Source organism: Myzus persicae, unplaced genomic scaffold (assembly GCF_001856785.1).
Source record: "Myzus persicae strain clone G006 unplaced genomic scaffold, MPER_G0061.0, whole genome shotgun sequence".
Classification (NCBI taxonomy): Eukaryota; Metazoa; Arthropoda; class Insecta; order Hemiptera; family Aphididae; genus Myzus; species Myzus persicae.
In genome coordinates, this window is record NW_019101855.1 from 169,734 (window position 1) to 277,647 (window position 107,914).

At 29.5% G+C, this 107,914-nt stretch overlaps 7 protein-coding genes across 17 annotated transcripts; 3 read left to right on the top strand and 4 right to left on the bottom strand.

Annotated features, from left to right (window-relative positions):
- Nucleotides 1–22,885: 22,885 nt before the first annotated feature.
- LOC111030598 (pre-mRNA-splicing factor CWC25 homolog) lies at nt 22,886–28,346 on the bottom strand. Of its 2 annotated transcripts, none has more exons than XM_022310167.1 (5): nt 28,113–28,346; nt 27,907–28,026; nt 26,067–27,310; nt 23,480–23,742; nt 22,886–23,414 (listed from the first exon to the last, which is right to left on the bottom strand). In XM_022310167.1, exons 2-5 carry the CDS (start codon nt 27,998–28,000, stop codon nt 23,315–23,317), a joined length of 1,701 nt encoding a protein of 566 aa, XP_022165859.1. In that variant the 5' UTR covers nt 28,001–28,026; nt 28,113–28,346; the 3' UTR covers nt 22,886–23,314. The 2 variants fall into 2 exon arrangements, with proteins under 2 accessions (XP_022165859.1, XP_022165860.1); XM_022310168.1 differs by having other exon boundaries at nt 28,096–28,346.
- Nucleotides 28,347–34,920: 6,574 nt separating this feature from the next.
- LOC111030605 (mannosyl-oligosaccharide alpha-1,2-mannosidase IA) lies at nt 34,921–45,276 on the top strand. Its single transcript, XM_022310178.1, has 9 exons — nt 34,921–35,824; nt 36,818–37,036; nt 37,598–37,777; nt 39,227–39,440; nt 40,701–40,925; nt 41,990–42,273; nt 42,376–42,492; nt 42,566–42,805; nt 44,017–45,276. Exons 1-8 carry the CDS (start codon nt 35,318–35,320, stop codon nt 42,683–42,685), a joined length of 1,866 nt encoding a protein of 621 aa, XP_022165870.1. The 5' UTR covers nt 34,921–35,317; the 3' UTR covers nt 42,686–42,805; nt 44,017–45,276.
- Nucleotides 45,277–45,332: 56 nt separating this feature from the next.
- On the bottom strand, nt 45,333–52,590 carry LOC111030607 (HMG box-containing protein 4). Of its 5 annotated transcripts, none has more exons than XM_022310187.1 (10): nt 49,528–49,693; nt 49,123–49,209; nt 48,962–49,041; nt 48,470–48,557; nt 47,343–47,374; nt 47,149–47,257; nt 47,020–47,084; nt 46,834–46,964; nt 46,631–46,745; nt 45,333–46,557 (listed from the first exon to the last, which is right to left on the bottom strand). In XM_022310187.1, the coding sequence occupies exons 1-10, from the start codon at nt 49,586–49,588 to the stop codon at nt 46,390–46,392; spliced, it is 936 nt and encodes a 311-aa protein (XP_022165879.1). In that variant the 5' UTR covers nt 49,589–49,693; the 3' UTR covers nt 45,333–46,389. The 5 variants fall into 5 exon arrangements, with proteins under 5 accessions (XP_022165879.1, XP_022165876.1, XP_022165877.1 ...); XM_022310184.1 differs by having other exon boundaries at nt 47,325–47,374; XM_022310185.1 differs by having other exon boundaries at nt 45,334–46,557; nt 47,325–47,374; nt 48,962–49,038.
- On the top strand, nt 49,842–83,167 carry LOC111030603 (recQ-mediated genome instability protein 1-like). Of its 4 annotated transcripts, none has more exons than XM_022310175.1 (14): nt 49,842–50,020; nt 53,679–53,839; nt 53,908–54,045; nt 54,628–54,852; nt 54,920–55,053; nt 55,116–55,332; nt 55,405–55,980; nt 56,823–56,918; nt 56,983–57,022; nt 78,036–78,169; nt 79,167–79,241; nt 79,839–80,071; nt 81,839–83,047; nt 83,108–83,167. In XM_022310175.1, exons 2-13 carry the CDS (start codon nt 53,711–53,713, stop codon nt 83,010–83,012), a joined length of 3,171 nt encoding a protein of 1,056 aa, XP_022165867.1. In that variant the 5' UTR covers nt 49,842–50,020; nt 53,679–53,710; the 3' UTR covers nt 83,013–83,047; nt 83,108–83,167. The 4 variants fall into 4 exon arrangements, with proteins under 4 accessions (XP_022165867.1, XP_022165866.1, XP_022165868.1 ...); XM_022310174.1 differs by lacking the exon at nt 49,842–50,020 and adding an exon at nt 52,208–52,317; XM_022310176.1 differs by lacking the exons at nt 49,842–50,020; nt 83,108–83,167 and adding an exon at nt 52,208–52,317 and having other exon boundaries at nt 81,839–82,058; nt 82,120–82,229.
- LOC111030608 (U3 small nucleolar ribonucleoprotein protein IMP4) lies at nt 50,779–51,962 on the bottom strand. Its single transcript, XM_022310189.1, has 2 exons — nt 51,093–51,962; nt 50,779–51,031 (listed from the first exon to the last, which is right to left on the bottom strand). The coding sequence occupies exons 1-2, from the start codon at nt 51,831–51,833 to the stop codon at nt 50,831–50,833; spliced, it is 942 nt and encodes a 313-aa protein (XP_022165881.1). The 5' UTR covers nt 51,834–51,962; the 3' UTR covers nt 50,779–50,830.
- On the bottom strand, nt 59,524–94,548 carry LOC111030606 (short-chain dehydrogenase/reductase family 16C member 6-like). Of its 3 annotated transcripts, XM_022310179.1 has the most exons (10): nt 94,291–94,548; nt 94,038–94,229; nt 74,607–74,663; nt 73,805–73,952; nt 72,990–73,144; nt 71,420–71,597; nt 61,286–61,415; nt 61,092–61,206; nt 60,275–60,400; nt 59,524–60,192 (listed from the first exon to the last, which is right to left on the bottom strand). In XM_022310179.1, exons 2-10 carry the CDS (start codon nt 94,184–94,186, stop codon nt 60,120–60,122), a joined length of 1,131 nt encoding a protein of 376 aa, XP_022165871.1. In that variant the 5' UTR covers nt 94,187–94,229; nt 94,291–94,548; the 3' UTR covers nt 59,524–60,119. The 3 variants fall into 3 exon arrangements, with proteins under 3 accessions (XP_022165871.1, XP_022165875.1, XP_022165874.1); XM_022310183.1 differs by lacking the exons at nt 94,038–94,229; nt 94,291–94,548 and adding an exon at nt 92,230–92,486; XM_022310182.1 differs by lacking the exons at nt 94,038–94,229; nt 94,291–94,548 and adding an exon at nt 91,963–92,200.
- LOC111030609 lies at nt 84,325–85,005 on the top strand. The gene is made up of 2 exons (XM_022310190.1): nt 84,325–84,507; nt 84,609–85,005. Exons 1-2 carry the CDS (start codon nt 84,351–84,353, stop codon nt 84,842–84,844), a joined length of 393 nt encoding a protein of 130 aa, XP_022165882.1. The 5' UTR covers nt 84,325–84,350; the 3' UTR covers nt 84,845–85,005.
- Nucleotides 94,549–107,914: the final 13,366 nt, after the last annotated feature.

The window sequence follows — 107,914 nt, forward strand, 5'->3', positions numbered from 1 at the left end:
ATAATGAATTCGAACGCTTACAATAATATCACAGTACAATTAATGTAAAGAGAGATGCATATAATAAGACATCGTGTCGGAGGGAATAAAAGGGTTTTCTAAAAAAAAATTTCATTGAAATAGGCTTCAGCGACCCTTGTAAATCATAAATTTGAATCATTACTTTCATTTTCATTTCTAAGTAAAACTTTAGAACATATCGTTTTGAAGGAAGGCAACGGACCTAACGTAAGTTCTATTTTCATCTTCTAGATATTAATTGCCATTTCAAATTTTGATGGTGACTGTAAAGTTTAGAGTGAACCTGTCTGCGACGAGATATTATAATATTATTGTCATCATATAATGATTACTTGAAACAGGTACCGATTACCTGAAACGGGAGCGATTTATTTTAGTGGAGTTCTGTTGTTTTGTACTTTATTGTAATGGCCACGACATTTGATTTTTGCACCCACCACTATACGCCGTTGTTGCAAGTAACCGTAAACATAAAATATTGTTGTATTCACATAACTAAATATTATATTGACTTCTGAGAAGATTATTTTTTAAGACTCAGATCGTATCTTTTAAATGTAAGCGCAAAGCAAACGTTAAGGTTGCATTTTTTTAAGCGGAATTCAAAATAGAAAAACTGATAACTTTTGAAATCAAATGAAATGACGCGCTTTTGAAATAACATTTCGTCTATGCTCTATAATCGATTTTTAGCTCAACTGTCGTCGTTCGTATGATCTCAATAGTATTGTAATAGGTACCTTGACCCGGGTGGAAAATTTAATTTCAAAAGTTTGCGTTCTCCAATAATTGTTATACTTGAGGTATAGGGTGCATGGATAAAAAATATAAAATCGTGTGATCGTGTATCATACATATTACTAGAGATGTGAGTGTTGTAAATTTACCAGGTAAATTTTTACCGGTGAAAAAATTTACCTCAAATGTAACCAATTTTTTTTTTTACCAAAAAAAATGTTGTGTAGCTCCTCTAATCAAATGAAATCAAAAACGCCTAGACTGAATATTTGTTTTACTAAGTTTTAAAATAATTATAATTTGTTTTGTTTTTTATTATAATAAACAGGTTGAACCAAAAGAGGTAAACCGAAAAAGGAACTTACTGTGTTATTATCATTTTTAGTATTGACATACTTGTTATTGTTTACATAGTTTGTTATAGTATCAATATTCTGCCACCCCTACTATATATTATATTAAGAGTTAGAACATTAAATATCAGTAGGTAATTAGAAAACATTTTATAGACATATACTAAAAAAGCAGATTATGTGATATTGATAATATACTATTATTAATACCAAAGTTAACTCTAAATATAAATGTTTTTACTTAAAAAGAAATAAGAGCTATGTGATAGTTTAGTTGAATTTAAATTATTTATTAATTGTAATATCAATAATTAAGTATTCGTATATCATAAAATGTACTAATTCTTAATGTCTAATACAGAACAATAGATATTTTAGATTAATTTTTTTAATTTTTGTTAATTATAGTTATTATTAGAAAAAACTAGATTTAACAAGTAGATATACAACGTAAGTACGTAATACAAATCGTATTTACCAATGTATAATAGTAAAAAATAACAATGGCTCTAAGATGTAGCTATTTTACCATTTTTACCACATTATTGGTAAATTTACCAATATTTTTTTTTACCTAAATTCTCTATTTCTAGTTTCTACATATTACACATCGTACACGACTAAAATAAAATAATAAAGATTATCAAACAAAATACTTTTGTGTCCACTGTCAATAAGGGCAAACTTTTCGTAATGTTCCGCGCTTTTGGGGCTTCCTACGCAACGGATATTATATACTATACGGTGCACGAAGATATGACGTACTACGATAATGCAGTCGATCCGCACACCCGCGCACGCGGCCCACCCACACGGGAAACGATGTGTGAGGCCTGACGAAAAAAGTCAAAAAGGTCACGAGAGGAAAAAAAGTTAGATGGAAATCTCCGGGCGTGTAAACAAAGTACTTTGTTAGCTACGGTCGCCGACGCAATACGTTTATAACATACGTACCACGTTGGTATAGTCAATCTCGAACGGTCGGCCGTCGCTAAAATGGGATAACGTTTTTGTTGTTGTTTTTTTTTTGTTGTTCATCTTAAATGGTCCTACCTCGAGGCTTCAGACAATTTATCACGTAGGTATTTTATATGTTGGTATTCGTGTCGGAATACATAAATCAGTTTATGGTTATTTTTTTTTCTATTTAATTATCTTAGAGCGATTTGTTATCAAAGGCATATTCGTGTCTTTTACACGAAGAAAAGTTTTTTTTTTTGGTTAGGTATTGTACAGTTACTGCAGTATCCATGCAAATATTTAAAACGGTTTATTAATAAATAGTAATATGTGTTATGTCTTATGTGTAATATTATAATATAGTAGTGCGTCTCGAGCAGCTGAAATTAACTTATATAGGTACCCAAAGCACAGGTCTGTAATATCAATACCGTGATATTTCACCAGTAGAATTTTAAAAAAGTCTAAATAATATCATGAAATATGACTTAAAGGTAATAAATTATTTATGTGAAAAAAACTTTAAGAAATAAAATAAACACTAACAGCCTGTAAAAATTTAATACGTTTTTAGTAATTAAATATTAATATTTGATTGGGATTCTAGACAAATTAACATTTTTAAAACCATTATTAAATTTGTAGTTACCCTGTTACTTTAATTTGAAAACAGTAAAAATGGGTAGGAAGATAATTATATTCTCTAACAAACTTGTTTTGATTACAATTATTAAGTATTGAAATTTCGTCGTGCTTTTAATGAATAAAATATTGCCGTTTTAGTTGAATTGTTTTTAATCAACTCTATTGAGAACCGATTTCATTACACATTAAACCGTTGACTATTATATAGATACCAATAATTATTTTAGTACTACACGCACTGATCTGAAAACCTGCAGTATTAAACAATCATCTTAACAATAATTGAACTACCCTTATTATTAGGCATACGGATGCTAATTAGTATTTTATGAGTTAACAGTAAATATTAATAAAATTCATAACTTTAAAAAATTATTCATTTTATGTTTGTTGTGTACTTCACAATCCTCGTACCGTAACCTTTTTTTCTTTTACCCGCTTATCTACAACCTACTTACGATATTAAAATATGTTTAATGGCAATTTTTTTTTCGAATTTCTTTGCTAATTATTGTATTAAAATTAAATTCCTCCTTGTACAAACGTACTTTATGGAAATAACTTAAGACTATAATATACCTTATTATGTTTTTTATTCTTATGATATTATGATATTATTATATCCTATTTATACTTATACTGTTAATAAAAGAAAAAAATTACCATTTAAAAATATTTTAATACTGAAGTATTTTGTAGATAGGCGGGTAAAAGAAAAAAAGTTTCCGTGGCGTATTAAAATCCAGTTTATTAGCAGTCGCTGTTAATAAAACATTATTTTTCAGTATTTTAATATTAAAATATTCCATGTAGATGCACAACTTATAATATATTATTTACATTGTCTACTATTTCTTTTCTTTTTAATTATGTATCCTTTTATTATACACATCAACATTATTGTGTACCGCAATTAAATATTTTGTTCACAGTTGGTTATCTTCAAAACCTGACGTGTACGTCACATCGAGTAAGTGTTCATGTATAATAATTATAAAATCGTAAAATTCAAATTTACATAATAATGAAATTAATTGCTAAAGATATTATTAGCATGTACATTAAAATCGTAAATTATTATTTTTTAACTTAATTAGATCATAACATATTTATATGCACACTACTGTGAGATTAACAGCTCGATCGTTTTATATGTATAAACAGACCGTTTTACGAATATAATAATTAATAACCATATGGAAGTAGGTAGGTACTGTAAATTTATTTTATGAGGATTTTCAAAAAAAAGCCACGGCGAGTTTGAAATGTGCACTTTCATGATGGGCATAATCTTTTTCTTTTATTGCTAAGAAAACGAAAAGAAAAATGTACAAACTTTATAAGCAGGTACACTAAAATATACTGCATGATATAGCTAGGTAGTAACAAAAAAATAACTGATTTTCCTACAACTTAAAATTGAATACAATTCAAATATATAGTGTATATGTCGATCAGACATTGATAAACTCAACAGGGTGAAAAAAGTTTGAAATATAATATGTAAAATTATACCAAAATTTCAAAGTTAAGTAGAAAAAAAAAACATACACTACTTTACTATATGGCATCTAGCTCTTTGATCAAATTGACGATCTCGGACGCTGTTGTATAACGTTTGCAATATTTATACTCCAAACGCTTATAAATGTAAACGGAAGCTCTGAAGTGTCTGTCTAGCACCACAGACTTGTCTGCGACAGGAGTGCCGTACGTTTCGATCGAAATGTGCGAGATGACGTATCTCGGTGGATCGTCGACGATGCTCAAGCTCCACGAGGGCATCGCTTTCGAAATTTCCACCATCGTGTCCTTCAAGTTAGTTTTTCCGTAGGCCGCGCTCTCCCTGGCGGGTTCGATCTTGTACTCGACCGCACCCGAAGCAGCACCGTTCGAATTCCACCCCGGCACGACGTGTTTACCCCCGTTTGTCATGGAAACAACGGGCGATACCGTGACCATAGACGGGGTCACCGCATCCGAGCACTTTTCGCGGAACACCGGAACGGACTCCCTCTCGATGATATTCCGGAGCGCACCGCACGGGACGTGAAAACGATTAGAAAGTAGTGCGATTTCGCGATCGAACATTTCGTCGCTAGACGGCTGCGGTTCGTCCAAGACTTCGTCGTGTTCAGATGTCGTAGTGGACACTGCAGCCTTAATAACCGGCCCCGATGGACAGGAATCGACGATTTCGACATCGGCCGTCGACGATCTGATTCCGATCCGTTTCCTTTTAGGTCTCGGCGGTCCGTCGTCGCAGTTGTTTCCCTCGGGCGTCGGCGTGCGATCGGCTTCGTTTAGAGTCGTCGAATCCGATTCGTCCAGTGATTTTTCAGATGGTTCGGGAAAACCACTTCTGGTTTTCCGTCGATCGTCCTCGTCTTTACAAGACGTATTCACTTCGTCGGTGGCATCTCGTAGTGATACTTGTAGTTCTTTCTGCGACGGGCGACCGCGTTTCCGAGTAAACTTCACCAAGTCGTCGGTTTTTTCGCACTGTTCAGTGGTGTTTGCATTGTACACCGTTGACACGTTATTGTTAACATTAGTAACAATAGGAGGTCTGGAAGAATTTTTATTTTTTAGGGTTTTCGGTAAACCCTTTACGGACATTTTTTCCCTGTTGTCTACGACAGTATTTAGAGGTGGATGGACATTCGACACATCGCCGAGTTCACTTGTAGCGTTTATTGTATACAAAACCGAATCTCCGTTACTGTATTTCTTACTGTCATTCTTGGGAGTCACGGAAATTTTTGATTTGGTTTTATTTGATCTCAAAATCTTGGTCAGTTTCCCCCCCTCATTTGAATCATCTAATCGATCAGTGATTTCAATAACGGAATTATCTTTTAGCGTACGTTTTTTCGAAAGTCTTGCGGACCGTTTTAATTCAGTAGTTATACTACTCATTCCAGTATCCTTTGGATCTATGGGAACGATATTAACACTATTAATTACATCGGTATTAAATGGTGGTATTTGTAATATGTCATCACAACGCATCAGTGACATGGTACAGTTTATACCTGAACTGTCCATAGTTTTGGTTACAGCTGAAGATTGAATTTATGATTGGTGTATCTAAGTTAAGAAAAAAATATTTACAATTAATCGGATTAAATCTATTTCAGAAATTACAGTTAACATTTGTATGTAGGTAACTCAAACACTTACAATGACATTTTTCAAACCCATTTCTACAGTTTTCAATGATTTAAGAATATTGTCTGTACTCAATGTATACCAAATTATCTAAATTTAAATTGAATTAATTAATAAATGCCAATTTAAACTAAAAAAATGTGTTTATTAACTTATATATTATTATCATATTATGATTTACAGATTCTAAATAAATCATAAATAATAAATACGAAGTATTAAATATTTTATAGTCTTCAATTAAACCCTTTTTGTACAACGACGTATTATTGAGAACAGTATTTGTTTTAACTGTTTTATACTGATATAACGATATATATATATATATAGTTACAATGTAGTGTTTAAAAGTCATATCTTAAAATTGAAAGAATAAATATTTTAAAAATTCATATTTCCTCTATCAAAATAATTACATTCATTCATTTTTTTTTTAAGTTTAAATTATTGTTAACATATTATAACAAAATGAAAAACAAAGATTATTCATTCTACTAGTCATTATCTTTAAAAATTAGATAAACTCAAAACACAACAAACGTATAAATTTAATTTAATTTATCCCTGGTTTATTTTTTTAGTTCTTATACTCGCAGACTAAGATATATCTTATGAGTCATGATTTATGACAGTAGACCAATACCGAAAAATGCAAAAAAATTAACATCACACTGCTGTATAGTTTCTTTGAATGAAATAACTTTAGAATTGCACATTTTATAATATGGTTTGTAGATACAGATTTAGTACTAATAAAAAAGAACTGTTTTTCACCGAGATAAGAAAAAAAATTTAAAAACACAATTGTTAATATTTTAGACTTATTTAGCTTGGTATTATTAAAATAGATTATATAATAACATTGATTAATATATCATACAACTATAATAATAATATGGTTAGGTTTGAATGTCAATATTCTTTTTAATTTGACTGATAAACGTAGCTCAAAATAACATTGATAAACAGTAAGTTATTGTATTTTTTTTATTTTTTTTATTATGTTTATTATTGATCTTTGGTATCCGTAGATTTTTATAATTTATACAACCTTTAAAATTATTACAAAATGTTTTTGAATGCATCGGATCAGTGCAAGTTAAAAATGCCATTCTTATAACATGCCGAGTAACTGCATTTTATAATCATAGGTACTGTCGGATGTAGGTTTACGTTTAGTTTACATTTCTATATATTATTACGTAAATAAAAATACTGTTTTTTTAGCAGCGAAAAAACCTCACAGCGAATAACCACGTTGACTCCGTGTGACCACAGCTCCTCCTCGGGTAAGTATAGGTACACAAATCATTATGCGAAAATGTTTTTATGATGTTTGGAGGAAAAGGTGGCGGGTGAAGAGGTGTTATTTCGGCGGCCTCCTACAGACGTACGGGAACCTCGTAAAAATTTACGATCTCCAAATTCGCCTTTATATTGTCCGCTGTTGCACAGTGACAACTGGTTGCATAGTTCAGATACTTTTGTATGGACGCGGAGGCCGGTGGAGGTAATTCGTGGGGGTTTAGGTAGACACGATAATAATATATAATATAAGAGTACAGTGAGAGTATCTGATTCGATCGATGTGATGACACGTGAGCTGCAGAAACGAGTATCAACTAGTTGCGTGTTTTTTTTTGCCCCTTGAAGTATTTAATTCACTTCTAACCAGAAATATAGTTAGAAATAACTGAAGGGAGTTAAAATAACCGGATAATTGAACTATAGTATATTATATATAATGTGTCTCGTAAGTTGTTGACCAAATACATTTATACCTATACACTATTATCTACCTACCTACCTACCGCACTTTTTTTAAAGTATTTTTTATCCGTTCGCCGACAGTGAGAATTAACAAAATCAACTTTTTCTTATTTTCCCGATAAATTATATTAAAACGTAAGAAAATTAAAAAGAAACAAACGTCAATAACTCACATTATTCGTTATGAATATTATGATATTGTTGGATACTTACATGTATTTGTCAATTATTCTTAATGTATTGACACGAATTATTGTGTATATTGGTACACTATTTGGTTAATAAAATGTCATAGTTTTATTTGAAGTTATGAATATTTTGATACTTCATTATATTATTTCTGAATTACTCTGATACTATTTAATCGAACACGTATCGTGATGGTAAATAATATAGAGCTGTCCTCCGAAACCACGGATGACAAAGTACGATACGCGGATGTAGACAGACGGTCAAGCAGATCTATGGCAGTATAATAAACGTACATCACTCTCGAGCACAATCAACCATAGACCTACAAACTTATACAATCAACGGTGTTACATTGGTATCAACCACGTTGAATAATATATTATCTTTGTTCGTGGTTTCAGCTATAATGGTATGTGGTAGTATGGTATGTGATAGTATGGTAGTGATCAATGCGTGTAACAACAGCTACAGCAAAACAAAACTAAACAAAAACTACAGACGGAAAAATTAAGAACTTATTTCACTGTTTATTTGTTTCTTATTATAATATACTAAATACTTCCTCCATTGACGTTAAAAAATAATGTTTGTAAATTGTAAATCATTAAACGCGTACCTAAGATATCAAAATATATTATTATTCATTTACTCGTAATTCATATTGGAATGTGTGAATATTACATTTGAAAATTTAGCTAATTCCGATTAGGTATGTCATACTCAATTCCGATGGATACATCAGAAGCCTATAATTTCAAAAGTTTTTTTTTTGTAAAATAAATTAATGATAATTAAACAGTTAAACAACATTTCGTTGACTTTTTAAAATGTTTAACCTTTAGAGTTTAAAACTCATTACGTCCGTGAGTTACAATTCTACATTCATTTATTTAGATTTCACTATACTAACTGTTTTTTTTCTAAATTACATGTTTGCTAAATATATATACTGACATAGTCAATAGTCGATAATTTTTTTTTTGTTCACATAAATTCATATAAACTAATATTCCTGTTTTCGTATCTTAATTTTCATTACACAATATATTTTCTAATATCTAATTGTTTTTAAAAATTACATTTGGTAACTAGCACAAAAACGCGGTCCCATTGCTTGCAAATAATCAGTCATTGATATTTTATTATTTTTCCCAAGTATGCATTATAAATGTAATGTTGTTTTGTTGCTCTTTTCGTAGTTAATTTTTTTAAGTTATATAATACAATATATATATAGTATATATACACAATACACGTATATCATTTGGTGCGCAATCGAGTTGTGATTTTAACAGGTAAAAAAGGATCGGGGCTCAATCGTGCTGCAAATTTTTCGAAAAATTGCGCAATCGTATGTTGCATCACAATCCAAGTGGTCCGAATGTGAGTCCGTCAGAAGAGTTTGAGTGTTTCGAAGACAGTCTGATTGTGAAATACTGAGGCTGAGAGTAAGAGAGAGATGAGACCCCGAGAGACTGAGAGTTTAAGGAGCTAAGAGTCCAAGAGGACTCTCCGAGGGGACTTCTCCGCGTAGATGGTACGTATATAAAGCATAGCTAATTTTGTCATCCCCACTTTGTTGTGCTATATCTGAATTTATTGTCTTTGGACGATTATTAATTTCTCCATTATAATTATTGTCGCATCATACTCCTAGATGTTCGAGATGCAATTATTATGTGTAATTACTGATATTATATATGTTAATGTAGGTCGCTTGATATTAATTATTGTGTAATGTTTATATGTGAGTTATGCATTTTATGATATAAGTCTAAAGATTTGATAATTTTTTTTATAGAAGAGAGTTAATATTAGTCTCGTAATTTATTAATATTATAAAGTATATACTATTTATAAATTACATACTGCCATATAGTATAATTCCCTTAGAGTCTACATTCAAAAACATTTAATGCTCCCTCACTGATCAGGGTGGTTTAACAGGTATTTGTTACCAACTGGTAGACTGCAAGCCCGTTTTTGAGTTAAAAATTGATTTTTATTTATTATATTTTGTCCACATACTATAACATACTATACTAGGCATCCGACGGTTATGTACAATATCATGTTTATAATTAAGTGTTCATACAATAAGTAGCATGTGATATCACCTATAAGGGCCAAGATGAACTATGATGGTAAATATTTATTTTGGTAAAGAAAACGGAAATAAAGTTCACAACATTTAATAAAACTATTTTTTATTTTTAATAATTAGCGAGAAAATGATATGCGTTATGGTATGTCATGATATAAAATAATATATAATTAAACCAGCTTTTACATCATAAAAAAAACTAATAATAATAATTAAAAATATACATCCTATGGATAAGATACATTTTACTCAAATGTTCACGAATATTCACCGCCTATATTAACATAATAATATTATATTATACTGTATCCTAATAATTATATTTGCGATGGAATAGAAACTGGCTGTATTATTTTTTTTTGCATTGTTTTTATGAAATGTTTAACCTTTTTGATATAAACTATGGTAACAATATTGATATAATATATGCAATATGTACATGATTTTATGATATTAACTGTGCAGAACGGTTGTTAAATTGTAGGCCGTAAAAAAATAGGGACTACAAAGTTAATGATGCACAAATAGCATTTTAGTTTTTATAATTTGCACATAATATGTTAGGTATATTATTAATCATTATTATAGTATAATATGGTGTTGTTTCCTCTTTTTAGGTATTATAATATGCGTAATACAGACATCCGGCACTATTCGCCGTCTGCAGCTCATCTATATTAGGTATATGGACATATGGTAATATAGGTAGGTACCTATATTCTATAAAGTAGTTAATGTACTCGCAATGTAGGATATTACGTTCCGCGTTATAGTTCGTAATCAAGTCATCGTCAGTATGTTTGTGTTTCATAAGCGGCCAAACTTATGCTAAAGGTTTTATCGAGTGTACCGCAACTACGAATACTCGTACAAGTTACATAGATCACATGTCCCCTACATCGAATAATGGGCATTTTCGTTTTGTAATATTTCACGTACAACTCGCTCAGTTGATTTAGGTAAATATCGAAAAACATGTTCTCGACTTTAAGTTTGCTGCTTAAATCAAATTTGCTATTTTATATCTTGTATGCGTAAGACGAGACAATAAACGTGGGTGTGCCGTCACTCTTTTAAAATTTAATATTCCCTATCCATTGAATGTGATTGATTTAGTATTTGTTTTTATTTACATTGTTGTTTTCGTTACAAAATTTTTTTTTAAAATTAAATTAAATTTTAAAAAAACCTCGACAAATATTCTTCAAATAATTTTAGAATAATTGTTATTCATAAAATACCAATGAAATATATGAATAATTGATGAGTTTCTATTTGTTCATTGTTCCCTGCCAGAAGTTACTACTTCTGGTTTCTTAACTAATAATTATTACGAATACCCATTTTTAGATCAAAAGTAATGTTGAACACCGAATATTTCTAGTATAAATAAATACTGCAGCATCAATTGCTAACAACCAAAAAAATCTTTATTTGAAAATTTAATTTAATTTGACAGATTTTCAGTTCACAGTTGGTCAAGTACTAGAATATCTGTACATTTTACATTGTACCATACACATCTTATACTCATAATTATTCAACATTAATAAGTTTTCAATTATTACACCAAAATGTAGTATCTACAGTCCATACGTTTTGAAAACTCATAATAGCTATTCTCTAAAATAACATTTCAAAATAACAAGCTAATTTGTCTTTAAAAAGAATATTACTTTAAAATACGGTCAGTACGCGTTTTTTTCTCATCGATTCCAAACGTTAAACTTAAGAATGTAACTTTCGCTTCACATTTACAAGACGTACCAATATTATAATAATCTATGTGATCGAAAGGCATAAGGAACTTGTGAACGAGTAAATAAAATACATATATCGCTGCCAGAAAATCCTTCACGGAGTTCGTATTCGCACTGACGCATATAGTGTCCGAGTAGGTATAGATAAGCCTTCCTAATATATATCGTACCACATTGGTAAAGGTTGCCAGACAAAAAATGTGTTTTCAGAAGAAAGAAAAACAGGTCGTAATGCAGGAACCAATATAAAGCTATCCACATGTACATTATGAACCTATACCTATATATAAATATACATATAATAACATTTGTAGCTGCATCAACGTAACAATAAACATTATGTGTGTGTGTGTGTGTGTGTGTGTGTGTGTGTGTGTGTGTGTGTGTGTGTACCGTACACAATATGTACATAATAATATATAAGACGTGGTTCAACCCAAATCCTCGTACGCGATGACCGTATTTTTTTTTCTATCAATTCGCATATGGCACAGCTGCATGTACCTACCTATGTTATATCGAGCAGAGGGTAATCTGTCAGGACACTGAGACACTTCTTGAAGTTTGTTTTGTGCAATATATATATATATATACATATACATTTACATAAAAATTCAGAGAAGTTGGTTTTAAAAACGTCGCCAATAATGTATTATATTCGTATAAGGTGCCTTCGTTAATAATAATATATTTCGGCAAGATAAGAGCATATTTTTAACGGCGCCGTGTCCGTATTGTGTATCGACCAAGAACAATAACAACAACAATGGCCTCCGACAATGCTGCAAGTCGTTATGCATCGTATAATGATGATTTTATAAAGTTAGCTTTTTTAGATACTGAGAGGAGAGATGAATCTATTGATTTTGCAATGATGTGTGTTGTTTTTTTTATGGAGCTGTAAAAATTCCCAGTACTTACTATATTTTTTTCATTCGAAAAATTATCATGAAAATATTGATACGACGTCGTTATACGACTTTGAATTATTTTCAATAATATTACTGCAATATAATATGAGATAATGTTTTGGAGTTAAATATCATAAATAATACTATTAATCATCGTCTCAGTAATAATTTAATGATATGTATATGATATAGATATCACTGCAGCAGTTCTTAGTGTCGTTCTTAGTGATCTTTCACAGGTCGAGCTCTGCAACATTGAATCCACGTAGTGACATGTAGTGAAAACAAACGGAAACACTAAAAGTCAGGTAAGACATTTTGTACTAATTATCTAATAAATAAAAGTATAGCATTTTTTTTAAAATTATTTTTAGTTATAGTAACTCATTCGTAATTTTTGAAAAGTATATTTAATTCAAAACGTAAGGTTGGACACATTCAAATGAGGGTTTGTACGAGGGTTTTTCTAAAAGATCTATCGTAATTAAATTATTATTTTACATGCATTTTAAAAAGTAATTGGGTTAGAAATATAAATCAAGTTACGGTGTATAACTGTTTGTATCTATACTTTATTTATTGGTTAATATTTTCAAGCAAACAGGAGCTTTAGTTAATAAATAGGTTGCAACTCGTGAGGTAGGACCCGCTTTCTAGTACGTAAGAAATACATGGGTGATACTTTATGCAACGGTCAACTGCATTGACGTGAAACGTTCTGAACGATCGTCTGTGAAATAATAATGTACCTTTCCCGCGGTTATAATTATTATTATTTAAACATTTTTTTCCAAAATATTTTCTTCGAAAAAGTTTTTAAAAAATTAACTCCTCTTGAACAATTCATAAACATATGAAATTTTAGTTTTTTTTTCAAAAATATCGTTAAAAATGTTTCACTCAGTCAAAAAGCTTTAAAATTGAATACAAGGGTTATCATAAGTTGCTATTATAGCTAGGTATACAACAATTTTAATGAGTAATAATACATAAGCACAATTTTTTTGTTATCATTTGAAGCTCCAATTTGGACCAAATTATAGATGTTTAAAAGTAAAATAACAATTATAGTTATTTTATTGTAGTTCAATAATCTTAAAAATGTTTATTGCCATTCTGTTTCCGTGGCGATTCGAAACACATATAGGTGCATTAACTCAAAAGTTAATAACAATAATATGATATGATATAAATGTATAATGATTAAATTTTAATAGTATTATGAATGGAATAAGTGCAAAAAACTTCAACCTACCGTATTACTAACAGTAAAATAAAATTACTACAATAATAACAATATGTATAATAAATATATCATAAAATATATTTACTATTTAGTAATACCTATAGGCTGACAGGTCTTCGCTCAAAATCGTTTTTCATATGCAATTATTCAAATTTAAATATTTAACACATTGGTACATTAACTGTGACTATTATTCAATGATGAGGTACACTCGAGTACTCGACACCTACTACACAGCACAGTGCAAATTACCTACTTCTGGTTACCTACCATTTTTTAACACTGAACATTCATCATTTCAAAAAAACAACCTGACATTTTTCGAAATTATCTTTTTGTGAACATTTAAGGTAAGCAATTTCAACACCTTAAATATTATATTGCTCTGTTTTTTTACCCTTATGCTTAATGATGTAACAAGTAACCACCATGAACTTTTGATTTTTAAAAATTGACCTTTATTTTTGTTTCCACAATCGTTTACATACGGTTGAGTAAAAGTATAAACGAGTTTAGATATAGTGTGGGCGGATACAGTGGATGCATGGTTACAACAAGGAAACAGAGTATTAGGTGAAATGTTTGATCCCCCTATAAATATTATGCGTTCCACTCATCTAAGCTTTAAATTCGTAAAAATAAAAATACAATTTTTGTTCGGTAGATAATATTTTTATTTAGTTTATACATGGGCATTTTTAGAAAAATCGCCTGCATCTGATAACTGAAATCAAAAACATAATATATGTTGACATTTTTTATGGGTGAAAAAATAAGGGCATTGCCTATCTATATAATAACATTATGACCGGATTATTCTAAAAAAACGAAAATGTTGAGAAAAGTTGATACCCATTACCCTTACCGTTTTGATGAGTGTTTGAATAAAAAACCCCGCTGTACACAATATAATAACACAATGTAAAAGTCTGTGCAAACACATTACGAGCCGTTCGCGGTTTTCATATGTCGTGTACGAATGCAGTGTCTTATCGGTCGTAAGATACATAATTTTCGAAAACAACTGCCACTCGCTTTTTATCGACTACCTAATAAGTAGGTGACAATTTTACACCGGCATAAAAGCTATTCAGATGTACCTGCACGTTTCGTATACATTGACTTTGCTTTAAATCGTCATCGTATATTATGCATCTATGCCGGGAATTTTAGGCCTAAGTATAATAATGCATCGCACGCAAAATGCACACGCCACCGTCACAGCTTGGGAGACGTATAACATGGTTTAGGTATAAGATAATATATGGTATAAGTCTATAATAAATGTCAGGTATCGCGTAGGTAGCAGCGAATTTAGCCCCGGATTTATTAGATCTATTCACTCAAACAAAGTTAAAATATAACGTTATGAATTATGATGATAATATATCGTGTGTATATATGCACATGCGTGTATGTAATAATATTATGCACGTGAGTTGCCTTAAGTCACTCGGGTTGGTTTTTTCCCTACTCCTCTGCAAACAATATAGGCGTATTTAACTAGGTGTGTTATATTATAATACATGTCTAATCTCTAATGTTTTGTGAGGAAAAAAACTGCAAGTATAGGTTAGGTTATAATTTAAATATTCGTATACGTTCATAAACTATAAGCACCGTGCGTATAAAAGTGAAATAAATCAATTTTAAAATTTAGTCTTCTCGTAAATCATGAGTCATAACGACATACCTAACTAACTGAATAATATTATACCATTTGTAATTATATTATGTTCATTTGGACAATACCATGCAATGTAAATGTTGAATTAAATATCCTAAATTGTTTTTCAACATTTTCTAATCTAGATGAAATTTAAATGATTTATGAAGTAATAACTACGAGTATATTATAATTACATGACGTTTAAAAATTCTGTTTCTCGATATTAAATGTAAATTAATTAGGTATACGACAAACTACTGATTTTATAAACACATTAGATGTACACAAGTATATAGGTATAAATGTGTAATATTAATATAGATTAAACTTTTATCATATTATTAATTATTATAGTTCATGTTTAAAAGCTTGTAAAATACAGCCTTAAATATCAGGTAATATAGTACCTATACATACACAAATCAGTATCTTCTTATAATAATAAAAAATAATTTCAGATCAGATGTTGTTTACAAGATTTTCTAGGCAATTGAGAAAAGTAGAAAATTGAAACTGACTATACAAATTAAACTTGACACTGTTCCACTAAACGAAAAGAAAAGAAATCGATTATTTAAGTCTAGGTCTACCAAATCAGAATTGTTGTGAATTACCGGTTTTATGATGTATAGTTGTAGTAAATTATCTTTGAACCTTTCTTTATAGTCTATAAATATAAGAAGAATAAAATAGATCTATTTTACTACCATATTGGGATATATCTTGGTAATAAGGCAAGATCTTATTTCTAAAAATCATCGAGCACACAGACTATGGGTTGTTCCTTAAAATATTTTTCCTATGCCAATAAATACTATTAAATCATGATATTGTGTATTTTATAATTTTCTTAGATGTTATATTGACAGAAAAAAACTAAAAAGTAATAACCTAATAACCTAACCTATAGATACATTTGTTTAGTGAGTACCTACTCAAAAACGTGTTAATTTGATTATTCTAAAAAAATATTAAAAGCTGAATTATTATTGCTTTATTTCTATTAAGTAGGCACCTAGTATAAGCTATATATAGGTAGATTTCTACAATTTTTACCTATCATGTTGTGCCTAAGCTAAACCTAACCGTTTTTATTTAATTGTTCAAAATATACCGACCTATACGATAATTTCCTGGACAAGGTATTCAATTTGAGTGTCCAATGACAATATTGACAGGTGTCAGGACTGACAGGACTTACAGGATTGGTGCATTTTTTTTAAGACAGATGTCTTACGAAATAATTAGTTTTCAGCTTTAGTGAGTTATTATCTAACTTAAAGGTAAGAACATCTGATTATTATCGGAACACAATCAATTTTTAATCGAGTTACGAGCAGGTAAAATATTACAATTTTAAAATGCAGATAACTCATTTAAAAATTGAAATATTGGAAAAAACCAAGGGAAATGGCGTAAGCTTTTTCCAAGAATAAATGGACGGCCAGATTACGGTTAAAGCCGGTCCGTTGCATTGGAACCAGTATGGCAGTATATACCCAACAAACACTTTTTTATTATTTATTAAGTAGGTACCTCCGCTTACATACGTTTTTGCACGCGCAGAAAAAGTATTTATTTAGCTTTAATTCGTTATTAAATTATTATTAGCTATACAATATTTCCATTGACAGAATAATAAAATGACTAAGGTGAACTCAATCGCACATCGGTGCACACCACACAGAATCGATAAATATTGATGTAAATATTCTACCAATAACTTATATTATCATTTTTTCGTATAATCGTGAATAGTACTACGAGTAAATACCGACAAGACGAGAAAAATCAACATATCCTGCATAGGTCTCAATCATCATTTATCAGAGAACTGTATGATGTACAAATAAAAAAAAAAATAAAAACGACGATATTTCACTCGTATGAAAATAATTGAAACGTTAATGAAAATAAATTCACCGGTAGCCCAGAGGACTTAGTTATCCTGCGCGCATCAACTGATTGCTCGATTGATATGATGTTGTTTTATAATTTTTGAACAACAACATCCGTATAATAATACGAACAGATTTTAAGAAATATTTTGAATTATTATTGTGCATAAACAATAACAGCATGTACCTAATAATAATGTTTATTTTTTGGTTTCATTCCGTTCACAATATGTATGTTGTTGTTTTTTTTTTATTTTATTGATCTCAAACAATCATTGACTGCAAAGGTCATTAGTTATAAACTTATAACTTATAGATATTGATTACAAGAAGTGATTACATACAGTTGGGATTTTTAATTGGGTGACATTCTTTTTCTTTATATAAGACTGAATAATGTTATTTGTTTAATGAAGTTGATCATGTGTTGGTTATTTCATGGTCAGGTCCAAGTAAGGTCCCTAGGTGGATGGAAATCTAATTCTAGTTCCGTTCTTAATCAAACATTAAGCAGGTGGCTATAATATGTTTGACTGTAAAGATAGTTCCACAGGTTATACAAATGGGGGGGGGGGGTGTCCTCTCTGCCCATCAGGAAACCGTGGGTGATTCGGGTGTGTCCGATTCGGAGACAGTTGAAAACGGTATCTTCTTTGTGGTTGAGCGTGGGGTACTGGGGTTTGTCCAACGAAAAATATCTCTTTTAGTCTCGTTAAGTTGGGTGTTTTGTCGGGTCCAGATGCTTTGCCATTTATTTTTGTGACTTCATTTGTGTATTTTTTTGAGTCACCATAAGACATTTGGTTTACTAAGGGGGTTTCATTAATGTTGGTGGCTATATAAAGGCTTGTTCGTCGGCTATTTTATTGCCTCAATATGTATGTATAATATCAGTTAGCTTGGCAATTCGAAAACTATACCTAGTCATTTCGGTCAAATTTAACAGACAGTAAAATGTATTATTATATCTGTACTTCCTTCATTAAATATCAGAATAAATCAATTCATCAAGTAGGTACCTATACTTGAACACTTGAACACTGCGTTTTTATCTATGTGAGAATAAATAAATGACCTAGGGGTTATTGGAAGTCGTCTGAACACCGAAAATGGTTATAACTTATAACTCACCTGTGTACTATTTAGGTACCTATAATCTATAGACTATAAAATATATTATAATAATATATACAACCAATAAATCGTTCGGTTAGTATAAATAACATTTGTTGTATACTTTATTAACCTAACCAAAATTGTCGACAGCGAATTAAATGGTGCAGGTATTACACTTGAATTCGTAAAAATAAAAATATAAAAATTTCTCGCGTTATATTTTCAGGACAATGCTCTGTTGTTCATTTTCAGAGGAAGAAAACCGGTAAACAGCTCTTAAAAATTACGCTAAAAGAAAACGATTTTTTTTTTTTACAATAAATATAAAAAAAATAACACCTCAAGAGATAATCACTGGTTTTATTGAGGTGCACGCATACTGCATGTCAATAATCGTCCTGTAGGTACACTGCCCGCGTGTTATTTATTATGGTGTACCTATGTAAAGGTAGAACCGAGTAGAGGTACCTACAAACATTTCCAAAACTCATCAATCAAACATACATACATATTACATATTATATACCTCTATATATATATATATATATATACTTAGATACCTGTATGTACATCATAATACGGATGTACATATATAATATATATATTATATTCATTGTGTATAATGTATATATAAATATATACCGCGGGGGATTTACTCATTTAACATAGATAGGTATATATATCTTTACCATCGGTAAAAAAGTCTCTACCAAATTTTAATCAACTTAGATCTATATAATAATAATAGTAATAATATAACAACATACTTATTATAATACCGAATCAAATTTATTGAAAACCTATTTCAATTAGTGTCAATCACAATTCCCAGCTGTTAAAATCGAATGGAGTGAGTATAATATGGAGCACGTTTTCCATAATAAAGTTTATATAATTAACATACCATATTCATTAATTATCTGGTCGATGATTATTTTGATTAGTATTCAAATAACTAAATAGTTACCTACCTGCGTAGGTACTTATAATATAAGACGGTATGCTAAAAATAATAGAATTTGGTAAATTTTTTTGATAATAGTAGACAAACTTATAAGGAATCTTGCAGTATTACATTTTCAAGTTGTTTAACCGAGTTAACATTTTTTCGTAGACATTAATAGAAAAAACTAATAATAATCTAAAATTTCACATGCCTATAATTAGTTCAACATGCATCAAAATATTTTGAACATTTTATTGCACTTTATACACAATATTACTATTGTGCTGCAATATTTTTCTCTTCAATGAAAACACTTTAAAACAATTGAAAAACCATTTTTTTATCAAATAATATGGGCACCTACCCACCTACTGTAATTCATGTCACAATTATTTTCCCAACAACAGTAATATATTTGTGTACCTATAGGTATAGCAGGTATACATTTTTATCAATGCTGAGGCGTTGAATATAATACATTTGCGTGTTGCTTAAATATTTATTATTTTTGTAACTTCGTAAAACGAATTAAGTTTGGACAGTTTGGTAAAAATGTGTATTACATTATCTACTATTATAGTGCATTATGAAAATTAATTTCGCATGTATTTGCATAATTGGGGTTTTGAGAATTTTACTGAGTGTATTATTTTTGAATATTCTTATATAAGCCTATTTTTCTTACAGTTTACATATAGATTATTTTTGGAAAATCTGCAAATCATGAATAGCTATAAGCTATCAGGTTTTTTTTCTTCACTTTAATTCCGAAGATAATTAATTTTTCAATTATTATTATAATATTATCAAATATCAATAGCATATATTGAATAAAAGCTCCTAAATATAATAATAGTGATTTTCCTTTGGTATATTTAGGTATTGCAGCAGCCAAAAGGTAGGTACAGTAACATTGTACCTATACCTATATGGCTATATTATAATATATATTAGTATACTAAAATACCTATAAACTCTTTGCCCCAGGTCTAATTATACCTTTAACTTTTAGCTAAATAGGGATTATAGGGGTCCGTGGTCTAATGCTTGAAATAGATATAAATTTTAGCATTTTAAAGTATGTAGGTTGTTATGTCTTCAATGAGTTATAAAATGTAAACACACATTTCATACAGATATTCAATAGTCGTTTACTATACGTCAATACCTATGTTGTATCCACTTGGCACTTAGTAGTTAGTACGGCCAGGGAACAGATTTTCTTTCGATCACATATTTTTCGTTGAGTAATGATAATGCACATCTGATTACGCATAATATCATAAATCATGATAGGAATGTTGAATAAATTATTTCAAATCATGTAACTGTTTTAAATATTATTGCATATTTGGACATACCTACCTAGTATCTACACGCCCATCGTGTACCTACAATTAATTTTACATTTCATAAACGTGCGTTAACGTTCTACGTTAATAATGTTGGGTCGGTACTTTTTTTTTTAATAATTTAAATCTATTGTATCGATCAGTAATTGTTTATACCTATAGATAACTATAAGTGTGCAGGTCGATAATATAATACGTCACATTAGTCGATTCACTGCTGTAAATTCTTAAATTTATTGATTTGAAACTTTGTATTAACTGTTTTATATTAAAATTTCACAATCTGTTATCTGTACAAGCAGTAGGTACACTTACGTAAGTACAACAAGTAAAAGTGCAGCATACGACGCTGCCAAAATCAGGAAAATTCCGCAAATGACAAAAAATTATTATTTTCTTGAAAAATACAAAATTATAAAACAAAACTGATTGCATAAGAAGTTAAATTAGTACTTGGAATAAATATGAGTTCAGTTACTGAACTTCAGTAGCGTTTATACATGGAGAGGAGAGCACATACCCATCGGCCTGGAGGGGGCAGCGGCGATCGTCCATCATTAAACTTTTTTTGGTAGTGCTGTTTTCATAAATAGGTAACTTATTCTCTTATTATCCATGAGCGTATTATTAATTTGTTGTTATTGGCGATATCAGGTCATTTTTCCGCTAACTTAAAACTGGATAATAAGTAACTATAAATTAATAATAACTGGTAAATAGGTACCTAACTAATAAATATAGGTAGGTATAGTGAAGCGGCCAAGCGAGAATCTGACCTAACATAGATCATTTGCAAATGAAAATGAAAGATCTATATTAACACTTCAGGTCTTTAAAAAATGTTAATGTATTTTTATATTATTTTTTAATTAATATAAGCCAATATGGAGAGTAAGAACCACTAACCAGTACCTACTGTGCCACACTTGTTGCGAACCTTTAGGAGTAAGACACATTTCTGTTTACTGCCAAAACTATATGTATAACACACTACACACTTATACATTTCGGACAACCTATACGATGAAGTCCTAAATCCACAAGAAGACAAATTTAAGGAAATTCTTTACGTTATAGTTACGTATAACTCAAATTATAGGTACCTACACTAGGTGTCTAGATAGGTATCTACCTACATTATTGTACCTATATAGGTACACTTAAACACTTTTGTTATTTTAATGTCTAAATATTTTTTTTATAAGCTTAGCATTTAAATTTGTAACATGAATAAAAAAACAAATAATTATAATAAGATAAAATGTATTAAAAGATAAATATGTCATTGAAAAAATAACTGTTGACTTTTTATGTGTATGGGGAGGGATAAAAGGCGTAAAAATATGGGGCCCCTCAGAATATTTTGAGGTGAATTACTATTTTTAAATTGTTTAAATCAAGGGATGTCAATGGTTGACTACTTGATATTCATATACGCCACTGAAGGTCCTGTCCTAGTATGCAACTACATAAATCAAGGTAATAATTAATTAATTATAAAAAATAAAGTATTCATCGAAATATAGCAATGGTATTAACAATTTTTAAAAATGATATTATACTTTTTTGTACTCGCAGATTTTTCTAATATTAAAGAACACAATGTGTGATAATAACTTAAAAGTATACTGGACAAAATAATAATTGTTTTTCAAATGTAGGACATATTTTAGTCTATAACATTTAAATTATACAGAAATAATTACCATGTTAAAATGCAATAATTAAAGCACAATACATTAATATAATGTCAATGCACTACTTATTTTCTCTGATATGCGCTGCATAGCAAGTTTGCATCCAGTAGATCAGTAGAATCAATTGTATGTTCTTGGCTTTAATATTAGTGTGAATCATAGAGATATTGATATTATAATTTATAGAACTATAGAATTGTATGTCTGAAGTAAAATTATATATTAATAAACTTCAAGTAACATAGATTACCTGAATTTCTTCATAGGATTTTTTTCGATATTTCAATTCTCATGCAAGTTATATGTATGTAAAATATTACATTTTAAAAATGCTCATAAATTGGAAAAAATATTAATATCAACAAATTCAAAGTGCTAACATAGATAATGTTCTTAGCTTTAGGTTTGATAATACATGAATTCAATCTAATACTAAAGCTGACACCACAAGATTGGTCCAATTGTATACAAATTTGCTTGTTGCACATGGGCCAGAATAAAAACAAATAGTGCTGAAATTATTTTTACAATTTGAGTTAGATAATATAAATGAGCTCTTGATTCACATTAGATGAATGTGAATAAATAAATCAAATTAACTTTAATGTACAATAATGATAGTATATAATTGAACTAAATAATTTAAAACAAACCAACTTAATTATTCCATAAAAATAAATACAAAATTCAAATATCATTAAAGCTATAATGATCTCAATTATTAGCTTAAAAAAACAAGATTGATATACATTCAAATACACAAGATTAATCAGCAATACTATTACTATTTTTTTGTAGTTTATTGACATTTGACTTGATACTTCTTTCAACACTGACTTGTGAAGCTGCGTGTGCAAATTGTTTACTGAAATGTTTTTTACATGTTAATTATTTTTGAAATACTTAAAAACTTTATAGATAGGTACTTACATTAAAAACTCTTTATTATATGGTTTCTGTTTTTCTTCCTCTTTTTTATCTTCCTTTCTATAACGTTTCACATTAGAAGAACGTTCTTTATCTCTAATTTTAGCATTTTCCATCATTTCTATTCTCATTTTTTCCATTTCTTTTTCTGTCAATTTCTTTTTCTTGGCAGGGGGTGTTTTGGCTCGAACAATACTTGAATTTTTTTTTTCTTTTATAGATGCCGGACTAATAGATGATCTTTTTACAATTTTACCTTTAGGAACCTATTAAATAATTTATTGTATTAGAGTACATGCTAAGACACAAATAAGATATACAATTTGCAAGTTATAGATAGTGGCTTACATACTATATATTAACCAAAATATAAAGTGACAACGTTAGCTAGAACTAAATAGACTATTGTCTTCATTGGAAATTCACATAATTCTTTTAATAAGTAAATGTGTTACATGCGTAGCTAGAAGTGTATAAATAATCAAATAACTATAGCTACTTTTGTATAAACAACATTTATATTTTCTTAGATAATAAAATACAATCCAAATTGCATTATATTTTATGTCACGAGAATAAAATTTACATTTTATTGTCATTTGTTAAGACAATTATAATTGAATAATATTGTTTCTTGTTAGTAGCCAATAGAAGAATTTTAAAAAAAAATTGCGTGTAAATCTACAATACTTTATTATAAGCATTTGAAATTTACATTTTGACAAACTTGAATATTTGCGCATGAATTCATAATTATTTATCACAACATTTTAGTGTTATAATGTAGTTCAAAAAGCAAGTATTACCTGTAGATACTTGAAACATTCTCCTATTACTCAAGTTATTATGTTCTAGACTCAATGAAATTTTCAAAATATTTAAAGCTATTAGTAAGCAATTTAGGAATAAGAATTTTTATTTTTATGTGTTTATAAAAATTTTTAGGCACAGCCAAAACGCTTGACAATTAAATACAACTAATACAATAACCCCCATAAATAGCTCTTTTAGAAATTAAAAAACATAGGCTTGTTTTTTTAAGCTTAAAATTCGATTTTTTTAACAAAATCATAAAAATCACAAAATGTATAAATTATTTTTTTTATTTAAAAATATATAAAATGTTCAATTTTTATAGCTAAGGCTTGAAAAATGTATAAGGGGTTCTAACTGAAACCTAAAAATATAAATAAAAATATTTAATTAAGCACAATTTATTTTTATAGTTCAAATTTTGACAAAATTTTAATATATCATTATATTTTACTACACGCAATGACATTTTCAAAATATTTTTCAAAGTTATAGTTTTTATTGCATTAATACTAATAGTGAAATAAATTATTATACTAGCAATAAAAATGTAAGAGAAAATATACCATTTTTTTGATTAGAAATTTAAAAAATTAACAAAAATTAAATGAATAAATACATTATTACATTATTATGACTAATAGAATCATTTCAGTTGTACCTAATAATGTTTTAATAGAGATGACCGGGGCTCGTAAGTTCATGCATTTGCATGTTTTTTTTGCTACACAGAAAAATATGCTAACTGAGATACAAATCCGTTTCATAACAATAGTAATAATAATATGAAGTTTAATAGTGCATGTTTTTGCATGTTTTGGGTGTAAAGGCATATTTGGCATATAATCGTTTTTTTTTAGAGTTTATAGCGCATATTATTTCATAAAAAAATTGTTTGGAAAAATATTTGAAATGTTTCTTGTTTCTTATTTACTTTCCCGTTTACTGAATGATAGTATTTTGATTTATTTTTATTTTCGTGTGACTACTTACTTTTCTAGTATTTCCCTATTTAGATTTTATGCGTTTTACTTAGTACCGGGGAAACAATTTTATAGCTACCACTACCATCCTCCGCCATGTATATTTCCTCGTCGAAACGATACCTGTACAAGCATATACACCTGTACAAGCATGTACACCTGTACAATGTTTCTTACCAATCCGCATCTACAATTTTGTACACTGGTACAGTATAGTTTTCTTGCACACGCCAGTCGCCGATGAGTTGTTTAACTGTACGAGTAGAGAAAATGTCAAATAACTAATATTTCATTACAAATATTTTCATTGTAGGTGCAGGATAATGGTGTGCAAAAATTAGACAAAAAATGACTACTTAATTAAAATTAATAAAGATGACGATTCCATATGATTATATGAACTTCACAAGTATTCATTTTATTAATTTTGATTGTTATATATAAAAATTAAAAGGAATAAAATACTTTTAAAATTAATGGATATATTCTTATTATTTTAAAATTTGCTCATAAATATTTTACATGATGCATATTTTGAGTGCATAATTTAAAGATGTAAGGGCATTTAAATGCATATTTTAGAACTTTTTAGTGCATATTTTAATACATATTTTGCCAATTTTTAGTGCATGAATGCATGCTTATTTGTGCTTTTTTTAGTGCATGAACTTACGAGCCCTGGATATGACCCATATTAATACCCATGGAATTTTAATAGTGATGTCTATAACATTTTGTCTTGGTTATTGTAATACTACTAATACTGGAAGATTTTATTAATTTGAATATCTTACTATTAATCCATAGTTCTTGTTTCCTCTGTGTTCATCTTTTTCACTATCTGATTCAAATTCTGGACCATGTCGATGTTTGGAAGTCTTCTTCGCTGCATTATTATTCTTTTTTTCATCATCTGAACTTGACGAACTACTGGACTCCTGTCTGTTTTTATCTTTTTTAATTTCATTTGTTTTTTGATATTTATTTCCTTTTGGGGGACTCTCTGATGATCTACTACTTTGGGTATTCAAATTTTTACGATGTCCATGCCTATTTTTTGAGTCTTTGGTGGTAACCTTTGACTCATGTTCTTTGTCAGTACTTTTTGGTCTATGATGGTGGTCATTACTTTTAGTCCTATGTTTACTAGGTTCAAGGGCGCTGATTGGTTTTTTACGTTCTAGTTCTCTATCTGAACTTAATGATCGTTTTCTTTTATTATCATGTCGTTTTTCTCTATTTTTAGATTCATGTTGTTTATATTGTTCATCTTTTCTAATATTGTCACTGTATTTTTTGCTATGATCTACTTCAGCATGATGATTATTTCTATATTTATTTTTTAAAGTTTTATCATTTTGTTCATATTTTTCTTCCGAGATGGATCTGTTGCGTTCATTTCTTTTTTTTTTATAATCTTGCAGATTGCCATCGCTATCATCAGTACTAACTGATCTATGTTTTCTATGATGATTATCATTTTTATGATGTTTATATTCCTTCGTTGATTTATTTCTCTTAGGAGAATCTTTATCATCTGCAGATGAAATTGACCTCTGTCTATCCCTCTTATTTTTGTTGTCTTTATGCTTGTCTTCTCCATATTTAAGAGATTTCTTATCATTTTGTTTTTTGTTGTCTCGTTCAAAATTGCCAGACTTTCGTAAATGTTTTTTTTTCTTGTTTGTCGATTTTTCATCTTCTTCAGAACTGGACTTATCTGTCTTGCTTTTTTTTTTATGTTCTTTTTTATCTTTATGTTTAGTAATCGACAGTATCTTGCCAAGATCTAATCCAGCTTTTTCATATGATTTCAAACGGCTAACTAGTATCATGTCTAACTGATGATCATCAATAGTATGTTTCTCTTTTTCGATATTTTGTTGTTTTTTCAAGCGCATTGGATTTTGAAGAATTTTTTGTGTGCATTCAATTTCCCGTTTTTTTATATTAACCAATGGATCTTCTGAAATTTTTTTTGTCAAGTCTACTTGAGAAAATTTATCTGTTGAGCATATTTGTGGTGGCAAAATTGAATCTAAAATGCATACAATAATACAATATGAATATAAATATAAATTAAAGACAATATGTTATGATGAGTATATTGAACTTAAATAAAGGTTTAAAATAGTCAGTTTTGAATAACAATCAAATTATAATACATTGATTAAGTACCTATATCAATTAAAAAACTTAATAAAATAAGCAACAACTATTTTTCATACCTACTAATTTATTGCCATCATTAAATATTTCCAGCAAACTTATATACATTTTAATTTTGTTAACCTGAACAGTGAACATAATTCAAATGATTATGATATATTTAATTCAAATTAAAATTGTCATTTCTTAGACTTAAAATGTTTTAATGGCTAAACATAAATATTTAAAAAACCATATATAAGGTATCTAATTTTTAAAGGATGAAAAACATGTTTAGTGTTAAGTATCTAAGTACCAACTGAGAATTGATATGATGTTTAATGTCAACATAAAACATTTCAAAAATCAACTTTAATCCATTGTTAAATATAAAAACATGTAATAAATAAACAATTGTACATTGCATATGAATAATATAAGATAAACTATAATAATATGATGTGCAATAATTTTATTGACAATTACCGTTATCTGTGCTTTCACCATATTTTCTATCAATTTTTTTCCCCAAAAGATAGTCGTCTTTTTGTACTCGTGTACCATCGTACATCCAATCCATGATAGATTCTTTTAGGTATTAAAAACCTAAAACGTATCAAATATATCTGAATTAAAAACAATGGACGTGTTAAACTGGGAATTAAAATAAATTACCAGTTGCATATATTTACCAAATTATATTCAACGATTCAGCTTGAGATGTATCACACTCAATTATGAACATAAAATGTACAGATACTTTTAATTACGAAAACAGACAACACCATAAATGTATTCAGGAATTCAATTAGTTATGGTATTTCATTATAATGGTCGGATGTAATCCAGTATCCACAAAAACAATTTTTTAAATTGCACGCGTTGTTGTTATTGTAAACATAGATTGTAAATATTATAATTTGTAATGTTGCTATTATCAAAAATAGATAACAGCAACAACGGAATCATCAGCATTTTCACCGAAGACATCGGAGCGTATCAATACGTATCGCTGTATCGGCATGATTAATGTATTTGTTAATTTAAGTCATGCGCATTGTGTATCGGTTCAGTAACGAGCGTTTTTCTTTTCGAAGGTACGCACGTGTTGTCACTTGTCGTAGATCTGTTATTAATTTATAACTGGTCTATTCGTCATTCGTGTGGCATACAATTGAATATTGATACGTTTAAACTGTAGACAAATTGGCGGACGCATCAGTTGCTACAATATTTAATATTATTATTAATTATTATATTATTCTGTATTTCTGTTTTCTGTATATGTATCTGACTGAGTGACACATAAAAAAACATATAACATATTAGACCTGTTAATAATAAGCCCAATATTGATCTGGCCATTCTGACTTGTGTATAATTAGATATGCGCTACAATGCTAATTACAGTAAGACACATGCTAGTTGCAACTCTGAGTCGTGTTGCATAGAAGTTAAGGTCCACACACACTGGAGGCGGTAAATTATTTTGTCTTGGCGGTGCCGGTAAATCGTGTCTGGACTTCTTTTACCGCTACCGCTACAGTGTGGAGGAGGACCTCTATTTGTGTTTTTACTTTTTTTTTGGAAAATATATGCAATATTTTGAACCATGACCTATCATACATTTTTAGCTTGTGCAATTACGCATTTGTACATAACCTTAATACATAAGTATAATACATATTATGTAAATAATTAAAATGGATAATTCGTTATCACTGTAGTACTGTGTCACGGTCACAGATAACAGATTATGGACCTATCACCTAGCAAAATATCACGGAACAATATAATAAATTATATAACAACTTCCTATCAAGTAACAACACCTATTCTAAGGACATAGTTACAGTCTACAGAGACACAGAGTATAATATAGACTATAGGTACTCCGTATTGATGTATTATAGTCTGTATAGGTACCTACTAATCATTACTCTATCTCTATAGGTATGTTAATTAATTGGAGAGTCAATACCTAATTTGAAATAAAATGTAGATATTGCAGTACATTTTTTTTTTATGTAATATAAATTATAGTATAACTAGGTACCTCCCAGCTCCCTTTTAAAGTTTGAACATGGTTTGAAAAAAGTTACAAAAAACGCTTATATTTTTTTTAAATTAAAAACAAAAAAAAAAATTTTAAAAATTTGTCCAAGGCATTTTGTAGTAGTTATTAATTTATAATATTTAAAACAAGGAAAAAAAAAAGCAATTTTGAAATTGGTTGAATTTTTATTTTGTTTTATACCTGATAAATATTGTTCAAAATATCCATCATGATTTGCTACCTACTTGCAAATATTGCACGAGTAAATTGGATAAGCCCATGAATCATAATCTTTGTAACAAAATTAACATGTCACTAAAAATATCTCACACATTTTTTAATTACCTATAACACATAGGTAACACTATAAAATTTCGTTACAAAGATCATGATGGACCTATAAAATTAACTTGTGAATAACACTTCATGCGGTGGACAGGTGTATTTAACAATGATATAAAAAATAATACATACAATTTCAACGAAAAGATAATGCTTGTTCTTTATTACCTAAACCACAAAAACCATACAGTTTTAGTATTTTTGAAAATATATCTAAGTTGCTTTCATTAATACAAAATACAACCGATTTCAAAATTGATTTTTCTTAATATTATTATTAATACATACGTAACTTAACAAAATGTATATTTTTAAATAAAAATTCTATGTTAAAAACAAGGAAGCTATTATAGCCAAATATTACATTAAAAAAAAATAATAGTATTTGCATTTTGAGTTAAGTACCTATAATTCTCAGTAAAAAAATATATTATTATAAATTCGTAATTATTATTTTATTATTTTACTTAATTAAAATTGAAAATATATAAACTAAAAAGAATGAAATTTGAAAACTAGTATCTTATTTTAAACACAGATACTTAAAGAAAGTATTTAAAATACGTGTTTGCTTATAGATAGGTACTTAATAATAGCAGTAGATATTTATAAATATACTTATTTCTTTTACTGAAGTACTTTACAAGGGATATGCGTCAATTATTATTCATTAGTCGCCGAAAATAATTAACTCAAAAATTGTTCGAGTACGAAAATTATTGTTCGTGCATGCATTGTTCATATTTTTATCAGTTTATTGTTAATTCAAAATCGGTCTATACAGCTATTAATAAATTCAAATGTCAATTGAATTAGTTTTTTTTATAAATAGTTTTACACATACACATAATAGATAAATATACCTATATAATAGTATATAAAAATAAAATACTATGTTGTTAAGTATTTGTCCACATTTGTGGATGTGATTATCGTTGCAATTGAACATTATATGCAACACCATGAAGATAATAAATTGTTCTACGGTTATTAATTTATTATAGGTAATCTGCACTCATTTTTTTTAAATTTTCACTTTTATTTTGAAAAATTTTTGTGATTGTAGTTCTTGACCTGTAACATACTGCTGAATTTTTAAAGTATTAATACTTTTTTCTTTTTGGAGTGCATGTATAAATCTCCAAATTGATGAATGTTTGAATGAATTAAGTGTAGACAAAAAACTATTGTGCCATCCTTCAACTGAATTTTTACTATTTAAATATTTATTACCTACTGTAAAATAAAATTGGACGGACAAAATAGTGTCGTATGATTTTTGTGACAAGTGTGTGTTACTGTGTTAGTATTAATATTGTTACTAGGTATAGTACTACACTATTATTCCAGAACACGTAAGCAATGGGATTTTTGTGTCCATTAGATAATCCATATAATAATATATATACATAACGATCGACATGATTTTAAAACGTGTTTTGCAATAAGCCACTTTTCACACTGTTGTGCTGTGTGTGTTAAAGATACCTTAATGCAGGTTATAGATTACAATATATATTTTTTGATAATCAAGTCTTATTTTTTTCACGAACGATTTGTACGCGAACAATAATAGGTATTGTCGTATTCGAATAATTTTCCTGCGAATAATTTACGGGATACCCTTTACAAGACTACCCATAGCTTAAATATAATATAATTAATAGTTAACACACAAGTACATAACATCAGCATATCACCTTATAATAGTGTAGACAGTGTAGTGTAGTAATATAAAAAATCTACATGTATAATATCTTCTCCAGGTCACCACATCATGTGCAATATAAAAGAATGATCTTAAATCGTAATAATATGACGTGGTCACGATGCAAGTCTGAACCTCGTTCAAATCGATATAGCTACGCGTATCTCCATAGTCCAGACCAGTTAAGACGTTATATTATACTAATTAGTAATTACTAGGGCTGGGATTTGTATGCAAATAGTAAGTACATAGTTATTTTAGTAAAACATGGTAAATTAATTATTGCAAATGATAAAATCGTTTCACGTCATTTGGAATAAAATAAGACATATTTTGTTTTACATGTTTTTACATATTTCGTCTTATACATACATATTTTTACATTATTTCAATACTTGTAAAATAACTGTTATTTTTACATATTTCGCAAATTTCGACAAAAATTCCAATGTGTAAAATGATTTGTCAATTTACATCATCAAAATTGGTGGCTTAATAGTAATTTAAACTTCGATAATAGTAATCGTAAAAATTGTAAATGTGTATAGTAGGTATATAATTTAATAATTATATTTTAATTTAACAAGTTTACATATTTTTGAATTTTTATTTTTATTTATTACAAATTTCTTAATTTGTACTTCATATTTTGACCATTTCAATTACAAATATATGTACATATTTTTGGTTTTTTATTACAAAATCTCAGCCCTGCGCCCCTACCCAGTGGCGTATATACGAATTATTTTCACTATGGGCCAATTTATCAATTATCACTAGTCAAGCATAGCCATAATTATAGGTACATTTTTAAGGGAACAGCTGCGTGGTTATATAACTAATAATTATGACATATTATACAGTACAAATAAAAATTGCGCAATTCAATTTTATAATTATTATGTAAAATTAATTTTTTGTTTCTTTTTTTAAAAATATTGACAGTGTCGTTTATATATTTTAATGTTATCTTACTTTGAATTTAACATCAAAGTCAATAAGTCATTAAAGCAAGTCCCGTGAATATAACATTTCCTTGTTGATTCCTCAAAAATGACTTTAATCAACCGGCTAACTTAATCATGGAGAAAAACTGTAAACAGTGTAAATATGCATGCAATACTTTAATTAAACCTGCAATTTCACTATGGGCTCTGGCCTAGGGGGCCTCCCCCCTATATACGCCACTGCCCCTACCAATCACTAGGGAATGGATTTGAATAAGAATTTCATTTTTTTCTGAATGTCCGAAAACATTGCTTTATAAGCACAAAGTTCATTTTATACATCATAATTCATAAGGAATTGAAAAATTTAACTTTTATTTTAAATTTTTTGACATTTTTAGTGCATTTTTTGTTTTTAAGTCATTGTTGTATGAGAATGGATACAATCTGATAAAAAAATAAGTTAAAATTCATTCTAAAAGAGTAAAATCAAATATTTATTTTGCCTCGTTGCACTTCTGTTTTTATTATTTATTATATTTTTGAACGATCAGAAGAATGTGACCCCAGCTATAATATGATTGTAGTCGAACGAAATTTTATTGTTGACACGTGTAGATACTTAGTTATTCACATCACATACACACATGCAATTTGATAAGGACATGATAAGCTATTAATATCAAATTTCTTCAATGTTAACAATAATTCCAAGAGAACCTTTAAGTGCATTTTTTAAAAAAATTTCTGTTGTGAGTGCATTACTAATCACTGTACTAGATTCTGAGTGGCAATACACTCAGGTGTAACCACTGATAATATATTAGGTATATTATATATCTGAAAAAGTACATAAACGTCATAAACAGTGTCTCCGCAGCCAGGATTAGGAAGGGTTGGCCGTTGGGGAGGTTTAAATATAAATAAAACTAAGTTTTTTTTACAGTTTTTGAATAAACATAATAAATTCATTACGGTACAAAAGGCAATGGTGAGAAGGGGGGTTGACCCGGGGGGGGGGGGCCTTGCTACTCCACTGAAAGTAACAACTATAGCAACTGATGTTACGGCCTACACATATCTACCCTATCTATACTGTGTAGCCGTTTAAAAGCGTAATAGTGTGACTCTTTTGAGACGTTTTCAGAAGCGAAGTTTGGTCTCCTTATAATATGTTCTATGAAAAAATAGTCGTCATGATAATTATTATACATATTATGAAGTATAATATTATCATTTATGATTTATCATGTTGATAAATTGATATTATTTATGTGTATTAATAATGTTATGATGATGTAATTAGATGCCTAATAAATAATAATTAATGGTAATTATGTATCACATTTCACAGTAGGTACCTACTCAGTTTAAGTAGGTAGCATGACGTATAAAACGAATCAGAAATCAGAATGAAACAATTTATGAAAAAACGATAATTCTGACCAGCTAATTCTATCTAGTATCGTCTATCATTAATATATTTTGTTGAGCGTCTTATTATATCCATTTCGAAACCGGTCAATATACCAACTCAATAAAGAGTTATTGATTATTGACATGCGTTGTTCGGATATTCTATTGATTCCTGAATAATCCAGATAATATTGTATTGACGTATTGTTTTGTAATTATGACGTGTAGTAAGTGGGCCGTATACCTAACCTATAGGTGTGTCGTTATCCGGTAATGCAGTGGCGGAAACAGGCCTAAAACATATTATCGTTTAATTTTTTTTCTACATAACTAGGTACTATAAATAGCTACTACGACTGTATAATTCATTTATTTGACTTCCGGCACGCCAACCACTCGGATTCCTACATTGAGTGAAGAGATTCAGTTCAATATTAAGGGGGGGGGGTACTTTTTTTTAATTGCTCTAACAATAATAATTAAACAAGCAATAATGAAACATTTGCATACCACTCCCACAGATCACTATAGTATATGTATATTAGTATATTATTCAACAATATTTAGTAATTTATAAATCCCAATCATAGAATAGATAAAATCAATTTCATCTAAATCTGTGTTTCAAACTCCCAATTACGGTCTATGGACTATGATAATACTAGACCATACTATTACAATTATAGTCCTTATAGCAATAAATAATAATTCTATAACATTCAAAAATATAACATTTTAAAATAACTGCAATAAACAATATGACGACCACAATAATATATTTCAATATTATTCATAACTGGGCAGTAATGTATACCTACTTTAAAAAATAATGTTGGGTGGACCGTGGACGGTAGAATGGACGGTTGATCTATATTATATGGTTCTATAAATATAATTTAATATTTTATTATTATAAAAATTATATAACCTCTCGGGAACTGTGATTGTTATCGTACCAAAAAAATTTAAATCACTTTGGGCAGTGTTGGCTGATGCAGGACGTGGAGTGATAACTGATAACGATGTTGTTTTGGTTGGTGGTGAGAGGAGATGATCTGTGTCGAACCCATATTGGCTCATTAGTCGAGCAGCAACAGCAGCAGATTCATATTACACCTATTATTCAGCAATTTAGTTGCTAGGTGGAGTGTGGATGTGCTGCAACTACGGCCGTCATCACTCGTCGTCAATAACGAGGCCGACCATCGTTTATTAACAGGTTCCTCCTGTAACTACTAATTAATCGCAAACATAATTTTTTTTTTTCAAAAATAATCAAATCCCGATCCTTTCCGCACGAGAGGCCTGCCGCTGATCGTATTATTATGCTCGAAATCTAATGCGTCCGGCGTCAGAACGCAATAATACAAATTATAACTGTTGTTGTTATTATGTGAAAGTGCATGTCCACGAGAAATTGTTTTAACAATGACGAATTCGACTTTGCTGCTGCCTCAGTACCACAAGTATCTCAATGGTGCTCCAGTGCCGTTCAGCAGGCGGACCCGGAGGAACAGCGAAATGTGTCTGGTTGTGCTGGTATTTATTTCCCTGACGGTCATCTGCTTTGGAGCCGTGTTCTATTTACCCGAGTTTAAGGCAACCTACGGTGGTACCATTAACAATGTGTACAAGCACATACAGAACGCAGGGCCTGAACTGTTGTTGCCAGCCCATGGAAACTCTAGGCACGATGGAGTATTGGAGGACCCGCACGCCGCTTGGGATAAGCAAATACTGTCAGCCAAAATTGATGAGGACTATTCGGACAAACGAAAAGTGTTAGAAAGACCTGATACAGGTAATGCTATCAAACGGCATATTATCAGTAATAGTAGTTTCAATCCTGAAGCAGAATCAATTGTTGAACATGTCGAAACTAGTCAAACTTCTGAGAATTCAGAGTTGAGACAAAGGCGAAACAAAGTTAAAGAAGTGAGTAATTTTTACACTCTTAGAAAATACTTAACTCTTATGAGCACCTATTATTAAGTGGTTACCTAATTAAAATAACTAAATGTGTTAATATTATAAAAAACAAACTGTCAACATTTTGGCTAGATATGTGTTGAGGGGGATACAACTTTTTAGCTGAAGTGGAGAATAAATATGTGGTGAATGTCTCAAAGAGGAGTGTTGTGATTTGACTGGTTTATTTATTGGTATAATCAGTATTGACCTAGCATACCACAGGCCCATAGATCAGATTTTGTACGGGGTCCCATAATGAACGGCCTTGGGCCTTGTAAAGAAAAATTGTGCCTAAAAATTATTTAGGTTTAAATATTTTGATAGTTACTTTAAGAGTGCCTACTCCCAACATTGACTAGGAACATGCCAAGCAAATAAAAAATATAAGAGACCATAAAAAAAGACGGAAGGGCCCTGGCCAGGCCGTCACTGCGTATAATCATTAAGTGTATTTAATGTATTAATAGACCATAATTTTCAATTATTTAGAGAACAATATATACCTAATTTAAAGTTACTAAAAAGTTTTTTGCTGAACTCTTAATAGCTCAAATAAAAATGCATTTCAAATCTTTAAAAATGTATTTAACTTTATAATTGTGTGTTATTATAGGTAAAATTCTGAAAGTGTCTTAATATTAATCATATTTATTATTATAGGTATAAGTAATTAAGATAAATATTTTTTATAAATTATAATATTATGATTAATAACGATTAATTTAAAAAAAATTGTGATAACAATAATTATTATCAATGTATATCTGTATATTTTTCTTTTAAAATATTATTTAATATTTTAGATAAAAGGGTAAAATAGAAATAATATTGTAATATACTAATATACCTATTACACTTAACAAAGTTTATTAGACTTGATAATGTTTTTTTTGTACTTAATAATGTGTTTGGTTTAACTTATAATTATATACTTACTCATATTTACTTTTTATTTAGATGATGAAGCATGGTTGGGATAACTATGTTAAATATGCATGGGGTAAAAATGAATTAAAACCTGTATCAAAACGAGATCATTCTGGAAGCGTATTTGGATCAGCAAGTATGGGTGCAACTATTGTCGATTCATTGGATACATTATTAATTATGGGTTTACACGATGAGTATAAACTTGGAAGAGATTGGGTTGCTAATAATTTTACTTTAGAAAATGTGGTAAGTAAATGTAGTAAGCAAAAGGAACCTTAATTTATTTTATTCAGTGAATTTACTAATAGTTATTATTTTTACATAAACCCTCTATATATGGTATATTATATAGATAATAAAATATTACATTTCTATAATAATTAGTGTATAGTGCAATAGGTACTACAATATTATAAGTGTAGGTATCTAAGTCTATAAAAGTTTATCTAGAGTTAATGTTCATAATTTGTCCTGGCTTTCTGGAATCCTACAAATTTAAAATATCTAAAAGTATTGAAAATAATTAATGACATTACATTGAAGAAAACCTGTACACTACATTCATATAAAACTGTTAAAATGTGTACAAAAGTTGGAATATTACAACAACCAACCTATGTTGTGTTAGAAATTGGAGCTATTTTTTTTATTAACTTTTAGTACATGACACTATTAATTATTATAGCATAAAATGTGACTATTAAATATGTATTTAGTTACCTAGTATATGCATAAAAATATTTTCTTCCACTCATATCTGTGTATATAATAATTAGTATTAATGGATATGATGTTTTTTTTTTACAGAAAATAGATATATCAGTTTTTGAAACAAATATTCGTTTTATTGGTGGTTTTCTTACATGTTATGCTATGACTGGTGATACTATTTTCCGTGATAAAGCTGATTATATTGCAAAAAAATTATTACCTGCATTTCAAACTCCAACTGGAATCCCATATTCATTAGTCAATCTAAAATCTGGGGTGAGTATTATTTTTAAGATTGTTTGATATCTATGACTAGCTATAACTAGCTTGCGAGGACTAAATAATGAGTTCTGAGGCCTGTATGCAAATTTTAATTTAAGGCTATTTGGCCCATTTTATATTTAAATATTTCCTTTCTATTAATATCACTACATTCTGTCATCGTAATAATAACATAATTTAAATTTATTATTGCATATTAAAACATTTTTAAAATCAAACAAGATGCAGAAATTGGATATTGAATACTCTTCTCTAAATTCTTACCACAGCAAAATTTAGTATTGTATTATAATATATAATTTAATTGATTTATAACCAATAACAAATTATTGAAAAAAAAAAATAAAAAGCATTTTGAATAGAGAAAGATACATTAGTAAAGGTTTGTAAAATATAACATTCAAATTCTAGCTCTTAATATAAAATTTATTAAAACTTAAAAGCAATCTCGAAAGCAATGTAATAATATTGGCATTAGTTTTAACATAATTCACATTTTATTTAAATTAGTAATATTCAAAAAAGAACATTCTTAGTCATAATTATTATTGGTCAATTATATTTTATTCCTCCAAGGCATTAATTAATTAATATTTTCTTTTTTTTGGATGGGGGGGGGGGCAGATCTGAAATATTTTAGTTGGGGGTAAACAAGTATTCTGTAATTCTAAATGATGTTAAATTTCCAAGTTGACATAATCTTAGAATATTCCAGTTACAGTACAGCCTTGCATTTATTATATCAAAATTTAAATCATTATGTTTACACTAGACTAAATTTAAATTTATAAATTATGATAACTATAAGTACACTTCTACATTTATTACTTTTTAAATAGGTAGATTTAATATTATTTATTTTTTATGTACATTGTATAATACATGTTTGGAATATTTTGCATAGTAATAATAAAGAATGATACTTTTTCTACAGAATTTTTTACAATCTGTACAGTTTATGAACAGTATGTAAATTCGATGACTAAAATTTTTCATAGCAATGAGTTTACATTTATGGGCACTTAGCTGTGCCACAAGAATGAAGCATTGAAAATTATAAAATTGTTTCATCTACACTTCAATTATTATGACTCATATGAGTATTAGAACAATTTTTAAAATGTTATGACTTATTATAGATAATATGAATTCAAATATTAAAAATAAAATAATTATAATAATTATTTTCAAATTGCTATTAATGTAAACCATTAAGATGAATAAAAAAAGGTAAAAAATATACATTGTTTGTAGGAAGTGACTTGAACAAATAATTGTTTTCATTTTATAGGGCTTGATACTTTCATTTTTTGGTGTAGTTTAGGTACAATAACTTCTGAACCTTAGCACACCTAGTCATTATTAACTTAGTGGAATATTAATTAATCATAGAATTATTTCTACTAATACATAATAATATAGTATTTTTGGTTGTTTTTTTAGAATAGCAAGAATTATTTATGGGCAAGTGGTGGTAGTAGTATACTATCAGAATTTGGTACTCTACATTTGGAATTTGTATACTTATCTGATATTACTGGAAATGACATTTATAAACAAAAAGTTGAACATATTAGACAGTTTGTGAGAAGTCTTGATCGACCTAATGGATTATATCCAAATTTCTTAAATCCAATTACTGGAAAATGGGGACAACGTAAGTATTTTTGTATTATTTTTAAATTGTTTCTGGTTATTATAATTAAAATTAAAACTCAATAAAATGTAATTTGGCTTTGTAAGAAAAAATTAAAATAATATATACTTAAATATTATAATATAATTATTTAAATACAATCCATATTATTATAAGAATATATAATTGTGTGTATATGCATAGTTAGATTTATTGGTAGAGAAGTTAAAATCTACATCCGCATTTTCAAAAAATTATCTGCTTAATGATTATAACTAAAAAAGGTGGTTAAATAGTATAAAAATCTAATTTATTAAAACAGGTATACTCAAAATCATAATTTGAATAAATTCAATATTAATGGATATTGATTAGGTTATGTACAACAATGAACATGCTCAGTAAATCACCAAGTTTTATATAATATAATATGTAATTGAGTATCAAAACTTATATCATTGAATGTATCTTACATTCCTAAGAATTTTCACACATTTTCTTAAAATGTTTTTGTACACAATGACTAATACTATTGAGTATATATTTCACTTAATATTAAAACTTTAAGTACTTTTAAAAATAATCTTAAACAATAAATTATCTGCTTGTCTTCAATTATTTTTACACAATTTTTAGAAATGTTGGTTTTGTTTTGTATTATCTTATTTATTACATTCTTATCGTTTGTGCTACGTATTTTATATTTATATTATCTTCAGTCTCCAAAAAATAATTACCTTGTTGAAATGTATAACTTAAAAATGTAATTAAAAATAATATTAACAATCCAAAGCAGTTTGACACTTCAGATTATATAAAAAAATAAATAATTAGTTAATAAACCATTAATACTCAAATATGAATTAGAAATTGTAACCTTTATAAATACAAGTACCTTTATACTTAACTGTAATTGTTTTATCAGAGATCATACATAATTAGTTAAGCAATCATTTTTAATAACTTAAAATGTACTTTTATTTACATAACATATTTTGTAATTTATTAAAATGTATTATTTTTAAAACTATAAATTAGCAAAGGTAGAATTAGACTATTTAACTCTTGACTTAAAGGCATATATTGTAACTGTTGAGCTGTAGTAGTTTATAACTAAAAGCTGATAAAAAAAAAAACAACTTTACCAATGTTTTTCTTTTATACATGCATGAATATAAAACTATTATATTGTAATTATACAGTTTTGCAACTAAAATTTATCATATCTATCTGTACATAATGTGTCATATACATATTCATAATTGCATTGTATTATTTTAGGCCATGTATCACTAGGAGGCCTTGGTGATAGTTTTTATGAATATTTGTTGAAAGCGTATATACAATCTAACGGCAAAGATTTAATAGCACGTGACATGTTTGATGATGCTATGGCAAGTGTGATGGATAACCTAGTACAAACATCTTCTACTGGACTAACATATTTAGCAGACATGCGTTTTGATCGACTCGAACATAAAATGGACCACTTATCGTGTTTTGCAGGTAAATAATAATATACATATAACAATATAGTTGGTTTTACCTAACTCCGGGTTATTCAAAACTCGGTTTTGTGTTGTACAGTTAGATTTTATGTGTAGTATTTGGTAGTCATTCTTATGTCTTATTAACTTTCAAAGAATTACTGTTTTTATAGACTATTAATAATAATAATAATAATTAACTTTATTGCAACTACATCAACACGAATAATCCAAAAATATAAACATAAAATACCATAGGATAATTATTGCACCACCTAATAAAAGCAAAGCTTTGGGAGAACGAGTTCTAATCACTTAAAGAATACAAATAAATTGAAAAACAATCTACTGTTTATACTAATACTATACATAGTACAACAATTTTTATGTATGTAATAATCTTATAATTATTATATTATCGCTGACAAATCCAATCAAACTAATTAATATTAATATTTAATAAGGGACATAAATTAAGACCATACAATTTTTTGTCTAAAAACGTTTTGATGCCAATAAATGTATGTCAACATTTTGTTTATACCTAGTATTATGTTCATGATCTGATACTGGTATTAAATGTTTAGTTTACACAAGTCTACTAATAGATATTGGTTATAAATAATCTTAAAACTATTTACCAATGTAATGTTTTTTATAAATTAGAATAGTTTAAGTTTGCATAGGAAAATTAACTAAATATTTAATAACACCATTTATTGTAACATTGATCTAGATATAATGTTATTTAAAGTTCCTCCCCAAATGGATATACCATATGAGATAACAGATTGCACTAAAGCTAAATAAATAATTATTGTATAATTTACATCTTATATATACTTAGCTTAATTAAATACATAGAAAACATTTTGTAAAATAACATTAATATTCTATGATTTCTATTTACTATATTTAAATTATTTTTCAATTCTACTATTACTAAATGTAATTTTATGAACTAAAAAGTCTAAACAGTCTTTAAAACAATAATAATTTAAACTTTTGAAAACTTCTTAGTTCATGGATAACTAGAGCTGATAATTGTATTCAATACTTGATCTTATACATGTGTAATTTTAGGTGGAATGTTTGCACTTGCTGGCGAAACTCTAGGTAGTGATGCGTCTAAACATTATACTGATCTCGGTGCTAGTTTAACAGAAACATGTCATGTAGCTTACGATAAAACTGCTACAAAATTAGGACCTGAAGCTTTTAGGTTCACAGATAATTATGAGGCAGTTGCAGTACGAGGCACTGAAAAATATAATATTCTTCGTCCTGAAACAGTGGAGTCATATTTTGTTTTATGGCGATTAACTCATGACAACAAATACCGAGAATGGGGATGGGAGGCCGTACAAGTAAGAGCCATTTTACTTAATTGAACATAACGATTGATAACAGTTAATTATCAGTCTCAGTTTTCAACATAGCTTAACACATTTTGGTTTTATTGTATTAAGGCTTTTGAAAAACACTGTAGAGTATCGGGTGGATACAGTGGAATTAAAGATGTTTACCAAATAGATTCAAGTAAAGATGATGTTCAGCAGAGTTACTTTTTTGCAGAAACTCTCAAAGTATGTAATATTGACTAGTAATTAGATGTAATTAAATAGTTATAATTTTACTTATTCATAAATTATGTTCTAGTATTTATACCTATTATTCAGTGATGATAATCTAATTCCATTGGATAAATGGGTGTTCAATTCAGAAGCTCATCCACTTCCTGTAAAAGAACGTAATACTCAATATAGAATGCATCAATGAGTTATATAATCGTTGTGAGTTATATGTTTGGAATGTCAAGAACTTTGTTTATGAATTTTTTATGTTTGTTAAACATTTCAAAAACTTAACTAGTTTTTGAAATTCTTTGACATTTATTAGGTAATTATGTTTTCTTTCTTTATTTTTTATTAAAATCTAAAATATGTATGAATATACTGTAGATACCCTGCTGTATATTAGTATACAAAGTTACTAAAATTTTACGTTTCACAAGATATATAGAATGTTCTATCTGTTAATTTGTAAACAATCACCATTATAATATTTTATGGAAATTAAGATTTGAATAACTTTGTATATTTAATGCATATATAGATTTTGTTTTGTTAAATCTAACTATTTGGAAACCACTCTCAATGATTCATATAATTAATTTTCTGTGATAATAAATAAATTTTTTTTGTCTAGCTATAATTCAAATTTTAAGCAAGATTCTTTGTTATTGTTTGCCAATTTTTCTTTTTTAACATCTCTTAGTAATTTTTTCATACTAATAAATATTATTTTTTAGTATTTGTTATCCATAATTTTTCAATACAGATAACGATTTCATAGATCTAATGTATATGTTTGATTTTGATATATTTTTAAAATTGGCAGCTATTGATATACTTTTTACTCATTAGCATTATGTAAATTTTAATATTTACTAATGGTATGATGGTATTGGTTTAACTTTAATTTCAATTAATTAAATAATGATTTTAACAGTATTTTAATTTTAAGTTGTAGAATTAAAAATAGTTAGATTCTATAGATATATCAATAAAAAAAACTTAAGTTATGACTATGGTTCGGGACATATTACTCTAATAATGTTCCATTTGTTGCAAATATACAATTAAATTTACCAATACATTTGGTTTCTTTCAAAAATGTACGATTAAATAAAATTGTAATATTTATTATTGATTAGAGTTCGGGATTTATTGCACTCAAAAATGCTTAAATTTGTCAAAATTATTTTTTTTGTAAAATATATTCAGTCAATTTTTATTGTACCTCTATAGGAATTTGCCAACGTACAGTATAATCAACCACAAAAAATAAATGCATTTAAGCTTGAACCTTAGTTATGACCTACTTTTTGTTAAATATTACTTTGGATAAATTATAATTATTATATTATATATATTTTTTTTAATACAATTGTATTTACTTTTAATAGGGTGATCTGATTTAATTTACTCTCACACAATAAAAATAATCTACATCTTATAGATGTTTTAGTATTTTTAGGTTTAAGTTAGTGGTGGTTTTGATTACTAAATTCAAACGATAAATTATTGTTTTTATATGTTTTTTTACAGTAGTAAAGTAATTTTCCTGCACTTGATTTGTAAGTAAAATGTTTACTATACTAATGATAATAGTCGTACAGACATAATGTCTTATGTAATTTATATATGTACATATTATACCATAAAATACAATTATGTTGCACAATAGTTAACAACATAAAGATAATTCTATTTACTAGTTTTACAATTCTTTAAACAATTTGTATTTCAATTTTCAATCAACATATTTCCTAATTCACATACCTAACATTAATATGTTATAATTGCATTTATATTTTTAAATGGTAAAAAAAATTTTATTTTAATTTTCGATTTGCAACCAGTATTTTCATTTCATGTTATACACATTTACATTAAAATCTTTTTTTTTTTACACAATTGGTGACAATTAATTAAATAATTCAATTGTTTTATTGATCTATGCTGTGTCAATAACATATGCAATAATATTTTAAACTGTAACATGGCAGTTTTAATTGTATATGATTAATTGCATTAGGGATTAAAATGTTTATTTGGTTTATTATACAGTTGATTATACAACATTTACGTCAACAATATTTGTTGTACATACTACATTTTTTTGGTGTTTAAACACTTCATAGCTATATTAATATCTTTTATATCTCAATAAGTGTATTATTATTTTCATAAAATTCAAAGATATACCATTATTTTCTACTACTTTTACCACTTATTGTTTAACTTGTATAGTTTTGTTAACTATGTAATATATTTAGACATATTATAGTATTACATTAATATTATACAGGATGATTTGTTTAGTTTGGTACGATTTAATGTGGTAAAGTTATTAAGTTTTCCCACCACAGAAAGTCACATAACAAATCATGCTTTATAGTTTATAGCAGTGGCAAAGCTTCATAGGAGACAATGAATGCAGGGAATATTGGAAAATGGGTGGAGGTCCTAGGTTATTACGTTATGAAACATGTTTAGCTATTTGTATTTTAATTTTAAGCAATCATTTATAACTCAGTTATTTATGTGTTGATGGTGTTCCTCAAAACTCTTTATTTTGGTTGGTTTATTTCTGATGTGATATTGTCTAAATATCTTTATCCATATTGATTGCCCAACTTATAATATTTTTTCGACTTCTTTCCGTGTTTACTTACCCCTTGCCACTGGTTTATTGTACACTATTTAGCTATTCAATTTTTGCTTTAAGTGCTTATTGAATCAAATGTGCACTTGTATGTTATACATTAATTATTTACACTGTGTAAAAACCAAAAAAAAAAAAAATTGTTAAATTAGACCATAAATAATTTAACATCAAAATGTTTATTTTTTCTAGTTAATTGTACTAACTACCATATTATACTATTAATACTATTAAATTACTTTCTGTATACTATAAGAATAATACATTTTCAAATACATAATATAATTTATGTATTGTTCCATCCTTTAAAAATGGAGGTTTTATATAAATTGATTTATTTGACTACTCAATTAGTAGATTGTTACAATTATGTTCAAAACAAATAGTATAATATCACACCATTCGCATTTATTTTGAAATTGTAATTTATTTGTACAAACCTATGTGTATGTAAATATAAAAATATAATTAATGCCAATGGTTCACTTTTGCAGTGACATAATTGATCATAACATCATAATCACTTGTTAAGTAACTAAATTATAAATACTATTATGATGTGTTATTATGCTTTTAGTTGAGTTTAGAATAAATTAATTTAAAAGCGTGTTAAAGTTTATTTGTAAGATAACAAAATAATGAAAAAAAAATATAGTTGTTTTTTGCATTTTGAACTGTATTAAATCTTTTAAAAGTACATCCCATGTCCTCATATTATTCCTAAATGCTTGATAATTATCAAACCATATTATATACCCTGTACTACAGTGGTCGCCGCTTATTGGACTCACGGTTAATTGACTCATTCGCATATTAGACTCAAAACGGTTGGTCCAGATTCGCACGGTTAGGTTAGGTTAGGTTTTTGAGTCATTCGCCTTATTGACTCATTCGGTTAATTGACTCAAATTGTAGGGTCCCAAAGTGAGTCCAATAAGCGGCGACTACTGTATATTAAAATATGTAGTTCTTACTTCTTAGTAGATTTAGCGAAAAATTTAATTAACAATAGGAAAATAAGAATACTAACATGATTTTTTTTTAGATTTGTTTTATTCAGTAGTTTAAAAATAATAATACAAAAATAAATAAATGTTTTGTTCTGTGATAAAAAAAGCTTTAAATGTTACACAAATATACATATTTTGTACAATGATTTCTATTAGCTATTACATTCTAAACATTTATTTCTTATCATAAATTGGTAAAAATTATGTACATACAGGAAAATTCAATAATAAGTTTAATTAATTTTATAATCCTGGCATTATATACGCTATATCGTCCATTAACCTCGACATTGTTTCTTGGGAGTTCACATTAATTTCGGTCACTTGTTGGGTAAGGCAAAGTAAAGGTCCCAAGGCACATAACAAAGAATCTAGAAGGACCGATACACTTCCATTTACAGCTATCTGACCCTGAACACACAATATCAACATGGTTGACAATGAGAGAAAACAATTGTAAAAGTAGTCTTACTAATCAGCTCACCTGATGTTCTTTTAGTCTTTGGCCAATTATTCCCAACGATTCGCCAAGCAAAGCCAAATGAGCAGCCACATCAATAGGTTGTGTTGATCTTAAAGCTTCTAATTTTGGTTTATTTCTGAATATTCCAAACAATACAATTAAAAAGCACAGTTAGATGTTTAGTGGCTACTCTAATACATGTCACATTGTCAAATAGTATTTACTCATTGATAGTATCTATTGAAGTATCAATAATTTCGGCGCTTGGTTTTTTTACTGTAATTTTTGCGTCATTTGTACTGCTGTCAGTCAATCCTTCACGTTCTAATAATCTCTTGGCTTTGCGTACCCATCGCTACAAAATTAAAAATAAATTATTAAATGTCATTATTTCACTTAATGGAACGTACACTTTTATCTTCAGTTGGTACAGATTTCCACATGTCCCTGAGCTGTTGATTAATTTGTGATGTACCTTGATAAATTGTTTCATAATTAAAAGAAAATAACATAAATTAAAAGATATTATAGAAACTTACTAAAGTTTGGATAAGCATTCATCAAAGTCTTGCGGACTTCTTTAGCCCACAATGCATATGCCACAAACCCTGGCTCTTTCATGTTTAAATTTTTGAGAGCATACATAAACTAAAAATGTATAAAAAAAAATGTATCATACACAATATATCTGAAAGGCAAGGAAACAAAAATTTACTTGATTGTGTTCTCCTACCGAAACAGAAGTGCCGCTGGGTTCAGTGTCATCTGTAATAATTTAAGTAATAATATTTAAATTTAAGAGTGATATCATCAATTATATAAGGTCAAACTTAATTATTAAGTAACATTATAATTGTTGTGTTTAACTGAAAAATGCATTTTATACAGCACATAACAATTGGGGAATCTTATAAAAGATGTATTATGTATTTGTTTGATGATTTTGTATAATTTTCTGGTAATTATTGCACAATACACTATACACCTGAGGCAGTAGTAGGTAATACCCACTTCAGTTGCGATACCACAAAGAAAAACAGAAACCATGATACAGTGATATGAAGGGGAAAAGAAAACAGTGCTGAAATCTCTAATTCTTAAGGTCCCCACACACGGTGGCGGCAGTGGTAAAATTCTTTTGACTTGGTGGTGCCGCCACAGTGGCAGTAAATTGTGTTCGGACTCATTTTACCGCTACAGCCACTGCTACTGCTGCAGTGTGTGGGGACCTTTACTTTACTCAGGATTTTTCATAGCTAATGGTCAGGGTCGAGAGACCAAACGGTGCCTTTGTACCTGCATCCTGTATTTAGGTCATGGCCAACAAAACAATAATCTAAATCAAAGATCTTCAAACAATTCCTAGCAGAAAAGTTTTGACTAGCCAGCTAGCTGCAGCGATATACAATAATAAGGCAAAATTTAATTTTAGGTAAATTAATTACAGGTACCTATGGTGTATAACCTATTAATTTTATTTATATGTAGTACAATGCAAATACTATATTTCTAAATAATTATTAATTGTATTATAGTTCAATAATAATAACTATAATACATTTATTAATGCATCGGAAAAACAGACTAACCTTTGAAAAATTTAAAGTTTGTCACACCACTGCATAAATTGAATGTAAAATTAAATGTAGGTACCTACCTTATTCCTATACTCTGTTCTAAATAATAAGAATTGTGTGCAAACGACCAAATTACATTCCTTTGCCATCAGAATAGATCGTCTGCTGGGGTCACTGAGCGCAACTACACCGACGTGCGGCTCTTTAGCCACATCCCCCATGCAGGAACACAAATCTTATTCAGAACAGAGTATCCTGTATGTAATTATCATAACTTACTCACCACAATCCTTCATGTCAACTGTCCATTCGCCACTATCGGTGTGTTGTTGGTCTTCTAAAAATTCCATACTGTTATCGTCTTCATTAAACTGAGAAAAAGAAGACTTCTTATATAAATATGGACAGTTATTACTTATAAATATTTAAGAGGACGTAATATCTGCACGTGTTGTTTCTATCTAACTAATGCATAATGTATCTAATTGTACATACAGCAGTTCCAATGTGTTGTTAGCTTAAATATTAGAGTGAATTGAACTATCATCAATCGTAAACTTCAAAATTTAAGATTGATGATAGGTCAATTCACTCTAATATTTAACTTATTTAAGCTGACAATATAAAATTGGAATTTTTGGACCCACATTTTGGTATATTATGAGTTAGTAAGATGGAAACAACATATCCGGTACACAACACTCTTAACGACAGAATATGTGGTACATTGACATTATTATAAAACGCTAAGGTTTGTTATTTTTCAAATACTGACTTGATCAAGTGGCTCGTGGTTGGACGATTGTTTTTTTGAACTTTGTTTGGACGACTTAGGAGTTTTTTCTTTTTCTTCTGCTGGAAAATAGTTAATAGTTTGTAAAATATACGAACGAAGCTAAACGTTTGTTTTTAATTGTTAAAGAATTTTTTACGTACGTAAGTCCGAAGATTCAAAACCAAGTAACTTGGAAGACTTTTTTATAATACGTCCAGATCTCGAAACAGCAGTTACCTCCGGTTCGTCTTTAATATTAAACAGACAGAAGACAGAATGTAAGAATAATAATAATGTGTAAGATTATCTAAGAAAATATTATAGTGCATTACTGCAATACTGCGTTACTTAGTACTTAATTATAAGTCCAAATTTTTCGTTATCAAGTTAAATTGCAAAAATTTAAAATGTGGCACAATAATTATGGCTATTGGACCGATACTGATCAGTCAACCGATAGTAAGGTTTCTTTGAAAAATCTAAAATAAGACATTTTCAATTTCTAGCATATTTGGTTATTACAATAATGGTGATTTTTATTTATAGCTTGTATTGATTGTACATACTGCGTGTAGTAGAGGTAGACTGTAGAAAGTAATAACTAATTACAGTACGAACATTTACCATAATAATTGATTTCGCAAAAAGGGTTCCGTTTTGGTCTATTTTTGGAGTCCATATTATTATTTATGAATATAATATTATGCGGTCGCAGTCTTTTCCCAGAGACTAAAACCGTTTAAAATGATAACTTATGATAACAACAAATAAACGACCAACTGGAGTATATTTAGTAATAATTGATGTCTCACACTGTACCTACTTCTGTAGTACATGGTGACACACTGACACTCGTGATTAACATGATTTAATCGTAGTTTCATGATCAACAATCAAAACCTTATTACTTTCATTATTTTGACTGTTTTCCATTTATTTTTACATTTTATTATATTCATAGACTATAGTGTATGAAAGAAATGTGTTTTTGTTTAAAATTGTAATTGTAGAAGAGAACCAAGAAGCCTAGTTTTCTCTTGATATTTGTCCACGTCTACTGTGAGTATCGTTACCCGTTTTGAATTCCACATATTTTTATTTTATTAATGCCGGTTTATTTTTAGAAGTATAGCTGCATAAGTATGTAGATGCTTTAAAAAATATGAATATTTTCAAAAACTAATTAATTGTTGCTTACTGATGAGTGACGGTCGTATACAATTGTTTGGGTTTATTGGTAACATTATAGTCAGTTTAATGTTTTCAATTTTCAATCGTGACAGAAATAGTATTGTTTGATTATTTTAAACTGTCATTCGACATTTATGTGTTTTACAATGTACTTATTGTTTATTGCACTCATGTATTTATACAAATGGAACAAAAATGTAAAGAACATCTATGGGGGGGTTAGGTTATATAATAATATTTGCCTGCTTAAATGTTAGCAAAAAAAAATAAAATGTTCCTTTCCTACTAAAATTGGACTCAAATTTCTGCCTATCCCAAAATAACAGCTATAAATTGATTTTGCCATTGCTAATAGTTACTTTTATTATTTATTGCATTAAAATATTTAATTCTATAAAATAAAAATCAAGGAGAAACGAGAGCAAAATGTGTAATACTATTTAATCTTTGCTATGCGCAAATCCTAATACTGTCAAGCTATAACATTTTTTTTTTTTTTGGATGATTTAATATTGTCCTATTATTTTTTTAAATACAATTCGTAATTTTTCTCTTTGGTTTTACTACACATGGTAAAAAGTTTAGTATTGCAAAATTGTCACATCATTAAATTAACATACAACAAAAAAATTGAGTTTAGGTATATTTTTTTTTATTTACAAATCAAACAATCACTGCTTAAGAAAAAATTGTGTCATCTTGAGCCCATCCATCATTTAATGATAAAAATCGTCGCTTGGATGCAGTGTTCATGAACGGTCTTAACATCCATTCTGTGTCTGCAGTGTCAGCTGATTCTAAGGTTCCCAATTTTATTTGGTAGAGTTTCAATTGAAAACGAGGACCAACTTCACTCATTTCAATTTTGTTACCATCAACCTAAAAAAATTTTAAATTGAATAACTGAAATTAAAGTATATAGATTAAAATTAATTCTTACCGTTTTGTAAGTATGGTGTCTAAATGATATATAGTCATCATGGTTGGCAAAAGAAATTACTCTCTTGCTGTCTTCTTTAGGAACCGGGTACAGATACTTTAAAATGTTCATCGTTCTTTTACCGAGCTGGGTTTCGAAATTGTGGAAAATCAAATGTGGAAACTGTTCAGACATTGTACCAATATCAGGCACGTCATGCCTCATGACCACGTCTGTCAAGTTGAAATAAGCCGTCGGGCCATACGGCATATGACAAACAATCAATGTGTCCGGAACACCTCTGTGCTCGTGCACAACAATGAAATCAGTCACCTCATTTGCCCGGCAGGCCTGCACCAATTGCTTGATCTCATAGTTACCACGATTCATGCGCTGGGCATTTGGGAATATCAGCCTGAGTTCCTTGACGAACTTTTTCAGCCTGGCCGAAGGGTCATGAGACGTGGTGATCATAATTTTCGGGTCCTCGACACCAGCCCAACGGTACTCATCGTCCTCGTGTGAGGTGCCCGCGCCGCCCTCTTCGCCACCGCCGTTGGCCGATAACCCCGGTGACTCGTCGTCCCATTCTAATTTTTCCTGCAAATGCAACGCCTCTGCACGCAGGTCATAATGAATTGGAACGTTCTCATCCAGACAGTGTTTCAACCGTTCCTTTTTGTCTTGAATCACCTTCTGGCGGGTCTCCAAACTCTTCCGATACAGATACTCGCGTCGGAGTCGAGCTTGCCGGCGTAACATGATTTTTGGTGACCAAGTCGACTAAACGATATTATTAATGAATACCGGCGGTGCAGCGGCGGCAGTTGGTGTTCACAAAAATACTAAAAATATTCAAATATTCTATCATAGGTTGGGAGTGTGCAGCACGAACTAAGTAAAGTTTATCTTAGTTCCTAGTGTTCACTGTTCAGCGTTGTGACAGAAATACGTAATCACTATGCACGTGGTTGTGTTTACACACGATAACAGATCGTCTTATCGTCAGCCAGTCGTCCCGTCCGTGGTCTTTCACAGGTTGTCCTCGACGTCCGCCTCACACGCGGACACACTGTTCGTTGTTTTGTTTACATATTCATTTTTTCAATATAATTTACGATTTTTTCATAAACATAATATTATTCAATTATAACCGTCGAACGTACGCTAATGTTTCGTCGTGTGCTTACTGCTTGTCACTCTGGATCTTAGGTCACAAAAAAATTCATATGCCTTAGTCTAAACCGTAAGTATTTTTCAATCGCTTAAAACCACAGCGGTGAAGAAATTAATCCCATTTAAACCCCGACGAGATTTTCTGCTAATACGAGTACGGTTAAAAATTGTACGTAATTTACTAACTACACTACTTACTTGGATGTTTCTGATCAGATTTTCGGCCCTTTTCCCTGTCCATCGTGTTTTCACAACGTTTTATTTTCACTCGGTCAAATATTTATATTCAGTTAATATTTTTATCACGAGATTTATTTTTCTTATCAAAATATCAAATACCTGTGTTAAATTTTATCAACTGGGAGGATAATGATAAGAAATGTCATGAAGTGATATCGAATTGCGCTTATTTTTGAATTTCATAAGCATAAATTAAATGTATAAAAATTAAAAAATTATTTCTACTTAGGTTACCTATTATAATTATTAACTGCTATAGATATTTATGCATCACCATTATTCATTGTTAAATTATTATAAATAATTTTATTATCTGTATTTCATGTGTACATTAAATACTATGTTATTAGAGTAATACAATTTCAAACGTTTATTATTTAATTTACCATGTGCATATTTAGTATTATTTACCATTATACTATGTTCAGTGCAATTATGCAAACATAATATTTGTTGTGCGATTAACTATGTTTTAAGAAAAGTATTCGGACTTTTAACACCCAACAGTTGTATTGATGTCTGTCATTCCTCACTCCATATATTTACAAAAACGGGCAATCATTATCACGTAGTATGGCGACTGGCAAGTGCAAATTACCGCTTTTAGCATGTCGTTTTCACAAGTTAGGGAGTTATTGTTAATATAATAGTTATAGGCTCATAACATTTCAGTTTAATCGAGTAATATTCTGTTATATTAGATATTAAATATAGGCTTACCAATGAATTGTAGAATTTAAAAAGACTCAAAATATGTATAAAAATACAAGTTTTCAATACTAATACAAATCCTGAAATAATAAGTATTATCATAATTTATTGTTGAACATTAAGTTTCAATATATTTTATTGCATCTAATATATATTTATCCTATTTTATAAATGAAATATACCAATTGTCATATGTGTATATAAAATCTTAGAAAAATTAATTGTTTAGATGGATACTCTTAACTTTAATAATTATATCCAAATTAAAAAAAAATATTTTATTTTACAACTTTAAATATGAATTCACTTATTAGGTATATAATATTCAATTTTAATTTTGTATGCCTCATGTTTAAATTACATTTTAATTGTGTCATTGGTTAAGCATACACAAAGTACACTTAATCAATGATTTGTAATGCTGTTTCTGTACCATTCAACTGTCTAATTTAATTTAAATTTAATTTGTTTATCTATTAGATTCAAGTACTATCGGAATATAAACCTACACAATGGCTATTTCCAATATAGAAATGCACAAGCGCATAACTCGCCATTTGGAAAATTCTCATATTATAATATCACCTGAAAATGAATGGTTTAAGCAATGTGTGGATTTTTTCATTTCAGATAATCCAAATGTAATGCACAAAAATATATTAAAATAAGTAAAATTAATAATTGACATCTTTAATTATTTTATTCTCAGTGTGATGTAAAGGACTTGTCTGCAATGGTAGTTGAACAATTAAGTTTATCCGATTTTCAAGAAATCGGATTGTTTAGTTTACCAGCCAATTTAAATAATTGTGATAAAAAGGTTTTAACCGGAAAATATTGCCTTCAGGTATTTTGTAATGATATCTTATCCATATTTAATCATTTTTAAGTAAGTATATTATATTTTACATTGTATACAAAACTACAAACGTAGGTTGTCAATGTTTTTTTATTACTTATTGATAAAATTACGTCTTAGTGAAAAACTGGAAAATGCTATAACATTTCTATGTAGGCTTATTTATCGATTTGAAATATATATTAGGTGTTTCAATTTTTTCAGTTTTTTTCTGTAAGTGTAATAATACCTAGTCAGCAAAAAAATATCAAAGAAATCTTAGCAACTTTGAACAGTTTTTATAATTCAGTGATTAATTATTGCTTTTAACCATTTGATTGTACATTTGTACGTGACTGTACCTAACACCACTGACATCCTGCTGCCGTATGTTTGGTGTCTTCTTATTTTCATTATATAAATTGAAAATCTCCAATCAAAAAATTATAGTAAAATGAATATAATGCTGTAGTTAATAGTTTAAATTTATAAAATAATACCCGAGATGAGCCATGAAAGACATCCGGTTTCCATATCCTATCCAATAATGTTATTCTTAACATTATTGTACAAACGTGTTCTTAACTATAGGTAAATACCATTCTTAATGTTGGCCAATCGTGTTATTCCCAATACAATATATTAGTAAAAAGAGATACTAGTAATACTGAAATTGGTGATGATAAACCAGCGCCTTGGGAACCTAAGACACATAGAATGTTAAAAATGATGTGTTCTGATGGTCAACAGGATATAGTGGCTATGGAATATGAGTCATTGCAATGTCTTAAAGAACCATTTATACCTGGCTTCAAAGTATGTCTTAATTAAATTTAAGTTAGCTGCTCTGTGGTCAATAGAAAATTTTAAATTGTTGTTTCAGATCGTGGTTGTTGGACCAGTTGAATATAGAAAAGGAGTATTACTATTAAAATCTACTAATGTACACTTCATTGGCGGCGAGGTCGAACATTTGTTAATAAAAAATGCACCATTAAATGTTCTATGTAGAGCCCTGTAATTATTTAATTAAAATTATTGTATTATTTATTTATCTAATCTTACAAAATATTTTCTAGAAACAAACCGGAATTAGAAAATCCGTACATATTTTCAAATATTGAAGTAGAAAATGCTGTTATGGAAGTACATGAACCAAGTGATATTATTCCACCAAGACGGATAGAAAATGTATCCACAGTTGGTATAAGAGAACAAAATTCTGTAATACCCCCAACTAGTACAAATCAAAGTAATAATACTAATAGCAACCATACTGGAAGTGGAATTATTACAGTAAGTATTCAATATTATGTGTTCGTTCTACTAAATGTGATTTTTAATGATTTTTTTTATATATACTTTAAGTATGACGATTTTTTTGATGGCGATGATGATTTGTTGTACCTGACACAAATGGCAGAAATTGAAACAAAATTCACTGAATCCAATAATGTTTCATTACAAACATTTGGTACAGACCAAAATAATACCAAAGTCAATAAAACTACAATTGCAGTTCCTAAAAATAATAACATAACAAATAAGAAACCAGCAGTTACTGCAAAACAGACTAAAATATCTGATATGCTAGGTCCAAGTACTTCAACAGCATTTAGAGGTTCAGTAGCTGAATCAACTAGATGTCAAAATGATAGATCAATAGAAAATAATAGCAAAAACGTTAAACAAATATCAGCAAAACGTATCGCTAGTTCGCCAGTATACACAGAAACTAAAAGGCCATCAATTGAACTGCCAAAACCAGATGATGATTGGGGTGATATCGATATGGATATCGATGTTTCAAACCCATTGATTAAGGTCCTAAATTCTGCTTCTATTATAAAGAACTCAAAAATACAAGTGAAACAAAATGAATGGATATGTTCTGGTATCGTAATGGATGAATCAAAACATGAAGAAGCTGAGTTCTCATCAGAAGTAAGTTTAAGAAAGTAATAAATAAAAGTATAAACAAATAATATTAAATACAGTAGACGCCGCTTATAAGACTCACTTTGGGACCAGCACAAAGTGAGTCTTATAACCGAATGAATCTTATAGGCGAAGTGGAAAAAAAAATTAATTACGTATTTATAAATTTTATTTTACTACATATTTTGCTTTGATTTTAATACTTTAACACATATTACATATTGCATACTTTATTATTGAATAAATTTAATAATCCTGATAAAAAAACTAAAATTATAATAGGTAAATATTACATATAAAAATATTATAAAAATTATACATTAATAAAAAATTATAAAGGTTACGTATGGCATATACGTATGTGTATTTATGTACCCGTAATTGCGATAACTGTGCAGCCGCCAGATAATCAGATACCTCACTATAATAACGATAATCGTTGCGATAAATGTGAACTTTTATCTGCGATAAAAATTATTATACGTTATAAGGTACAACAGAAACTAGGATTAATCAACACGAATATTATTTAATTTTTCAATACCAATCTATTTCTAAATTATAACCAAAAAAGTTTATTTTCTACTATTTATTTCACGAAATTTGAGTCTTATAACCGAAGCGTTGAGTCTTATACCCGATTTTTTTTTAATGTAGTTTGATACGTCCGGTCCTTTCCAGACGATTTTGAGTCTAATAAGCGACTGAACCTTATATCCGTGAGTCTTATAAGCGGCGTCTACTGTATAATAATACATGAGTTTATAATTTATATAAGTTCATGAATGTCTTATTAGTCATCATTTTATACACATTTTGTGTAGTATTTAAACTAATATTTCTTTTAGGTATTGGAGCGTTTGATTGGAATTTCATCCGAAGAAGTTCTTCAGTTGAAAAACAATCCTTCAAACTGTGCTCCACTAAAAGAAAAAATTGAAAAAGTATGTAAAATTGTATAGCTTATTCTTAAACTACATATATTTAACGAAAAAATTCTATGTTTAGGGAATAAAAGGGGCATATAGAAAATTGCACTTATTCAAAGGTAAGATAACTTTAACATACTCATTAGATGGAAAAAAAAAACCAATTATTACCGACATGGTAATAATATAACTTTATAATTAAAGTACGTTAGTATAATGTATAAGTTAATTCAGTATATAATTTTAATGATAGACATTATTTAATATTTATTGTATGTTTTTCCGAAACCAAAGTTGTATGGTATATTATTTTAATTTTTAATAAATGTATTTTTAACTGTCTATAATTATATAAAACACAGATGAACAATGCCATTGGAATATTTGTTGACAGTTCATTTATGAATTATATATTTTTGGATCGGAAAATCATTTTTAGAACATTTAAAGAAAAATGTTGAAGCTTAAAGTTACAAAGAAAAGGTATGCAGTGTCTTATTTAATGACATTTCCATCAGAGTTTTTGGAATATTCTTAACAATACAACTTTGTAGAAAGTTTTTAGGATATTGATAAAATTGTAAGAGAAAATTAAAGCGCTAATACAGCACTTATTATCATGGCTAGAGGCAATTATTCATCTTGGAAATTTCATATTGCTTATTTAATAACTCATTTTGCTATAAAAACTACAATTTTGAAAACATTAATTGTTGATGTTATAAAAGAGCTAATTGGTGTAGGACCTTGCTTTCAATTAACAGTGTGTAACTGAGGAACAAACACTCAAAGTGCTCTCAAATTATTGAATATATTGTATAAATGAAGATAAGCTTTATTTTTTAATTGATGAAAATAAATTATTGGTCATTTTTGATGTCCTGCATCTTGTTAAAAGCAACAGGAACAATTTAATATTTAGTGTTTTTAAAAAGGATGACAAAAAAATTGTACAATTATTATTGATACTTATCAAGTTGACCAAAACAATTAAAAAAGCAGAGCTCTATTAAGTATAACTGATGCACATAATATATTCCCTAACTCTTTCCAAAAAAATGAGAGTTAAGTTTGCCACTGAAGTATTACCCCATTCAATGGCGTCAACAATGTGGTCATGTGATGTGAAAAATTATATAGGATTGAAAGCACCATACAAATATTTTAATAGTATAATTAATTAAGCCCTTCCTGTTTAGTGTTTTTGATAAAAAATGTACAAAATATTCACTTAACGCTTATAGTAGTATAGATCCTAATGGGGTGCCGCCTATTATATTAAAGGAATGCAAAAGTATCATTACTAAACCACTGCTTAAACTATTTAATTGTCTTGGTCAACGAGCACCTATCCAATATATTGGGGAAAAATTTTTATAGTTCCTATTTTTAAAAGTTTAATTTAATTTAAGTCTATTATTAACACAATAGTAATGTTACAAATTACCGACCAATTTCCAAATTGTCAATTATCCTAAAAAATTTGAGCCTATTATCACCAAAAACATCTAAATTATTGTCTAATTACGTCTGTCTTAACCGTCATGGGATCTGGCCTAAAAATTCTGTTTTCACAAACTTACTCACTCATCACCCTCATAGAGTCTCATCTATTAAAAACAAGTCAAATTGATACAGTATATACTTATTTTAGTTAGGTTGGAATTATAAAAAAAACACCCTATATCATGTAGTGGGTAATTAATGTATTTACACTGTAGTACTGCAGACGCTGAGTATACATTTTATAATACTATAGTATACATGTCTTTTGTAGCAGCTAGTATACATAATTAATTATTGATTTATATAATGTCACATAACAGTATCATTTACTTATTATTAAAATATACCTATAAACGATCTTATTATTATACACATTTACCTTCTGTATTTCTGTGCACTTCAACACTTGATTGAGTAAACCTTGTTTTATTTATAATTAGGGATCGGATTTATACGCACAAAAATCCCCCCAAATATGCTTCTAAAAATGCTGTTTATGAGGAACTAAAGTTAAAATTTTGAAAACACCTAAATTAATGGTTTTCTCTCAGACAATGTTTATTTTGTTGAAATTCAAAAAATTGGGAACTTTTGAAACTTTCTATTTTTTCTTGAATTATTATTTGAAAAACATTAAGATTAATTTAAGTTAATGCATTTAAACTTTTTGATTTTTTTTACATCGTTTCGTTTGAAAAGAGATAAAATTGTATGCTTTGTAAAACAGATGTAACACCTAATTTCCTAATAAGTTGTTTTTATATTAGCTTCAAAATCTTAATATTAAAATTCAGTTTTATATAAGAATGAGTGTTTTTAATGATATTAAACTATTTTTTTTCAGACCGTTTAGTAAAACAATAATTAGATTGGATAAAACATTATGAAAATGATCAAATCTATTTTAGTTTTAATCTCATCTCTGACCTTTTTATGAAAAGATTTATTTTTTTTTAAATTGCATATACATATTGTGCTTCTGTAATTTTGTGGTGTAAATTATAAGTTGACCTATTGGCTATTACTAAAGTAAAAAAAAAATGTAGGTTTAACTGGTAAGTCATTTTGTTTTTGATCATCAAATTCTATTAATGTTACACTGACAATTTTTTGATTTTTATAATTCGATACGTATATTATTACACAAATAAAAAATATACATTTATTTAAATTTCTTTAACTTAAATACCAAATACCAGTGTATTAATTACATGCATAAATACAATTAAGTTAGGCAAGTATTTAATACAATAACAGTCTTAGATTACTAAATATTTTATAAATTACACATTTTAATAAAATATTTTTTTTTTAATTCAAATTATTCATGTGAAACAATGATTGTGCTTGTGGTCAGAAAAATAAAATGTACAAACTAAATCAAATTAGAGTACATGCCATTGTATTACAAATAGCTAAAATTAAAACAAATTAACATACATCAAAAAAGTACATAATATCTAAAAACAAAATCACAATAAGCAGAGCAGAAGCTAAAGACAGGCGTTTTTCTTAAAACTAGGACTTGTGGAGTATTAAATCAATAAAGTTAAAAATAATTTAGTCACTATATGAGTTCAGAGTTTCATATTAAGTATACAATAGTACGCTCTAGTTCTATTAGAGGTCTATGGCTTTAATAGATGTACGACTGTATATTATGAATATGTTTATTTTGGTAGGGTTGTTGTTTTCATGCTTGCTTGATAATCAATCATCATGAGCTTCAACACCACCTCCCATGAAATCTTTGAACTCCATTGCCATTTTGTACGGATAACACCTATAATAAGCAAGAAAAATTAACCACAATGTGTATATTAGCACCCGGCTGTCTTTAGACATATTAAATAATTATAATTTACCTAAATATGTTATTGATGACGAGCAATGGACTCGGAATGGAATGTTCGAATAAATTCTTTCTGACAGCGGCTATTATTTCTCTTGCTGTCGATTCGGGTGTTACGAGTGGTAACAAACTGGGAAAGCTATTTACAATAAAATCGTTAAATCAATAAATCGTTTAAGAACACCACACAGTTGTAATCATAAACTATGGACATTGGACAGCGCTTATGGGAGCTGGGTGACGATACCGAGTGAGCTCTGTGAGCGAGAAATGAAACAAAGTGCCAAAGTGGTAAGATTATGGACTAAATCTTATACTAATGTTACTACCTTAATATAATATAAACATAGAACAAGGACTTTAATGGGTTAATAATAGCCTAATAGCCTAATACCAGCTATAAGGTGTCTTATTATTAAGGTATATACTCTATAGTGACTAGTGCCACACGGCTGATAAATAGAATAAAAAAATAGTAATAATAATATCTGTGACTGCGAGATAAAAAGTATAACGTGATAACTGATTTACGCCAAACAAAAAGAAAAAAAAGTGAAGTATTTCATCCATGATTCACTTTTTTCTTTCTCTCGGTTTTAGAACGCGGTAAATGATGATGCAAATGCCGAAATGGTGCAACCGGTGCCGGTGTGAGTGAAAAGCGCTGTCCGGTGTCTATACTCCGTAGTTGTAAGCGTGAAATTGTGTCTTAAAAGTTTAAGAGGTATACTAGAGTCGTTATATTTTACTAATTTATAGTTGTACAGTTTATAGGTGCATTGTAAAAGTTGTATAATTATTAAATATTGTGTTGTGTCACTCGGACTTACCGAATTATTGGTTTCTTACAAAGCCCGGTGTCGACCATATACGGGAAAATAGAGGTGAAGTGGAGATTTGTGAAGCCATCTGCTCTGCACTCGTCCATTATTGCCTCTGATAGACCTAAAACCCGAACAATGTTTAGTCGGTGACCGCGTATTTATTTTTATTTACGGTTTGCTTGAAACTGACAACCACTAACCTCTCACTGCGAATTTTGACGCACAGTAAGGCACCAAGTTCTTCAGGCCAATTATACCAGCCATCGACGACAAGAAAACTAAATGCCCTTTGTTCAGGGCTTTCATTCCCGGCAAAAAAGTGTCCAACATCTTAACAAAAAAATTTAGGTAATTAATTCAAATATAGAAATAAAAACAATATTTATATATCAAAATGAGCCGTTAAAAAAAATTTAATTATCATCAACAAATCGGCTTTCACTTAAATGTATGCCGGGTGTATCTTATGTCATTGTACACAGGGTTTTTCACAAGTACAGATTCTATTATGGGATTTCAATAAAAAAAACTTGTTTCTGTATTTTTCAAAGACAATTTTTTTATAATATTTTCTAAAATTTTAATCATTTAGTTGACCAATAGTATACAAACAACTTATTTAATTCCATTACAAAGTAAACCATGTAGGCACCTGCTTACATAAATATTCAATTTCAATATAGGTTGATACATATTTACAAATTTCCAATATTAATATTAAAAAAATATCTCATTTTGGAAAAACATAAGGTCTTAGGTTGTTATATGTCCTGATTCTGTAGTTTATTTTTTTATATCATGTTAATTACAAATATAATAATGAGTAACAATATTAATACTTATTTTGATGACTGTATGTTAAAATAAAAATAGTGAACTATGTCTGTTAGAAGGAAAAACTTATTTAGCTCTTGTAAATCAAACTCATATCATTATTTCAATTCTAAGTATCCATGCATTTTCTAAACTTTTTAGAATCATAGTTAAGAAACTAGTGAATCAAAATTGATGATTTAATGACTATCCAAATGTTCAGAAAAAAAATCTACTAGGACCCATTAAAAACTAAAGTTGTTCCTCCATTAGTACAATTGCATGTTTAAAAATTTTGAAGTTATAATAAAAATTGCCTGTTATAAACAAAGAAACATAGTTTTTTTTTTTTTTAAACCCCCTATCACCAATACTTAATCATTGAATCACCAATCCATTGTTGTTAAAAAACACCTCATACAATGACATAAGATACACTCAGTATATTATAATATAATACTATGTTAATAATAGCTTAGTACGCATGTAGCTTATAATTCAAAAACAAGAAGTTCTTGAAATTACTTCCAAATATTTATCATAGTGTTTTTTAACATGATAAAATGTTCAAAATATTTTGAATTTTTTAGTAAGTTATGTACATTTTAAAATAATTGCCTGCTTTTTTTTACTTCATTTTTTTTTTCAATATATGTTGGAAAATTGTTTTCTTCCAAGCCAAAAAGCTTAAAATAGAATACAAAGTTCCTTGTAGGATCTTCCTGGATTAAAAAGTAAGTTAAGCTTAAAGCCAAATCAATTTTTTTATGAGCGTTTAGAGTTTATATTTTGGTAAATTATATTATAGTTTATTATATTATAATATTATTGTATTATTATAACTTTGATTATATAATTAAAAATTAGTAATTTATAGTCAATGCTTACGGTTCCTTTGTATTTTTTAACTTTGATTTCTATGGGTAATCTTTCTCTTTCCCTTTCACTTGTCTATTCAGACTGTGATTCAGAATGGTTCAATGTTATTAATATTAGTAATTACTATACAATAGTCTTTTAGGTCTAATATTAAACAATATCTGTGAGGTGTTCAATATTATAATAAAACACAAAATATAGTCAAATTTACAATACAATTTCTTGCTTTGTATAATATAACCTTACTCTTCAGTCCTGACCAATGTCTAGAAATTTGAACTGTAATTATTATCTAACAGTACTATTTTATAAGAAAAGGATGGGAGAATATACAACTCAATGAGATCATTCAAAATTGATAATGTATAATTTTATGTCATGAATTATTTTGTGCCGTCTGAAAGTACAGTACAATTTCAGAAATTTTAATCCTGATTATTATTGTTAACATGACGTATTATTGTTGTTGTATAACTGTAATTTTAAGCCATTCCTAAAAGTCGTCTCCATTAGTAACATATTATGCATTATATAACAATAATAATATGGTTATATACCTAAGGTAATTATTACATGTACCTGACACCGGTGTCATTGATTTGACTTATTTAATGGAAAATTTATACCTAATATTATTTACCTACTAATACTCGCTGACCCTATGCACTTCGTTGCCCGTTAAATGCCAACACCCATGTTATTCAAACTGCTCAATTCATCAGACTATGTAGAGTTATGATGTTTAACACTTAAAAATTGTCATCGGCTTCTTGAATCTCAAAATACTTGTGAAAGCAAATGTTTTTGTTGTCTTCTCTTCTAATAAAGTTCTCGAGCTTGCCATTGAATCCCTTAATCTCGCTCTCTTTGAACTCAATTTTAATATTTTTACTGGCCTATTCTTTTCTGTCGCCTAGGATAAATGCAAATCTGTTATTTTTACTAGAGGTAGATATTTTAATCCCCCAATGTGTATTTCGATAACAATGTTACTCTTTTTGTAGATAATACCAGCTATTAAGGTATTACTCTTGATCCTAAATTACGCTGTGTTACCTCACATTATATCACTCATCTCTTTTGGCTCTCGTTGGGTTAATTTTCTTAGGGCTATTACTGGTACTTGGTGGGGCTCTCACCCTACTGATCTTCTGATAATTTTTTTATAAATCCATTATACGTTACAAATTCGACTATGGCTGTTTCCTCTTTGGTTCAGCATCATTTTCCTACTGGAAAAGACTTAATAAAGTTCAAAGCTCTTCCTTAAGATGCATCATGGGCTAAGTAAGATATTTTCCCCTCCCAGCTATAGAAGTAGAATCTTTGTGCCCTCCTCTCAATATTAAATGTTGCTGACTTGCAGGCAAGTTTCTCCTCAAATCCCTATCTCTTCCTAATTGTCCTATTTTAGATTCCTTTTACTCCTTGTTCCCTACTTTGCGTTATGTTTCTAAGTCTCTCCCTATTCTCGCATTGACTGCTAATTCTGCACCATTCCATCAATATATTCTAACTAATTCTCAACTTCCTATGTATGAGATTGGATATGAAGCTCTTCTTTATTCTACGCATGTTCATATAGCTGACATTTTCCCAGGTTTTTCCTCTTTTGGTTTAAGGAACTCTTCTTCCGTAGTTGTTAACAATATTTTTTCTGATTTCATTGAATGTAATTTTCCAGATTTTATTGTCATCTACAAGGATGGTTCCGTGTTTCCCCTTTATCAGCAGGTTTCTCTTTCTACATTCCTGAGCTATACATTTCATGTACAAGTAATTTACCCCCTTCCTCATCTTCTTTCACAGATGAATGCTTCGCCATTGTGGAAGCGCTAAATTTTATTTCTACCTTTCCATATAAAAAGTTTCTAATTGCCTCGGATTCAATGTCTTGTCTTCAATCTCTTAATTCCTATACTTTTAATTCCAACTTATCTCCTTAAATTCTCCGTATTAAATCTATTATTTTTGGTCTTGGTCAATCAAGCTATAATCTTCAATTTCTTTGGATTCTTAGTCATGTAGGAATTCGCGGCAATGAGATTGCCGACTCCTTAGCTAAATCCTCCTCAAACTTTATTAGTCCTTTTTCCTTAATTCCTTGGTCAGATTTTACTCCTCTCCTACGACGTCATGTTTCCACCCTTTGGTCCACCTATTGAAATAGCCTACCTGCTAACTTTGCCTCAAAATTTAAATCTATTGTTTCTAATACTGGAACTAATATCTGGTTTAAAAATGTATCTCTATCCAGATCATCCAGATGTCATACAATTAAATCGTTTACGTATTGGACATTATCTTTTACCCTCCCATGATTATAAATTAAACTTAAATGATTCCCCCTTTAGTACACTTCACTTGGATGAATGTCTCTGCGATTTATCGCATATCCTTTTTGATTGTCCCTCACTCTCTATAAACCGTTCTCATTTAATTTCTTCTCTCAATTCCTTAACCATCCAATTCAATCTCCCCTTTATTTTAAATTTAAAATCAGAACATGTTGTTTCTTTTATCCAGGAGGCTGGCTTTGTCATTTGGCCTTTACTTTACAATATATACATTTATACATTTATTTGTTTATTTATAGTTTTTTTTTTAAAATTTTTTTCTTTCTTTCTGTATGATGTAATTTTATTTGATGTAAGATACTTAATTGTTGAGCTAAAATTTTTATGAAGGCCAATAAAAAAAGAAAAGATGTTTTACCTATTTAAGCATACTTACATGGTGGTACGAAGCGGTGGTTTACGGATTAGCAGTAAGACTCCCTATCACGTATTACCGACCTATTCTGCCTATGATTAGGTCGCTGAGACCTTTGGGTGCTAGACTCTCTAGCACTTGCTTGCGATCTGTATTCTCAAGCCGTGCTCTGATGAAGTCTCTCCCATTCGGCGTACTTTAACCGATCTTGTGCGGGATGTATGTCTAGATAGTTGTGATTTTTTTTAGGCATACTGTTTTTAAAACACTCCGATTGTTTGGAACGATCAAACAGTAGTTCTAATTAGAAATTTTGATGAATTTTATAATAACGTGTATGAAAAAATATAAAACCAAAAGCAGTTTGGAAAAGAACGTATTATTTAAAAAAATGTCGAAAGAGTCAAGAGTGTGTATTAAGTTTTGAAAATTTCAATTTCGTCATCTTCGCTGCGTAAGGAGACGACCTCGCAGTGAGCCGCGCGGCTACTTCGACGATTCCTAGAATTTTTAGATCGTAGACAAAATAACCGCAGAAACAAACCATTTATTTACAATCATAATAAATGGTGTCCCAAAATAATAAAAATGCAATGTTCGAGTTAAATTGATGCTTGTATGTTGAATGTGTTTAAAAATGTACGAGTTGTTTTATAGTAAAGTTATATTCGTGCCGTATGTTTAGGTATACAATTTACACGGTTATTTTTATTATTAATAATTATTAATTACTAATTATTTATTAACTTTATATCTGACTAAATTTATGCCCATGGCACTCACAAAGAATGTGGCTTTCTATTGGTAAGAGAATTATCAAAGTCAGTTCAGTTGATCCTGAGATTACCTCTTAACAACTTAACAACCATTACCCATTTATATACCTAATAGTATAGATTAGTTAGAATGGGCAAACCTTACTAATAAATTGTTATCATCCAACCGATTTTAACATGCCTTGTTATTGTGCTAATAAGGATACAACATCGTTCTAAGTCGGCTGAAACCTTATACAAACTACACAGTTATTTTCATGTATACCTAAGTAGTATCATATTTCATTGGTTTTAAATACAGTATGTATAATCAATGTTTGTTAGGTACCTAATAGTATGCAACTATGCAAGATGTAACAGAGAACCGACAAATATGATTAACTAGAAATATAAAAACTTTTATTCCAATCAATGAAAAACTTAATTTTAATCAACTATTTTATTAGTAAAAACAAGAGATATTTTATACCCATTTGGTTAATTACATAAGTATTTTCAGCTATTTCTGTTACATAATACTGTTTAGTTTATAATAAATTAACACATTTTTATTGACCTTTAGTGATAATATCACGCGCATTCTCATTATATTTTGCTAAGTCAGTAGGTTTAAAATAACTAATTCGAAAAAAATATTTATAACTACTTACTACGTATACTATTGTACAGTATATTATATTAACTATGTTTTAAAAACGTACTAATTTTTAAATAGTGTACATGAGCTCTTATGTCTATAGCTAGTGCTGTCATTTCAGTTTTTGAGAGCGAAGAGGGGGCAAAAGTTTTTAAATAATAAAACTGAAAAATAACTGCTTTCTAACAATCATATTACATTACAATTACATTTTTATCTTATTACAAATAGCCCTCTTCTAACGCATAAAATTGAAATGTCAAATGATGGCCAACCCATACGAACCCTAAAATTTTTCTATTATCTAATATAGGTACATAAATAGGAAACAAATTATGCAGGAATACCCTATAATTTATTACGTATTAACGTGTCAATTTTGACGCATTATAGACACAATATAATTGACAATCGAGGGCAGATCTAGAAAAAAAAATATAATATAATTTTTCGTTAGCTATTAAAAATCGGCATCGTAAAAATATTTTTAATTTAAGTGACACCTTCCTACGGAGATTCCGCCCTTGTCGACAATGTAATTTTCGTATAGGTAAACGCGAAATTTTTTCTCTGGTTTTGCGCGATGTTAGCACACTGTTCCTTACAAAGTAGGTTAAATATTCTAGTATAGTGGTATAGGCTTCCGACTACAAAACTCAATAATATAGAATATAGGGCACCTGATGCGATGAACTGTATTGATAAATGATAATATCTAAATTATTATCCTACTGAACATCATTGGGATATTATAAAAAATAAAAAATCTAAACGTCTACATACACAACTATAACTACCTACGTCAGTAAGCCATGAAATCATTAAATTATAAAGACCTACTTAGATTGGTCGGATAAAAACGTGCATTATAAGTTTTTATTAGGTGGGTACGATAAAGTATTGTTGTATTTTACGGAACCTTTGGCTTTTTTTTTGCGAATAGGTAGAAACTACAATTATTTAATGTATGAGAAAATAGTATACAGTAAGTACACAATATGGTATGTACAAATAGTACAAATATTGTGCAGTTATACTGCAGCTATTGCTTGTTCCTAAATATAAATTTAATATCTGTAACAATGTGTTATATGAGTATTATACACAGAATATTGGTAGAACATTTTGTGGTTGTTGGATTTTTCATTATACTGGTAAGTATATTAATGTCTGAACTATGAACCTACACAAAAGAATACTATTTCGAAAACGATTTCATTCTTATGAATCCAAAACGATAAAAATCAACACATTTTTTTTTCCATTTAAGTAGAACTAAAAAATATGTAGAATAGATAAGCACTATAGAAATCAAAATACTACATAATATGTAAATATTTATTTTAAATGTATAAAAAATGAAAGTTCTGTGGTATAGGTATAGCGGTATAGCAATACTATTACAAAACTATTATATTACAAAACTTACAATTTGTCTTATAAACAATGTATCTGTAAAGAAAGTTGTATATATTTCAATTTTGTTGAGCACATGTGCAAGCATATATCATGAAAATTGCAAATAGATACTATTGTTGGGTATTTGAATACTTTTTTTACTTTGAATAGGTAGATGTATCTATACTATTTTTTATCGGTTTATTGGTTTATTTATAGCCACATTGGTTACTTAATAGGTATCTACCTCATTGGTACTGCCATATTTATGAGAAATAATTAACCGAACAAAATTCGGACCATTCAGTGTGTTATTTCAGTATAACGTCGATGGACATTATTGTAATAGACAATCATACATTTTGTCATACCCATCTATTATTATGTTATATACATAATACATATAATACAAATAAATTACTAGACGCCAGACGGCCAGTTGGGCTTTAATTATAATCGCGATAATGCCTACGTAATACGTTTGAAACAATTGTAATTTTTTGTTTTGAGTAATTATATGACCCCTAAAGCCAAGGTTTAATTTCCGTATAGGTACCAAGTCAATAAATGATTACCTACTTTGTTCAATATTTTGAATGTTTTATTATTTACACAAATACACTACAATAATGATCTATCATTTGTACTCTATAAGTATAATAGCTATTATTTATTATTAAAGATGATTTAAATACAATCGATTCTTTATAATAGTAGCGCGAACAATAATTATGCATAGGAACATAATAATATCATATTAACATATTATATTATAATATGTGCCTTTATGCTTAATCATCGCGATTCGTAGTGTTTTATAATTTAATATTTATTTCGTTCCCACGTTTAAGGAACGGAATTTTTATTTGGATGATGATGTGAAATGTTTAGGTCTTAAAATAGTAAAGTAAGTCATAGAATAAAGGCTTTTAAAGTTCTTACGGACATCGTCATTAGTGGCCATTTATATATATGTATAGCGTATCATACTGTCATACATTACGTATGTCTACAAAAACATGGTACCTAAGCTCGGACACTGTTACTGAATATGTATATTACTCAGTAGTCAGAATTCTATAATTTTTTGTGAATTCTGTTTGTGGGAAATGAGATTAAACAATTGGATCATAAATTCCAATGACTTGCACTTTTTTAACTCTTGTTAAAACTCTTGTCCTGTCTTGTGCAGTATTTTAGGCATGCGCAACAACTTCACTTTTTCTGTGTACCATGTTGTTGTGGACATACGGTATATTATTATTCATATATGCGATTGATAAATACATTGTTGCGAATTCGTTATTGTTGTCTGTTATGACTCGAGGGATGATTTAAATTTAGACATTAAACAAATAGGTAAATCAATCCATAAATCAGGGTCATGGGATATACAGGTATACCGTTATATGTTGTAATGCTGTTTTTTATGATTGTTAATGGATAATATGGAATTTCAAAAAAATGTCTATACATGCTTATTTTTAACTGGCAACTTTGTTTTATCGCAATTTCAAACACTTTAAGCACAGTTGTACGGTACAGCGTGTATCAATGGAAAAATTAACTTTATTTTTTCAAACTATAACAACTATATTTTTTAGTGGTTTCTGTATAATTTTTTTCTGAAAAAGTTGATAGTCCAATAATTCATTTTGGTTCAATAAATATTAACTACAGTTCTCTAAAGTTTAGTAAATTCATTAATATTTCTAATTAAAATAATTGGTATGTATTTAAACAAGAGTTAAATATTTTTTTTTATATTATCTTCAATGAAATTTCATGTATTTTTATACATTGAAATCGGTAATCCAAAGACATTCCATAAAAAAATGTAGGCATTTTTATGAAAAATGCCCACAAAATCAGTGGAGGACACTGATAACTTTGACCACGATTAAAGATCTCATCTATTAACATTCTTTATTGGTTGCAATAGTGTTTATGCAATTACTACATGCCGGCATATAATATCTGCTTACGTTTACGTTTACGAACAGACAGTTATTATTACGTTCAAAGTTCGCGTAAATACAAATATGGTCTACTATAGATTAGGTTATTATACTAATTATATATAGCAGTAACCAACATTTGTTAATAGTACATGTTTAATGTTTATAGGTATTAAATACCTACCTACTCTTCATTATAATTAATTGTATTGCTTGTTATGGTCCAAGTTCTACATCGGAATCATTGGATTCATGTATAACTTAAGTCTCAAATCTTAACTATCAAACACTCAATCGTTAATAAATAATCAGTATTTACTGCTGTGTTTGTTGTATATATTGCGTATATAATTTAACCTTTGAGTAGCTTTATTTTTGTTCTAATTATTACATTATTTATTATAAACAAAACTATAATATTATTGATAAAACGAAGTACGTGACAAAAAATCTATATGCGCCTAAGAATCTAAGATAACGTCCTGTAAATAAGAAATGAGAAAAAGAAAATCAAGTCTTAAGTATCAGCCACTAGGTCCCTTACCCCTTGAAAAAATAATTTGACCTCCACTTATGTTGGTAGGTACTATAAAACGTAAACGTTTGTACTCATCAAGGTTTTAAAATGTTACTTTCCCGAGTAAATGAAATAAAGTAATTCTTCACCCATTGAACAATCTTGTATTTTTTATATCATTATTGTTTATACTGACATTACTGAAATTATTTATATGGATCGATTGTAATAGATAATCGCTAAACAGCTTTAATAAAAAAAACACATTAACAATATTGTGGAAAGCTTCAAATACCTGCTATGCATTGTTCTTGTAATACGTGTGTATTCTGTGTTGTGTGGAGCGTATTGTTTTTAATATTGTTTTAATTGGGTATACAATTTAAAAATAAACTTTTGGCAGTTAATGATAGAAAAATGTGATAATATTATTGTTATAATATCATGTATTAATGTATTATAGCATTATGCATATCAGTACGTAACTAAACGTGATTTTGATAAATTATTTGTTAGGACTGAAAATATATTATTTCAGTCGGTGGAGAGATAATGTCCATTTAGACATAGGAATATTTTACGTCCATATTTTAATTTTATTTTATATCTTATTTGTACAGATAATTTGATGGGTAGGTACTTACCCAGAAATGAGCAAACACGTTGATATCGAATATTTTTTTTATGGTCGCTTCGTCGTGAGCCTCGAGAGGTTTACATGGCATTATCCCTGCGTTGTTAACCAGAATGGTAACAGTGCCAACTTCGCTCTTGACCTTCTCGCCAAGCTCTCTGACTTTTTCCAATGTCGACACATCGCATCTGAAAATCCAGTTGCAATATTATAACATTAACTTTATATTTGTATATCAGAAAGTTTTTTAATAAATAATATCAATGTGTTTGAAGAAACACTTGCATATAAATGAAGCTAGGGAGACACCAATAACACTCAACTATTCAACTCACTTCAGAATGCGCCTCCCTAAAACAATACTAATTTGATCAGGTGGGTTTCAGTTTTCACTTTTAGTGTACCCTTTTATACCTATCTTTAATTAACTCCATTGTTATACCACTATAGTCATATAGTCAGTCTGTGGTTATACACTTTGACTTGAATAGTAAACGTCATGCATAATGATAAGTTATTTTGTTGTAATTTAAAAATATTATTCGTGGGTACTTGAATGAATTTGACCTGCCAATGCCAAATAGTAAAATAAATGACTCTAATCACAATAATATCATAAAATATACTAATATTAGAGGCTGACAGACCGTTTTCACTCAGAATCGCTTATGATGCAATGTTTTTATGTCATTGAATTTGAATTTAATAGGTACCATCCATTTCAGTGAGCCACTTGTAACCCGTACGGCAGGGCGACATCCACTTACCCGTTTTTTTTTTTACATTACCCACTGTAATAATATAATAATATAATTATTATAATTCCCTATTTTTCCGACTATTTTGAGACAATGATTCTGATTCCCTTCTGTTTATTGTATGTTAATATAAGCTTTTCGGATTTTTTCGGAAATTAATCAAATCATATGGATACCATTAATGCAGTTAATACATTAATACATTTATACTAATACTAGCAGTTGTTTTTTTGATTGACCGAACACTTGACATATTATTCGATTTTCGCGGAATACCGCCTTAAAATAAAACAGTATTTATAGCACAAAACGGTTAACATGCATATTATTTATTAAAAAATAATAAAATAAATAAAGTTATGTAATTTTTCACTGATTTTAAAATTTTGGCGTAGCACTTATTCCAAGTCCACTAATTACTTGTGTTCCGTGGAACACTGGTTAATACAGAAAAGGTTAACAAATACTGCAACTTTGTGTGCTCTGGGGGGGGGGGGCAGTAAATTATTGGTGTCACAACCCTCAGGGAAAATCATAAATGTATAATGTAAACCATAATCTATATTTATTAATTTCAGCAAACTACAGTGATTAATAAGTGAGTATAATTGAGTAAATTTAGAATAATTGTGGAGTGCAGTAAGAATATTTTTTTCAAATTAAAAAATGGGTAGGTGGAGGGGGAACTTTTTTAAACTACATGTGTTCTCAAAATACCTCTGTGCGCTACTAGATTATAGAGTACAGATAGAGTATATGGTTATGTCCACAGATATTTTGTATGATGGTACACATGTAATCACTATGTTCATGCACACTCACGTGTAAGCGAAAGCTTTTCCTTTCCACTTGGCGTTGATTTCCTTTGCGGTTTCCGCGTTCGACTGCTCATTGATGTCAACGCACACTACTTTGGCGGACACGTCGGCGAACTGCATCGCCAAACATTTCCCTATTCCATGTCCTGTGCCTGTGATCTGTATACATAAAAACACATGTTATAAATTAAATGAGTTAACGCTTTGAAAAATGCAACAAAACAATTATGATAACACGTTCTGCTTAAATTATATTATAATATATTGTTATTTAAAAAAAAAAATGATAAGGTATTTACTTAATTTAGAAAAATTTAAATCTGAAAAAAGTTGTATTTGCAAGTTATACCTCGATACATTTTTTAAAGTCTTTTATTTTAACCCGAAAAGTTTTTGGAATTAAATATAGTTTACCCTGTAGTTTGTTATTTAATTATTATTATATTTTTAGTTTTCACTTCATATTATTGAATTGGACATTTGAAAAATAACTGATTGTGGCCAATTAAGTTTATTTGTTTTGAAATATTGCATTTTGTACTAAAGCTCAAATATTAGAACAAAAAATGAGTTCTATATATATACTAGTATACCGTTAAATAGGTAGTCATTATTTTATAGTCAACATTATTGTTGTTATATTCAATAGTCCTTACCGTTGCTTTAACAGCCTAATTGTCGTATTATATAAATACCCCAAATAAGAAAAAAGTTGAAAACTAATTTCAATAATTATCGGGTCCGTCCAAATTATTGAAACCCTGCAAAGACCATTGTTGGTTTTTTTTAACATTAAGTGGATATCTGAGCTGTACTTACCAAAACGATGTCGTCGGCCAAAGATTTTTCCGGCAATGGTACGAATATGTAATAAATAGACTCGCCAATGTAGTAAACGCTTTTAATCAACAGTAGCACCAGTTCCGCGAAGATGCTGGACCACTTCATTTTATCCATTTTATTGGTCCTGTGGGGGAGAAAATGACTTGCGTTTAAGATTCACCGCGTAATATAAGAGACCATGCAATGGTGGGGCGGGGGGTTTAACCGTTAAAGATCAATCTTTAGCAGTTGCGTGTCCAGATATTTTCAATGAGTGGCCGAGGGGGGATGTTATAACTAATAATACATTTAAATGGATTGTAGTGGTAATACCAAAGACAGAAATAAAGAGATTTATAGGACAATGGGAGAGGGATATAAGCCCCTTGGACACGCCACTGGTCTTTAGTCTTAACGACCATAAATAATTGAAAAATTGAAGAAAAAAACTGTTTATAAAAAATGTTGGTAGGTATGTCTTAAAAATTTAACTGTATAGGTATTGTTAATTAAATAATAACGTCATCAACTACTATTCAATGTATTGGTCCCTATAGTCAGAATTAAAATATACGTGAGCGTGACGACAAAATAATATAATATAACAAATAAACAATAAATTTAAAATGAATAACAGTTATTTATATTTAATACGTTTTTTTTGACAATTTATAATTACTCGTTGGTTGTTAATTTACAAGGTGGGTCGACGTAATATTGTTATTTATATGCACTGTATGTATTTATTACGTATTGCTATAAGTAATAAAGTTTGTTATTTATTAAATATTTTACTCACATGATAAACGTTCGACACTCTAAAATATGGCTGCCAGTTGTGTAGTCGATACCAGATCTGAAATCAATAATTACGACGGTTTTCAATATTATGGCGACTATTGCACTTGATGACACGCGACTGCAGCCTACCACTTAGTAACAAATAATGACTGGGTTTGTGATAGTGGGTTTTCGACAATGAATATAAGGTATAATATCATAATCTCTCAATACATAAATGTTATCTGCGCACGAGGCGCCACAATGCGTGTGCCGAAAAATCGATTATCGACTGTTCCATCGATATTCTACATATTATTAAATTTCCATAATATATTGTACTCTAACCATCAAGATTTTATTACTATTATTCATAATACACCGCGAATGTTAATTTCACAGGCGAACGGATAATATTAATATAATATATTCCTATATTTTTAGTAACACATAATGTACAATATAACACCTGCACCTGCTATATGTATAATGGAAATCTAAAGTATAAAACGCATTTCAACAAGGCGCAAACGAAAATCTATTAATATCTTTAAAAAGTTTTTATCGGCACGTATAGATAGGTAGATACCAGCGTTTTCTAAACTTATTTTTTTATCGCACACAAAGTATAGGTGATATATATATGTACGTCCATTCGCTCATCGTACTTATCCGCATTTTCATTCAACCAATCCTGCATAATAGTATAATACACACACATTTTATTGTCACGGGTGTCCGTACGTAGTATGCATCGTAGTATATTTATATATTATGTATGTAAGTGTAATAATATGATTTGCGGACAACAATGTGTTCGTGTAAAATTGTACATACTGGTCTATAATTGTTGTCGTCGGAAAACTTCCGGTTTGAGTTTTCAATATAGAAATACGCTCGACCAGACGGATACACAATCGCGTGACTCGCGCTTTATGGTGTCGCTTTATGGATGAGCGGTTTAAAGTTCAAAAAACACATTCGTCCACTGCGGGCAGCTATATGGTCAACCTTAACCGTTACCTAAATAATGTATAGTATAGTATATAGTAGGAAGATATATGTTATGTATTTAGTCGGTAGGTATATAATATAGAGTGTTTTTTTGTTCAATATTATCATTGTTATGTCGCGGCAAATACAATATAATAATATCACTGTATCAGCATCTAAGGGGGGGGGGGGGAGGCAAAAAAATAATTTTGCACCCACCGATCAGTGGCTTGACGAGCTCACGAGCTATTTTAATTTTTAACACAATAAGCAAAGACCCCCTCATCCATATTAATTTTATATACTGTGACTTGATTTTCTTCACTGACAAAGTTTACATGAACGGGGGCCATGTTGATGACCAGATACTTATTAAATCGAAGCGGTTTTGTAGAGCAGAAAAAGCTATCTCGGGATCTGTGTCGGAAGTAAGAATGGCTGTATCATCAGCATAGGTTGCGATAATTGTGTTAGCTGTTGAGGGAAAATCAGATGTATATATGTTAAACAGGTCAGGGGAGAGATCACTACCTTGCCGAACTCCAGCAATTACTGGAAAATATGGGGAGGTTGAGGTGCCTTACCTAACTGAAAATGTTCGGTTAAGAAGATAAGAACGGATTAACAAATAGTAAGGTGCTGGGAGGAATTTTTTTAACTTATAAAGCAGACCATCGTGCCACACGCGGTCAAACGCTTGCGCAACATCTAGGAAAATTCCGGGGCAATATTTTTTTTTTCAAAAGAGGATGCTATTTTGTCAACGAGACGGTGGATTTGGTGTATTGTTGAATGATTAGTTCTGAAACCAAATTGTGAATGAGATATTATATTCTGTGATTTTATTATTGGTCTCATTATTTTCAAGATAAATTTTTCAAATATTTTTCCCGATGTAGGAAGAAGATGTTAAATGTTTTGGTTTATTAGGTTTGTGTACGAGAATAACTATGGAAAACTTCCATGTTAAAGGGAAGTGAGAGAGCCTCAACATGGAGTTGTAAATGAATGTGAGTAGAATAATTGTTTTATTTGGTAGATGTTTATGAATTTTGTTTGAAATTAGATCGTAAACAGGTGATTTTCCTATTTTTAGTTTGTTAATTATTTGTTAACTTCATTCGGAGAGGTGTGCTTTGCTGGGGGATTCATAGGTAGTGGACTATTTAAAAAGTTTTTTATTGTGTTTAAATGTTCAGGATTTGGATTTATATTTGGGTGAGGAGTGAGGGAGGGAGAGATGGTTCCCAAAAAGATTGGTCTTATCAAAGTCTGAAACAGCTAGTACACCATTTGAATCATTTAAACGAGGAATTTTTTCTACCTTTTTATCTAACCCGTATTCTTACGGAGTTTATAATCGCTGAACTGTAGATACATGTTATTATTGTCACTGAATGTTAATATTGGCACTTCTTGTACGCCATTAAATATTCAAAATATTTAAACCAAAATTTATACCAAATGTTGATATTAAAATTTTCTATATAATAAATGACAACATTTTCAAAAAACTTTGATACTTTTTAAGTAAATTATAACCATAAAAAATGTTTGATTTTAAATTATTGTCTATTAAGCTTGAATATAATGCAGTTATTACGTGGTTATGGTTATGGCGTTATAATGTGATGGTGAAAAACCACAAATAAAAAAAACAACTGTGAAATGAATCGCATTCTTAATTGACAGATTATAGATTTATAATTGTTACTTTCAAAAATCCATTAATTTTTGTAAGTGTGTCTCCATTTTTATGGATCTCAATTAGGGTGTAGTCATTAAAAATGGTCGAGAAGCACTGCTCTATGCGGAGGCACATCAATGATGTCAATGTATGTCAGTAACTTGCTAACAATATCAAATTTACTGTATGAACTTTAGAGCAACTTACTATAATTGTATTGACAAAATTAAAGTTAGTTAAGTTGTTTGATTTTAATTCTTAAAAAAAATATGCTTATACATTTATATTTTTAATTTTTCAATTACAATTCACAATTAATTGGCTGCTGAATTCAAATCGTTTTTTAGAATTATAAATATAGGGCAATAAAATCGTCTTTTGGACTATAATTGAGGGTAGTAGCGAGATCCCTTAATGTTTTGATGAGTGGTCTAGTACTCTAGTGAACCACATTTTTGCTAAGTATCCTTTTGCCATTCCACTCCACTCATCTAAACTTTAAATACTTATGACTCTTAAGCTACTCATCCAAAATGATGTATTATACAGTATACTATTTAACAATAAGAACAACTAAATACAATGTGCGGTTAAAACAAAGAACAAACTAGTGTTTTATATACTGTTTAAACGAAATAATTGTTTAAAAACCTAGTCTTGAATAGTTATTATTGATAATTCAGTTCTTAAAGTTGTTGAAAGTTTTACATTGCTGTGTTGATAAACAAATAATTTATTGTATATATATATATTTTTTTTTTTTACTAGGCTATAGAAAACAAACTTCTACAATGAATTATTCAAACCCTGCCTGTTGTATTAAGTCTTGTGACCAAACTGCGTGTTATGTTTTTGATTCAATGTCCTATGATGAATTAAATACATTTTGGATAGTATCTAAGGTATGTAATATTATATTTAGGCACCTAGACGTTTCAATTTACAAATTAAAATGAAAACTTAAACTAGTTAAACTCTTTAATTATATTTAAATATACAAGCAATATTCTAAATGTCTGACTGTATGTAAAAAAATAGCTGATCGCTCCTGCACGGTCACGATACCCAGTTTTTTTCAAAAACATAAATATTTTTGTGAGTTGTAATTAACCTATTTATCCTGCACATTTCTGACAACACATTATTTAAATTTATCATGAAATTTCCTTGAAAACAACTTCCTTACATTTTTTAAATAATTTGTGCACTTTAATATTATTAATATTTTAAAATTTCATTTGAAAGATATAATAGTTGAAATATGTTCTCGAAAGTTTTATTCGAAGACTAGAATAAAGTCAGCATAATAATTATTATTTGTATAAGATCTTATTTACATTTTGCTAAAAGTATAGACGAGAATGGATCCTTTTATGAAGTCATTAACTTTAAAAGCTTAATTTTATTCACTTTAAATTACATCTATAGTAGTAAAAAAGTGTTTATTTGCAAATAAATGTCTATGCTGTTCATGTATTAAATAACTTAAAGTGTATAAATAAAATAAGATAAAAATATTTTAAAAGTAAGAGCTTGTACTATTTGCAACCTCCATTAAGGTACTAAGTACAAGATACCTACTTATAAAACTGTAATTAATTTATAAAATAAAAACAATTTATTGAAGATCACAAAAATTATGTTTTATAATCAAGTATACACTAGGTTTAGGTATAACTGATTTTCAGTTATAAATACATATTCAGTTTACCTATTTATGCATACAACTGTAATACACTACTAACACTAGACCACAATCCATATTTTGATTAAAATAATTACAAATTTACTCCAGTGTTAATTAAATAAGAAACTTATATCATTAACAACAAGTATGTTTACCATACATGTTTATTTATGTATACTATTTTAATCTATTTATATTTTTGTTAATTTTAGATCAACTTTAGACTCTTGAATAATGAGGAACAACCATCGCAAAATATTTGTTTTTGCAAACCACATTATGATCAGGTTTGTTAGACAATATTATTAATATTATCATTAGTATACCCACTGTGTCCTATATAATACGCACATAGATAATAAAGATATGAATGGATCATGCTAGAAAGCCTTAATAATAATTAAAAATTATTAAGGCTCTCTAGAGTCTAGACCATGCCTAAACCTTATATACAAGCGCTGTACGACAGAAGAGAACGATGGTTACCAAATTTGTTAGCTGTGATTTGAATATGGTTGACTGGTTGTTGTTAGTCGGTAACCGATAGTTGTGGTGATTTCTAACCATATTTAGGTAACCACTGTTGTGTACTATACTATGCACAATTATATATATATATATATAATATATATAATATATATCTTAAATCATGATACTATAACAATAATAAAAACTAGCTTTCTTTTCAAACAATCGTGAATACAATAAGATTGCCCATTCATATCTTTAATATCTATGAAAACACATGTTTATTGAAGTTCATCTTTTGGTACCTATATAAATTAGCATTGAATATTCACTAGTACTTTATACTGGTATATTATCTATCTAAGTGGGAGCATTATAATTAATACTTTTAAATTATTATTTTTGATTTAATTTAGGTACTGTTAATAAGTCAATGTGAGTTGTGTGGTAATCGATCGATGGATATGGTTACATTACAAGACAATGTGCGTGAATGTCAATTGATTCTCAATGAAGATAATATTCCTATTACAATAAAATGTGGCATTCTTATTTGTAAACCATGTAAATTGTATACATTATTGCGAAATGATAAAACTATAAAAATCACATGTGAATTACAAAAGCACATTGACGCTGTTATAACAAGGTACTGGTTTTGTTTTATATAACAAATCTTTATAGTATCAAATGAAAAAAGTGGATGTCGCTCTGCTGTAGGCACAGTAGGTTACAAGTGGGTCACTGTAATGGATGGTGTTAAATTTGAATTCAATGATAAAATCATTTCATACGAAAAACGATTCTGAGCGAAGACGGTCTGTCAGTCTATAATATTACTTAGTAATTTAGTATATTTTATTATGTTATTGTGATTAAAGTAATTTATTTTACTATCAAGCATTTGTAATATAGTAAGTTCAATTCATTTTTGCCAAATAATTACATTTTAATAGTCATTGTGTGTTTAAAATTTTTTTGGGGTAATCTAAAAATTTCAAGTAGGCACCCATGAACAAAATTTTTAAATTACAACAAAATACTTAATAAATTCTCCTTATTAATTTAACGATATGTATTTTCGTCCAAATTTGAACATAAAATAACTATAAAAAAAACCGTGTTTATATATTTTTAGATTTTTTTATTACAGATAGTTACATCAAAAACCGAAATCGATTTTGTCAAAAACCAGGTTTCCGTAAAAAGTCCCGTTTTTCCTTAATTTTTTGTTTGTTTCTCCTGCCGCTTTTGAAAATTATTGGAATTTTTTTAGCTTTTTAGTTTTTAATCTGTTTATTCTCTATAGTAATTGCCTCAAAATATAGTATAAATTTTCCAAGGCCGAACCATGATTCCAACCCATCCCTGCCTCCCCTGGTGAAGGTGACTATCTGATAAAGCTCGCCACTTACAACAGTGTGAACAATTTAAAATGGTAGGTACATATTGTAATGATCATACACGATAATGCGTTGGACATAATTGTGTTAATGTTTATCTGTTACCGGCAATATGGATAATCCAGTATTTTGTGAAATACCTAGGCACTATATGAAATTCCAAAAATCACTCGGAAATATACATAATACGCTTTGCTTAGGTATTACGTATAATGCCCAACGTGGAGTAGGAAATATGATAAAAATGAACAAAATTGGGTATCGCCTATTACTAATGCGAGTACCGTGTCCGTGTGTGCACGGTTTGATGCAATAAAGATTAAAATGTTGAAGTTCTGAAGCAGTTATAGAAGTCAGTTCACAGTATAGCAGAAAAAGCTACTACAATTTTGCGAGGTTCCAACAGACACAGAAGTGGCGTTACGAACAGTCAACAAGAACTGGCCAAGGGTTTTTAAAATGTGTCAATAAGATCAAGTGTCGAAATAAAAAGTGCATTTGCCTTAAAAATAAAATTTTGTGCACTTCAAAGTGCCATTTTTCTATAACATGTTGTAATAAGTAGCTAGTAGTTTGAGTAAAATATAATAAAACAAAATAATAATAAATATAAAATATAATAATAGATAAAAAATTTAATTTTGTAATATGAGTAATAATATATAATAATTTATTATAAGAATCTTAATATGATATTATAACATTATGATAAATTGTTTTTTGCTTTGCCTAAATAAAAAATTGGTATTTTTCATAACGCACAACAGATATATATATAAAATAATATGTTTTATTTACATTGCCTAAAATGGGTCAGCAGTATACATAATGCCTAGGCATTTTTCAAAATACCTGAATTATCCATATTTCCGGTGACATATCAAACATATTTTACAATGTGAACTATCATATTAGGTATATTTCAATAATAATTTAGTCTGGGCTTGAAGAAAATTTATATTTGCTTTTAATACGTAAAAACTTGTGAGTAATTACTTTATATTTATTTTTAGGATTAAAAACAAAAATATATCGATAACAAATGGATTAGAAGGTATTCAATTAGCAAAAAATGAAATAAATATTAAAAAAAAAGAGGAAAGCAATCAATTAATAATGGTCAAATTTCTTACACAATATATAAGTAATTTTTTCACTGCCGATTCTTCTATACCATCTCAACTAGTGTCATCAGTATTAAATCTCGATGCTATTAGAACACCACCACTGTTGGTAAGTGCAGAGGTATTGAAAGTAATGGAAACATTTACAGTCCCTATAACGGTGTCGATAGAAACAGGACTGAGGATAGAAAAACTGATGGCGGTGTTAACGAAGGATAAATGGGATGCGAAATTCACTATGGAAAATTCAACAGCATTAACATTAAACCGAAAGAAGAAACGGACATTTCTCGATGAAAATTCTTCTGTGCCAAGAACCAAAAAACCAAAAATTCGTAGTGTTAAACCGACGACCCATGTTGATAAAGCTACGATTGCTGATTACAAATCTTTGTATAATAACTCACCAGTCTTGGAACTGGCTCTAAGACCGTACCATCCTGTAGTAGATAATAAATATGAGGAAACTCTAAAAACATATTCACGGATAAAAAAACCAACTGACATGTCAACAATTCAATTGCATCAGAATACGTTTAATTCACAGTCTATGCCACCGCCTAATGAGTTTCCTGAGTTAAGTCGCAAGCGAGCTGGTCCAACAACATTGTCGCCCACCACATCAGGCATGAAACAATTATCTAAAAATCCTAACATTTCAGTTGATAAACCTACGATTGCTGATCACAAACCTTTGTACAATAAATCACTAGTTTCGACTAATCGAACACGGTCAACGTCATCACGTACTGAGTTTCCTGAGTTGAGTAGGCAACGAACTGGTCCAACCACATTGTCATCCACCATGCCAGACATGATCCAACTATTTGAAAATCTTAAAATTCCGTATTCTAATGAGATGGATTTTCTCACTCATCTGATTAACTTGGAAACATGCCGTAGTCTGGGGACTTTAACTGTAGGAAACAATAAAACCACACACCATCGACGAACATCTAATACTGTAACCACATCTCCTCAAATCATACACTGTTCTCCAGAACATAAAGAATCGCAAACAATATCACATGCTGACGATGATGGCACTGACCTGTCAAACTAATAGGCTAGTCGCTGGCTGGCAATTGGTATTATAATGTATGGTTTATTTCATTTGCACATGCTAAATATATTGAGTTTGAGTTAAAATGATTCTAGGTTCGGTTCGGTATATGAAATAATGTCAAGAAATTACTTCAAGTGAAAAATCATTAAAAGGTAATGAAACAAAACAAAATAACTATTAATAATTAAAATTGTGTTGCATTATTATAGTTAAGTTAATATTTTCCAAAAATGTCAATTAATATTACATATAAAATTATTAGTTATACTTGATGATCTATTGAAACTGAACTGTTCAAATCTTTTCATAATGCCAAGAAATTGATCCTCCAGGCGAAGTGAAATATTTCACGAAATATTCTCTTGTCGTTGTACCAATGTGATTACCGCGCACATTCGTTGGGTTCGTTTCTGTCAGGGGGCATTCGTACAGTGTATTCTCAAATCTTACTCCGTCTCTTTGGCGTACATAGTTATGAAGAATGCATCAAGTCCGAATAATTGCGTCACACAATGAGAGGTTCACATCTAATGCTCTATGAAGTATTCGCCATTTGTTGGAACAAATGCGCACTCGACCATTCTCCTGGCCCTAGTGAGCCGATAGTTATAAAAAAAATTTTCTCTAGTTAAATTCCATCGTTCATATGGGCATTGTATATGATCTGTTAATACATATGCTTCGTCCGCAACAAAAATAAACGGAATTGGAACACCTGTGCCGTCGTTTGGTAGTGGCTGATTAGGTGGTATGTTAAGTTTACCTTGGTTTAGTTTTTTACCAAAATTAGATCTTTCAAAAACATACGAATCACTAGAACTACCATATGATCCGATGTCAACCGACGTAAAACAATATTCCGCATTTACAACAGCCATAAGAACCACAGAAAAAATGTTTATAATTAATGAACTCTGAACCCGTACTATGTGGTTTTTGGATGCGGATGTGTTAGCCATCCATTGCCCCCAGGCAGTTTGGAAAATGTGTTGTTGCCTCCAAACTGTTCTGTAATTTGCAATTTGGTGCCACATCCATATCTTTTCACATGTATCTTTAACAATTGTTCGATTTATTGTCTCCCCAATTAAAAATTCTAAGTATAAAGTTCTAAAACTGTTTCCTATTGCAAGGTACCTATAGAAAATTCGAAAATAGTAAAAGTATGTATGGAGTATACATTGATAAAAACAACGTTGATAACAAATATATTGTTATTAATAAAAACACTCAAGGTTTTATTGTTTTTTTTTATTTCGTTCACAGAAAAAGAACTGCAGAAAAGATGGAGAAACTTGAGAACATGTTTTAGAAGAGAACCAAGCAAACAAAAACATGGAAAATCTGGTCAAGCTGCTACTAAACGGCGAAAATTCGTGTTTTTTGACCAGTCTTCCTCCTTCCGACAATGGAAGATCGACTCGGATTGGACACCGCTCGGGTTGTAACCCTGCAGATAATACAAATGGAGACAAAACAGGAAATGAAGACCGTAAGTAATTCATTGTGAAGTTTATAAATCCTGCAATATATCTAAGAAGAAGTCCGATTTACCTAAAAGCTTTGTCAATAAACCGTCTCAATATTCTGCAGCCACTGACGCTGATTCAGTTACATCTAACTCAAGACCTGTCAATGATGATACCACCTCGATTAAAATAAACACTGAATCCTCTACCATTACCAATACAATTACACTGCCAAATCGTCCACATCAACTAAGTGCGCCAAACAATTATCGTTATTGTCGAGGAAGATCCTTCATCCGTAACGTAGAACATGCTTTAGAACTCTTGAAACTCAAACAGGTGAATTTGAAAAAAATTTAAATCAACTACAGCCTTTGTTTGGAAATCAAGAGCGCCAATAAGACAGCATGGAGAAAAATAACAAGACAATACTCCTTTCTTTTTTACATAATTTTTCTGTCATATATGTCTTTGTAACTATTGTAATTTGCAATTTGTAAAATATTTTCAAAAGGGTTTCCAACCCGTTTATTACTGTGAATAAATAAATAAATAATTAATTAATATGAAAGTTCCAGTACTAAATACTAATCTTTTTCATTTATTATAAATACACATAAAATTATTGAAATGGAGAACATTTTGTAGACGTATATTATTTTCTGGACAAATCATAGACATTCTACAGCAATCATGATATTAGTTTCTTGGATAATTTAACTGTGTTTTAATTCAGTGAATCAAGTCATATGATTCATGACAATATTGATGTAAACTCACATAATTAAATATGAAATAAATAATCAACCCTGCCATTGATAACTACATTTTGAACAATAAAACAAAAATCAAATTTTCTTAGCTTTTTTTCATAACTTTGATTAAGTTGCATGTACGATTTTATTTTGATTACTTTTGAAATTCATAAATGTGTATGTACAATATCCGAGTATGTTGATCACAAATACTAACATATAACTAAATGTTAATATCATATATAATATAAAAACTAACATATAACTAAATCACTACGATAAACCAAGACGAAAGTGTCATCAGTGGGTGGCTTCTTTCTTCAAATGTATGTAAAATGATGTTTAATTGTCGATGTTTCCCTTATCGCACATATACTTATTACGTCTTAGATATAGTTTGTATATTTTCTTCTAAAAATAAAAAAGGGGGGGCGGAGTGGCGGAGTGGATAACGCGTCGGTTGCAACGCGCCCACCGTCGCCGGTTCGAACCTCGGTCACGGGCGGCACTTCTCTCCGGGCAGTCACGGTGTCCGGAGAGAGATCGCCATCCCCCAACCATGGCAGAAACCTACGACCTACGGGTGTCCACTAGAAATTCTGCCAAACAAACACACACGTGTTCCGTAACCCTGCATTACCACAACCTATACAAGCTAATGGCCTCTAAACAATTTTACATGATGTAGTTTGTAGATCTATGATATCGAAGTATCGGATGTCGTTATATTTGGCAAAGCGACTAATACTTTTTTTTTAAATTCAAACTTGATTTTTATATCAATTATTTATAAATCTGTTTAGAATATAATTTAAAAGTATGAAAGTAAAAAAAAAAAAGGTCGTAAACATGAAATGCAATTATTGATTAATAACGAATGTACTTTGTACAGCTTTATATTTTATTATACTTAACTTGATTAAAATAAATTACTATACAAATATAGAAATGAGTTTTAAGATTGTTTAAATTAGAGCAATGATTTATACCAGTCTTAGATCTGGGAAATATAAATGACCATCATACCTTTTAATAATATGATGCTTATAACAGTACTTGACACTTGTTATTCAATATTGTTTATGTAAATATTTTTTTAATAAATTAAATTTGAGCTTACAATTATGTTATATATTTCTACTCCATCGCAATTTTAAGTTTTTATTAATTTAAAATCTGTATGTAATTATTTGAGAGAAACCAGAATATATCATTGATATCTATTGGCTAATACAATGTTAAATTTGTTATTTTCACTTAACATACTTTTTCAGTGAAAACATTTTTATTGTTATTTTTTTATTTTATTAATAGAAGCCACAACATAGATTAGTTGCTTTTGAAATGTACAGATAAGGTGTTTTATATAATGTTTTACATTTTATACAGAAAGAAAAGAAGAGAGAACAGTATTATAGGTATAATGACATTTCAGAAACATGTGAAGGTGATTAAATTAAGTTATAATTTGGTTAATTTTAAGAAACTAAATGTTTCGATATTGTGAGGATAACAATTCAACATTTTATACATTTTTAACAACAAAATAGTGAAATTAATACATTTCTTTAAGTTTTTTTTCTTTAAATGATACTAAATTTTCTTTTGTATCAAAAAGCTTAAAAATATAATTCAAGGTTCTTCATAAGTTATTATAATAAAGCTTCAAAAATATGATAGATGTATAGGCAAGTTTTTTTATACGCTTTTTAAGTTCAAATATTGCAAAAATACATCAAAATCTCGAAATTTTGCTTATTACTTTTTACTTTGTAATAAAATGTACTAAAATCGATATTGGCAAGATTAATTTTACATACAAATTCCCGTTTTCCTTAATTTTTATTTTACTCCGGTATTTTAAAAACTACTGGGACTAACAAACGCAACAACTACAAATACATACAAACTCCGTTTCCAATAGTTTTTAAGTTAGAAATTGGTTAACATTACAGGATATTTACTTGTAAACTTACTATTTCTCATGGAACAATTTCTTTTTTTTTTTGTAATTCAATAAATAATATTATTAACTGTTTTTATTCAATTTACAAAAATATTTAACAACTTTAAATAATTTAGTAACTAAAAAAAAACGGTAAGAACACAATAACATGTCGAATCAAAATTTCGGTTACTTATTACTTTTGAAACAGCCTTTTAAAAAAAAATTATAAAATACAAAACTAAAAACACAATTGTGTACCGCATAAATCAATACAGTGCCTCTCATCGGGAAAAAGAAAAATTACACCGGATATCAAGTTTCAACTCCGCTTACTATGCAATGGTTACGAAAATAACAAACGGACAAAGTATTACTCAGTAATAATATTGTACGAAGTACGAACTATGTTCGTATGTATAGGTACAAATGAATTATTAATTTTAAATTAGCATGGTATGAAAACATAGTAAGTGTCTTAAATTAATAATGATTAAAATATTTATTTATCAAAAAAAAATTTGAATAATTCCCACGTAAAAATAATAATAATAACGATTTATTCTATCTGTTTTTTATACATTTAATCAAATGGCCTCTACGACGTTCGTGTTAATGACGATTAATTACTTATACGCGTAGTAAAACACGAACAAGATGATACCTAGAAACCAATTGAGTAATGTAATTACTAATTATTAATACTATTGTTATTTATATGTTATTACTATCATTACCTATTAGCGATCGCTAATTGCATCTATTTACTATGATATATGTGATGAGTATGAACAAAAAAAGTTGTATAATATATTCTATAGAAATATAATATAATTTTATTGTAGGTACTAGCCACTATATAGATAAGTACCTATTATGAAATAAAATTGCAAACGAGATATTGCGGGATAATATTTCCATTTCCAAGTATTTTGAAATGTTTAAATCGGATTTCATTACCTTTTTGCATTGTTTGTACAAAAAAAAAATTGAAATTGTATGGTTATTCATATAATTTGTATAGATGATTCGAAAATAATCACTAAAATTGACGATAAAAACTAAACGGAGTATAGCTGCAGTGTACCTATAATCTATAGACGGCCACAAGCACGTACGTATGACTATTTCGCAACTAATTCACGACGTATATCCATCGCAAGTTCGTTATTCAATTTCGAATCGCAAGGTCGTGCATAAATGATAAACTGAAATACCATTTTCGCACATTAAATATATATATATATATATAACTTTATAACTACGGAAACAATGACTGTCAAGTGTCAAATTATACATTATTTTACATTTATAGTGTGCAGACGGTCTGAGGCGTTGACCGCGTTCACCTGAATTTTTTGGTTGCAAATAACGTCTAACCAGACTGCTTTATTGCAATACGACTATACGAGTACGCGTATGTCGAATTATCGCCGGCCACCGATAAATGTCTGTATAGATACTTTATTAATTATTATGCTCATTACCAATTTCATGGGGTGCTCGGTGAATACATCAATATACTGTGCCTTGGGAAATAATATATATAGTAATTAAATTCTGAGTCAAGCGATGTTTTCAATTTTACTCATTTGTTTCTTTTTTAAGACAATTTTTTCAATAAAGAAAAAACTCCTAAAACGTCGTTCTATTTATAATTTTAGGATAAAATTGTATAATACGTTTAGGTAGTGGTCGTTATATATATTTTTTCAATAATTCTATCAAGTTTATGAAATAACTATAAAGAAATCCGAAACTGCGAAAAAAGTTTAAACAATCTTAGCAATATTGCTCAACTAAGTTTACAGTATTGTCTATCGAATATATATAAAGATTTATAAACGACTTCAAACATATTAGGTATTTATAATAAATGAATAACTTATACATGGCTTTCCTCATCACTGAAAGTGAGGCAGTGTCCTATACGATTGTCTTATACACCTGCAGAGATCTACAGGTAAGCGGTAACCGATATGGATTTTCAGTTGTCTCTAAAAGTTCAAAATTTAAAGGGTACATATATAAGTTTTATTAGAAATACAAAGAATACAATCGACCCTGTTTAATCAAAGTCGTGTCACAAAAATTGTGAATTACTCAAATTTTTTAAACAACGTTAAGTGACAATAATATATAGGTATTATAAGTTCTAACTGCTTTCGCATTCTGTATTTATTACAGATTTTATACAGAAATATAAAGGTGTACAACTATCTATTATAAAAGATTCAACAAAATTGATATCAGTATTTCGAAGAGCTTTATTGTCAAAATTATAGATCCAAAAACAATTTTTTATTGATTGTATTTGTTCTCCGTATTGTCTAAAGTTGTTCAATTCTAGTAATTATAACAGTCTTAACAATATCTAATTGATGTTTCCAGTAAATCTCAAACACTCCTTAACTTACAGCAACAGTTATTGAAATATAGCGGCGATCCTCCTTTGAATTATTCCACATCCTGAGGTATTATGGTCGAACACAGCCTTTTACATAATCCCCAAAAAAGTCACAAGAAGTAATTACTGATTTCAAGTGACCTGAGAAGCGGATGGGGAATTCACAAATCGTTATGTGCGTGGTTATGCAACAGTACCGCGGATCATCTTCGATTAATTCAGGTGTTTCGACAGGTAGATATAAGACACGGTAGAGTTTGCACCCAAAGTTCTCGAAGCCGATCTTCTTCAGAGACCGGTGGACATTTCTGTACGATAAGTATCTTTACTGACAAAGAAAAATGTCACGTGGGTGAAAAAATCAATTATTGTAAAGTGAAAATTAAGAGGCTGAACAATGAGGGCCGCCACCGAACGCATTTCAATGTCAACCTGTATACGTATTATAGATATGATTTGAGATGAACTAGAATATCGATTGGGCATTCGTCTTACTCGTATATATCGTCTGCAGCAGTTTGTCGCTAATCACTTTAAATATATATATTATTTATACGTAAACATAGGTATAGTAGTATACTAGTATAGTAAGGTAGAACGGTAGGTCAATTTCGACCGAATGATAAATTATAACGTACGAAACACATGGCCAACACTTTTACTTTCCTTTCCGGCGTACAGCTAACAGTATTTGAAAACTGTTTCCTCGTTGAGTATATATTATACAGCAATGCAACTACACTGGTTACTGAGACTTTCACTTTTTTTTTGTATGCATATTCCTAGCAATAAATTATTACTTCCTACAATTTGGATAAAATATTATCTCCAAGTTAACAAGTTTGAATGTACCGAACAAAAAATGGATTTGAGACTTTTAAATAAACAATTACTGTGGACGACTGTATAATTTAATAGATAGTTTTATTTTATTATGTCAGATTAAAAATATGTATTTATTATTCAGACAAAATCAAAACAAAATGTTTAGTCCTTATACTGTGTGTAAAGTTTGAAAGATAATAATTAAAATAATAATAATAATAATGATAATTAATTACCATGAAGCGTTATTTCTTTTAATCACTATTACTAGTAGAAACTAAAAGAAAATATTTTCTAAAAGATTAATAAAACCATTCATGTAAATTGAAAGCAATGAAATTAATAAAGATGCGTATAATATTATAATTACCTATATGACTATTGATAAACCCATTACATTTTTGTTGTTTATAATACTTCGTGGTTTAAATAAAGAATAAAAAATACATTTTAAATTATGTTTATTCGCAAATCGCAATAATATTCTGATACATGTACAAAACATTTCTCTGGTTGATGGTTTACAGTTTTATTATTAAGTAGATAGGCAATCGAGCTTAATAGTTTAACTTGCAAACATATTAAGTACCTATTAACTCCAATAATTAAGTATTATTATAATCAGTGACGTTACGAACAGTTTATTAGAGCAAACCTTCCTAGATAGATATGTATAATGTGTTTTTATTATGTTTATATAAATTTTTAACATCAATTAACATTAATGTACCTTTAAATTCCAATAATAGAGTATTTATTATTAAACAGTACGCGTGCAGTCTAATATTGTCTTCAACGTTCCCTGCTGACTCCAAGAGTAAATCAGTAAGGTATACCTACTGAATTAAAACCAACACATTACTTATCGATATGAATTATAAAGATAGTTAAATATAGAAATATTTTACACCCTACCAAAATTTAATCACCCATCCTAAAACTGTTTGGGGAAATTGGCGCCAAAAATATGTTCCCACTGATTATAGTTCTTGGGCATTGAATTGCAACAGCCGAACGAAATCCAATCTCAAGCACACCTTAGATTACACGAACTTAGATAAAAACTTCGATAAAAACACTGAAATAACCAGAAATATATGACTGTCCCAAACGAAAATAGTCAGGCGGCTGACCGATTTACGTCGGTGCTGGGCATCTCCCGTAAACTTCCCAGTGTTATCGTGATCAAGTGGTTCTCGATGCTCAAGAAGTTATTGTTCTCTTTTGAGACAGAGTATGTTAGGGACATAGTTTGAGGCATAGTTGTTTGAAAATGCTTATACCTAATAAGCGAGTATACGGAAAGGTTTGAGAAATATATTGAAATTTGAAAAAAACGCACGTGGTACAATGTGACGGACGTAATGGTAATATGATAATCTCGAGTCACCAATTTGGGAACTACAAGAAAAGAAAATGTGAAACGCACAATTGATTACCAGCTATTATAATGCTTACGAACAAATTCCCGGGGACAATAGACATCTATAGAGATAAGTATACTCCGCGGTTATTAGGTAGGTACTTGAAGAAAAAAATGACTTACCTATTGGGGTGGACGTGCCGAAAAGTATAATTAATTTACCGTATTGCGTTATCGTGCAATGGGTACAACAATATCGCATCGACGTATAAGCACGCGGGCGGACTGCGCGAGCACGACGAGACTGATGTGCGACTGCGAGGTGCGAGTGGTTTCACTAGAACGAGATCGGTCCCCGTTCCGGACCCAGCGACAACAACGACGGCAATATAATAATATTACTATTATTACTATTATTATTACTATTATTATTATTATTATTATTATTACATAAACGCCGGAACAGCTGTTGTCGCGCGCCGCCTTCGGGTGTGCAACTGAAATGTTATTGTTAGTGAACCACAGTCGCGGTGCGTGCCTATAAAAAAAAACGGCACAGCCGAGCAAGCTGCTGGTGTGCGCGCCACAACTACTAGCGCCGCTGCACCACTGCGGATGCGCCGACGGCCGGACGACCGATATATACCTATGCCTGCGAACGACACGATCGTCACGCCGCGGTATAAATAAAATATAAAATACGACACACTGCGATTGTATAACTATAATAATATGCGTTATCGTTTTCGAGCGGTCGGACACGCACGTATTACTATATTTCGATGATATTAGTGTGGGTACCGGTGGCGCCGTAGTGTATAATATAAACCCGGGCTCGACCGCAATGGGGGGGGGGGGGGTATCCTCAGCACATAACGATTTTTAATGTATAAAATTACTCCCGTTGTCAACAAAACAATAGTGATCAAAATTTCAATTTACAGGTTCGACCTCCCCTCCCCACCGGATCATATTAACGGGATATGGGGGGGGGGAATAAAACCTCCGACATTTTTGAGAAGAACGGAACATATTTTTTTGGTAAATAGAAATACAAAACTGAAATAAATAAAACTCCCCGCCACAAAACTGTGCCACTCGGCTCGCATAATAATAATGCGTAGTACCAATGTGACCATGTGCAGTATAAGCAGACGTGCATTGGTAAACAAGAGAACGGGATGCTATGCATGGTTTAAAGATATTGCCGCATGCTCATAGGCGGACATTTGGTTAAATTTTTAGGGGGGCTATAACAATCAAATGTAAAGTGACTCGCAGGGACTTCGCCCCCGCCCCCCCTTCCTATACATAGGTATATAATATTACTAATACAAATATAAATGTTTGTTATAATAAAATAGATATTTAAAATATCATTGCTATTAATATTTTTTGCAAATACGTTGAAAAAAAACTATTATTATTATGTCAGCGCGGCACGTGAGAGACCGTTTCTATCGTCAGATCAGTCATGACCACGTGATTTTGTGAGCTAATTTTCAAAAAAAAAATAACAGATAATTATTGAAACAAATAATATCAATAATAAAATTTCGAATTAAGTTTCGATTTCGGGGGTCTATTAAAATATTTGGGGGGGCTAAGTCTAAAAATTATTTTTATAGTAAAACCAGTATCTATAACCGTAAATAACCATGAAGGTAATCAGTAAACTCTTTGCTCACAATATACTGTGTATTTCAGGGGCGGCCAAACTGTCGATCGCATTGATCGAGGTTGTGGTGAACAAATCGTCGATAAGCTTTTTCAGTTTAATTTTTACCTTTTATTCTGGTTTCGACCAATCGGTCAACGACATGCATTGACACAATTCAATAATGCCCAAATCAACAAAGTAATATGTTAATTAGACTTCAGTAACTACATTTTAGAAATTATTATTTATTATTATATTACTAGTATTTTTAGTAATCAGTAATTAGTTTATAATACTTGTTGTATGTTTATATACACTTTATGCTAGTATGTTTCTTAACAATTATAGTTATTCAACAATAAAAATTGTTTTCTATGATAGTCGATCCTCAAAGGTGAAATATATTTTGATCGTGACCAAAATAAATTTGGCTACCCCTGGTTTGTATTATATATTATAGGGATGTCCTATCCATGTACAATGGAACCTCGATAAGTCGATATTCAAGGGAAGTACATTTTTTCGACTTATTAAGGTTTTCGAGTTATCAAGGTTTTAGGAAAAAAATTCGACTTAACGAGTTCTTAAAATGTCTTACCGTTTTTTTAAATTTTCAAGACAACCATAACTGGATTTGGATTGTTCGTGGTCTAATGATTTTGCGATATTTTCTGCGTTTTCTTTTACAATAGGACTTCCGATACTGACGTTGGCATCTCTGCATTGCTTAAACCACTTACCACACATTCTTCTATATCTGCAAATGTATGGCCTCTCTTCTTTACCCAATCTGTTGAAAGGTTTAAATCAATTTTTTTAATATTCTTTATTATGGAAGACAGTGTGCTTACTGGTATTCTAAATTCTTCAGCAATATCCGTCTTTTTTCTTCTACCCTTTGTTTTTCTCCGATATTATGCGTTTTGAAATTACGTGGAATTTTCTCATTCACACCACTTAACAGCACACGTGTAACCGAACGATCGAATACCGAATGTAGTGACAATAAACCGAATAAAACGAAAAATTACTTTAATAAACACAATAAAAGCGGTCAGGTTAAATAATCGGCAGGTACGAACTGATGGCAATAAGTAATCCGTCTATATTCGGAACACGGAATGTGCGAGTTATCAATAGTTTTTCTTTCGAGTAGGTCCACCCACACTGCCATGGTGGCAGTAAAATTCTTTTGTAATTTGTCTTGGCGGTGCCAGTAAATTGTGTTTGGACTACTTTTAACGCTACCGCTACCGCTGCAGTGTGTGTGGATCATAGACTTATATAAACAACTTGATAGCCGACTATCCCCAAGCACTATACAGAATTTTGAAGGTTGTCCGCCATTCTCCTAAACGGCAATGTGTGAGGTTAGGTTACCCATGACAAAATAGATTGGTATGTCAGCAACATTACGATACGGCACATTCCCGTAAGTATCCCCTCCTTTAACGTGTATAGAGTTCTCCGCCTATCATTGGTCGGATATATCATAATGAAAACCGGAGAACAAAATGCATGGTAGAAAGTGGGGATACGCCGATCGAACCAAAACTCGTAATATTGCTGACATACCTATCTTTTTAGTCATGAGGTTACCTAACCTATCCCTGTTATGTGATAACACGATATAGATAACTGACAAAAACCATAGACATAAATATATGTCAAAGACAAAACCATTGCCGCCTTTTTTTTTTTGTTATCAATTAGTGTTATTACATTAAAATATAAACATTGCCGTTTAGAGGCATATGGCGATTTTGCCTTCAAAAATAAAACAAAATCGGCTATCTAGTTGTTTATATATGTCTATGGTGTGGACCTACTCGAGGTTTCCTCGAGGGAACGCCATTAATTTCGACTTTTAGTGGTTCGACTTATCGAGGCTCCACTGTAAATATTCTATGACTGATAAGACGTGAGCAATACCACGCCCTCTGGTCATAATTTTGTATTATCATAGAACAATATTACTTATTTCCACGATTTAAGATACAATTATATCACGAAATGAGCACGATTTAAGATAAATGTATATCTTAAATCATGCTCATTTCCTATTCCTGGATAAAGCAGTTGTCAGAAAATTAATAATAGATTTAGTTTGAGGTAATGCCAACGTTGAATAACAAAATGTTTGTACAGACATTATCTTTTTCAAAAGAAAATGTATTATTAATGTATTCATGTGTCCATCTTTTAGTATATCGATTTTCTTTTGAAAAAAAAACCATTTCGTCCCTTTTTTTAAAGTACATTAATTTTTTTATGCGATGAAATCCCAAAATCATTTAAACGACAATAGTTACAATAACTCACTAAGTAAGAAGAATTGGTTTTGTAAATATTAAGTATACTTTCCTTTTTTTAATAGTAAAATGCATTCATTTTTCCAGTTCAAGATGTAGCTGACGCAGATCGTGTTCAAGTACTCAAGTACTTTACAAGATTTCTAACTAATAACCATTCAATTAAATATAGTTGGTTAAATGTCTGAATAATATATTGATCATTTTAGTGCACAGTGGCCCAGTACACACAATAGATGAACAAAATATTGTAGTTAAAGACCTTAGAAGAGTAGACTTTAATTTTGTAAAGAAGCCTATATGCGGTTTGGTAGCCAAACTTCAGCCCAATAGAAGCGGCCTCATCCTAAAGTTTCAAAAGATCTCAACATAGGGTTCGGCGCCACTGTCTAGTGCAGAGGTCTCCAACCTTTTTTTACGGTTTTTTTTTGAAATTGAGGTATAGATAAGATTTATTTCGAAAAATGTTGGTTTGAATTAGCAGCGTCGCTAGTAAATGTTCGTTACTTAAGTTAGTTCTGTACTTAGATTCGACGTATTTCATTTTCGAATACATCTGCTCACATAAGTATGTTGAGCTAAATATTGACATCACTTCAAGCTCTTATTTTTTGAGATTTAGAAATTATTCCTCTGGCTACAATGCTACATGGTGTAAAATTGTTGAAAACTATTTTCAATGAAATAGTCTTTAAAATATGTATTTGATATTAGCTTATCTTATCATAACTTCAATCTGAAGCTCTGTCGGTAAAGTTTCGAATTTTATTGAAAAAAGATTTTCGAAAATTAAAATACGGTCTTCTGCAAGTTCGAAATTTCTAAACTGGGTCTGGAACTGCTCTTTAAAATAAGTGAGAATTAAAACAGCAAAATATATTACAGTAGACTTGCACAGTTAGAAAAAACCGTCGATCACACGTTCGATAGCGCTATTATTATAGCGGAAAAGGTCGATCGTATCTTATCTGACCATTGTGTAANCAACTGAACGGTCCAATAACGATCAACAGTATTTAATTTCGCGAAGCCACGCGCGTAGACGCGCGGAAATAAAATCTTGCGTCGTTGTCGTGATCGACGCGCGTGTACGCGCGTCTTCGCGCATCCATGTGAATGATGTATAAGAAACTCGCATATCTAAATACGCGCGATTAATCGACGCGCGTGTACGCGCGTCCATGTGAACCTAGCCTAAATAGTGTCAGTAAATAATATATGTATGACTATTATAAGTTGTTAAGATTCATAAATTATGAAAAGTACCGAAAGAAAAAATAATAAATTCAATTTGTTTAATTAGAATTTAAAAATGATGGAAGCTTATACATGATATTCAAAACATTAGTTAGCTTGACGGGCCATTGCAAACACCTTGGCTGGACGGATCTGGCCCGTGGGCCGTAGGTTGGAGACCCCTGATCTAGTGTCAAACATGCAAAAAAAAAATTGTGCATGTTTTAAGTAATTTATAACTTTCTCTAATATACAATATAAACTTGGTATAACAGGAGTAAATAAAATATTTGTATACCTACATTTTTTTTCTAAAGTATACATTTTAAAAACAAAATTCACACATACAAAAAAAATGTATTTTAAATAATTATAATTTTAAAAATATTTAATACATTTTGTCGTTTATAATCATTTTTTAAAAAAAAGGCGGAACATGTGAATACATAATTTATTATACAAGGCTTACAATCATCAAGTGTTAAATTATCGCATAAGTACATTATAATTTTTTTTACGTTGGTCACACCCTAAAAGCCAAAATTATTGTTCTGTGTTATTGCATCCCTATCCCAATAAATTTTCTAACAACTACTCCGTTCCTATTCTACGTATGCCACGACGGTGTTCAAGGCCGCAATCGTACGATTCAGCCAATCAGTGTTGCCAGACGTGGGGATTTTTCCCCACTTTGGGGATTTTGAGTTTTTTTTTTTGGATTTGGGGAAAATGTTGGGGATTTGTATTATTTGAAGAAAATGTGGGGATTTCAGGTAAAATTAAATATTAAATTTGAATTTACAAAAATATAAAAATGTGGAAGATAGTTCATAATTTAATAATTATTTACGCAATATGAATGATACACAAAAATACTCATTGAACCCATATAATATACCATAGAGTAATATAATGTAATATAGATAATGAAAAACTATAAATACATATTTTGTTTAGCTTTATAATAGCTTTATAATTGCTTTATAAACTTTATTAAANCAGCCAATTCGCAGTGTCATACGCATACCCCTGGTGGCCTGGTATTATTTGGTTCAAATTTTTAACTTTTGTCATCTACTGATTTTGTTGTAGTTTTTATTTTCGGTTTCCACAACGATTATAATCGAACGAGTGTTGAATGCATTGTATTCTCTATTAATAGTATACAGTCATCTCGTGTACCGGTACTCAGAGTGACTAAAATTGATTTCAACACTTAAGTAACTCTCTATATTATTTTGTAAATTATAAATAAATTATTAGCTAATAAATTTCTGTTTATTCTTTCATATTTTGTTGTTTTTATCGTATATTATTAGCTCATATTTAGGGATATTTAAGGTAATATTGTAAATACAAATATGTAATTTTTTTTACACACAATATTGTGATTGGAAAAATGTGAAATACATTGCATCTTCTGGATTCTAAAGCTGTAAATAATTCTATTATTATAAGGTTCAAAAACTATGTATCATCGAACTTCTTTTACATACTCAACTATTTCTCTGATATAAATTCTTTTAACAGAGCCGGACATAGTTCCAGGTTTTGTACCCGCTGTACCTATAGCTCTTCTCAAATGGACCATAGGAACATCTAATAACCGAGGATCATGGTTATGTCGTCCTTTAGTACTGTTATCTCATTGACGTTCATGTTTGTGCTCACATGAGCAGTGGCAGAACAAAATTCTGTAAGATTCTTTTAGTTTGCGCATACCAGGGCTCGAAAACGTTTACATAACGTTATACTAGTAAAAAAAACTATTGAAATAGATAACAGAAAACAAAACGGTTAACGGTAATATTAAATTATCATTAAACAAAACGTAGCAATAAACCATTTTAGTAAAACAAAAAACAAAACAAAACGATGAACCAATAGGTAACTTAAAAAATCATAAAACGAAACTTATCAGAAAACACAAAAAATCGTAAATTGATAAACGATCACTAAACGTTATAGTTTATTTTTATAATTTTTACGTTTTACGTTTATAATATTAATTAATATTTAATAATATTATATTATTGTAATGAATAATGACGTTATAGGCGATTTCAATAAGATTGAATTCCACGAATAGCTGAATAGCTTATGGCATTCTATGGTTTTAATTTATTTTTAAATTTGTGCCCAGTTATGTTGTGTGGATATGCAGGTATAATGTAACATGTTTATTTGTACTCGGAAATCAGTGAAATCGAAAGTCGTCAATTCAAAAATATAATGGAAAATAAATATTAAAAATAACAGAAAATTTTACTTCAGATTTCAGAAACCAATCGGAATAATAGTTAGAATCATAATTTATAGCTATAAAAGTGTTAACTATAAACAACTAAGACTATGAGTAAGATATACCCATGCTATTCCACGTCAATTATTCCATTACATTTTTTTTTTTATTGATTATATTTATTATGATATCTAGTTTTTTTTATACATAGTTATTGATTAGCATTCAGTTTATAGGATTTTAAGCTTTCCTTTTTTTTTTAAAACGGTACTTAGACTATAATTACTTAGATACACAGTATTTTACCAAAACTGTATCAATTATATGTATCAATTTTATTAAAGTTACACAGCTTAAGTTTTGTGTCATTTTTCCAGTTAGATGTCAAAATAACTTTTAAGCCTAATGACAAAGTAATTTCTTATGTTATAAACTTATAATTTAAAATATAAAAATATGGGCATTTCTACGTCTAAATAGAAAATTGAATAATTTTTTTCTTCCTTTTTTTAGTTTGAGCAAGAGTGCCCTACATGGCTACATCGCACCTATTTTGTTTCTGATAATCTACGTAGTTAACAAAATTGCATGCAGTACTTAAAAATTTGAATTTAGTGGATCAAACAGCTGTAATGAGTAGAATTTGCTATATACTTCTGGTTTTATGTTTAAATTAAATTAATATTAAACGTTGACAATAGACGTAATATTGAAAATTTATATTTAAAATTATAAATTATCGTTTATAATATTATTTTAATTGTGAAAATTTAATAGGTACTACATCATGTTCTAATTTTTAATGGTGTTAAAAATTTGAATATAAAAATGAAAACGTTTTAATTTTCAATAACTAAATGAACTGAATGTAATAATTTCTAATCTAAGAAAAAATATGATACAAATTGATGTGAAAGAAAGTACTTACCATCGACTTCTTCGTCTACATTCTCAATAATAGTGTAATATAAATTAGAAACAAATATAGCAAATAATAAATCTTATAGACTGCATTTCTACAAGAACACAATTGTTTAATTTTTTTCTTTGCCGTTCAAATATATTTTTAACCGGTACGGTAATTTGCTTGGTACAATATTTCCCTAATATTGATTTAACATAAATTATGTTGGTATTAGAGAATATTTGAGGTTACCCCATTATTGAAATATACAGGTTATTGCATATCGACTCGGATTGTTATCTGAAACAAAAAGCCAGTAAAGGGATATCACAAATTACAAATATCAATTTTTCTTATCATGAAAAATACGCACGCATAAAAATTCCAACCTGTCACTAATAAGTAATTGTACAGTTGTAGCTTAAATTTATTATTATTCAATATTCATTACAGACATACTTAAAGTTAAAACTAAATTATTCTTATTTGATATTTTTGATTATTGTTGGCTCTCTTTACGCTACCATTTTTGTTTTTATCATCGAATATTTGATTGAGAGGGGGTATATATGCAATAACCTTAATATGTATTTCAATCATGGGTTACCCTATGTTATCAAATTTGTGTTTGTCAGACTGAGAACGACCAGTGATCCAGCAGTGTCACCAACGTGTAAGAAATATCGTAAATTATTTATAGTGATGTCCAAGTTTTCACTCGCTCGCGAGGCTGCTCTACGCTCGGACAAAAAAAACGAAAATGTCCCTCGACTTGCTATGCAAGTATGCAACCCCACAGAATAGATTAAATAGTATAAAAATACAAATTATAGTTAACTATGTCAAAATATACAAGGTAGAAATCTATCTAAGACACTGTCCATCACTGGCAGTGAAGTGAGCTCATTAGTATCATTTAATTATTTTAATATGGCTAGTATATTGGTCATGTTTATTGATTATGTTTTATTTTTCAGAAATATTGCACAGCTGCTTCTGCAGTTCTGCTTCTCCAGCTTTGCCTTTAGTCCAAGCAAGTGGGGTCAACTACTCTTATTTTTACTAACATGAAATCATATTCCTGTAATAACCAAGCTTCTTTATCTTTTTCCTTCAAATTTGAGTCACCTGTCTTGACTTTCATTATTTCTTCATACCTCAACATGCCTTCTCAATCTATACTCTAATTTTAACCCATATGCATATGGTATCTCTCTTCACTATTCAAGCTTGTCTTCAAACACTCGAGTGCTATTAGCTTTCAAAACTACATCAGCTGCATTCAAGCTTATGTATACAATATATTTTTGATATAATAAAATGTGTATTTTTTCACCATGTATGTCGATACTTCCTTGATTGTGTATTGGATCTATACTAATCTTAGTAAACTCATTGGATCAATACATTTTTGGAAAAATATTGTAATAAATATTTTGTTTTTCTGGTATGGTAACACTGATTGACCAACGCCAACATGGCCGCCGCGTTTTTGAGTATTGGGAATCTTTACCGTGTTAATTGTTATCAGTGCCCTGATGCAACCATTTGCAACATGTAGACGTACAAAAGCCGTACATTTTCGGTCCAACAATTTTATACACAAGCCCGGTCCGGTGCGGTCCAAAAAATACTGTAAAAATAAAGCCCTGGCCCGGCCCTAAAATAGTTCTATAACTTCGAAAAAAGCCCGGTGCGGGACACACATTTTATGTTCAAACCCAGCCCTGCCTGACATATTTTTTTATAAGGTAATATAAGGTTTTGTTAAAAAAAGCAAAGTCTTAGGTTTTTTTTTGTAAGACTAGTTAAAAAATGTAATAAAATTTCCACATAAAATATTTTAATGATAATAATAATAACTGGCGTTATTTTTTAAATTATGATTATTTATTGCCGGAGAAAAATCCTTAAAAAACCTCTTCATTTATTATTCGAAGTCTGGCCCGGCCCGGTCCGACAAATTGTACCAAAAAAGCCCTGGCCCGGTCTGACATACAATTCCAAGACTTAAAAAGCCCAGACCAATTCTTATTTTATTTTGAAGGCCCGGCCCGGTCCAATGTCACTATGGGCCTGACTTTTTGAAGACCGCGTCAGGTCGGCCCGGCCATTGCAATTCTTTAATGCAACACCACCAATATTGTTGGTCACAATATTAATTTTTGGCTAAAATACGGTCCTGTCAAAATATTTGTCGGCTCAATTATTACGGATCGGCCGAAATATTTTTGTCCATTTTACGTGCTCCCCCGCCAAGATACTTGCTATATCACTGCGGTGATCTATTTCTTTAAATACGATGTGATACCTCGACCATTTCTAATGTATATAATATTATGTTACATATTTAACTTAATATATAATACGTAACTATTGCGTATTTAAAATTATGAAAGCTAGAACTGTGTCGCTACCTTGACGTCCTACCGACCGAATTCTTTTCGCGACAGCGCATTCACTAAAATAAGGAAAGAATATGCATTTATAGCCAAATATGCATTTATGGTCAAATATTCAAAACTATGCAAAATACACATTTAGTGAATTCCAATTAGTAGGATTCGTCAAGATTATTAACAAAAATGTAAAAAAGTGAAAAGAAAAAATATGCAAAACCTTACTATCAGGGCTCTACATATTTGAATACATGCTGCTGAAAACGTAAAAAGTGGATATTGTCTCTTAGAAAAGCTGCTGAAAACCATAATCTACACTTATTGATTAAATTTGTTTATTATTTATTTAATAATTAGGTAATTATTTCAGAGACTGACATTTTTTTAATTTGTTGTATTATGTTTTACATTTATATATAATATTACTTGCATTTGTATATTATACACATTAAATGGTACATTTGTTTTTTAAATTATAAAATACCTAATAAAGTCATTTCAAAGACCGAAATTTGTCAAACCTTGTGATATTTGTGTGTTTATAATACTTGAGATATTAATCTTTATATATGGAGAAACAATGAATGCCTCTATTATGTAATCGAAGTCGAAATAATACACAAACGCGACATAGTGGGCCTTTAGAAGTAACTTTATCTAAGCTTACCTAGCTTTACTTTTGAGAAATTTAGCCATGGATTAAGTGCAAAACTATTCTATACAAAATACTCTCGTAGAGATGTTAGCCAAATCTTGTTTGAAGTCACATGTTTTTGGAGGAACTCAGGGTCTTTCAATAATTTTTAACGTAATTCATCAACATACAAATTTAAATACAGTCTAATATCTAATTTATTAGCACTTATAGTCAACTGATGAAGGAGTTGTAGCACTTCGCACTTCTTTTTGTTGGCTGATATCTATATAGAAATATTATACTATCATAATAGATAAAAATTACTAGATAATAAAGAGTTTGTAAGATTAGTCAGTAGATGTTCTTATTATTTCAATAAAACACTCCGAAATACTTATTTCATATTATTAAATCCTTACTTTCGAACACACAATTTTCAGCAAAAATAAATGACTCCCTCTCTGACCTGCAGCCTATCACTGCCGGTGTACTCCAAGGCTCCAAGCTGTCACCTATATTATTTAACATTTGTATACATGATATCCCACAGTCACCAAGTACCAACATTGCCCTTTTCGCAGATGACACGACTATTTATAGTGAGTCGCGTAATATAGAAGCGGTAACTCATAACCGACAAAACCACTTAAATGTATTATCAGCATGGTGGCAGATTCAAATAAACACGTCAAAAAGTACGGCCATCACTTTCAGCCTCCCTCGCTACTTCACTGCCCTAAAATTCGATAACGTGCTCATACCTTGGAAACCGTCTGTCAAATACCTCAGAGTCACTCTTGATAAGAGATTGACGTGGGGGCCACACTTATCAACAAAACTACAACTATAGCATATCAACGACTATATATGCCATTTCCAATAATCAATAAGAAATCAGTCATTCAAAAAAAAAAGGTTCAATCCTAATATATAAGCAACTTCTACTGCCATTAATTACGTCTTATGTTTGCCCAGTATGGGGGAACTGTTCAGCTACACACTTAAAAAAATCCAAATATTCCAAAATAAAGTGCTAAGAATTATTACAAATGCTCAGTGGTTCATACCTAATGAAAATATTCATAAAGACCTACAAATTGTTAAAACCGTAGACCTTAAACGCACACTATCAAAATTCCATAATTCTCAGCAGGCTCACTTCACTACAATCTCCATATTCATCCATCACTCTAACGACGAAAAAAACGCGACCGCCCTCACGACTTCATTAGTCAAAATCAACCTCCAGTCTAATCTGTATTTTTTAACTTTTGTTAATAATTTTCGATTTTAGTATCTGAAATCATTTTTTAATTATTTAATATTTAGTTAATTAATTGTACATACATCTATCCATATTTTTTATATGTATAATTATCCTTTTAAAATAGCTACAAACTAATATTGTTCTCTAATATCCATAGATATAGATAACATACGGCTAGGAATGTCTTATATTATTAATAAAAAAAAATATATATTATTACTTAAGTTACGGTTAAGTTTACTGTAAGTTAAGGTCATGAATGCCTTCACCTCTACTAAAACTGGTACTAGGGTCTAGGACTAGTAGAACTTGATTCTATCTTGCGTTTCTTTTGCAAAAAATGTCTTATGTCACTCATTTTATTTAATAATTGTACAACGTAACTGTCGTAACTCGTAAGAACTAAAATATATAATATGACGTATTCGGTATTAAGCACGTAGCCTGTTGAAAAATACACACACGGCACACGACTAATTATGATTCAGATTATTTCGTATGTTGTCAATATAAAGGACATGTCAGTTTTCACAAGTAAATTCAATATATAAATCGGTCACTTTGATAGTTTCATCGCATGCGATAAGCTTACGAGTCATTGCATTTTTTAAGATATTTTTATTGAGTGACGAAAATGTTTTTATTAAAATAAATAGTCAATATTATAGGAGGTAATTATTTCACTCTCATCCCTTAAAGTTATTAAAAATAAACCTTAATGCTAGAAGTAAATGGTAAGTGAAAGTTATAAAAAAACATAATTGTGTATTTGTGTGTCGCTTAGTCCTCAAAAATACAGTCAACAAGGTGACAAAATATTTTCACTACGCGACATTAGTGTCACCTAGTTCACCGGCTTAAAAAAAGCACTCTTACCTACGAGTTGTCGATAATTATCGGATTTTCTAATCGTAGCCAATAGCCCGCATTACTTTATAGCCATTGAAAAAAAACAAAAATAACTTTGTATCGTTATATAATTTGAAAAAATATTTCTACGTATTTAACTAAAATAATTTATTATAACATAATGTAGAAAACAGCGTACACTACGCACGAATGCCGAATGCATATTATAATTATACCAGGTAAATTTGGAGCAAGTGGGCTGTCGGAAAAAAACATACCTTTTTTATTTTGGCGCAAATGAGTAACACCCCAAAAATCCAGAATTTAATTGAATTAAACGAATTGCATGGCTCTCAACAATTATTATTATAATAACTCCACGGAACGAAACGTCCAATCTCAATAATTACAGGGACTGGTTTTTTTTGACGTGGACGAGACGGTGGGGGCAAATTGTCCCTTTCCCGTTTTAAATTTTAAGCGGAGCGATGAATGTATTGATTTTACTATAATGTGTGTTTTTATATTTATTTATTTATTTATTTTTGTATCACAGTTTCTTGCAGTAAAAGTGCTTCGATTTTCTTCAATAGCGACTTTTCTGGTAGGAAAGTGTATCTAGTTGGTGCATTTGGAAAGTCAAAATTTAGAATAGTTTTCAAAAGCAACAGGGTAAACAAACGAAAAATTAAGGGAAAACGGGAATTTTTAAGCAAAACCATTTTTTTGGTTCGAAAAATTGATTTTGGTTTATGCGTGTTACTCTAACAAAAATGACCGTATAGATACATGAAATTTTGAATAAATATATGTGTAATCATTTTCTATACACCATACAATTTTAAAAATATTTTGATGAGTGTTGAACTATTTATAGGCATATGAAATTTTTGATTATTATTTGTTTTTTTAACCCAAGTCGATAAAAAAATTTTCGCTGTGTCAAAAAACTTGAAAATATAATACAAGGTTAATTGTAAGTTTTTGTTAATGAAAATTAAAAGAAAAGTTGAGAGTAAATGCACCATATTTTTTTATGATTGTTTAAACATAGAATTTTGACAAAATTCGTAAAAATCACTAAAATTATCAAATTATATTTAGTTAGAAATTCATTAAATGCTTTTTATTTATATCTAAGATTTATAAATTTAATACAAGATTCCTCACAAGTTTGTATACCTTTATTAGAAAAACAATATCTCCCAGAAAGTCAAATTAAATTTTTATGAGCGTTTGAAGTTGAAATTTTTACAACATTGGCTATTCACTCGATTTCTCTTGTAGCGATTTTCTTATTTTGTTGCAATTAAAAAACGAATTACTGTAAAAACTTCAAATTTATACCAAATGTTTATTTTGCCAATTCGTATACTTGATAAAATTTTCAAAATATTTTGATTCATTTTAAGCTGTTGACGAACATTTTCAATTTTCATTTTTTTTTTATAAATGTCAATAAAATATAGTTGGTCGGGTCAAATAGCATGAATATTTAATACAAGACTCTTGACAACTTGTTACAATAGCAGTTGAAAATATATTTAAAAAAATACGCACTTATAAGCTTTTAATGTTCAAATTTTGACAATATTTATCAAATTTAAAATTGAAAATTATTCTGAAGTTAAAAATGAATAAAATTTTAAAAAGCTAAGGATTGAAAATTTAAAACAAGGTACCAGTTTTTTTTTGTAACTAAGACATATGTATAAAAATATATGAATACAGTTATTTTTTACAGACATTTTAAGTTCAAATTTGGACAAAATGACATATTAACACAACGAACAACGTTTATCATTTTGTAATTCGGTTCCAAAACAGCCCTTTACATAATTATATTAAATATTTTTCCAGCATCACTGATAATTTAAGAATAATATTAATTCAACTTACCTGCTACCATATTAATAATAAATAATAACATTGATTTTATAAAATATATTATAAAATCAATGGTAATACCAATATAAAATATCCTAATCTAACATACCGTCTCCGTTCAGAATCGTTTTTCGTATACAATAATATGATTTGATAGCATTGAATTCAAATTTAATACCATCCGTTACAGCGACCTCTTAGGCACCTAATGTACAGCAGAGCGACATCCACAAACTCGCTTTTTTTCTATTCCTAGAAATGGCGAGCCCAAATCCTCTCTTTCTTCTCCCGTGATGTACTCTGCAACAATTAATAATTTGTTCATTATTTGACATAGGTCATATTTATTTATTGCATAGTAGCAAACACAACAGATATCTGTTACATCACAATTATTTATTTTTCGAAACTTAGGTAAATACATGTTTGCACAAATCATTAGTGTTGAAATTACAATCCAACTATAGGTTAAATCAGCGGTGTTTAAACTCAGAATAATAATAATTAACAAACCTATAGATATCTAAGATTAAGTTTTATTATTGCACGAATGTTGTATAATATAGTCAATAGATAATAGTAATTTTATTTTACTATGTAATAGATTAGATTGAAATTTGAAATTGGAACACCCTAATGAGCTGATAAACGCAGAACGGCACGGACACAAGCACGGTCTTAGAAGTTAGAAGATAATAATATACATCTTCTACTTAGATCATATGTATATGATCTAAGATCT

Excerpts from the sequence above, each read along its gene's own strand:
- LOC111030598 (XM_022310167.1), bottom strand. The coding sequence starts at position 28,000 with ATGGATTGGATGTACGATGGTACACGAGTACAAAAAGACGACTATCTT. Across the intron at positions 27,311-27,906 it reads TGGTGAAAGCACAGATAACG|ATTCAATTTTGCCACCACAA; the intron begins GTAATTGTCAAT and ends TATGCATTTTAG. Across the intron at positions 23,415-23,479 it reads TATAATAAAGAGTTTTTAAT|TAAACAATTTGCACACGCAG; the intron begins GTAAGTACCTAT and ends AAAACATTTCAG.
- LOC111030605 (XM_022310178.1), top strand. The coding sequence starts at position 35,318 with ATGACGAATTCGACTTTGCTGCTGCCTCAGTACCACAAGTATCTCAAT. Across the intron at positions 37,037-37,597 it reads ATTTTACTTTAGAAAATGTG|AAAATAGATATATCAGTTTT; the intron begins GTAAGTAAATGT and ends TTTTTTTTACAG. Across the intron at positions 42,274-42,375 it reads GGGGATGGGAGGCCGTACAA|GCTTTTGAAAAACACTGTAG; the intron begins GTAAGAGCCATT and ends TATTGTATTAAG.
- LOC111030607 (XM_022310184.1), bottom strand. The coding sequence starts at position 49,588 with ATGGTAAATGTTCGTACTGTAATTAGTTATTACTTTCTACAGTCTACC. Across the intron at positions 49,210-49,527 it reads GTCTACCTCTACTACACGCA|ACGAACCGGAGGTAACTGCT; the intron begins GTATGTACAATC and ends TTAATATTAAAG. Across the intron at positions 47,375-48,469 it reads AGTTGACATGAAGGATTGTG|ATGACACTGAACCCAGCGGC; the intron begins GTGAGTAAGTTA and ends AAATTATTACAG.
- LOC111030608 (XM_022310189.1), bottom strand. The coding sequence starts at position 51,833 with ATGTTACGCCGGCAAGCTCGACTCCGACGCGAGTATCTGTATCGGAAG. Across the intron at positions 51,032-51,092 it reads GACACCATACTTACAAAACG|GTTGATGGTAACAAAATTGA; the intron begins GTAAGAATTAAT and ends AAATTTTTTTAG.
- LOC111030603 (XM_022310175.1), top strand. The coding sequence starts at position 53,711 with ATGGCTATTTCCAATATAGAAATGCACAAGCGCATAACTCGCCATTTG. Across the intron at positions 55,333-55,404 it reads CTGGAAGTGGAATTATTACA|TATGACGATTTTTTTGATGG; the intron begins GTAAGTATTCAA and ends ATATACTTTAAG. Across the intron at positions 56,919-56,982 it reads TAAAAGAAAAAATTGAAAAA|GGAATAAAAGGGGCATATAG; the intron begins GTATGTAAAATT and ends TTCTATGTTTAG.
- LOC111030609 (XM_022310190.1), top strand. The coding sequence starts at position 84,351 with ATGGAAAATCTGGTCAAGCTGCTACTAAACGGCGAAAATTCGTGTTTT. Across the intron at positions 84,508-84,608 it reads CAAAACAGGAAATGAAGACC|CCACTGACGCTGATTCAGTT; the intron begins GTAAGTAATTCA and ends AATATTCTGCAG.
- LOC111030606 (XM_022310179.1), bottom strand. The coding sequence starts at position 94,186 with ATGTGTGGTAAGTGGTTTAAGCAATGCAGAGATGCCAACGTCAGTATC. Across the intron at positions 74,664-94,037 it reads CTTGAAAATTTAAAAAAACG|ATCTGGTATCGACTACACAA; the intron begins GTAAGACATTTT and ends TATTGATTTCAG. Across the intron at positions 61,416-71,419 it reads ACGTGTTTGCTCATTTCTGG|ATGTTGGACACTTTTTTGCC; the intron begins GTAAGTACCTAC and ends TTTTTTGTTAAG.